Below are 114,636 nucleotides of genomic sequence, written 5' to 3'. Positions count from 1 at the left end.
TGGACGCGAGGGAGGAAGCCAACTGGGGAGAATATTCCAGATAGAGGGAACTCAAGTGCAAAGCACTGAAGCAGGAATGAGACTGGCATATTCACAGGAGAGCAAAGAGACCCGTGTAGCAGGATCAGAGTGCACAAAAGTGGGGACGGAGGTGACACCATCACCCTCACCCAAGGATCGCCGGCTTACAGTTTATTTTCACTTTACAACCCCCCAGGAGGCGAGCAGGTTTGCTTGGTGGAGGTAGGTGGGAAGAACGGGGAAAGGGGGACAGATTCACAAATATTGAGTGCTTGCTATGTTTCAGGCACTGTGCTAGCCTCTGGGTTTTTGTTCTTGTTTTTGTTTTGTTTTGGCTGTGGCATGTGGGATCTTAGTTCCCCCAACCAGGGATTAAGCTCACATCCTTCTGCTGTGGAAGTGCAGATTCTTAACCACTGGACCACCAGGGAAGTTCCAGTTTCTAGGTATTTAAAACAGACATAGTTGGGTCTTCCCTTGTGGTCGAGTGGTTAAAATAGACAGTCCCTCTCTTCAGGAAGCTTCTGATCTAGTAGGGGAGATGCACAATAAAGCAGGAAAATCAAGAAGTAATTGAATAGGGCTTCCCTGGTGGCTCATTGGTGAAGAATCTGCCTGCCAGTGCAGGAGACCAGGGTTCCATCCCTGATCAAGGAGTATCCCGCATGCCATGGAGCAAACCAAGCCCGTATGCCACAACTATTGAGTCTTGTGCTCTAGAGCCCAGGAGCCACAGCTCCTGAAGTCCAAGTGCTCTAGAGCCCGCTCTCCACAACAAGAGAAGCCACGGCAATGAGAAGCACATGCACCGCGACTAGAGAGTTGGCATCACCAACTCGATGGACATGAGTCTGAGTAAGCTCCAGGAGTTGGTGATGGACAGGGAGGCCTGGTGTGCTGCAGTCCATGGGGTCGCAAAGAGTCAGACGCGACTGAGCGACTGAACTGAACCGAACAACTGGAGAGTAGCCCCCTGCTCTCTGCAACTAGGGAAAAGCCCACAGAGCAACCAAGACCCAGCACAGCCAGAAATAAATGAAAATTTTTTAAAAAGATATAATTGAATAAATATAAACTGTAGTGAATGCAATGAAGGAAGCCACTTAAAGAATTTGGGCAGGAACATAATTTGGCCTCGGGGGAAGGTCTGTTTGAGGAAGTAGAATGAAAGGAGTAGCCCTGAAAGATGAGTGGTGCTAGCCAGGACAAGGATGCATCAGCACATTTATTACAGCCCCTGTGTCATCACACGTTAATTCTCATTCACTGAAGGAGAAAGCAGACCTGAGACATGGGATGTAAAAATCGCCCATGTGATAAATCAAGTGGCCTAGCCAGGTTTCAACCAGAGGTTCTTTACCTCACTGCCCTGTAACCTTCTGTTGCACCGACAGCGTTGGCTGTTTGCAAAGAGCAGATTCCGACTGCTGTGGCATCTAGGAAATAACTGTGCTATCTCTGCCTTGAACAGATGTAGCTAGAGGCTGGGGGAAAGGACCGCATGGGAATAACGAAAGATGGGAGAAAGTGGAAAGCTGAGCTGAATGATAGGTGAAGGGAAGTGATGGGCTAAGGTTGGAAGCACCCTGCTCCACTACTCTCCAGCCCTCGGCGCTATGGGGTGTGAATCACGTAGCACTGTGCCGACCACATCTAAGTGCCCAGAGGATGCTCTCTACTAAGGACTCAGAAGCAATAGGGTGTGATGGAAAAGAACCCAGGGCTAGAAACCAAAGGATCTGGGTTTCAGTGAAGCTCTGCAACCTGGGCAACTCGTCATCTCTTTGAGCTTTTGTTCTTATTTTAAATGGTTGTAATAACACCAGCCATAGGTACCCTCTAGGACAGGTTGTGGTGTATAGATGCTCTCAAGTTGTGTCTGACTCTTTGAGACCCCATGGACTGTAGCCCACTAGGCTCCTCTGTTCATGGAATTTTTCAGGCAAGAATACTAGAGTGTGTTGCCATTTCCTTCTCCAGTGGATCTTCCCAACCCAGGGATCGAACCCATGTCTCCGGCACTGCAGGCAGATTCTCTTGTCCGAGCCACCAGGGAAAGCCTATAGATGCGTTGTGCTGTCCTGTGCTGCGCTTAGTCGCTCAGCTGTGTCTGACTCTTCGACCCCATGGACTGTAGCCTGCCGGGGTCCTCTGTCCATGGAATTCTCCAGGCAAGAATGCTGGAGCGGGTTGCCGTGCCCTCCTCTGGGGGATCTTTCCAACTCAGGTCTCCTGCATTGCAGGTGGATTCTTTACCAGCTGAGCTACCAGGGAAGCCCATAGAGGCAATAACTAAGATGAAATCTCATTGAAGAACTACATAGCTTTTTGTGAATGTTGGAATTGTTAATATCTGTACTTTTCTTCAGCTGTCAGAGTGGGGGACTGCAGGAAAAGCACAAACTTATTATGCCGGAAATTCTCAGGGACCAGTCACCAATCTCCCGATCTCTTTCCCAGCATCTTCCCCCCTGCTCCTTTGAAGACAAGATACTTCAAAGATGATTTTGTGGGGAGAACAGGAATGAGAGCTGAAAACTCAGTGGGACAACACAGTGAGACAGAATCAAAGAAGCCTGACTTCAATCCTGTATTAGTTAGCTGTTACTGCATAACAAACAACCACCAAATCTCAGGGGCAATCCACGATAGCATGTATTTCTCAATGCTGCATTTGCAGGTCAGCCAGGGCAGCTTTGCTACAGCTTTGATGTCATTTCTCCTCTCTAAGCCTGTCTTACGTAAAATAGAAGTAATATTACTTTACAGGGTCAGGGTGAGGATGATGTTCTACCTCCCTTTTAACTAAACATACCCTTTGCTCAGGATATGATAGACGCTAGATGGTGTTCACCCTCTAGGCCAGGTAGTAATCCAAGAAGTGGTCTGACCTGAAGGAGACAATGAAAGCTACTGGCCAAGCCAATCAGACTGGCTGTCCCCCAAATGCAGCACAGAAGACAGAGCCAGTAAGTCTGTAAAAGAGACAGCGGCATACCTCCAGGAAGAAGAGATACCCTCAAATAAATACTGGGTGGGTTTCAAGAGCTGGAGATCAGTCTGCCAGCTCTTGGAATCATCTCAGCTTTTAATATCTTCCTTTCAGTTTTAGTTTTTAGCCCACCTATATCCTTCTAACAGTCCCCAAGCCCTTTTTTTTCTTAAGGAGTCCTGAGTAAAGTATTGTGCTTTGCACATAGAAGCATTGTGCTAACATGGAGAAGGTGGCTATAAAGCTGCCAGCCTTGAACTTGGCATACAGTAGGTTCTTAGCACCTGGTGGCTACTGTTCACTAATCAGGGAGCTGCTTAAGAGCAGGGACGGGATCTCTTGATTTTTCAAAAGGCCTCTCACATAGAAGATGTTCATCAGATGTTTATTGGATAAATGACCAAATGAGTGAATGTCTATGCCTGAGCCCCTACGGAGAAACAGCCAAATGGCATTCATCATTTTATCCACACAGCAAAGTGTCATCAGACATCCACTTGTTCCAGATCCTGGGCGAGGGGTTAGGGATCTCTCTGTGGGCAAGACAACTTCCCTGCTCTCATGAAGGCTATGTCTGGCGTTGAAGTGGATGATAAACAAGAAAATGGATCAATATATGATGTCCGGTAAGGGAAGTGTTAAGACAAAAAATAAAGGAAGGCAAGGAGAAAGAGGGACTGAAAGAGGGGAGGGCTGTTTTGAGAAGTCTTTAAAATACCTGTGAATGCTGACTCACTGTTCCGGCCTTGGTTCACCTGTCTCACAATGGGGATGCTGTTGGAATGAATGGACTGGGAGGGTCCTTCTGAACCCAGTGTTCCCAGTTTCTGTGGTTATGCAAGGCAGTGGCTGGACATTCCATACAGCCTCTGGAAATGCCAGGCCGTCATTATCTGGAGCTGAAGGTAGATTTGCATGGAGCAAAGACCAGGGAAGGTTGGTGCCATTCTGGGAGAGACAAGGCCCCAGGGCTCACTCTCTCAGATGGTCTGAAAATAATGATATGAGTCCCTGTTATTTACTGTGTGTGAAGAGCTGTTGGGGAGGGAACTTTTCAACTTGAGATTCTCAGAGGGAGACCTCTGTAGTCATAACAACAGGTAACATCTCTATGCAGGGTATGTGCTAAGAACTATACTCTCAACATTCATGATATAAGAAACCATAAGGACTCCCAGGTTACAAATGAGGAAGCTGGGATAGAGAGAGGTAAAAGGCCCCACCCCAGGTCACACAGCCAGGATTATAGCCCAGATCTTTCTGAGCCTGAAGCCTGGACTCTTAATTTCTAACTATAACATGAGCGAGAAAGGGATGACTGCTCAAGGAGAGAGACAGATGGACTACAAGATGTCTTAGGGGAAAGAGAGATGAGAGCTAGAAGGAAAGACTGAGGGATTTGAGAAGGCTTCCTGGAGGAGAAGGCATTTGAGGTGGGCCATTAATGACTGAATTGGTTGTAGTTTCTTGGGCTTGATGTCTCTTGTCTAGAGGAGGGAATTGGGAACTTTGGTTCTACAAACCTTAAACTACTTCATTTGGATTTATAGGAGCCAAGAAAAAAAAAAAAAAAAACTTGTTAGAGCTTTTTAAAGGGGCTCAGGGCAAGTTGCTTTTAACTCTTTGAGGGTCAGGACTTCTTTGTGGATCTGAAGAGAAACTCTGAAATTACATGCCCCAGAAAACTTTACACGGAGACACATACTCAACAGAAGTAGGGACCATCCATGTACTTTTAGCCCCAATCCAAGAAACACAAGTTAAAATCCTACAAATTCACAAATTACTACATTCACACATGTTGGATGCCTTCAGGGAGATTCTCAGAACTTGGGCAAGCAGAGATTAATTTCTTAATATCAGAAGGTTAGGGTAGATTTATAGAAGAGCTTCCATTAACTGTCTCAACTTAGCATGCCTCAGTCTCTTCTGCTAGTTACTTTCTAATGGAAAAGCTATGTACTTCCTGGCATATTTTTCAGTTGACAGCTAACCTTGTTCATCAAAAATTTGCATAGTTACAAAGGTTGTAATTTCCAACATGTTATAAATTCATACCTTAAAAAAGAAATGGTTATATCATTCTTAAGTGTATGTATCCAGTTAAGTACTCTAGCAATTTGATAGCTACAACCATCTATTAAATATATATATATATATATATATATATGTGTGTGTGTGTGGGGACTTCCCAGGTGGTCCAGTGGCCAAGACTCCATGCTCCCAATGCAAGGGGTCTTGGTTTGATCCCTGGTCAAGGAACTAGATCCTGCATGATGCAACTAAAAATCCTGCATGCCACAACAAAGATCTAAGATCTGGAGTGCCACAACTAAGACACAGCACAGGCAAATTAAAAAAAAAAAAAACAAAACTGAACAAGCTTCTCTAACAGTGCAATTCTACATCATTCCTTTTTCCACTTGAACTCAAATTTTTATTCCATGTTCCCCCACATGTACAACATTGTATTTTTTATGTTTAAATGACATATGGATAATTTTATCATAATTCTCTGCAAATATATATTTACTTATATGTGAATTGGATCATTATTTACTTTCTGTGACTTTAACACTAGGCACTAATTTTTCTATTATTACAATTATCATATAAATGCAATTGATCAAAACAATATAAAGACTTCCTTGGTAGTCTAGTGGTTACACTTGGTGCTGGTGACATGTGTTTGATCTCTGGACAGGGAACTAAGGGCTTCCCAGGTGGCTCAGTGGGTAAAGAAATCCACCTGCAGTGCAGGAGATGCAGCCAGATGCCGGTTTGATCCCTGGGTTGGGAAGATCCCCTGGAGGTGGGCAAGGCAACCTGCTCCAGTATTCTTGCCTGTAGAATCCCATGGACAGAGGAGCCTGGTGGGCTCCAATCCATAGGGTCGGACACGACTGAAGTGACACACACAGGGAACTAAGATCCCACATACCGCCTGGCACAGCCAAAAAAAAGGTACACATATTTCCATTTTTAAAAGTCAGAGGAGAAAATTTAACCCTTAATTGTGCTATAATTGACATCAAATAAACGACATATTTAAAGCACACAGTTTGACACATGTATACACTCATGAAACCACTCCTACAAACTTAGATAAATAATTATTTAACCGAAAAAATAAAAAAGGAAGGTTCCCCCCCACCCCCGCCAATGAGTCACATATTCCTGGATGAATGTTGCTTACGCTAGAATGAGGTAGATTTTTTGCAATAATTTTTTTCCCATGTTGTTTTGTTTTGTTTTGCTGTCAAAGTGGTGTTCTGAAGCCAGCTTGTACCAGTTCAGTTTGGGGGAATTTTTGAGTAGTTGTTTCACATAATGACTCCTAAAAACTAAATTATATGAACTTGCAATTAAATGATCTGTGTTAAAGACAAAGGAAATAGGCACTCAGCACACTCATCACTTACTAATTATTTCCCTACATTTTACTGTTATCTACGCTCTTGATATTATCTGCCTCTATTGTATTTGTGTGGTGGAAAGGCTGCTTATCTGTCACCAACTCAGTGATATCACCTTGGTTGCTTGAAATCAGCCCAGGGGGAGTATTTACACCATAGAAATTGGCAAATGGTGCAAGTTAGCACTTTCCACCTCCCCCAACGTATTGTTACACGTTTACTAGCACAGGGCTGGCAGTAAGTGCTGAGAAACCTTCAACTTAATGAAGATGGTGGGAACAAAAGGAGTGTTGTTAGAGCAATGCGATGACAGGTAACTGAAATTGCATAGTGAAAAAATTATTTTTAATGATCTATCTACTGACAACTAGATTAGACCTTACCCTTCCATTCTGTGGAAATCAAGGATTGCAAAACCCATCTGACTTGCAAAAGGATTTCTTATTCTGACATAAAAGTCATTTATTTTCCTGGTCTATTTCCAAATCCTAAGGAAGAGTATTGAGAAGAGCTGAAAATAATTGCTGGCCTTTAAATCTGTAGAGAAAAACATGGTCTGCGTTGGAAGCTTACTTTACTGTCAAGACTCTCTGCTTCAAAAAGATTTTTCATCCTTTGATAATAATTAAGGGGTGGAAAAAAGGAAGTTATTCCTAACTCTCCACAAAGTGTATGAATTCATTATATGTCAACAGAGGCCAAATACTCTGCTTCTGAAGCCATGCTTCAGTCTTGGAAAGATAGATACATATGTATTATATGTATGTATATCGTTATGAGATATATATATATATATATCTCATAACGATATATATATATATATATATATATATATATATATATATATATATATATGCCATAAAGATGTAAATATATGCCATAGGTTTGCCTGCCAAGTTGCTTTAGTCGTGTCCTACTCTTTTTGACCCTTTGGGATTCTCCAGGCAAGAATAATGGAATGGGTTGCCATGCCCTCCTCCAGGGGATCTTCCCCACCCAGGGATCCAACCCATGTATCTTATGTCTCTTACATTGGCAGGCAGGTTCTTTACCACTAGCGCCACCTGGGAAGTCCCATGTGCCATATATATACGTGTATATACGTATACAAATATGTATGTATGTATATGTCACCCTTGGCACTTTATCATATGATACTTCCCCCTAATAATTCCAACAGTACTTGTATTTGGGACCTCAGAGGATTTTACCAAACCCTTCCTCACACATACACACACTCACACACAGAAAGTAAGGAGGATATGCAGGGGGTAGTGTAAACATGAAACTGTCTTATACAAAAGGTGGGATCTGAGAATTAAGATAAACTTGCCAGAGGCTTTCCTGGTGGTCCAGTGGCTAAGACTCCAAGCTCCCAATGCAGGGAGGCTGGATTTGATCCCTGGTCAGGAACTAGATCCCATACGCCTCAATTAAGTCCATAGCGTCCCAAAGAGCTGGACACAACTGAGCAGGTAGCACACAAGAGCTCACATGCCACAACTAAAGATTTTTCATGCCACAACTAAGACCTTGCACAGCCAAGCAAATAAATGTTTTGTTTTTTTTTAAAGATGAACTTGCCAAACAGCTCTCAAAGAGATCAAACTTTTTAGGACGTTCAATATCAAGAAAACAAATCCCTTAAAACAGAGGTCAGCCACCCTAAGACCAACAAGCCCACCCCTAGCTTGTTTATGCTCAGCCCCCATAGAATGCTTTTACAGGGACCTCCCTGTGGTCCAGCGGCTAAGACTCTGAACTCCCAATGTAGGGGGCCTGGGTTCCATCCCTGGTCAGAGAACTAGATCCCACATGGTACAGGTAAGAGTTTGCTTGTCACAACTAAAGCCGCAACCAAGACCCAGCGTGTGCAAATAAATAAATAAAAATAAACCTTTATTTTTTTTTAAAGAATGCTTTTACATATTTAAATGGTTGGGAAAGAAAAAAAAAATCAAAAGAAGAATCCTATCTCATGACACATGAAAATTATATGAAATTCAAATTTCAGAGTCCAGTTTAATCAGGACAGAGCCACTCTCTTTCCTTTAAGTATCTAAGGTTGCCTTTGTGCTGCAAAGCTAGAGTTTGAGTAACTGTGACAGGGACCATCCCGGCCTAAAACATTTACCTCCTTACAGAAGAGTGCCTGCTGACTCCAGTCTGGAAACAGCCGGCGATTGTTGCCCATTCTCGGAGGGGAATGTACCCATCTGGAAGGGCGCTGATCTAAATTAACGGCCCTGGGCAACTCCTTCCGGTCTGTGGGCCTCAGTTTCCCCAACTGTAAAATGGGTTTATGCACAGCGCTCTCGGGTCACCTACCTAGCAGGGAATCGGGGCTGCTAGAGACCAGAGACTGGATAGACTGAGGGGCCCGCGCCCACGGGGCGGGTCCCTCGGGTTTCCAACGGGGCGGGTAGGAGCAGCACCCCGGAGGCCCAGCTTTCGCGGGGGAATTCCGGGCGGGGTGCGGGCAGTGGGGGCGGGCCGGGGCGGGGCCGGGGGCGGGGCCGATCACCGCCTATAAGAAGGGACGCGCGCCAGCCCTGGCCACCCGCCTGCGCGCCCTCTGCGGACCCCGGTACGATGGCCACCGCCCGCCTGCTCGCGCTGCTGCTACTCCTCGTGGGCGTCCCCGCCGCCGCCGCCGAGTCGGTAGGTGCTTGGAGGGCCCCGAGGTGGGCCGGGGGGCGGGGGGCGGACCGGTATCTTCTTTGTTCTGGGATCCTGCGGTGGGGTCCAGGGGCGGGCAATCGGGGTAGTGCGCCGTCCCCAACTAGACCAGGGAAACTTTTTTGGAAACTTTGCCCTGGGGCCCCAGGGAGGCTCCGGGGCAAGGAGGGGTGGATGACCCCTCTGCGCACGGTGCCTCCCCAGCCTGTTGAGCCTCTCGCCTCCCCCTGGCCTCAGCCCCGCCGCCGGCTTCAGGCTCGGACGTGACTAAGCTGGTGTCACCTCGCCTTCCCTCACCCTCTCGCCCCTTCCCCGGTGATCCTAGGGCAGGCTCGCGCCCTGACCCCCCTCCGCGCCCTCCAGAATCCGAGATGGCCTCGACATGAAGGGGGGCTGCGTGTACTCGGAAGGGGGAGGGGTGCAGAGTTCTGAGGGGCCTTGTTTCACGCACCGGGGTAGAGGACTGAGCCCTGACCTCAGGTCTGGCCGCAGCGCTGCCACTGGCCTGTGACTTTGGGCAAGGCCCTGCCCTCTTCTGAGTCCCAAAGCGTCTGGGGGACTGGGATGGGAGGTGAGCAGTGCTTCTATAGGGTCCGTACAAAGTTGGGACTCTGATCTTTCCGGGGCAGACTGGAGGGACTGTGTAGGCTCCTAACTTCACCAGGAGTTGAGCCTCTGCTTTCCGCCAGAAGAGCGTTTATTTCCACTGATCTGACCGCTGGGGAAACCCAAAGCACTCACCTTTGGGTGGGGTGAAGGGGGACTGGGGGAAGAGAAGGTCTCCATGAGCCTTGAGTAACCTCCTTACTGGTCCTTTACTGCACTTACTGGTCCCTGTCATAGTGTCCAAAGCCCAGAAGCTCCATTCACCCCAGCGGTCAGTTGGGAAGGAGGGAGGCCATCTCCTCTGGGAAACTGGGCCACAGGAATTTCTGAGAGAGGCTGTCTGACCCCCCCCCCCCCCAAGCCTGGCCTCTTTGGTACCCTTAAACCTCCGTTTTGGGAAGAGCAAGTGGCATTTAATCTTAATATCAGTTCTCAGTGGGGCTCCCATTTCTCTGGGATGACTTAGAATGAGTCCTTTCTGCCTGGCAAGCTTCATTTGAGATCCTGAGCTATACCTACCCTCCCTCTGCAGGACCCCCTTCCTCGCCACCCCCCAGATAACAGTTGCAGCCCTGAGTGATGAGAGCAAGCCTTCAGTGCTTATGGAACTGTTCTAATAGCATTCTGATAGCTGTTCTAATGGCTCTGTCAACTAGTTTAGTTCAGCCCTTGTGTTTACTGTTTTAAACTGGTCCTGAGGCTAGAGAGGTTAACCAACCTGCCCAAGGTCACACAGCTGATAAGGGGCTGAGTCAGATGCAAATTAGGCAGCCAGGCCTCCAAGTCCCTTTCTTAAATCTTTTGCTCCTATCTTGATGTGTAGTCTGATGCTACTTTGAGTGGCTGCAGTTGTGCGCCATCCTCAAAACTAGTTTAGAGAAGATAAAGATTTGGGGCCGGCTAGCCACAGAGAATTCAGAGGGAGAAGGAAACCGAGGCCCCAAGTAAGGTGATGACCTCCCCAAACTAAGAAGGGCAAACTTGTCAAAAGATGAGTGGCTGAGTCAGGACTCGAACCCAAGCCTGCTGCTCCCCCATGCAGTGCTCTAAACTAGGCCCTGAAGGATGTGTTGGTGTCACAGCGGTGGAGGTTTCCGAAGGAACGACGTGGCGTGTCCCACCAGCCTGAGTGGACTGGGGAAAAAGGAAAAGACCCTGGAGGTTGAAAGGTCACTGCATGGACAGTCACATGTCAGTCTTGGCTCAGGGGTTGCCAAGCCTGCAGGTGGTGGGGGGCGGGGGGTGTGGCGAGAGAGGCAGGCAGCTGTGCCCTGGGGGCGGTCAGAAGGATGTGGTTTGGGGGAGGGCTGGTGGTGACCCCTGAGCTGCAGGAGAAGTGAGCCCTGGGCAGCTGCTTCCTGAGAGAGGTGTCCCTCTCTCCCACCCTGACCTCAGCACTCCCTTCCTGGCTAATGTTACAAGGTCTTCCACCTCGAACTGGGTCACAGGGCTTCCCCTTTTATCTCCCCTCTCAGTCCCTTTCCTCCCAGGGCTGTAGATGGAAAAATCAGACCTAGTCACGGTTGGATTGGACCACAGAGATAATCTGGTGGTCAGCCCTTTCCTTTTTTGCAGAGAAAACTGAGGCCCAGGGAGAAGGGTGGGGCTGATAACAGTTGTCATTTATGGAGTGCTCTCCGTAGACCAAGTCCTGGTGCATTTTAGTCTCATAAAAGGTCTAGCATGTGGGGATTATATTATGCCTACTTTACAAGTGGTAAAGTGGTACTGTATTGGGGTAGCAGAGAGCTCCCAGGCCATCAGAATCTCTGCCCTGTTGTCCCCCTCCAATAGTGCCGTTGGGACCACTTTGCAAATTTTGGGTCTGCCCCCTGCCACCCACCATGTCCCCCTCGGTGCCACGGGTTTGGGGAAGGGAACCCAGCCCGAGCCAGGGCCTCTTCAGTGTTTGGCGGGGCTTGCGGGCCTAAACCAGTTCTTCTTGTCCAGCTGGAAGCATTCCCCTGATCTACCTTCCTGCCACTCCCTCCCTGGCCAATTAAAGGCAGCCTTGTTTTGGGAACCTCCACGGGACCCCCACCACCCGCCCCTGCCAGTGGTGTTGCTGCCCAGGGGCATAGACGTGGCACCTAGCCCAGTCAGTTCTGGAAGTGCCCCCCACCCACCCCATGTACTTTAGCTAAGAGACCTTTCTGGTCTTCTTGAGAGTTTTCTCCTTGATTGCACAGAAGTGGGGGTAGGAACGGAAGCCCAGGGGGGTCTAGGACCCTTGAGTGGCCAGAGAGAGCACTTTGGAATTCTTAGAAGCCCAGAGAGCTATGATAGGAAAATATTTGAGCCTTACTTTGAAGGGTGTGAGATTGGGTCTCTTTCTCCCTCTGGGTTGACATCCCCCATCTGTAAAATGGAATTTGAACTGAATAGACAGCCTTTTCCAGCTTGGTAGTCTATTAATAATTAAGTACCTACTCTTTGAAAGGGTGGTGGGAACCATAAAGACATCTAAGGCATTCGCTCCCTTGAAGAGGCTTATAGTTCACGAGGAGCATTAACATCCTCCATCAAATTCTGAGCCCTCATCCCCTCCCCCCTTCCACCCACGCACACGGGAACCCTGCTATGTGGATTTTCAGTGAAATACCTGGCCCAGAAATGTCTGTATGACTGAATAAATAAATATGTTCTTGTAACTTCATGCTAAAAGGCGCACTGAGGTTGTTTCTTACTGATTCGGATGCCTCCCCGTGATACTGTGAGGTAGGTATCATTAGCTTCACTTTGACAGGAAAGTGATGCTCAGAGGAATGGAGGGGCCTGCCAAGGTCTGAACCAGGTCTTTCAGGTCACACAGGCTGTCTGATTTGCAGTCCTCGGAGAACATGGCACATGAGGAAGTTGGCTGGCTTTGAAGGCAGATGCCTTGGGTCCCTCCTTCTGAATCGCTGGTTGACCTTGAGCACCCATGCCCTCTGGGTCTCAGTGTCCCCAACTCTGGAAGGAAGAGGTTGGACCAAAACCCTCTCGTGGGTCCTTTTTGGTGGGGAACAGGGAACGCTTTCTCAGCCTCCTTGGTAAAGAGCCTATGGGAGAAGCGACGTTGGGGAGGCGGATGGTGGAGACATTCAGCTCCTACCATCGCCAGCTCCTAGAAACAGAAGGCTCTTCCAAGGACTTGGAGTGCTGAGCCGGCCTGAATGAGGGGCTGGGGGAGCCAGGCTGGGCTTCATGCCCCAGTTCCCTCTAGGGAGGAGTTGGCTCCTAGCTCTCCTAGGCCTTCCGGACTGGTGGGTGTGATTTTCAAGTGACTACTTAAAATTGGGGGAAGGGGCTGGACAGGGCTCTGTGAGTCACTGGAGGAGAGCCGTAGCTGGCTGCCTGAGTCACCCCCATTTCCTTTCGACCTCCTGGGAATGTTGGAATTGGCACCCCCTTTAAGGGCTATTAAGGATAGTCAAGCCAGTGTCCAGGGCATTGAAGAGACATACAAAAAATACGAGCCCTAGGCCCCAGACCCTCACAGGGCCTTGCCCAGCGGTGGACTTTGACAGGGTAGAGTTCAGCCAGTTCTCCAAACTGTCCTCTGCAAGACTTGTGGTTGCCAAGGTAGAAAGAGGGAGGGGGGAAGGGATGGATTGGGAATTTGGGGTTAGCAGGTGCAAACTGTCACACATAGAATGGATGAATGATAAGAGCCTGCTGTATGGTACAGGGAACTATATTCAACATCCTGTGATAAATCATAATGGAAAAGAACATAAAAAATATTATATATATATATATATATATATATATGTTTAACTGAATCACTTTTCTGTACAGCAGAAATTAATACACTGTAAATCAACTATACTTCAATTTTTTAAAAAGTACTTAAAACAATATATATATATATATAGAGAGAGAGACTTCTGCAGAGAGTGTAGTGCTCTGCCCCCCAGCCTTAAAACTGAGGTTGCAATTGGTCTGAGTTTATGGAGCAAAGTAGAGTCCAGACTTGACTTGACCCCAGGATTCTCTGATGCCCTCTTGCTTCTTGGGATTGGCTGCTGGCCGGAGGGCTTTAGAACACCAATTTGGAGTTAAGCAGACCTGACTCCAGAGCTGTGAAGGCCCCCTCTTACTAGCTCCATGGCTTGGGACCTCAGCTCTCTGGTCTCTAAGAACGGGATTGTAGAGAGCCTTGTTGAAGATGACAAGGCTGCAACTGAAGCTCTTAGATCTGGCCTGGTAAACGGGAGGCTTTCTTAGCGACGGTTCCCAGCTTTGCCCAGGCCACCTTGATGCCAGATGGCCCTTTCCTTTTGAGGATCCCACCCCCAGAGGCCCCCTGGAACGCTCTCTCCCCTCCCCCCAACAGCTGCAAGGTGGGTGGGGAGGAGTCTAGGGTGGGGCTGGCCGACAGAGCCCAAATCTCCTATTTGTTTGTCTTAGAAGTGGGCCCTTTGCTCATTACTGGATGGGTTGATATTTAAACAAGAACCAGTTCCTGATTGCCCCACCTCTCCTGCAGGGATCAGTGGGAACCCCCCTGTTGAGCAATTTTCAACCAGGAGGGAGAAGGGACAGGGGGCTGGGAACTTCTGGAGTTGTCCTCTGTCCTGGCGGAGCCTTGTCCAGTAAGAGGAGGGCTGGAGTTGTTTCCAGTCCGGAGGCCAGGGGAATTGCAAAAAAATAGTGTTTGTCAGGGGAGGGGGTGCGATGGTGGATAGAAAAGGTACAGTGTTCTGGAAAGCCAGTTTTCAGATGTTTTCACCGCGTGATGCCCAGGGAGCGCGGAGAAGGCATGTGTCAACAGTTGGAGCCTAATTTAACCCCGAGTTCAATAAACCTGACTTCTTGGGCGGGTTTGTTATTAACTCACGGGTGACCTTTGGGCGCGCCCCCTCCGGGCCCTGTCCCTGGGAGGCAAGATGACTGGAAAATGGGTATGTTTCAGTCAGAAACCCAGCTCTGCGGCTCAGCCCGCGACACACAAGTTAGTTAATAAGTCACTGGGCCGGTGTGAGCCCCAGCGTCCTCTAGAAAACACGTGTGTCACTCCCGGGCCATCACTGGCGTTAGGCGAACTGTGTAAAGATCTGGCTTAAGTTTAGTTTATTATTAGCGGCTAGACGAGGGTTCTTAACCTGGGCGGCTTGGGGAGGCGGTGTCTGGGTGCAGGTTGAAGAATGAGAACCCAGTGGTTGTGGTTCTCAGGGTCCAGAACTTTTCCTCCCTCTCTCTCCTAGGACTCCAGGCATCCCCAGAAGATCCCTCTGTGATCTGATCAGATCTTTCCAGCCTCAGCCTTCCGTGGGCCCGCCCCGGGTCAGCACCCCCTCCCCGCTGCCTCCCTCTGCACCTCCCCGCACCCCCCCCCACCCCCGCTTCGGCCCCGAGCTCGGCTGCCCCAGTTTTGTCTGGCACAGCGGCAGGGGTTGCTAGTCAGGTGACACCTGGGGTAATGGAAAGGGGAGGCAGGGATCGGCTGGTATGTGTGGAAAGAGTGACTCGGTGGGGCCCGGCCTGTGGGGACTGGCTGTACTACTCCACCTCGGGGCATGGGGGCAGAGGTGGCCAACGGCTGGGACACTCCTGGCCCTGGGGAAGCCTGGCCAGGAGTTGTCTGTGGGACCGGCTGACCCGATGGGAGCAGTGGCTTCCCTGAGAGGTGGTGGGGAGGCTGGGAAGGGGCAGAAAGCCAGCACCCAGGGCGGACCTAATTGGCCGAGACAGGAGATGTCGGCTCGGCTCTAGAGAACACGGGAGGCTGTGTTTACGGGGCCGCCCTCAGATCCAGCGGGGACCTGGGATCCGCTGCTAGATTACAACAAGCCCGGCCTCAATGCACCTCTGTCTCTTCGGCCCCTGAGGGAGCCGGCCCCCACCCTGCCGTCTCCACCGGTAATCGGAACAGTGCCCAGCTGGTTACCAGGCCTGCAGACAGAGGAAGGCTTGTGTCTTTGAGAACCGTCTTGGGGAAACCGAGGCCCCAAGAGGGAATCTCCCAAGATCATCTGGCTGTTAGTGACAGGGATGCCACGACATCAGCCTCTGGCAGGGAGATGTCCAGAGGCTCTAGAAGCTTCCCTGACCCTTACCCTTCCCACCTGCAGCTGGCGTCCCTCAGTCCTGGAGCCCTGGCTCTGGGAATGGGCTGCCCTGGGAGTCGGGGGGAGGGGGCACTGGTGAAAAAGCCGCTGGCAGTGCCAGGCCTGGCTTCTCTCCTGAGCGATTGTGTTTGGAGTAACCCGACCTTGGAGTGGGCAGGGCGGACATTCGAGCCCCCGCCCCACCCCCACTCCCATCTCCAGACCTGGCTTAACCCTTCCCAGACCAGCACACCAGATCCTGTATTGGTGGTGGGTGGTATCTTTGAACCTCCTAGATACTTTTTTCATCCTCAAGGCAGGTCAGGAAACACTCTGGGGACTCAGAGGCTCAGTTGAGTTTCAAGTGTCTCTGGTCGCTGCCATTTTCTCTTTCGGAAAAGTACAGTGTTCTCTCCTCTGCCTCTGCTTAGCGCAGGTGCTTCAAGCTGTGGGAGCTTGCACAGATCTCTGCCCTTATCTGGCCCGTTCTCTCTTCCACATTCTCAAGGGGCCTGATTGGTTGTTGACAAGTCTCTGGTCTCAGAAGCACAAGAAATACATGTTATAGGGCATGTCCCTTCACAGTTTGCAAAGCACCTCCCTGTCCACCCACCACCTTCTTTCTAGCAATGCAACTACTTCTACAACTTCACTCAAGTCTCTGATCCTTTGAGCGCTAATCCCCTCAGCTGGAAGGAAGGCAGATGGGGGTTAATAATAGCTGCTACTCATTGAGCACCTGCTGTGTACCAGGCCATGTGCTGGGTCGTTTGCATACCCCTAACGCATTTCACTTCATCTCATCCTCCTGCAAGGTGGTACTTACTAGCCTTGGTGACAGAAAGAGGAAACTGAGGCTTCAAGATGTGAAATTAAACGCCCAGGCTCGTATAGTGAGGGGGCAGCAGGGCTGTGGTTTGCTATTGGAGCTGCTTTTACAGGTCCCCAGGCTGGGACTTCCCTGGTGGCTCAGACTGCCTACAACGCGAGAGACCTGGGTTTGATCCCTGGGTTGGGAAGATCTCCTGGAGAAGGAAATGGCAACCCACTCCAGTACTCTTGCCTGGAAAATTCCATGGACGGAGGAGCCTGGTAGGCTACAGTCCATGGGGTCACAAAGAGTTGGACATGACTGAGCAACTTCAATGTCAATGTCAGGCTGGTGGTGGATCTTCCCATTTCTCCCAGGATGCTGAGTCCAGATTGAGGCAGCCAGGTTTTGCTCATTCCAGGGGACATCTAACCGTCCTGAAGGAGGGTGGGAGAGGACCACCGTGCCTTATCAGTGGCCCCTTCTGGGGCCTGCCAGGACCCCTCTGCTGCGTTCAGCAGTTAGGGCCCAGGGTCCTCAGCATTCCTACTTCTTCCAGAATTTAACTTGCCCAGTTGTCCTTCTCATCTCCGCCCCCCCACCCCCACCCTGGAAGAAGCGTGTCCCTGACCCCTGGGGGTGACTTCCTTCCCTGGGGAAGAGACAGGCAGGGGGAGACTCGCCTCTTTGCCTCCCACCAGTTCACAGTTAAGCAAGTTCTGACCCTGAACTTCTCCCCAGTGCCCCAGCCAAAGTCTCTCTTCTTTTGTGTGAGCAGTATCACTTTTACCTTTGTTGACTCCCTGGGCAAGGGAAGGGGTGCCCTAGAGCCCTAGCCTGGCAGCGGGTGCTGTGAATGGTGGCGACGGGGTGGAGAGGGGTAACGTGGGTGGCAGTGAGAAGTCTGGCTCTGGCGAAGACTCGGTCTCGAGAGATCTCAGTTTGAATCCCAGCTCTGTCGCTTTCTAGCTGAGTGACTTCACACAAGTGACTCAAGGGGAAGTCACTTTCCGGCCACACGGGTAGAGCACCTCACCAGGCTGTTGTGCCAATCAGAGCTTGGATGGAGGAAACCCAGCGTGGTGCCCAGCGTGTCGAGGATACTGCGGTCACCCCAGCCCCTGTGCTTTTCCCAGGGGACTGAAGCTGCAAGACTTTGCAATAGGGTTGGCGACTTTCCTAGCTTCATGCCCATCACCTCAGGACTGGATGGGGGTTACAGCTGGAGTGGCAGCAGCTGCCCGTGGATTTGTTAAGACCTCTGCGTGTGTGATTAGTCACTTCAGTTGTGTCAGACTCTTTGTGACCCCATGGACTATAGCCCACCAGGCTCCTCTGTCCATGGGATTCTTCAGGCAAGAATACTGGAGTGGGTTGCCATGCCCTGAAACCTCTAGCGGAAAGGATCCAGCCCCAACCCCAGGTGCCTGCTTATTCAGATGTTGATTTCTGTTGTGCATCCATGACTGGGACTTCTAGGGAAGACCTAGAAGTGGGAAAGGAAGACAAATCCAGCCTAGAAGCCCAGAGACCTAGGTTCTTCTAACGTTTTTTTAGAGAGACCTAGGTTCTAAGTCCAGTTCTGTTTCGGTGACCTTGGCAAGGGTGCTTATCTTTTAATCTGTTTGCTGTGTAATAAAATGAGATGGTTGGGCTAGGGCCTCAGCAACCTTCTGTTGGTAGGCGTTAGTCTCAATAGCACAAAATACACCTACCCTTTTTTTTTGTTTATTTGGCTGCACCCGCTCTTCGTTGTGGCATGTGGGATCTTCAATCTTTGCTGTGTCCTGCAGGATCTTCAGTTGTGGCATGCCAACTCTGAGTTGTGACGTAAAGTTCCCTGACCAGGGGTTGAACCTGAGCCCCCTGCATTGGGAGCTCGGAGTCTTAGCCACTGGACCGCCAGGGAAATCCCTATCCTTCTTCTTCTCTATGGGGAGTCTAAGGAAGCATCCAGGTGCCCACCAGGGTCTGCTTACTCGGTTCTTGACTGCTCTTGTGTGTGCACAAGCAGGACAAGGATACAGAGAGACCCGAGGGCCCAGAGAGGGTGCCTGTGCGTGCACACACGTGTGGACACCTGCTCCCCAGGTAACGATGGGGTGAGCTAAGAGCAGGGTGGGGTCCTTCTCTGGTCAGGGTGGGGCCTGGCTGCTGGGTGGCCTGGTTCTTCAAAGTCACCCCAGACTGAATGGGCCTAGTCTGAAAAGAGGGTGGGGGAAGGGAGGGCTGTTGGCACCTGGCCTCCACACACACACACTCACATGCACACACACACACACACACTCACATAAAGGGATGCTTGCCCACAGTCCCAGGGAGCATGGTTCTGCCTTGCTGGTGTAGTCTTAGGACTTCTGCCCTCTTGGGAATTTCTCTCTTGTCAGGGGTCTTGGGCAGAGCAGGACCACTTCTAGAGTTGGAGAAGGATTGGATTTTATTTATTAGCGAGCTGCGAGGCATGCAGGACCTTTCTTCCTGACCAAGGATCAAACCGGTACCCCCTGCAGTGGACCACCAGGGAGGTCCCAAGCCCTGTGCCTTCAGAGCCAAGATGGGTACCTGATAGGATCTAATCCTTGTGTGATTAGATCTGACGAGACCTGAACCATTCCTGGCCTGACCTTAAGGAAAGTCATTTATGCTCTCCAGGAACCTGGTATAAAAATGAAGGGTTGTAATTGGGGAGGGGAGGGAGGCTCAAGAGGAAGAAGGTATATGTGTAATTATGGCTGATTCGCATTGTTGGATGGCAGAAACCAGCACAACAGTGTGAAGCAGTTTTCCTCCAATTAAAAACCAGATTTAAAATAATGAACCTTAGGGATGACCCGGTGACTCCCAAGGCAGCTGAACTGGGAATCGACCTAGGTTTCAGCTTTGTTGTGACTTGGTCTTCATTCCCTGATGTAAAACAGAGGTAGCCACTACCAGCAATCAACGTGCTAATCCCAGGGGTGGTTTTGAAACACTCCTCAGTACTTTCACCCACTAAGAGAAACGCAGGATCCATAAATAATCAGCCGTGGCTCTCCGGGATGAGGAGGTAGGGGAAGGGCCCAGCCTGAAACAGCCCAGTGTCGGGACCCCAGCCCCCATCTTGAGAACGTGGAGCTCTGACTGGCCTCCAGGCTCCATATGCAAGTGGCCAAACTACCTTCTTTTCCTCCTGGGCTGAGTCTGACTGCCACTTGACAAGGCTCCATCCTGGGCGAGGTAGGAGGACACTCCGTGTACCCGTGTGTTTATGGGTGTGTTGATCTGTATGTGGCTAAAGGCTCGGGTGACCTATGCCTGGGTTCCGGTCCAGAGTGGCCACTTTCTGCCTGGGTGATCTTGAGCGAGTGACTTCAATTTTCTGAGCATCCCCCCAACCCCTTCCCCCTCCCCAGTGTTTCAGCAAATAAGAGCTATGTGGAGGACCTACTTCAAGTTAAGTGCTTAGTTTGGTAAGCTGCCTAGATCCTGCCGTTTCCGATTCTGCACCACCACCACCCGCCCGCCGTCCCCCCCAACCCCCGACCGCCGCCCCTGGGGGAATTTGCGGCAGGAGATGCGGATGGGAGCACAGGGACCCCGCCCTAGGTGCAGGCAGCTTGCGCAACCTCAGAGGAGCCATCTTCTGGAGCTGCCAAACTAAAGCCACAGGCACGGGCTGTGCGGGGGCTGGAATTCCAGCGCCAGCAGCTCCCCAGCTCCTGATTCCCGAGTCATGAAGTCATCCCTCACCAGGGTTTAACCCCTTCTGGCTCCCCACCCCCATGTGTACCAAGCGTTTAGCGGAGATTCTCCCTTCTGTGGTGGGAAGGGAGAAATCTCGCTCCCAGCCTGACCTCCATCCCGGGAATCCAGCTGCCCCACACAGACACACAGACAGGGTGGAAGGAGGCCCGAAGGTCCGGTTCCACCCACCTCTCCCCGGAAGCTTGGGCCTCTCCCACAGAGGGTGACCTTGTCTTAGGGATGGATGTTCCTTTCCAGGCCTGCTCTGTCACTGGCAGGTCTCCGCTGGGTGGAGGACAGCGTGGGGCAGTCAGACACGGAGCCTGGCCTCTTTCCTTTCTGAGTGTGTAGCTGACTCACCGTGTGACCTTAGGCAAGTCTCTGTAGGAGGGCCTAGATTCTTTCCCTTTCTGTGAAATGGGAGGGCAGGACCTCCCTGGCCTCCAGCTGGTGTTCCGCGGTTCTCAGCAGACCCCGCCCGCCTCCACACGTCTGGCAGTTAGGGGGTTGGGGGGGAAGAAGAATGTTTGGGGCAAGGGGTTTGTATTGACCTTATTCGCCACCCAGACTCTTCCTGGAAATGGTAGTCACTTGAATATTTGAGTTCATTAGTGAAAGAATGAACTTTGCCCCAGGGCTGCTGTTCTTGTGGGCAGACAAAGCCTCAGCCCAGAAGCTAGCTGGGAGGGTGGTGCAAATCCCAAGTATTTCTGACTCTCTAGAAGGAGCTTTGTTTTCCCTCAGCTTAATTTGCGGGTTTGGGAGCAGGGTGGCTGATGTTCTGCAGGTCCTGGGGCAAGCTCTCTGCCTTCCTGAATCTTTCATACTTTCCTTGTGAAAGCTCCTCGGTGGCGATGGATCTGAGACTCTAGCTGGGGACGGCTGGGGCCCCCATACGTGGCAGCGGAGGGGTACTTAGGGGTGCTGGAGTGGGGAGTCCGTGAGAGCAGGGACGGGGCTCCGCACCGCGCGGCTGCAGAATGGCTCCGTGGGAGATGTTTGGAAGGCTGAAGACACGAGTGTGCTCACGTACGCTTGACTCACCAGGTTCCGGGCAGCGCCCTGACCCGAGGCTGTCCTGGGACGTGAGTGAGCCAGCCCTGCCTGTCCCAGCCTGGTCTGACTCAGCTGGGAAAGATGTCCGGGTCAGGGCAAGACCAGAGCCAGCAGCCCTCTCCCCGCCGTGGGTGAATCAGCAGTGACAGCATCAGAGCACCCCAGAGCGTGGACGGGGAACGCTGGCTCTGAAGTAGTCTTCACTCCATCTGCTCCCACAAGTCACCCAAAGAAAATGACTTAATGTCTTCAGGGCCCAGTTTTCCTCGGTTGTAAAACAGAGGTGGAAGACTGGTCTTTAGAGTTATTAACAGCAGGTCCTGGCCTATAGCAAGTGCTCAGTATAGGGTACCTAGCATATTTATATTCTGATTATGCCACCTTCATTATTTTTATTAGCCCAGAATGGGAAAGGGTTTTGTCTAAGGTCACACAGCAAGTTAGGTACCCAGGTTTCCAGGCTCTGGCTTGATGCCCTTCCAGCACCCCAGCTGCCCTTCCTGAACACTCGCTTCACTGCCTTGCAGGGTTCGGGGGCTGCTAAAGAGCACTGGGGGGCTACTGGCTGATATGTCTTCTGTTTTCACCCTAGATCCGAGAAACTGAGGTCATCGACCCTCAAGACCTCCTAGAAGGCCGATACTTTTCCGGAGACTTACCAGACGACGAGGACGTCGGGGGGCCGGGGCAGGAATCCGATGACTTTGAGCTGTCTGGCTCTGGAGATCTAGGTACAGAGAAAGTAGGGAGCTGGCCTGGGGCTCAAGGCTGCAGGGAACCTGTCTTTTACAAGGGTGACCCCACTTTGGGGCTTGAATTTTCCTATTGTGCCCCTCCCCGTTAAAAAAGTGGGGGGGGGGGGACACAAAAGTAACTGGATCAACCCATCCCTGAGACCCTTTCCGGGTGAGTTGTTTGTTGCTCCGAGTCCATTTGTAGTAGAAAACCAGTCCGAACCTGTCCGCCTTTGGACAGGATTGGGTGGGAGTGGGCGTTGGGAGGAGAACTGAACTGTGGCCTGTTTTCCTTCCTTTGAAAAAGCAAGAGAGCTGCACAGGAGCCTGGGGGCAGGGTGGGGAGAGCGGGTGGGAACCGCGAACCAACCCCTGCTTCTGCAAGGATGGGATTGGGAGTCAGTGAACGGGCCTCCTAGGGCAGGGCCAGGGGCCTGTGTCTTTCTTGGTCACTTCTTGGCCCTGGCTGCCAGGCTAGACAGAGCTACTGAAAAGCCTCCCTCCTCTGTGTGGGGTAGTGTAACAATTTGAAGTTTGAGTTCTGGAATCACATAATCCTGAGTTCAAACTGCCGCTCTGTGACCTCTGAGCCTCAGTGTCCTAATCTGTAACATGGGAACAGAAATGACCGTTGTGGAAATTAGACTGAGTTAAAAGCCCTGGGCACTTACCACGTTCTCAGTAAATATATTCATATTGGAATTTCTAATACTTACTGTTGCAATCTAGAGTCTTCTCAAATGAATCCCCTGGGGATCTTGTTAAAATCCAGATTTTGATTTAGTGGCCCCTGAAATTCTGCATTTCTAACCCCTCCTGGGTGATGTTCTTGGTCCTGGGATCTATATGGAGCAAGGGTTTGGAGCTGACAGAACATCTGCCCAGTGACCAACTCAACATTCCCATGAAAGAACTAGGGAGGCAGGTCTCAGGAGCTCCATTTTACAGATGAGATGACCGAGACTGGTGTGGGCATAATCACCTGCCGGACATATGCCGGACAAATGCTCATCACCTGTTGAGCATTTGGGGGCCGACTATGAATTAGAACTCCCGCCAGCCACGGCTGTAAGGGTCATCAACCTGGGGGTGACCGACCTCACACTCACACGGCCTTTCTGACCTTACAGATGACTCAGAGGACACCCGGATCTTCCCAGAAGTGATGCACCCCTTGGTAAGTAGCTCCGCACTTTGGCCTCTCCAGCTCTCAGCACCTGTTGAGACAAGCAGAATAAATTTGGGTCTGACCTCATTCTGCAAGAAGGCTTTTATTTGTGGCCCTGAACTCTTGGGACAGGCACAGCTAAGGGTCACAGGTAGACTTTCCTCTCTGTAGGGATAGTCACTCAGTGATAAACACTTGGATGTGTTGCCAGTCTCTTACGCTTTTTAAATTTTTATTTCATTTATTTATCTGACTGCACTGGATCCCGGTTGTGGCACTTGGGATCATGTGAGGTCTTTAGTTGGAGTAGGTGGGATCTAGCTCCCTGACCAGGGGTCACACTCGGGGCCCCCTGCCTTGGAAGCTCGGAATCTTAACCACTGGACCACCAACGCAGTCCTTCCAGCCTCATTTTTGTGTGCATTTCTAGGTATTTCCCAACATTAATATCAAGTTACACATACCGTCCTATGTACTGTATTTTTCACTTACAGTGATCATGAGTATTTCCCCACGTAACTCACTGTTTCTCCTATTCATTTTTATAACCTTCATAATCAGAGTTCACCCAGTTGCCCTTATCTATGGGAAAGTGTTTTATGATTTTTTGACATCCTACAACAACAGTATACCAAGCATCTTTTACACAGTTCTCTGATTAGCTCCTTAGGACAGAGTCCCAGAGGCAAACTGCTGCATTGAAGGGCAAACTGTTTCTACAGTTTTGCCAAACTACCCTCCGGGGTATTACTCTAGAACACCTGCTTCCCTGTGCCCTTGGTCACACTATTCATTCCCCACTGGGGATAGATTTACTGGAACAGTTGGGCTTCCCTGGTGATTCGGATTGTAAAGCATCTGCCTGCAATGCAGGAAACCCAGGTTCAATCCCTGGGTCGGGAAGATCCCCTAGAGAAGGGAATAGCAACCCACTCCAGTATTCTTGCCTGGTGAATTCCATGGGCAGAAGAGCTTAGTGGGCTACAGTCCATGGGGTCGCAAAGAATCAGACACAACTGAGCAATTAACACACATAAGAAAAGTTGAGGGTAAGGATTTGACAGTGTGATTGTTGAGGGGTGGTTGCTGATGTCTGCTCTAGGACCACGTGGTTTGGCCAGCAAGAGGCAGAACCCATTCCCCACCCGGCTGAATGTCCCTACCCCCTGCCTTGGATCCCCTCCCCACAAACCACACTGACTGTTGGTCTCTTCTCCTTTCCACCATCCAGGTCCCTATAGATAACTACATCCCTGAGAAGACAGGGAGCCGAGTTCCCACCGAACCCAAGGAACTGGAGGAGAATGAAGTTATCCCCAAGAGGTCGTCCCCTTTTGATGGGGACGAGGATGTGTCCAACAAGGTGTCCATGTCCAGCACAGCCCAGGGCAGCAACATCTTTGAGAGGACAGAGGTGCTGGCAGGTAAGGCCCCAGGCTTCCCACAAGATACGTCAGAAGGGGAGAGGGCTTGGGCAGGGACAGTGCTGCAGGCACTGGGTGCCTCTGGCCCAGTGGTCCCTGACCTTTTTGGCACCAGGGACCAGTTTCATGGAAGACAGTTTCTCCACGGACGGGATGGGGTAGGGGTGACGATGGTTCAGGTGGTAATGCTAGTGATGGGGACGGGCAGATGAAACTTCGCTTGCTCACCTGCTGCTCACCTCCTGCTATGCAGCTGGGTTCCTAGTAGGCCACTGACCAGTACCAGCCCAGGGGTTGGGAACCCCTGCTCTAGCCCACTAGGTGATTTGGTACCCCTTCCTTGCAGCCACTGGGCATCCTGGGGCCTTGAAGGATGACCCTTCCCCTTAGAGGTGGCTCTGACTATGTGTGCAGCCTGGCGGACCGAGAGCAAGAATTGCATATCAGAGGCTAAGAAAATAATAGATGTTGAGTCTTTCACTTGCTATAAATCCTTTTCTATTTACAAAGCACTTTCCCAGCCTGGGTTTGGCACCTGGGATGTTAATTATTAAAAGTTAAACTTCCCGTGAAAACTTCCCCTTTAAACCCAGAGGCTCCTTTGAGTTGGGCTGGCTTCCCCTCCGCCTGCTGTCACCTGGCAGCCCGGTGACCTTGGCTGAGACACTGTCCAGCCTCAGTTTTCATATCTGCAGATGGGCACCGTGCTACTTCCTTGGGTTGGTGTAATAACCTTTTGTGAAAAATAGAATCTAAAATAACTTGGCGAGGACTGCAAAATGTTCGTTTGCACGGTTCCCAGTGGTAGATGGTGTGTGTGTTAGTCATTCAGTCGTGTCCAACCCTTTGCAACCCCATGGACCGTAACCAGCCAGTCTCCTCTGTTCATGGAATTTCTCAGGCCAGAATACTGGAGTGGGTAGCCATTCCTTTCTCCAGGGGAATCTTCCTCACCCAGGGATCGAAGCCAGGTCTTCTGCATTGCAAGCAGATTCTTTACCAGCTGAGCCACAAAGGAAGCCCAAGAATACTGGAGTGGGTGGCCTTTCCCTTCTCCAGGGGATCTTCCCGACCCAGGAATCAAACTGGGGTCTCCTGTATTGCAGGCGGATTCTTTACCAGCTGAGCTACCAGGGAAGCCCCAAGTATGTAGTATAGTATAGTATATGGCATAGCATAGCAAATAGTAGGTGGCCCGCAGGGAAACATCCTGTGCCAGATTAAGAAACCAACACTTAGAGTATGTTTGGCCTCAGGTGGGAGTCACAGGTTTCCCGACTAATGTGCTGTGTGGGGAAAGATGGGTCGCAGGGTGAGACTTCAAGGATGGCTCTGTCTAGCCTGACTATGGGGCCTTCGGCTGGGGTGGTAACTGGCTTTCTCTTCTTCCCTGGCAGCTTTGGGGGTCTCCAAAACTGGGTTGGGGACTTTCTCAGAGGGGACTCCCTTTCTAGCCCTTTCTAGGTTTTTTTACAGGTCAAGGGCCAGTCTGGCTGAACCAGCCTAGTGAGGGGGGCACCGTGGTGCAGGCTGGCTTACTCCTGTCTCCTGGCAACCAGCTGGGCCAGCAGCTTTGAGGCTGTAGGTGCAAAGAAAGAGCCCTGGGTCCTGCCTCCCTCCGGGACAGATAAAGGATCTTGCCTGCATCTTTCAGGTTATAACCCCGGGTGGGCCCTGCTCAGTCCTGACTCTGGCTTCCAGTTCCCTGAGTCAGTGTTCTTTTAACTTTCTGTGTGATGTGGGTGGGGTGGGGAAACTAGAGGGCCCTTGGAGACCTTTTAGTCTTGTAAGTTTCAAACTATTTGGTGGAAGTCTTTTTGAGGTAAAACCCAGCCCATCTTTCTTCACCCACAGAGTTTCACTTTTAGTTGGTGGATGTGGGATTAGCATAAGGTTTTGCTTTCACCAAACAATGGTTCTACTGCTTTTAAAGAAAAATGTAAAAACCACTGATGTAGTCCAAGTAACTGTTTCTTATAACATGGGCGATTCAGGCCCAGAGAAAGCAAGCCACTTGCTTTAGGTCACATAGCAAGTGAGAACCGGTCATCTCTTAATACTTCCAGTGGAGAATGACACGTGTATAAGATCTTCATGTGAAAAGTTACATTGTTGAGCTAGCTGGGGTGAGCTCCTCCATTCCAGTAGCTTTTAAACAGTACTTGGTGGGGGGAGTGGAATTCCCTGGTGGCCCAGCGGTTAAGACTCTGCACTTCCACTGTGGGGGGCATGGGTGCTATTGTTGGGGGGAGATCTAAGATCCTATAAGCTGCACAGCACAGCCAAAAAAAAAAAAAAAAAAAACCACCCTGGGACCTGGGAGTCTATCAAATGCTTGCCATGTGCCGTATGATTCACACGCCCCCTCATTGAGTCCACACAACACCCCAATCCAACACGTATGGTTATCTATGCTCTTACAAATAAGGAAAATGAGGCTCCAAGAAGCCTTATCTCTTATCCAAAGGCACAAGACCAGACAAGTGGTGAACCTGGCGTTGGAACCTAGGACCACAGTTGCTTCTGAGACTGTCCTTGAGCTTGAGCTTCTGGGGACTCCCAGCACAGACCGAGGGTCTAACAGAGCAGACATCAGAGGGAGAGGCGACAGAAATGGGGAGGGGGGGTTGATACCTGATGGTCCGTGTCTTTTCTCTGGTATTTCCTGGGGGCACTGTGTTGCTGCTTTTTCGTCGTTTCAGCCAAGAGAGGACCTTCCTTGGCTCCCCTGCCACCCCGTCCCCATTCTGTGCGTGGATTTGGAGCGTGTGCAGGGGCGGAAAATTAATCTTCTTAGGCTAAGACCGAATTAGGGGACTCAATCTGTCACACGGAGGATTCTCGGAGACCTCCCTGCCCCCTCAACAAACAGGAGTGAGCCCTCCAGGCTGCCTGGGGTCATACAGAGAGCATACGTTCACCCGATGTGAGAAACCCGCGTCTGCTCTTGGCCAGTGCTCCTCTCTGAGCCAAATGGAGTCATTTATTAAGCACCCGCTGTTGTGCCAGAAGAGTTCAGGGTGGCAGGGACACAGATACAAACCACAGAAAGTCACAATTAATGAATATTGAGCATATGCTCTACATTGTTCTGAGCTCTCTTAAGGGGATTGATTTATTTCAACCTAGGGACAAACCTATAAGAAAGGTACTATTGTTTCCATTTTACCATGAGAGAGATGAAGGAACTTGATTATTTAGATCCCATTGCCAGTAAGGGGCAGAGACAGGAATAGAATGTAAGCCTTAAGCACAGAGCTTCGTATGTGGGGATATAAACCACGTGTATAATTTTTTTTTTTTTTTGCTGCACCACACTGGAGAAGGAAATGGCAACCCACTCCAGTATTCTTGCCTGGAGAATCCCATGGACAGAGGAGCCTGGTGGGCTACATTAGTCCATGGGGTTGCAAAGAGTCGGACACGACTGAGCAACTTCAGTTTCATTTTCACATGGCATGTGGGATCTTAATTCCCTGACCAGGGATCAAACCTGTGCCCCTTTCGTTGGAAGCATGGAGTCTTAACCACAGGACCATCAGAAAGTCCCAAACCACATGTGTAATTCTTTATAGCATAGGAGTGTGGACACATGCGCATGTTATAACTGTGTATAGTAGCATATACCCACGTGTGTACAGAGTGTGTACACCCGAACGGCATAAGTGTAGGTCTGCACAGGGATGTGTGCATACAAGGTCAGCTGGAGAGCTCCCTGTGCTAAGAACTGTGGGGTAAGTAGGTCTTAGGGGGATTTCCACATCCTGCGATTTTTCTGCTTCCTGGCTCAGGGCTGAGCTGTTGCTGGGGAGTTGGCCTCGTGTTGGGAAAGAACCTGGCTTTGGACTCCAGCAATGTGGGTTGGAAGGATGCCTTTGTCACTCTGGTTCTTTGGTTTTTTTTGGGCTTTACAGTGACTGCCTTCTCATGAATGAGGTGGCAAGTGAGGATCAAATTCAGTAAGGCATCAGCAGAGTATGCCCCTGGGGGTGATGGTGAGGGTGTCCGGGGGTCAGAGAACCGACCGAGCAGAAGTGGCCGTGTACCCTGAGGGCCCGACGGGCAGCCAGCTCTCACCTCGCTGCTCCCCTCTCTCCTCTGCAGCTCTAATCGTGGGCGGTGTCGTGGGCATCCTCTTTGCCGTCTTCCTCGTCCTGCTGCTCGTGTACCGCATGAAGAAGAAGGATGAGGGAAGCTACGACCTGGGCAAGAAACCCATCTACAAAAAAGCCCCCACCAATGAGTTCTACGCCTGAAGTTTCCCCCGGAGCACCTACTTGGACTTTAGGGGGAAGGGACGCTGAAGGATTTTGAAGGGTGGATATTCGGGGAGGGGGAGGGCAACCCAGTCCTGATCTATCAGCCTCTCCCGCTCCGATTACAGTTTCAGTGTCAGAAGAGACATCACCTTCTACTGTTCCTGCTTGCCTCTTGATTCTCTGGGCCTCCACAGTCCCAGCAGAAAAATGGGGTTAAACTTGGCTTTTCTCAAGGCAAGTCTGGGGTTGGATCTGTTTCTTCATCTTCCCATTTAGAATCTAGGTAGGCCCAGCTTAGAGCCTGTACTGAACAGGTCTGATCCAGAGTCCTTCTAAGCTATTGTACGAGTCCTGCTGTAGGTCAGCCCCCCCCACCTGCCAGCCTTCCCCCTCTGTCCCCCTTCCACAGCCTGGCCCCTCGGCCAGGAGCTGGGAGAAGGAACCAGAACCATCTATCTGCACCTTGAGATGTGTCCATCAAAGGCACCTGCAACCACACTGTGGGAGTCTGGTACACCTTGGGACATTCTAGGCTCTTCCAAGTGACTTTTGGAAGTCAACATTTTTTATCTGGGGGGAGGAGCTGAAAGTTCATCCTGAATCAGATTTGTAGAATATTCTTAAGTCTATTTTTAGTGGGGTATTTTTTTTTTTTTTTAATAGTTCATTCCTTTGTACAGAGCCTCTCTCTGTGGGCAAGAGTACACAGAAGCCAAGGCTTTCTCTGCCCTCTTGCACCTTTCCACAGTACCTGCTAAGTTTGTATTTAATGGTGTTTTTGTTTTTGTTACTCGAAAATGAGAGAAGAGTTGGAGATATAATTTTTATTAATTTTTTTACTACTATTTATAGCTTCAGACAGGGCCTTTCTTTCCCTCTTTTGCCTTTTTTCTTTTTTTCCCCATGCTTTTTTTTTTAATTCTTCCTACTTCCCTGCTCATGACCCTTGGCCCTTTCTGAAGCTGCTTCCTCTAAGAAGCTTTTGCTGAAATAGTTTTTTTTTAGCAGATCCCAAACTATAATGTAGGGGATGGTGGGATATTTGTGTCTCTTTCATATAATATATTATTATTCTTCCTTGGTTCTAGAAAAATAGATAAATATATTTTTTCAGGAAATAGTGTGATATATTCCCGTGTGAAGTTGGCTGGGTGGTTGAGTGGTGAGTGAATGTTTGCGGGGCTGAGTGGATTTTTGCCTCTTTTTCTGGTCCTGTTTCTTGGTGCCTTCTCCCGACTGGGCTGGAAACCTTCTCTCTAGCTTTTGCTCTGAGCCCAGCTGGAGTACCTTCATTGGCGATCTCCAAATTTAAGAGAAGATCGGAAAGCTGTGCTATCCAACATGGCAAGTGCTGGCCACACTGAAATCAGTTAAAATGATAGGAAGTTAAAGTTCATTCCTCAGTTACACTGATCCACATTTCAAGTGCTCAGCGGCCACGTGGGGCAGGTGGCTGGTGTACCAGACAGACAAGTAGAGCCCACTAGCATCTGTTGACAGCATAGCTCGAGAACTAAACTGGTTTAATAAGTCACAGGCTCAGCCTGGTTAGGATGACCTTTGTCCCTCTAGACAAAGTGGGACGGGGAGGGCTGATCAGGGCCTGGCTCTGGGGCTTATCCTCTCCAGAGAGGAGAGGCCTAGTGGCTCAGGCTGGCCAGGCCACATCTCCTGACCCCTTGCTTCCCTCCCCTTCTGTGACCCCAGGGTCCCAGCTGGCTGGGTCCTCTTCCTCCCCCCATATCCCTTTTCCTCTGGTCATGTTGGGAGTGAGCACCTCACATTGTTGTCTGTTACTGATTTTTTGATAAAAAGATAATAAAACCTGGTACTTTCTAGATCGCCTGCCTTCATCATTTCAAAGCTCGTCAGACGTCATCCTTTCCCTTGATCTCAGCGGATCCTGAGATAATTGCTGCCAGACCCCGGAAGGCAGAGATATATAAGAAGCCAAGAAAGGGCCAGGAAAGGAGGGAAGAAAGTCAGAACGTGCACACCGTGGCCTGCGGCCATGGCCTGCCTACCTCGGAGATTTGCATAGGCGGCCCCATGTTTAAAAAACAAACACAGAAATCCTTGGATTCCTTGCCAACTATGGAAGTGAGGATGTTTACCATAAAAATCCAGATTCCCTGTTTTTCTTGTGGGAGGGAAGAAATCAAGAATTGGCAACTCAAGTAACCATGGGGAGTTGCATATGGGCGGGTCCCCGCCTAGATGCAGGCTCTCTCCTTTGCCAGTCTGTCCATCTGTTTTATCCACGTCACCTCCTTGGCCTCTGGGCATCATAGCTGGTGGTCTCTGGACAGATCGCATTGACACCTCTCTTGATCCTCATAACAACCCTCTGAGGTGGGTGAGAAGTAAAGTGTTAGTTGCTCAGTCGCGTCCTACTCTTTGCCAGCCCCTGGACTGTAGGCTGCCAGGCTCCTCTGTCCATGGAATTTTCCAGTCAAGAATACTGGAGTGGGTTACCATCCCCTTCTCCAGGGGATCTTCCCAACACAGGGATCAAACCCAAGTCTCCCACATTGCAGGCAGATTCTTTACCATCTGAGCCACCAGGGAAGCCCCTTTTGAGGTGGGTAAGATCCTTTTTACCAAGAGGGCAACCCAATCTTTGCTTGTCTGTGCAGAAGTAAACCTTCATGCCGGTACTTGCACTTCGAGTCCAAGTCCATGTCACGCTTGAATTTTGGTAGTCTTCCTTTGGTGCTTCATGGCCCAGTGGTTCATTGGGGTCAAGGAAAGGATGCAAAGAAGAATTGGTAGTAGAAGGAAACCCTCACATCACAAACGTGCGTGCCAGGAACCCATTCTGTCCTCTATACCTGCACCCGTTCAATCTTCACAATAATTCAACAGAGTAGGTGCCATTAGTAGTTCCATCTTATAGATAGGGAAACTGCAGCTAAGAAGTTAAATAACTTGCCCAAAGAGACACAGCTTACCAACGGTACAGGCGGGATTTGAAGTCAAGATCTGGAGTTTCTCATCACTGCCCATCAGAGTTTATGTCACCCAGGGCCCCTTCAGGCTGCACTCCCTTTGAAGTAGGGAGTCTGGTTTCAGATCCCTCCTGAGGCCCATGAAGCTTGAGTGGGTCTCTGCACTTGTAACTGGAATCTGTTATTTGTTTATTGACTGCACTGTGTGGTATGCGGACCTTCCCTGACCAGGGATCAAATCCATGCCTCCTGCGGTGAAAGCTCAGAGTCTGGACTACCAGGGAAGTCTGCAACTGGAATCCTGCAGGAAGCCCTCCCATCTGTTTTATCTGTGTTATCCAATCCAGTGGTCATTTGTCATATGCAACTATTTAAGTTAAAATTAATTAAAATTCAGTTCCTCAATGGCACCAGCCACATTTCAAGTACTCAAGAGCCACAGGTAGCTGGTGGCTATATCTATCTATAGAGTAGATATAGAACATGTCAAGTGTGGCAGGGCTAGGTTGGATAGTGTGAGATTGGGTCAGACCCCCCCCCCCCCCCCCCCCCCAGGATTTGGATTTCAGCTTCATTAGCCATTGTCTTGGTCTCCAGCATCCTCTGGGGTGGTAGGTCAGAACCTGGTCCCTAGGAAGCGCTCCATAAGTGGCACTTTATTCTCATTACGAGCGCTTCTTTTGGGTTAGGTAGGTTCTAGGCTCTAGAGACCCTGTATCTTTTATTGCTGTGTTAAATTACCCTAAACTTAGGAGTTTATGGCAACATAAATATCTCACAGAGTTCCCACGTTGGGCTTCCCTGGTGGCTCAGCGCTAAAGAATTCGCCTGCCAATGTAGAAGACGTGGGTCCCATCCCTGGGTGGGAAAGAGCCCCTGGGGAAGGAAACGGCAGCCCACTCCAGTATGCTTGCCTGAAAAATCCCACGGACAGAGGAGCCCGGCAGGCTACAGTCCTTGGGGTCACAAAGAGTTGGACACAACTGAGCGAGGAAACAACAACAACTGAACGACAACCACCACAACCAGGCAGATTTTGACTCAGGGAAATACTTGATGGAAATGTGGCATAAAATGCAGAGTGAAGTGACCTACCAATATGCAACAAAGAGTTTTGTAAGAAATTAAATTTGTGTGTAGAATAATAGTTGCAAATATTCAGACAATAAAGTCCGTGGCTAAAGGAAAACAGTTGAAGATATGTAAAAGAGGGTCTGGAACCTTCCTGAAGAGAGTGATGCTCTCTTGTTGGCCCTGAACAAGCAAGCTGCCATGAGGTCTACAGCTACGAGGACATGGATTCTTCCAACAACCATGTGCCTCGGAGAGACTGCAGCCCGGACTGACCCCTTGATGACAGCCTAGGGAGCCCTTCAGTAGACGACCCAGCCAAGCTGTGCTTGGACTCCTGACCCATGGAAACTGTGGGACAATAAAAAGTGTGGTTACAACCTGCTATGTTTGTGGTAATTAGTTACCTAACAGAGAAAACAAATACAGGAAGTTCACTTACCTCCTCTGTTATCCAGGCTAGAATATGGAGTGGGTAGCCATTCCCTTCTCCAGGGATCTTCCCAAGCCAAGGATCAAACCCGTGTCTCCTGCAACGCAGGAAGATTCTTTATTATCAGAGCCACCAGGAAAGCCCCTCTCACTTACCTCCTCTGGACCATCAAACTCCTCATCTGTACATTGGAGGAAGCCTGCAGTGTTTGGATCGTCTCTAAAAGTGCTTCTGGGGAATTCCTTGGTGGTCCAGTGGCTAAAACTCCATGTTCCCAATGCAGGGGGCCCAGGTCCATTCCTGATTAGGGAACTAGATCGCACATGCCGCAACAAAAGCTCCGACATGCCACAAATAAGAGCCTATACAGACAAATAAAAATAAATATTTGAAATTTTTAAAATGTGCTTCTGAAATAACAATGGCAACGACTAGTCCGTATAAACTGGTTCACTTATTTCTCACGACATCTTATGAAACATCCTATTTTCCCCATTTACAGAAGAGAAAGCCGAGGCACAAAGGGGTTAAGTGCCTTGAACCAGACAAAGTCACGCAACTAGTGTTCACACTTCTTGGCCATTATCTGAAAAGTCGCTGTCAGCTCTGCATTTGTTCATTTTAAGGTGACCCCTCTGAAAATACATACACATAATTAGTGTGAGGAGAAGGGAAGGTATGCATAATACACATTGTGTATGTACATACACATCTTCCTTGACCTACAGTGGGGCTATGTCCCAATAAATCCGTCATAAGTTGAAAATAATTGAAGCTGAAAATGTATTTATTTCACCTAACCTACCAAGCGAAAGTCACTCAGTCTTGTCCGACTCTTTGCAACCCCATGAACTATATAGTCCATGGAATATCCCAGGCCAGAATACTGGAGTGGGTAGCTTTTTCTTTCTCCGGGGGATTTTTCCAACCCAGGGATGGAATCCAGGTCTCCCGCATTGCAAGCGGATTCTTTACCAGCTGAGCCACAAGGAAAACATACTTGCTTAGCTTTTGTTGTTCAGTTACTAAATCATGTCCGACTCTTTGCAATCTCATGGACTAAAGCATGCCAAGTTCCTCTGACGTCCACTGTCCCCTGGAGTTTGCTCAAATTCATGTCCATTGAGTCGGTGATGCAATCCTGTGTGCATGCATGCTAAGTCACTTCAGTCATGTCCGATTCTGCGACCCTACAGACTGAAGCCCATCAGGCTCCTCTGTCCATGGGATTCTTCAGGCAAGAACACTGGAGTGGGTTGCCATTTCCTCCTCCAGGGTTCGAACCTGCGTCTCTTACGTCTGTCTCATGCATTGGTAGGTGATTCTTTACTAGTGCCAGCTGGGAAGCCCTGATGCTATTCTGCTGCTGCTAAGTCACATCAGTCATGTCCGACTCTGTACGACCCCATAGACGGCAGCCCACTAGCCTTCCTGATCCCTGGGATTCTCCAGGCAAGAACACTAGAGTGGGTTGCCATTTCCTTCTCCAAAGCATGAAAGTGAAAAGTGAAAGTGAAGTCGCTCAGTCATGTCCGACTCTTCGCGACCCCATGGACTGCAGCCCACCAGGCTCCTCCATCCATGGGATTTTCCAGGCAAGAGTACTGGAGTGGGGTGCCATTGCCTTCTCCGATGCCATTCTAGCCCACCTTAAATGTACTCAGAACACTTGCATTAGCCTAGAGTTGGTCAAAATCATCTAACACAAGGCCTATTTAATACTAAAGTGTTGAATCTCTCATGTAATTTATTAATTCTGTAATGAAAGTGAAAAACAGAATGGTTTTCAGTTTATCAGCTGCTTACCCTCACAGTCACCTGGTGGACCGAAAACCGAGGCTCATTGCCATGGCCCTAACATCAGGAGAGAAGACCAGACCGCCTACCACCAGCCCAGAAAAAGATCAGAGTTTGAAGTACGTTTTCTACTGAATGCGTATTGCTTTCTCACCGGGTAAAGCGAAAACAATCATAATTGGAACCGTGGTAAGTCAGGAACCACAAAACCAGCTGAGTCCAGGATACTCCCACCCAGGATGGGGTGCTAGGGGTATGTATTTACAGACACCAGCCAGGGTGGGGAGGGGATGCTTAGAACCTGATAGGGGCTTGGGATGAACTTGGCAGAGTGGGTCCCACTTTAAGATTCTAGCACCAGTGAGTTCATAAAGAACTTGGTCCCAAGGTTCTGCCTTAACCCCACCCTCACCCCTGAACTTTACCTGCTCCTCCCCCACCCCAGGGAGCAAGCAACCGGTTGTAACAGGTGTTCACCGATTTACCACTGAAATCATTGTTGTGGCACGGCCGTCCACCCTGCCTTTGTCCCTTGGGGTCTGGAACAGAGCCAGGTCTGAACCTTTTTGGGTGAATATGGTCAGGGCTGATGTTGCAAAACTCAGGAGACATCACCCTGCTGGTTTCATTCCCCTTAAAGCCACTTCCTCTCTCTTCTGCCATCTTCATGGTCTGTGCCCTCAGCCATCGGCATCCTCCCCAGGGAGGAAGGTGTCTGAGAATATTACCCACACTGTGGTCATGATGACTTTCTATTTAAAGAAACTCAACTTCAAAGAAACAGAAGAGAGAGAGAAACTCAAAGTTCAATGTTCTCAGAAGACATAAACTGAAAGACTTGCTATTTTTTTTTCCCCCAGTGGGCTCTCAGGCAGAATGAGAGCTGGTAAATTGGGAGATTTGGGGAACGGAGATTTTGACCTTATTCACAGCAAGAATACACTATGTATCCCATCCACTCCCTACCCCCAATCCCGCCCTTTGTAACACACACATATGCTACCTACACATAGCAGGGAACTAAGAGTATTAAAGACTATTAAGTAGAAAATTAAAAGAATCTCAGAGCCCCAGAGGTTTCATCAAAAGTATAGGATTCAAATCAGACGCTGCCATCAGCCTGCTCTGTTTCCTGGGTCTTCTCTCTCAGAGCCTCGGTTTCCCCACCTGTAAAATGAGGATGAAATATGGAGGACAGCAATGACTCTCACCTCTGTTCTGATCCTGAGAACATCAAAAAGTGATTAAGGCTCTGAACTGTTTAACTATAAATAAATGAAGACTCAATGCTTGGGAGGACAACAGTGCCACCTGCTGGATTCACATTGCACTTGCAAAATCCAAATTTAATACCTGCCAATACAGTTGTGCGAGTTGGACTATAAAGAAAGCTGAACACAGAAGAATTGATGCTTTTGAACTGTGGTGTTGGAGAAGACTCTTGAGAGTCCCTTGGACTGCAAGGAGATCCAACCAGTCCATCCTAAAGGAGATCAGTCCTGGGTGTCCCTTGGAAGGACTGATATTGAAGCTGAAACTCCCAATACTTTGGCTACCTGATGCGAAGAGCTGACTCATTTGAAAAGACCCCGATGCTGGGAAAGATTGAGGGTAGGAGGAGAAGGGGACGACAGAGAATGAGATGGTTGGATGGCATCACCGACTCGATGGACATGGGTTTGAGTGGACTCCGGGAGCTGGTGATGGACAGGGAAGCCTGGCGTGCTGCAGTTCATGGGGTCGAAAAGAGTCGGACACGACTGAGTGACTGAAATGAACTGAATACAATCCCATGCTGTTTGGTATTCATTTAGCACTTATTCAGTGTTCAAGAGTTGCAATGCACCTCCCAGGTCACACCAGGATGAGCTCCTTCCCACATGAAGCTCACAGTCTAGAGGGGGCAATTGAGGAGTACATAAAGCCCTTTGATCCAAGGTGGGCAGTACATGGTTCTAGTGGGATTCTATGGGAAAATGAGACGGAAAGCCTGGGGCCAGAGCCAGCTTCATGGGCTTGTGACCTTGACAGGCACACAAGAACCTGTGCTTGGCAGGGCCCTGCCTTGATTTCATGTTCTGCTATCGCTGTCTTGAAAGTCTTAATAATTTTTGAACAAAGGGTTATATATTTTCATTTTGCCCTGGACCTGCAAATTATGTAGTCTTGCCTTGGGGAAATCTTTTTTTTTTTTTACATATAGCATTATATTAGTTTCTGTGTACAACATAATGATGCGATATTTGAATATAGTGTGAAATAATCACCATATTAAGTCTAATTAAGGAATTTTTTTTGGCTGCACTGGGTCTTCATTGCTGCTGCGCACGGGCTTTCTCTAGTTGCGGTGTGCGGGCTTCTCACTTCAGTGGCTTCTCTCGTTGCGGAGCAACGGCTCTAGAGTGCAGGCTCAGTAGTTGTGGTGCACAGGTTTAGTTGCCCTGCGGCATGTGGGATCTTCCTGGACCAGGGATCGAACCCCTGTTCTCTGCATTGGCAGATGGATTCTTACCCACTGGACCACCAGGGAAGTCCTGAATTAGGGAAATCTCGAAGAAGGGACTGTCTGAATTTGGAGAACCAAGCAGTAGTGGAGCGGAGGAGGAAGCCTCTTCTAGCAAGGGACATGGAGAGGGCGGGGAGTTTGATGTTAGACAGATTCAGGCTTGGGGGAGAGAAGACCTCCCAGGACAGTCCAGCAGCTGAAACTCAGAAGACAGGCCAGGGTTGGAGCTCTGAGGGCACAGACTTTCATAGGTGGGACCAAGGGTCTGGGAGTGTTCTGCTGCTGCTGCTGCTAAGTTGCTTCAGTTGTGTCCAACTCTGTGTGACCCCATAGACGGCAGCCCACCAGGCTCCCCCATCCTTGGGATTCTCCAGACAAGAACACTGGAGTGGGTTGCCATTTCCTTCTCCAATGCATGAAAGTGAAAAGTGAAAGTGAAGTCGCTCAGTCGTGTCTGACTCTTCACGACCCCATGGATTGTAGCCTACCAGGCTCCTCAGTCCATGGGATTTTTCCAGGCAAGAGTACTGGAGTGGGGTCCCATTGCCTTCTCCGGGGAGTGTCCTGAGGGCAAGGCAAAAAATAGAGCTGCATGGCTGGGCTTTCAGGCCAACCTAGGTCCTTGGCCTCCGGGACTCCTGCCCGGTGGAGTGGTGGAGGAAGTTCTTGAGGGCAGAACTGGAAAGGCCCTTGAGCCCCAACTCCCCACGTGATATGCTTTGAAACCTCTTAGGCTCTTTACAAGTGACTTCCTGCTTCAGTCTCACAGGGCAGTGAGCTCAAACTCTCCTGGGACAGGCCCTCACGTGGAGGACATTTTCCATCCTTCTGTTCCCTGGGTTCCTCCGCCAGGATCCACTCTCAGGGGCCATGGCAGACTCTGGACAAGCTTCTCTTTCCCATCACTGTGGGTTTCAGCCTGCTGATGGCAGAGAACAGAACTTAGCCAAGACTTTGAGGACTATAAGAGCAAAGCCCATTTTGCCTCCTTGGGAATTAGCAGCTTCTTCTTTTTCACAGGGGGTTTCCATGTTCTGGGGAAAGCATCTCAGGAAATGAACTTAGAGCTTAAAGAAAGGCCCAGAGGGGTGACAGCCTTTGACCCACATTTCAGACCAGTTCTACCCTTTCGGCACCCCCAGGGGCTGGTACAAGTAGCTGGCACCTATGATATCTGTGTCATAGTTTTCACAGCCTGAGTCAGGACCCTCCCTGTGGGGCACACATTTGGCAGAGGGTGGAGAGTCTGGGCGGTGATAAATTGCAATTTTATCCTTGGGTTCCACCCAAATAAGTTATTCTTGCGACTTGATTATTGCCCAGCAGATCCCGGGAGTTCTGCTTAGAGTTGTCCTGGGCAAGTTTTGTTTTGTGTCTTGTGGTTGCTCCTAGGCCTGCCCAGAGGCCGCAGGTGGTACCCAGAGCAGGGACAGGGGCTCAGGGATGCTGGCTACCTCTGAACCCCGTTGCTCCTCCAGGAATTATCACAAATGTGTTATCTGCTCCACCACACATGTGGTCCTCTGCTCTGCGCGTATGTGGGGGGAAGCACACTGGGGCACCTCCCTCTGGGGGCAGGTGGGTCATACAGATCAGACTCTGCCCTGGTTGGGAGTTGATGCCAACACAGCAGAGCAATCTCCAACCCTCAGGGCGGACTGCATCTTACTGGTCCTGCGAAAGAGATGCCTGGGTAGATAATTAAGATGGCAAGACCTGACCACTGCCCCAGGGACCTGCCCAGCCACCAGAGTTGTGGACCAGAGGGCAAACATCTGCATGGGTACTGTGCCTGGCTCCAGCCAGAAGAAGACTAAGGAGAGGACTGAGCTTTGTACTGCAGGGTGGAAGTCAGCACTTCAGGACAGGTTCCCCATGCTCCAGAAGGGACTTGGTGTTTGGAGTGGGACCCAGTATTCAAGGCAGGGCCTGGTGCTTCAGGGCCAGCAGGGCAAGCATGAGCCCATGCCCCACGCCCCTGTGTGTGAAACTACCCATTTCCTCTTTCAGGGAAGACACAGCTGCCTGGAGGGTCAACGCTCTAGGCTAGGCTTTTCACAGTGTGTGAAACTGTATGCCAGACCCAGAGAGGGCTGGAGACACACAAAGATGCAGGCGCAGGGATGCACAGAGAAGAGATATCTACAAGGAACTCCCTGGCGGTCCAGGGGCTAAGACTCTGCACTTCCACCGCATGGAGGGTGGGTTCCATTCCTGGTCTGGGAATTAAGATCCCAGAGGCCATGTGGCATGGCCAAAAAAAAAAAAGCAAAACTATAGTTACTGCGGGAGAGAGTGTGTGAGAGTGAAAAAGACGATGACAGAGAAAGGCACGCTCCTGACCCGATACAAAGGGAGCTTCACTCAGGCGGAGTCTTCTTGGACGGAGGAGGACGAGGGAGTAACCGGTGAAAGACCCGCAGGGCCAGGTTTCTAGGGCGAGAGCTTTCTGCAAGTCGGCCTGCAGTCTTCACTTGCGCAGCACGGAGGCGGAGGGCAGGGCTCAGGATTCAGAAAACCGGCTCCGGGCCAGGTCTCAGCGTCCAGGCCGCTCCTGCTACGTCTGGATGAAGAGGTGGAAGTTGGTGCGCGTGAACTCGTGATGGATGCTCTCCAGGAGCGCGTCGGCGTCAGCGGCGGGCGCCGCTGTGGCACCGGGGGCGCCCAGGGCCCCCGGCCGCGCGCTGTACTCCGGCGTGTAGGTGAAGGAGAAGGCGCTGGGGTAGAAAAGGCCGTCGGTGCGCACGAGGCTCACGGGCACTGTGATGGGTGTGCGCAGCCAGCGCCAGTCGCTGCCGAAGACGGCTACGTCGGGTACCACACAAACCAGGGACCGCGGGCTCCTGGGGGTCGGGCAAGGAGGTCAGGGCAGCAGCGATGCTGATAGCAGGCACCCCCTCCCCACCAGCTCCGTTCTCTGGGAGACAGGGAACTCCACCCCCCCCCCCCCCAATACCTGTACATGGTTTCGGCCTCCACGTCCCCGAACCACACCTTGAGCCCCGCGTGGAAGTTCTCACCGTGGAGCTCCAGGGTGGCCACGTCGCCCCCGCCACTCAGCTGGGGGAGGGTGAGACCAAGGGGTGTGGGAGAAGCGGGGGGGACGGGGGTGGGTTGCTGAGAGCTCGCTGCCCTCCCTCGCCTACACTCCCACCCCGCCCAGAGCAGTCAGGATCCACGCCCGCCAGCGCCCTGCTGCGCCCGGATTCACCTCGAGGGTGCTGATGAGCGGCACTGGAGTGACCGGCTCCCGGGTACACGCCAGGCTGGTGCTGAAGGAGAATTCCACCGACTCGGTGCCGATGATGGTCCAGCAAGAGTTGTCGTTGAGCAGCGCTCTGTTGGCCTCCTTGGGGCAGGGGGAGGCCTGAGGGGAGACCCGAGGGGATGGAGAAGAAGCTGCGGACACGGGCGGCCATCAGCGCAGCCAGCCGGCGCAAGGCCGGTGCGGCCGCATTCCTAACGTTCCAGTGCTGGGCTCTGCGGTTTACCTGCCCTGCGAGCTTGGACTAACATTTAATTTCTCTATTTAGAGTTACCTCAGCTCGCTGGACTAGCTGGTTTCTAAAGATCTATGTTCTTAGAATTCTAGAATTCCATTAAAAAGAAAGAAAGAAAGAAAAATATTGCGCAATCCTGTGCCCTAAACATTCCCAACACTTTAAAATGCTTTTGGAAGGATTATTGCTCAATAATAATGTGATTTTCTATATATTATGATTTTATCTCAACATTCCATGATAATGTTCTTTGTATTGCTTAATAATAATAGCAATTTTTCATATTTGACACTCCTATGTCTTAACATTCCATGATTCATCTTTGCTCAGTAATACTCAAAACTACTATTTATTACTGATTTTTATCTACATTCTACAATTTTTTTTTTTTCTTAGCCGCGTGCCTCCGGGCTTGTGGGATCTTAGTTCTCAGACCAAGAATGGAACCCCGGCCCCCTGCGGTAGAAGTGCAGAGTCATAGCCACTGGACCACCACGGAATTCCCCTACAATTTTATATCACAACATTCTATGACTTTACTAGCCTTTGAGAAGGAGCATTGCTCAATGCTACTATTACTATTTTTTCTACATTCTCTGATTCTATCCTGATAGTCTTCATGTCTAACATTCCATAGAAGGCAGTGTTGCTTGGTGAGTAGCAACCACGATGGTGATGATAACGGTGATCTTATATCCTACTGTTCTTTGCTGTTCTGATTTTCTGAGATGCTTGGTGCTGAGAGTCTCTGCTTCTCACCTGAAACTGCACCACCTTCTCTGTAGCGAGACATAAGTAGGTGCCACCTCCTCCTGGATGATCACCGGTAAACTGGAATGCACACTTGTGGAGTTGGGAGATGGGCTCATCCACGTCGAGGAGGGCACACTGTTTGGCTACTTTGCGGATGATCTACGGCAGAAGTGTGGGGGAGATGTGGCAGCAGGGTGCCTGGGTGCCCACAGGCTGCCCTCCTAGCCAGCTCTCTGGTACCCCGATAGCCATGCGGAATGCTAGCATATTGCTGGCATATCCTCCCCACTACCATGACAGCCCTTGACCTCCACACGGTCCCACAAACGCTGAATGTCCCCAGTGAGGATAGGGGTCATCATGCTTTGGGTGCTCACCCTCAGCCCTTCCCTTGTGGATGGATCTGGGGTGACCCGTCCAGCTGTGCCCTCCCTTCCCATACCATCGGAGGTAGGGTGATGCCCGTGACCGTGCAGACGAGCTGCACCAGGGAGCCGTAGCGGACGTAGCCCTCTCGAGGCGGGAAGTCCCCCTGGGAACAGTGTTCATCAGCTGAGGAATAAACAGAAGGCAGGAGGGCTTCAGGGGTCCTAAGCTTCTGTCCCAAATCCTGTTGCCTCTGACTCCGCCTCGTGTCACACATGTGTCTTAAGGGCGGGGTCGGCACACGGGGAGAGGCAGCTCAGGCTGAAAGTTCTCAGCCTGGAGAAACCCCCTGTGGCCCATCCTTGAGAATGTCTGTGCCCTGGGGGCAGGGGCTGAGTCAGGGGGAAGGGCTGGGTTCAGTTTCTGACTCACTAGGACTTTTGACAAGTCTTTTGGTGTCTGTGAGCCTCGGTTCCATGGGGCAACATTTACTTCCCTGGGCGAGTTGTGGTGAAGATTAAATAAGTGAATGCATGTGAAGTGCCCAGCTCCGGGCCTGCTGGTGGGATTACCCAGGTGGAGAGTGAAGGCAGCCCATTGGCGTGCACTGGCCACAAAATCCCCGTCCTCCACGGAGAGGTAGCGCGTGGAGACTGTCTGGGAGCGCAGGCGGTTGAAGAGGGAGACCTTCGAGCCCGAGGATATGCACACTGCGAGGGGAAGAAGTAGAGTCCGTGCTCAGGCCTGGATTGGCCCCTTGGAATTGCCAGTGAAGTTCCCACCCTCTGTCCCCTGAGCCAATCTGCCTCAAATTCCCAGACACACTAGCCATTTATTGTCTCACAGCTACTTATCTAGCACCTGCTGTAACACTGCTTCTGTACCTTGGTCTGGTCCTTTTCACTGCCTGGGCACAAAAAACAGAATTTTATCAAGTAGTTACTAAATGCCTGCTTGGTGGCCTGCCCTACGCTGGGTGCCAGGCACCAAAGGGTGAATTAGACTTAGTTTTGCTCTGGAGGAGTTCACAGTCTCAGAGTGGAGACAGAGAATAAATAAAAACTCTCAGTAGGATGTAGTAAGGGCTGGCTGGGTTCCAGAAGGCTTCCTGGAGGAGGTTATACTCTCAGCTGGGGAGGACGAGGTAGGTAGGAGGTGCTCAGGTGACTGTATAAGCAAAAGGCATGTGGTGTGAAATAGCAGTGTATTTCTATGGCTTAATATTGAACTCTTTTGGCCTTTAGCACAGATTCAGAGCCACCATTCTGCTTTCTGATTGGATTTTGAGCAACTGGGGAGAAAGAACTGGGTCATCACCCATTCTTCCCTCACAGTGCTAGGCATACTGTAGGTGTTCAATGTATACTTAACCCAAGTTCCCATCCACTATCATAATGATGATAGCTAACGTTTATTGTAGGGGACTGGAATGCAAAAGTAGGAAGTCAAGAAACACCTGGAGCAACAGGCAAATTTGACCTTGAAGTACAGAATGAAGCAGGGCAAAGGCTCATAGAGTTTTGCCAAGAGAACGCACTGGTCATAGCAAACACCCTCTTCCAACAACACAAGAGAAGACTCTACACATGGACATCACCAGATGGTCAACACCGAAATCAGATTGATTATATTCTTTGCAGCCAAAGATGGAGAAGCTCTATACAGTCAGCAAAAACAAGACCAGGAGTTGACTGTGGCTCAGACCGTGAACTCCTTATTGCCAAATTCAGACTTAAATTGAAGAAAATAGGGAAAACCACTAGACCATTCAGGTATGACCTAAAGCAAATCCCTTAGGATTATACAGTGGAAGTGAGAAATAGATTTAAGGGACTAGATCTGATAGACAGAGTGCCTGATGAACTATGGACGGAGGTTCGTGACATTGCACAGGAGACAGGGATTAAGACCATCCCCATGGGGAAAAAATGTAAAAAAGCAAAATGGCTGTCTGAGGAGGCCTTACAAATAGATGTGAAAAGAAGAGAAGTGAAAAGAAAAGGAGAAAAGGAAAGATATACCCATCTGAATGCAGAGTTCCAAAGAATAGCAAGGAGAGATAAGAAAGCCTTCCTCAGCGATCAATGCAAAGAAATAGAGGGAAATAACAGAATGGGAAAGACTAGAGATCTCTTCAAGAAAATTAGAGATACCAAGGGAACATTTCATGCAAAGATGGGCTCAATAAAGGAGAGGAATGGTATGGACCTAACAGAAGCAGAAGATTTTAAGAAGAGGTGGCAAGAATACCCAGAAGAACTTTACAAAAAAGATCTTCATGACCCAGATAATCACGATGGTGTGATCACTCACCTAGAGCCAGACATCCTGGAATGTGAAGTCAAGTGGGCTTAGAAAGCATCACTATGAACAAAGCTAGTGGAGGTGATGGAATTCCGGTTGAGCTATTTCAAATCCTGAAAGATGATGCTGTGAAAGTGCTACACTCAATATGCCAGCAAATTTGGAAAACTCAGTAGTGGCCACAGGACTGGAAAAGGTCAGCTTTCATTCCAGTCCCAAAGAAAGGCAATGCCAAAGAATGCTCAAACTACCGCACAATTGCGCTCATCTCACACGCTGGAAAAGTAATGCTCAAAATTCTTCAAGCCAGGCTTCAGCAATACATGAACTGTGAACTTCCAGATGTTCAAGCTGGATTTATAAAAGGCAGAGGAACCAGAGATCAAATTGCCAACATCTGCTGGATCACAGAAAAAGCAAGAGAGTTCCAGAAAAATATCTATTTCTGCTTTATTGACTATGCCAAAGCCTTTGACTGTGTGGATCACAATAAACTGGAAAATTCTGAAAGAGATAGGAATACCAGACCACCTGACCTGCCTCTTGAGATACCTGTATGCAGGTCAGGAAGCAACAGTTAGAACTGGACATGGAACAACAGATTGGTTCCAAATAGGAAAAGGAGTACGCCAAGGCTGTATATTGTCACCCTGCTTATTTAATTTACATGCAGAGTACATCATGAAAAACACTGGCCTGGAAGAAGCACAAGCTGGAATCAAGATTGCTGGGAGAAATATCGATAACCTCAGATATGCAGACAACACTACCCTTATGGCAGAAAGTGAAAAGGAACTAAAAAGCCTCTTGATGAAAGTGAAAGAGGAGAGTGAAAAAATTGGCTTAAAGCTCAACATTCAGAAAACTAAGATCATGGCATCTGGTCCCATCACTTCATGGGAAATAGGTGCAGAAACAGTCGAAATAGTGTCTGACTTTATGTTTTTGGGCTCCAAATCACTGCAGATAGTGATTGCAGCCATGAAATTAAAAGATGCTTACTCCTTGGAAGGAAAGTTATGACCAACCTGGATAGCATATTAAAAAGCAGAGACATTACTTTGCCAACAAAGGTCCGTCTAGTCAAGGCTATAGTTTTTCCAGTAGTCATGTATGGATGTGAGAGTTGGACGGTGATGAAAGCTGAGCACCGAAGAACTGATGCTTTTGAACTGTGGTGTTGGAGAAGACTCTTGAGCGTCCCTTGGACTTCAAGAAGATTCAACCAGTCCATCCTAAAGGAGATCAGTCCTGGGTGTTCATTGGAAGGACTGATGTTGAAGCTGAAACTCCAATACTTTGGCCACCTCATGTGAAGAGTTGACTCAGTGGAAAAGACCCTAATGCTGGGAAGGATTGGGGGCAGGAGGAGAAGGGGACGACAGAGGATGAGATGGCTGGATGGCATCACCAACTCGATGGACATGGGTTTAGGTAGACTCCGGGAGTTGGTGATGGACAGGGAGGCCTGGTGTACTGCAGTTCACGGGGTCCCAAAGAGTTGGACACGACTGAGCAACTGAACTGAACTGAACTGAACGTTTATTGTTTTTCAGGTACTGTTTTAAATGCTGAACATGAGTTAGCTCTTTTGCTTCTCAAGAACCCTCTGCAGTAGATAATATTATCTTTACTCGAGAGAACAACTCCCTCAAGATCACACAGCTAGCCAGCGGCAGAGCCAGAATTCAAACCCAGGCCACCTCCTTCCAGAATCTGCACTTAAACCCGTCACATTGTATCAACCTTACCATTCCCTGGCCCTATCCTCACACCAGCGGCCAGCCAGAGCACTACCTGAATCTTAGACATCCTTCAGCGTTTTTAACAGAAAGTAAATAAGGTGCGGGGTGGGAGTGGGCTTGAGTCACATCAACTCAAGTTCAAATGCTGGCTGGACCACTTTTCTAGCTGGGCAAGCCTAAGCAAGTCATTTGGAAGGTGATGGGCCCCAATATTTCTTTTCTTTTTTTTTTCATTTTTCTTTTCCTTTTTTCTGGTCCCACTGAGTGGCATACAGGATCTTAGGGTTCACCAACCAGGGATCAAGCCTGAGTCCCCTACAGTGGAACCACAGAGTCTTAACCACTGGGCTGCCAGGGAATTCCAAGGCCCGAACATTTCTTAAACAAATGGATGGATGTTCTGCATCTCATTTTCCTCACCTACCACTCACCTTACAAGGATGAGCATCAAACAGGGTGATGAATGTACATGCCCGCCAAGAAAGGACCCGTTTCCCTAGCTTCTCCCTTCCATCTTCCAGGGAGGGTGATGGTGTTATTGTCATTCAGGCTTTTTCCCCCTGCATTTTCAAACCCATTAGCCCCGGGGTTTATCACTTGGCATCCAGGGCAGTACTTATCTCCAACTGTCTCTTTGATCAGCTCTGTGTGTCTCTCCCCTGCTAGGCTAGGCTGTTCCTCCAGAACAGACACTTGCAATGCACATCAGGCACTGAACAAATATTTTTAACCGAATTTCCTCTGCCCTATTATTATTATAGTTTGTCTTTAGTTCAGCACCTGCCAGCTATTTTGGGGACCCCCAACCTCAAATTGGGTACCTAGGCCACACCCACTCATCCAGACCCGGCCCCGCTTTCGGCTCAGACTCCCAGGCCTCTCTCCCTCCCTCTTCCCAAATCAAGCGGCTTGCAGACCTGGGGCACCTCCCCAAGCCCGCCCGGCGGCGAGGCCCCGCCCCCGCTCACGGTCGGTGTTTTTCAGCGACTGTTTCTTCTGCGAGGGCTTGGAGATGACCTTGATGAGGCGGCTGTGGAAGGTGCCCAGCTCCCGACCGCCCCGGAGCATGAGCCGCAACACCAGTCGGAAGTGCTTCCTCTTGTCTGCGTCCGAGATGTACAGAGTCTTGGCGCAACTGAATTCCTACCGGGTTCGCGGGGACGGGGTCGTCTCATCGCAGCCCTAAGTCACGGGATGAGCCCACCTCCCCCAGTTATCTGACGCCCGCCCCGTCGGACGTGACATGACACGTCCAAGTTCTTGGGCTCAGCCTCAAGGCAGAAACCTGGTCTCTCCGCATTCCCACCTATCTTTTGGCTCCTGCAGGGGGAGTGACGGAGTCCCCTCTCCTCCCCAGTCCCCTCCAAGGGAGAGGTGAGGCTGGGAGAAGGATTCGCAGTTCACCCACCCTCACTGCCCCCCTCCCGCCCCCCTCCCGCCATGCGCTCTCACCCTGGAGTCCGGCTGTTCTTCGAAATTCAACTTCTGCGTCTCGGCGGCGCTGCCGGACGCGCCGTCTAGTCCCATGTAACCGCAGACCAGGGGCCCAGTCTCCCCGGACTGGTGGGCTGCAAAGGAATGTGAGCCGGCTCTGGCGGCACTCAGGTGTCAGCCAGGCAAGCTTGGTTCTCGCCGCCAGAGGGCGCGGCGAGACTGCGCCTGAGAACCGCCCCGCTCCCGGGCCCTACAGAGTGGCTGGTCCCCTTGTAAACGGAGCCGCCCGGCCGCCATGGAGTCCGTCCTCACCTTGGCCCGGCACTGGCTTCACCCTCCAACCGGGACCTGCGAGGTAGACACAGGGCGGCGGGCAGAAGAACCTGCAGAGACATGTAAGCGCCGGACTCGTATATCTATCTCCATTTGAGTGTCCTGTCTTTGAGGCATCACAAAGATAGCAGAAAGCCCACGGAATCCTTGATTCCTCCTACATCTCCCCAGGTTTCTCCGCGACTGTGAACCCATTAATAACCCGAATCTTTCTTTTCTTTTTTTCACATTCCTCACTCAATCCATCAGTAAGTCCTATCCACCACCTTTAAAACATATTTAGAATCCATTGACTTCTGACCACCTCCATCTTTGTCCCAACTGCCATCAATTTGCCTGGACCACTGCATCAGCCTCCCATTGGTCTCTCTGCTTCCACTCCTACCCACCTTCGACCTGTTTTTCACACAACAGCCAAATTGATTTTTTTTTTTCTTTTTTTAGAGTATGTTGCTTATCTTAATCCTCCAGTGGTTTAAATTCAAAGTGCTTACATGATCTGGCCCCTGCTTACTTCTCCAACTTCACTTCCTATGATGATTCCTCTCCTTCTCTAATTCCAGCCACTCTGACTTCTTTTGGCCTCCAACAGGCCAAGTTAGTACCGAGTCTAGGTCTTTGCATTTTTCATTGCTTCTAATTAAAGCATGCTTCCCCCAGACTTTCTGACGTCCGGCTCCATTTTCACATTCAAGTCTTAGTTCGAATGTCATCTCCTTAAAAGGCCTTCCTACCACCTTGACCTTGCTAGCTAAATATACCCCTGCCCTTCAGTTTCTCTCACCTTGCCCCATTCTGTTTCCCTTCTAGCTCTCATCACCATCTGGGAGCATCTTCTTCACTGATTTGTCTGTCTCTCTCACACTAGAGCAAAGATGCCACAAGGGCAGTGATTGCATCTGTCTTGTCCAGCTGTGTCCTGGGTGCCCAGCAGTGCCAGAGAGCCTGACGCATGATAAGCACTCAGTAGGCAGTTGTGGAATGAAAGAATGAATGAATGGATGAATGAGTGAATGGGGACTGTAGATTCACAGACTTTGATCGACAAAGCGGGCTGATGGTGACTGAGGGGAAAAGGCCACTGATTGGCTAAGAACTGGAGCCCTGGGTCCTCTCCAGGTTCTGTGTGTGGTCCTTCGTGCATATGGGTGCTCAGTCATGTCTGACTCTGTTTGACCCCACAGACTGTAACCTACCAGGCTCCTCTGTCCATGGAATTTTCTTTCTTTTTTTTTTTTTTTTTTTTGTCCATGGAATTTTCTAGACAAAAAAATACTGGAGTGAGCTGCCATTTCCTTCTTCAGGGGATCTTCCCGACCCAGGGATTGAACCCATGTCTCTTGTGTCTCCTGTTTTAACGGGTGGACTCTTTACCACCTGCACCACCGGGGAAGCGAAAAGACTCTAAACAGGGAGGGGGACCACAGGGCTAAAGGCGGGTCCTGGGGACCTTGGAGGGCCACCGAAGGACCTACCTCTTCTCATTTCCGTATGATTTCTGGGCCACCTTGGCATGCAGGATCCGAACCGTCTGCTCGCACTGCTGCTGCAGGCAGCGGCGCACGCCTTCCCTCAGGACCGCGCTGGGCTCCGAGGCTGACCTGGGGCTAGGTGGTGGCGGGCCGGGCACCCGCAGCAGGGAGCTTAGAGACCCAAGCGGGCAGACTGAGTGAAGTGAATGGGAGGGGCCCTCCCAGTTCCGCCCCCCTCGGGGTCAAAGGGAAGAAACCTCCGGCAAGAGAGGCGACTTGAGTGTAAGCTGTGGGCGAACCATTTGGGTGGCGGGGAGCTCAGTGAGGTCTTCATGGCGACCACCGGGACCACCCAGGCGCCACTCCGCAGGTCTGGCTCCACGCCCACTGCAGCCTGGAGCACTGGGGTGAGGCCCCGGCGCCACAAAGGCCTCACTTGTGCCGGCCTCGAGGCGGAGGCTGAGTTTGTGAGGGCGCGTGCCTTCCCAGCACCCTGAAGGGACTCACCCCGGGGCAGTCCTGATGTGGATTGGGGGGGGGGGGGCGCGGAGAGAGAGGAGGGGAGAGTGGTTGCTGGACCCTGGACTGGAAGAGTGCTCTCTGGCCCGCCTGCTGATGCCTGAAAAAATGGACGGGCCCCCCAAACTGTGTGCCTGGGATCTTGGAATATTTTCCTATTTTTCGGGTTAAAGCAACACTCCCAACCCCCTATCTCCCAAGAGAAGGCTGTCTCAGCTGTCTCAGCTTTCCTTCCCCTGAACACAGGGCCTCCATCGGCCCTGTGGAGGGGGCCAGTCAGGGCCTAGGGGCCTGGGGGCGTCTTCGCCAGAGTGTTTTGATGGGCGAGGATGGCTGGGCCCAGGACCTCAGTGATTGCAGAGAACGTGGAAAGGCGTCCGTGAGGGCAGGATCCGAGGCACCACCAGGTGGGGCCTGGGGAGAGCCACGAAGCCTCAAGCTGCCCTTCTGAACCCTTTATCCCTCTTTGCAGGACCAGAGTCCGGGGCCTCTGGCCACCCCTGGAAGGGGCGGCGGGGGTCAAGAGCCGGGCCGCGCCCTCGGAAGCGGGGCCAAGCAGCCGGCGGCCGAGCCAGGCCCCGCTCCGCCCCTTGGGGTTCTCCCCGGGGAAGAGCCTCGGAGGCTTCCAACGCATTCCGGCTGCGGAGAGCGTAGCCGCCCAGCCTCCCGCGGGAGCCCGACTCCCGCCCCGCAGCTCGCGTCTGCGGCTCCAGGGGTGGCGGGAGCAGGGGGCGTCGCGCTGGCCCCGCCCCAGCCCTCGGAGGAAGAGGGGGTCGCTCCCTGCCAGTGGGAGGGGTCGCGGCCCGCGTTCCCCCTCCCCACCCACCGGCCCCCGGGTTAAATGCGGCCGCCGCCTCCGCCCGCTCCAGCTGCCTGGCCGTCCCCACCTCGGGCACACTGCCCGCGCCGGTACCTGGTCCAACTGCCCGGGAGGCTCCGCCCGTCGGCTCCGCTCTGCGGCCGCGCCTCTGAGCTGTCCGGCAGGCTCAGGTGAGTCAAAGGGCCCGGGGGCGCCGAGGGGTCTGCGGGGAGCAGGCATCCAGCCAGACCAGGCGCCCGTATTTAGCCGCGGCTGCACCACCTACGGTGCCCCGTCTGACCTGCAGCGCCCTTCCCCACCTCTGCAGAGCCCTCTCCAAGTAGAGCCCCCACCAGCACGGCCGCCAAAACGGAGAAGGGGGATCTTATCCCCAATCTCCTCCCTCCAGGAACCCCCGGCAGGCTCCCCCCCCCCCCTTCCCCGCCACCCGTTCCCCGGAATATCCTCTAAGTGTTTATTCTTCAGCCAACTCTTGAGGAATTACTCACAAACCTCTCCTCCCTCGAAAATCCACTTTCTCCATCCTAAGGGCATTTCTTAACGCAAGGATTAACCCTCTCGAGGAACTCCGGGTTCTGGGGTCAGCCCTGTCACCTTGCCACGTTGCTGTGTGACCTGGGCAAGACATTACTGTCTCTGGTCTTGACTCCTTCCTCTCTAGAATGAGGAGTTGGAAGGGTGATGAACTTGGACGCAAGCCCTATTTTGACTTTCTAGGATTGGGTGGAGGTGGGGTGCCAAGCGAGATATTGGATCAGGCCAAGAGCAGGAGAAGGGGAAACTTTAGATTTAAGGGGCCCGAGGCTTCTGCAGACAGGAACGGATGGGAGGGAGCCAAGGCGCCTAGTGCCTGTACGCTCGGGCTCCCCAGGGGTGCTCGCCTGCTGGGCTGTGGCCCACGCTGGAGGAGGCATTCCATACCCTCCCACCTCCAGGAGCGGCTGGCACGTCTGGCTTAGTCGCCCTCCCACGACAGGTTCTGCCAGAGGGGTATTTGTTCCTTTACCAGGCCTGAAAGGCGAAGGAGGTGAGGATCCGCGACGGGGAGGGCGCCTAGAGGGAGCGACAGGCACCCGGCCTTTCTCAGAATAGAACCATTCACGGAATTGGGGAGGGGGCGGGGCTGCGGTTGGATTAGGGGCAGCTGGCCCCCTCTGCCCAGAAACAGAAACAGAAAAATGGCTAGCACAGCTTCAGCAAGGGGAGAGGGGATGGGGGTGGAGTAGGGACCCCAGGGAGGGAATGGAAGAAAAAGAGGTGACGCCTAAGGACCAGGTTGCCAGGTCGCTCAGAAGGAAGAATGGGAGCCAGGAGTCCTAGGTTCCTTTGCAGCTCGGCGGGCCACCTTCTTGAGCCTCACTTTTCCCATCTGTACAATGGGAGTCCTTCGTGATTCTCAACGGGCGTCGCCAAGGGCCAAGAGAGAGTGAACGCTCACCTGCCCCCACGGGGTCCATGGCCGAGTCCGGGGGCGTCCAGTGCCACTGTCCCCGGAGCCCTGCGTGCGCACTTCTGCTCCTAGGCTCTAGCGCCGGATATATTCTACCCCAGCCTTATCTCCAAGGCCCTGGGGCTCCTGGCTCCCTGTTTGCTTTGGGCAGGAGCACCTGCTGGGCAGATGTGGGCTTCCCACGGCCACCTAGCCAACACAGCTAGACCCAAGAGGGCGCCCCCTGGAGACCTCTCCTGAGAGCAGGCGGGAAGGGGCGGCACCACGTCACAAGTTCATCCGCGTGGTGGGTTTCGGCCAAGGCGACAGCAGGCCTGCACTGGGGCCCTGCCTGTTTGAGGCGAACGGTGGGGTGGTGGTGGGTGGGAGCACAGTCACACAGAGCTGCCTGTGTGCAAAGGGGAGGGGGCGAGGTGGGGGATGGCTTCCCTCTGCAAAGAGTCACGCGGCTGCTCCTTGGAACCCCACAGGCCTAGGATTATATCCTGGAGGAGTCACTTTCTTGCCACGCGACTTCGGGTACACGCAGTGAAGTTTCTGGGCCTCTTTCCTCATCTATACTCTGGGGACAGCAACAGCCTTGGACTCACAGAATTGTTGAGAGGACTCCATAAATGCCACAGTGCATGAAAAGCATTTATCATCGTGCCTGGCACTGAGGAAAGGCCTTTCCTTTTGAAATTTTGTATATTTTTAAATCTACTTTCTATTTATTTACTGTTCTGCAGTTCTGAAAAGCAGAATTCCCTGTGTTTCCAGCAAACTCACTGTGATGAATTTTTTTATAATGAAAATTTTCACCATGCACGAAACTAGAGAGATTAGTAAAATAAACCCATGATCCTTCTCCCCCTCCAAATGCCCATCACCTAGAATAAGAGCTCTGTAAACACTTTTGCTCTGATATTTTCCTTCCTCTTCAGGCTCCGACACCTCCGTTCTGTGTTGGCTGAGCGCCATGAGGGGGCTTCTATATTCGCTGCTGCCCCTGTTGCTGCTCCTTCTCCAGCCTTGGGAAACCCAACTGCAGTTCGCAGGTGAGCCAGGGCCCACCCTCACCAGCAGGCGGGGAAGGGAGCAAAAGCGGGTTCTCCATCTGCAGCCAACTGCACACCAGGGAGAGAAAAGGAACAGCTTTGGAACTCTGAGGGGTTGGGTTCCAGTTCACAGCTTCGTTTCTGTGGGCCTCAGTTCCCCCAGTCTGTATGATGTGGCTTGGAGGCAGCTAAGTTGGGCTCAGGCAGAACTGCCCAGTTGGCGTTTCATTTTTAAAAGTTAATTGAAGAAACAAAAAAAAAAACTTAGTCGATTTCACACTTAAAAAAACCAATTTGGGGCTTCTCATGAAAAGATTAAAGATCTGCTAACATGGGGTCCTCACGACTGCAAGGCAACATTTGGTTGGGGCTGCCCACTTCAGGAACCATATGGGCTCTCTGGATGTCCACCGTCTTAACCCCAATACATTCCCTCCTTTATTTACATTGCCTGCCTGGCTCCTAGAGACATTTGAGTTTGCTACATCCCTTTGTCCCCCTTCCGAATGGATAATACCTCCTCAGAGATATTAGCCCTCAGAGCTGTAGGGTAGGGATTCGGTGGAGTCTCCCTCCCCAGCCCCTCAGCAAATACTGTTCGAGTGGGTGGATCTAACCTGCATTTTTGCAAGGTTAATTCTGCGCTGGGCGCTGTTACGCTGGACAGCAGTGTTCCGCTTTGGGTTTCCGTGGGGGTTCTCCTGGGACTTGAGGCTTTGCTAACCTAGGAGAGCCTTTCCTCATCTCCTCGCAGGTCCCAGGTGCAGTACTGGGCCCCTGGATTTGGTGTTCGTGATTGACAGCTCGCGCAGCGTGCGCCCCTTCGAGTTCGAGACTATGAGGCAGTTCCTGGTAGGCCTTCTCCGCAGCTTGGACGTGGGGCCTAACGCCACTCGCGTCGGCGTGATCCAGTATTCGAGTCAAGTGCAGAGCGTCTTCCCGCTCCGAGCCTTCTCGCGCCGCGAGGATATGGAGCGCGCCATCCGCGCTCTGGTGCCGCTGGCGCAGGGCACCATGACCGGGCTGGCGATCCAGTACGCCATGAATGTGGCCTTCAGCGTGGCCGAGGGCGCGCGCCCGCCGGAGGCGCGCGTGCCTCGCGTGGCCGTCATCGTGACCGACGGGCGGCCCCAGGATCGCGTGGCAGAGGTGGCCGCTCAGGCGCGCGCCCGCGGCATCGAGATCTACGCCGTGGGGGTGCAGCGCGCCGACGTGGGCTCCCTGCGCGCCATGGCGTCCCCCCCGCTGAACGAGCACGTCTTCCTCGTCGAGTCCTTCGACCTTATTCAGGAGTTTGGCCGGCAGTTCCAGGGCCGGTTGTGTCGTGAGTGAGGGGAGCGCTGGACCGAGTCTCCAACTCTCGCACCGCTCCCAGTCCGGTTCCCAACGCGGTGAAATCCCATCCCCCTCCCGAGTAGCCCCGCCCACTCGCCTTTAGCCCCGCCCACCAGGCCGGCGTTGCCCTGGCAACTGAGGTTCAGTCCAGTAGCTCAGTCGTGTCCGAATCTTTGCGACCCCATGGACTGCAGCACGCCAGGCCTCCCTGTCCATCACCCAACTCCCAGAGCTTACTCAAACTCGTGTCCATCGAGTCGGTGATGCATCCAACCATTTCATCCTCTGTCGTACCCTTCTCCCACCTTCAATCTTTCTCAGCATCAGGGTCTTTTCCAATGATTCAGTGGCCCACTGCGGGCTGTGTCAAATTCCAGCTCTGCCCAGTTTTGCTTAAGGCTTCCCCGCAACAAGGAGCGGAGTTTATCGTGCCCACCCACCTTGAAGAGCCATGGTGGTTTCCACGGGCTTCATGTCTAACTCCAAAACCTCCTCCTTTACACAAGAAGCACCAGCCCTAACGGCTGAGCGCCATCGCCCTCCTAGAAGAGCCAAGCCCCGTCCCCCTGGGCAGGACCCACCCACTCTTGTTCTAGCTCTTCCCACAATGCTGCCAGATGCGTTCCTGTCACACCTTGTCATTTGCTGCCCTCCCTGTGGCTCAGGTGGTAAAGAATCCGCCTGCAATGCGGGAGACCTGGGTTTGATCCCTGGGTTGGGAAGACCCCTTGGAGAAGGCAGGGGTAGGGTGGGTAGCAAGGCTACCCACTCCAGTATTCTGGCCTGGAGAATTCCATGGACCCAGTCCATGGGGTCGCAAAGAGTCGGACACGACTTTCAGTTTCAATTGATCTCTTGACTTCCTCTACTTAACTCCACGGAGTCCTTCCTTGTCCCCCTGATCCATCTGGCTAGGTGCCGTGGTTTTCAGAGCCTACTCACTGGGGCCATTCAGGCCATATATTTTCCCTAGGCCCTCCCCTGGATTGGCCCCTCTCAAACGAGTCATATTTCATTTAAAGACGTCCTGGAGCACGGGGCCTGCCTTTGACCCCATCCAGCTCTCTCTTGCTGGAGTGTTCTCCCAGTCTGTTCGCTGATGATTCTACTCTTGTATGTCCTCAGGAAAGGACCTGTGTGCTCAGGGGGGACACGGCTGCCAGCATCAATGTGTCAGCGCCCCGGGCACCTTCCACTGTGCCTGCAACCCTGGCTATCAGCTAGCAGCAGATAACAAGAGCTGTGTGGGTGAGAACTCCCCCCATCCTGCACTCTCCCTGCTTCTGAACCTTCTGTGGCTCCCTATTGACCCAGCATCAGTCCAGTGAGTCTGGCAGGGCCTTTGGAAGTCAAACTCCAGCTCCCTCACTTTTCAGGTCTAGGAAAGAAAAGGTATCGCTTGGGGTCACACAAGTCCTTGGTGGGACAAGGGCTAGAAGTCTTGACCCCACGGTTAAGTGGATTTTCTGCAATCTTCTCTCCTGCCTCTTTCAGGCACACCTCTTAGCTGGCTCCAAAACACCTCCCAAACCTGTCTTTTCAGAGGCACATCTTTACTGTTTCTGTTATTTAGACACTGTTGGAATTTCCATGCATACATCCCCTATATTCCGCACCCATGCTGCTCGTTTCTGCTTCTGCATCTCAGTTCTTTCCCAGCTGCTCACCTGGGCTGCTCTTGCCATGCCTCTCTGCACCCGCAATCTCTCAAAGCCTGGTTCTTCATTTTTGCCTTCTGAAAAGCAATGACACACAATACCTTGCTTATGCATTTGGGATTTCCCCCCTCCATGTACTGAATATATGTGTGTCCTGTCCTTTGATTGTAATGGCAGCTACCATTTACTGGAATGGATTAGTGACAGACTTTATTTTCTTGGGCTCCAAAATCACTGCAGATGGTGACTGCAGCCATGACATTAAAAGATGCTTGCTTCTTGGAAGAAAACCTATGACAAACCTAGACAGCATATTAAAAAGCAGAGACATTACTTTGCCAACAAAGGTCCGCCTAGTCAAAGCTGTGGTTATCCCAGTAGTCTTGTATGGATGTGAGATTTGAACCATAAGGAAAGCTGAGTGCCAAAGAATTAATGCTTTTAAACTGGGGTGTTGGAGAAGACTCTTGAGAGTCCCTTGGACTGCAAGGAGATCCAACCAGTCACTCCTAAAGGAAATCAGTCCTGAATATTTTTTTGGAAGGACTGATGCTGAAGCTCCAATACTTTGGTCACCTGATTCGAAGAACTGACTCATTTGAAAAGACCCTGATGCTGGGAAAGATTGAAGGCAGGAGGAGAAGGGGATGACAGAGGATGAGATGGTTGGATGGCATCACCAATCAATGGACATGAGTTTGAGTAAACTCCGGGAGATGGTGATGGACAGGGAAGCCTGGTGTGCTGCTGTTGATGGAATTGCAAAGAATCAGACATGACTGAGCAACTGAACTGAATCAAACCATTTACTGAATGCCAAGTTAGCATCAGATATTGAACTAAGAGTGTTACATATATCATCTGTCAACCTCACAACATTTTGGAAAAAGAAGTCCCCTGTATCCAATAACCCAGATGTCAGCTGGGGTCTTCTTGTTTTGGGGGCTTAGAAGAGGCTGGCTTGAAACCCTATTTGAAGACCTGTGAACATTCAAAACCTTCCTCAAGATCTCTGGGAATTCCAAGTGTTCACATTCTGTGGTCCCCTCTCACTCTGAGCTTCTACTGAATTCACTTGATTTATAGATCCTCTCTCAATTTCTCAGTCCATGCATGCTATGCATGTAAATCAGCCTCTTCACTGGTTTACACACTTGTGCACACAAGGGCATGTGTGTATGTGTAAGTTGTGCATATGTCTATTTTACTAAATAATGGGGATGGACAGAGGTGTCACTTACATCTAAGTGACGTCAAACATAAACACAGAAAACGAAACATCCTTTATTTATAAATGAATATTAGGCACCCTTGATTCTGAAGGTGCTTAGTCACCCCTCTGTAGGGAATTTATATAGGGATCGACCCATGTTACTCATCTCCACACCATGTCTCTTGTTCTTTTGTTCCCTCTCTCCACTCCCCATCTCTTTTCTAGGAACCCCACATTCTTCCACTTTTATACAGAGCAGCCCATCTTTCTCTAGTCCCTATTCCCCAGCTCAGCTCTAGGCCATATCTGTACATTGAAATCATCAAGATACTCAGCAGGGCAGTAGTTCACCCTCCTCAGAAAGTGGGTGTAAATAGCAATTGTTCTCTTCCATTAGGGCTTCCCGGGTGGTGCTAGTGGTAAAGAATCCCCCTGTCAGTGCAGGAGATGTAAGAGATGTGGGTTCAGTCCCTGGGTTGGGAAGATCCCCTGGAGGAGGGCATGACAACCCACTCCAGTATTCTGGCCTGGAGAATCCCACGAACAGAGGAGTCTGGCGGGCTAAAGTCCATAGAATTGCAAAGAGTTGGACATGACAGAGTGACTTAGCATGCACACCCACTCTTCCATTAATTGTATTCCCGTTTTGCAGAGGGGGAAATGAAGTCACAGACAGATTAAATGGCAGAGCCTGGTCCTCCCCTGTGAATTAGTGAGCATCTTGAGGGCAGAAGTCCTGTCTCTTACAGCTGTGGAGTCCCATTCTTATGCCTGGCTTAGTAGTGGGCATGCTGGGGCTTGAGCTGGGAGGACTGCTTGGCTCAGTAGGAAGGAGGCCTCTACTTGGTGAATCACAGATGCCTGGATACCACCCTAGACTGAGTCAGGATCTTTGGGGATTGGGGTCCAGGCATAAGTATTTTTATTTATTTGTGTTTTTTGGCGATGCCCCGCGTCGTGTGGGATCTTAAATCCTCAACCGGGATTGAACCCAGGCCCCCTGCATTGGGAGTGTGGAGTCTTAACCGCTGGACCACCAGGGAAGTCCCAGGCATAGGTGCTTGTAAAAAGCCCCCGGGCAGGTGTGCTGTACAGCGCCCGGGCCCAGGCTGACCTCACTATTCCCTCAGCCCTTGACCTCTGCACCGAAAGGGACCGTGGCTGTGGGCATCACTGCGTCCGCATCCCTGGCTCCCATTTCTGTCGGTGCCAAGCTGGCTTTGTACTCCGGCAGGACCAGAGGAGCTGCAGGGGTGAGCCAGCCCCCCAGCTGGTACCCTGAGCCGAGGTCTCTGATGACTCCAGTCAGAACCGCTGTGTGTCGTTGTCTCTTCCTTCCCACCAGCCGTTGACCACTGCAGCTTCGGGAACCACAGCTGCCAGCACGACTGTGTTAGCACTTTCGGTGGGCCACAGTGCCGCTGCAGAGAGGGCTATGACTTGCTGCCCGATGGGAGGAACTGTCAGGGTGAGGAGGGGTCTTCTCCATTTGTGCAGAGGGCGAGGGATCTCAGCTGGTGGAGTCCACCCTGAATCATCCTGACTTGTCTCTCCTTTCAGCCCGGGATCTTTGCAATGGCGTGGACCATGGATGTGAGTTCCAGTGTGTGAGTGAGGGCTTCTCCTACCGCTGCATGTGTCCTGAGGGGCGGCAGCTCCAGGCAGATGGCAAGAGCTGCAGCCGTGAGTTACAGGTGGAAGGGGGGTGATTCTGCCTGCCTCTGCCTCCCTGCCCCATTCTGAGCATCCTTCACTCTTTCTTTGCTGTGACCCCTGAGTGTGGTGTAAATGTGTATGTGTTGGTGGTGGTGGAGTTGGAGGGTCTGCCATGCCCTGCCTCTACCTCTTTGTCTTCTTCTACCCTGTTGTCAAAGTTAATTTCAAAAACACTATTTGATCACATTTCTCCCTTGCTCGAAAGCCTTCTGTGGCTCACCAGTGCTTACAAAATAAAGATCAAATGCCTTACCCCTGAGTTTTTCAAATGGTGGGTGTAACCATAGTGAATTACACAAGGGGTGGGTGTAACCATAGTGGACAACAAAATCAAATTAGTGGGTTACAAGTCAGAATTCTTTTTTAAAAAGAGAGAGAAAATAGAGTTTACTGTGTGTATGTAGAAAGAATAAGTATTGTTTCATGAAACTCAGTTTTAATTGTACGTAAGTATAAGGGCATCATGGGCTTACCAGGTGGCGCTAGTGATGCCAATGCAGAGGATGTAAGAAACACAGGTTTGATCCTTGGGTTTGAGACGATCCCCTGGGGAAGGGAATGGCAGCCCACTCCAGTATTCTTGCTGGAGAATCCCCGTGGACAGAGGAGCCTGGCGGGCTACAGCTGACAGGGTGGAAAAGAGTCGGACACAACGAAGCAGCTTAGCATGGCACGGCACATAACAGCATCATGATGCATTAGTAGTATTTTACTGTGAGTTGTGGACAAAGTTTTGAAACCACTGCCTTAGGTCATTAAAATATTGCTTCAGCTAACCCCTTCATCCTGTCTCCTGCCATAAACATTTGCTCCATACTGGCCTGCCCATTCCCAAACGTGCCGAGGGCGCCTGGCTTCCATGCCTCTACACACATTGCCCCCACCATCTAGAATGTCCCTTCCTGCCTTGGAGAACTCCTGCTCATCCCTGAAGACCAAATCACTTGTCACCACCTCCATGCAGCCTTCCTCACCAACTCCAGGAAGAATCCTACCTTGCTCCCTGCCTGCCCCTCTATTCAAACACTTCCCTTGATGGTCACTGATGGCATATGTGACCACTCTGCTTCATCCCTGTTTCCTTATGGATCAGGATTATGTTTCATTGATTGTCGAATCTCCCTTGGGGCCTAGCAAGGTCTCTGGCTGAGAACAGGGGAGGCAAAGTGCTCAGGATTCTGTTGGTTAACATAGTAGATGATCATAAACAGTAGCTACTGTGATGATGATGATGAAGAAGATGCCTTTAGCAGGTTGCCTGGTTGTGCTAAACATTTACTTGCTAAGTCGCTTCAGTCGTGTCCCGTTCTTTGTGACTCCGTGGACTGTAGCCCACTAGCCTCCTCTGTCCATGGGATTTCCAGGCAAGAATATTGGAGTGGGATTTCCAGACAAGAGTACTGGAGTGGGTTGCCATGCCTTCCTCCAGGGGATCTTCCCCACCCAGGGATCAAACCGGAGTCTTGCGGCTCCTGCATTGGAGGCAGAGTCTTTACCACTGAGCTACTAGGGAAGCCCCGTGCTAAGCACTTAATAAATGGTAAAGATAATAAGGATGCCAATGGGAGAAGGAAATGGCAACCCACTCCAGTATTCTTGCCTGGAAAAGTCCATGGACAGAGGAGTCTGGCGGGCTGAAGTCCATGTGATTACATGACTGAGCATGTATGCACGAGGGTGGAGGGAAATTGGTTGGTAGCAATAAAGTGGTAGAACTAAAAAAAAAAAATAATAATAAGGATGCCAATGATGATGATGTGATGATTAGTTTTTATTATTTTAGCACAGTGCCTGGCATAGGAAGAACTTCGCACATAGTATCTGTTATATAATAAATGTTTGCAAATGAATGAATGAATGAGCAGGTGGCGACTGCCCGCCCTCACCCCCAGCTCTTCTCCTCCGGTGAGGTGTAGGGTGCCGGGAAGGCCACGTGGACCTGGTTCTGCTCGTTGATGGCTCCAAGAGCGTGCGCCCGCAGAACTTCGAGCTGGTGAAACGCTTCGTGAACCAGATCGTGGACTTCCTGGACGTGTCCCCCGAGGGCACGCGCGTGGGGCTAGTGCAGTTTTCCAGCCGCGTGCGCACCGAGTTCCCGCTGGGCCGCTACGGCACCGCGGCCGAGGTGAAGCAGGCGGTGCTGGCCGTGGAGTACATGGAGCGCGGCACCATGACCGGGCTGGCCCTGCGCCATATGGTGGAGCACAGCTTCTCCGAGGCGCAGGGCGCGCGGCCCCGGGCGCTCAACGTGCCCCGCGTGGGCTTGGTCTTCACCGACGGCCGCTCCCAGGATAACATCTCCGTGTGGGCGGCGCGCGCCAAGGAGGAAGGTGGGCGTGGCGAGGGCCGGGCTGACCTGAGGTTGGGTTTGACGAGGGGAGGCAGCTTTCCTGAAGCCCAGGGCGCCCCGTCTGTTCCCCCGACCCCGCAGGCATCGTCATGTACGCCGTGGGCGTGGGCAAGGCGGTGGAGGAAGAACTGCGAGAGATCGCCTCGGAGCCAGCCGAGCTGCACGTGTCCTACTCCCCGGACTTCAGCACCATGACGCACCTGCTGGAGAACCTCAAAGGCAGCATCTGCCCGGGTGAGCGCAGCCGTCTCGGGGCCCCGCCCCTTCTCTCACCGCGCATGCTCCGAGACCTCCGGGTCCTATTCGCTCCCGCCCCCTTCGCTGAGTGACAGCCGGGGGATGGGCTCGCTGGACCGAGCCTCCTCACTCAAAGTGTGGTCCCTGGACCGTCGGCAGGGCTGTCGCCTGGTAATCTGTTAAGACTGCAGCGTTTTCAGCGCTCTCCAGACCTACTGAATCCAATGTTGCACTCTGACAAGATCCTCAGGGAATTAGTACTAAGTTTAAGAAGCACAATTCTAAGCGATCTGTTGCCCAAATTAGCGGAGAGTTCAGAATAATTTGAGGGGTGGAGTTTTTCAAAGGCACGCCCAATTCAGCATTCCTAAGGGGAACCACATCATAAATCCGTTTATCTTGCTGGAATTCAGCTTCACAGACCTGGGAAAGGGGCAGGACTGGGCGTGTCTCAAGTACACAAAGATGTGTATTAAATATATGTGTGCTTAGTCGCTCAGTCGTGTCCAACTCTTTGTGACCCTATGGACTGTAACCTGCCAGGCTCTTCGGTCCATGCGATTGTCGGGGCAAGAATACTGGAGTGGGTTGCCATTTCCTCCTCCAGGGGATCTTGCCGGCCCAGGGATGGAACCCACATCTCTTGCTGTCTCTTGCATTGGCAGGCGGATTCTTTACCACTAGCACCATCTGGGAGGCCCCATATTAAATGTATATATCCCATAAATTCAATCCATCTGCTTCATGTGGTGCTCAGCTAAGGAAAAGGGGACCAATTTTATTTGTGGAGGGAGGATGGGCTTGAACTTTGTGTACAAGTACCTTTATAGGTAATATAGGGAATTTCTCAGGGTTTTGTTTTGTTTTTTTGACCATAGAGTCTTTAGACTGTACCCCAGGCCTACAGTGTGACACTTATTTCAGATAAACAGGACCCACTCCAGAGCTAGGTTCAGTAGGGCTATGCTGGGCCTGGAGAATATATGTTTAAAATCTCTCTCTATATGTGTATATATACATATATATGTATGTATATGCATACACACACACACACACACACACACACACATTTCTTCCTCTCCCTCTCTCCAGGCTAATTCTATTAGCGAGGATATTATGGAAACACTGGATTAACTTCTCCTTCAGGGCCTTTCCTGTCCTCTTTTATTCATTTATTTATTTGGCTGTGCCGGGTCTTAGTTGCAGCACGCAGGATCTTTAATTGCAGCATGGGAACTCTTAGTTGTGGCATGTGGGATCTAATTCCCTGACCAGGGATCAAACCCAGGTCCCCTGCATTGGGAGCATGGAGCCTTAGCCACTGGACCACCAGGGAAGTCCCTAACTCTTATGTCCCCTGCAGTGTGACTTTGGGCAAGTCACTTAACCCCCACCTCTCCCTTACCTTTCCTCTTCCATGATAGGGCAGGGTGCTGGCTGCCCCAGGTTGCCTCTAGTTCTAGAATTCTAACAGAAATCTGGCCTCTGTGATTGAGGATCTTCGCCAACCAATGAAGGATGACCTTGGGTAGATCCTCCTGTCTCTCTGGCCCTTGGTTTCCCCACCTGCAAAGTTAGGAGCCATTCTGGGGCTGTTATCAATACCACTGATGACATGACATACAGCAGTTTGCTGAGGGTACATACAAGACTAAGATATAATTTTTAAATCATAATAGCAACTCTGTATTGAAAGCCAAGTGCCAGGCATTGTGCTGTAGTATTCAAAATGGCACACATTTACAGAATTTAGTGAATCTAAGACACCATCCATTGTAAGATTCACTATTATTTTCTATACTGCTAAGAAAAAAAAAGATGCCGGATTTAACTGTAAGGCACCTATTTTTATTTCAGAGATGTTGAAATGTGTGAGGAGATAGACTTGAATCAGTGGTCCTTAAACATTAGTGTGCATCAGATGCACCTGGAGGGTTTGTTAAAAGACAGATTGTTGTCTCCAACCCCAGAGTTTCCGATGCAGTAGGTCTACAGTGGAATCTGATCATTTGCATTTCTAATAACTTCCTAGGTGATGCTAATGCTGCTGGTCCAGGGACCACACTTGAGAACCACTGATTCCTAAAACATCAATGTTCACTCTTGCCATCTCCTGTTTGGCCACTTCCAATTTACCTTGACTCGTGGACCTAGGGAACCATTGGCCTAGTTGAAATCCAGTATAAAGTGTTTACTTGTGTCAGTTCCAGCGTTTCACCTTCCAATAAACTAGCCACTAGCAACATATGCCCATTTAACTTAAACTAAATAATTCACTTCCTCAATCACACTAACCACATTTCAAGTGTTAAATTGCCATCTGTGTGCTACCACACTGACAGATGCTACTGTCACCGCATAAAGTTTCATTTGGACCATGTTTCTGTTGACTCTTGCTACTCAGTGTGGTCCAGGGACCAGCAGCATCAGTACCACTTGGGAGCTTACTAGAAATACAGCATCTCTGCTCCTTTCCCGTTAAGAATAAGAGTCTCTCTATCTATCATCTATTTATCTATATCTCTATCTCTTTATCTATCTGATTTTGTTTTTTGGCTGTGCTGGTTTTGTTTTTGCTGCATCCAGTCTTTCTCCAGTTGTGGAAAGCAGGGGCTACTCTCCAGTTGCCTTGCGCAGGCCTCTCATTGCAGTGGTTTCTCTTGTTGCAGAGCACAGGCTCTAGGCGCTCAGGTTTCAGTAGTTCTTGCAGCACGTGGGCTCAGTAGTTGCAGCTTGCTGGCTCTAGGGTGCACCGGCTTCAGTGGTTGTGGCACAGAGACGCGTTAATTGTATTCACAGGCTTAGTTGCTCCGGGGCATGTGGAATCTTCCTGGACCAGGGATTGGACCCGAGTCCCCTGCATCGGCAGGCAGATTGTTATCCACTGTACCACCAGGGTAGTCCAAGAATCTATATTTTAACAAGATCTCCTAGTGAGTCCAATGAGCACCAAAGTTTGAGAAACCTTCTGAGATGGGTACCCACATAAGACACACATGAAAGTCATGGAGTCCTCCGCACCGCCCAAGGAATAGGTTTTCTCATTGTATCCATTCTGATAGACAATGAATCCACGGCTTAGAAAGGTTGAATGGGTTTTCCAGTATCTCACAGCTATCTAGCTGGGACTCATCCCAGGTCTGTCTGGATCTCAAACCGGTGCACTTAGCCGCAGGCGGGGTGGAGGGATATCAGGGGGCCTCGGCAAGGGCCGGCTGGTCCTCCTATAGCGTCTCACTCCCCCGACTTTCTGTGCCACTCTGGCAGAGGAGGGCATCGGCGCGGGGACAGAGCTTCGGAGCCCCTGCGAATGCGAAAGCCTCGTGGAGTTCCAGGGCCGCACGCTGGGGGCGCTCGAGAGTCTGTCGCAGAAGCATATCCTTTGGGTCCCGGGGCGCGGGCCGGCGGGGAAACGAAGGGACCCCCGAGAGCCCCGGAGGCTTCCTTAACCTCTCACTAGCCCAGCTGACCGCACGCCTGGAGGATCTGGAGAACCAGCTGGCTACCCAGAAGTGAGGGCCGCTGGTAGCCCGGACCCGGGCAAGGAACGCGGCCCCGCGGACAGCCCCAGCCCTCTACCCCCGCTCCGGGGGCGCCGTCGGGGCGCCAGGCCCGGACAGAACCTGGGTCCCCGCGGGCTTGGGCTGTCGCGGGGGAGGCGCTGGCGGGCTCCCAGCGCTGCTCTCGGGCTGGGCTCGCCGGGACCAGAAGTCGGACTGCGGGGAGGGGTCGGGGGAGGGGATGTGGAAGACGCGTGCTGCGCTCAGTTCTTTGTAGGATTTCTTTTTTTGTTTTCTTTTTCTTAAAAAAAGAAAAAAAAAATCTGGTTTCCACGGGGTCGGTGTGTGTGTCTTGCTGTGCCGCCAGGGGGAGGGGAGGCCAGACGGAGCGCACTCCGGCGGCGCCCGGGCGGCGTCTCCTCGGAGAAAGGCGCATTGTGCGGGGGTCCGGCCGGGGGGCAGGGGACTGCGAGCTGCTTCCCCCTGCTGGTTCATTCAGCCGAGAACAGATGGCTCCTTATGCAGGCGGTGGGAAGGGGGCTCCACGGGTACCCTTGGGGTCTGGGCAAGTCTGCCCTCCATCTCTCAGCGGTCAGGCACCTGGCTCTCTGGCTGTGTCTCCTGGTGTCCCCCCCCCGAGTCTGGCTTAAGGGCTGTTAGAACTGGGCGGAGTTGGGGGGTGAGTGATGAAGCGGGAGGCAGTAACCGGACCTCCTGAAGGGACGGGTTGGGGGGGAGGAGGGCGCATTGGTGAGTTTCACTCGGATTTTATCTCCCTGCACCAGGTAGGAAGAGGTGTGTGGGTTTTTTTGGGGGGGGGGGGGGCGGGCAACCAGGACCTCCGGCCCAGAGTGGCCTGCACAGCCTCTGCTTCACCCTCTGCTCACCTCCAAAAATAAATAATAATAATAAAAATAAAAACCAATCCTCTGTAGGTAAAGAGCACAAACCGGTACAGTCTCCCAAGTGCATGTGAGAAACTGCGAGGACAAAAATGCTTCCAGTCCTAGAGTGATGACAGGCAAATTACTCTGGGTTTGTTTCCTTATGTGTAAAATGGGGATTGAAATAGTCACTCCCAAGGGTAGTAGTGAGAATGGAGGAAATTATTCTAAGGCATCTGACCCTGTGCCTGGTACCTATTAGGCAGCAATGAATAGCTAACATGCTTAGTCTCTGGCACTATTCAAAGTGACTTGCAAGTATTTTCATTTTATCGTCACAACAACCTTGTGAGGTAGGAATGTTTGCCTTTATCACTATCACGAGAAAACTGAGTCAAAGGTTAAGTCGCCCAGAGTCACATGACGAGTGAGAAGCTGAGCCAGTGTATTTTCATTTCCTGTGACTGCTGTAGCATCACCACAAATTCAGTGGCTTAATCATCACAAACGTTCTTGGGGTCAGAAGTCTCAAAAGGGTTGGCAGGGCTGGAGACTTGGTTCCTTGCCCTTCCCAGCTTCTAGAAGCCACCTGAATTCCTTCATCACCTCAATCTCTGCTTCTGCATCATATCTCCTTCTCTAACTTTGACCTTCCTGCCTCCACTGTATAAGGACACTTGTGATGACCCAGATAATCCATGATAACCTCCCCATCTGAAGTTCTTTATCATCTGCAAACTCTCTTCTTAAAATTTTTTTAAAAAATTATTTATTTGGCTGCTCCCAGTTTTAGTTGCAGCATGTGAGATCTAGTTCCCTGACCAGCAATCGAACCTGGGTCCCCTGCGTTGGAAGCACAGAGTATCAGCCACTGGACCCCCAGGGAAGTCCCTGCAAACTCTCTTTGCCATGTAAAGTAACATATTCTCAGGTTCCAGAGATTAGGACGTGGACATCTTTGGGGTGGGGGCATTATTCTGTCTACAACACAGGGCTTGAAGTCAGGAGGACCAAATTCAGAGCAGGCATTGTGAATCACACCTATGTCTGGCCCCTCACTGGGCCTGGTGAGGAGGGTGAAAGATGATTGAGAAAAGCCCCCAGGTTGGGGGAGCCTCAGGCTGGAGTGGGTGAGGTCCACCTGACTACCTGTGGCAGAAAGAGGACCCTTCAGGTGAAGGGATGGAGCAAAGGGCAGGTAAGCAGGGAGAAATCCTGGAGGAGGTGACTTTCAGCTAAGCCTTGACCTACAACTGGAATTTCTGCAGGTGTCCATGGGAATCTCACAGGTGAATGAAGTCACAGATACAGGTGGTCAGGAGTGACTGGAGTGAGGGACGACAAGATGATTGAGATCTTACCTGGTCATGAGGGTCAGATGAGCAAAAGTGCTAAGTATAGTGCCTAGCCTGTGCCCTGCCCAACCTCTTTGTTTTATGGCAGGGGAAGTGGTCAAACAGGAGATGGCAAGAGTGAATATTGACATTTTAGGAATCAGTGAACTAAAATGGACTGGAATGGGTGAATTTAACTCAGATGGCCATTATATCTACAACTGTGGGCAAGAATCCCTTAGGAGAAATGGAGTAGCTGTCATAGCACAAAAGGGTCCAAAATGCAGTACTTGGATGCAATCTCAAAAATGACAGAATGATCTCTGTTCGTTTCCAAGGCAAACCATTCAGTATCATGGTAATCCAAGTCTATGCCTTGACCAGTAATGCTGAAGAAGCTGAAGTTGAACAGTTCTATGAAGACCTACAAGACCTTCTAGAGCTAACATCCTAAAAGGGTGTCTTCTTCATTATAGGGGACTGGAATGCAAAAGTAGGAAGTCAAGAGCTACCTGGAGTAACAGGCAAATTTGGCCTTGGAGTACAAAACAAAGCAGGTCAAAGGCTAACAGAGTTTTGCCAAGAGAACGCACTGGTCATAGCAAACACGCTCTTCCAACAACACAAGAGAAGACTCTACACATGGACATCACCAGATGGTCAACACCGAAATCAGATTGATTATATTCTTTGCAGCCAAAGATGGATGGACAAGCTCTATACAGTCAGCAAAAACAAGACTGGGAGCTGACTGTGGCTCAGACCGTGAACTCCTTATTGCCAAATTCAGACTTAAATTGAAGAAAGTAGGGGAAACCACTAGATCATTCAGGTATGACCTAAATCAAATCCCTTATCTTATACAGTGGAAGTGACAAATAGATTCAAGGGATTAGATCTGGTAGAGTGTCTGAAGGACTATGGATGGAGGTTCATGACACTGTATCCATCCCCAAGAAAAAGAAATGCAAAAAGCAAAATGGCTGTCTGAGGAGGCTTTACAAATAGCTGTGAAAAGAAGAGAAGTGAAAAGCAAAGGAGAAAAGGAAAGATATACCCATTTGAATGCAGAGTTCCAAAGAATAGCAAGGAGAGATAAGAAAGCCTTCCTCAGTAATCAGTGCAAAGAAATAGAGGAAAACAATAGAATGGGAAAGACTAGAGATCTCTTCAAGAAAATCAGAGACACCAAGGGAACATTTCATGCAAAGATGGGCTCAATAAAGGAGAGGAATGGTATGGACCTAACAGAAGCAGAAGATATTAAGAAGAGGTGGTAAGAATACACAGAAGAACTTTACAAAAAAGATCTTCATGACCCAGATAATCACAATGGTGTGATCACTCACCTAGAGCCAGACATCCTGGAGTGCAAAGTCAAGTGGGCCTTAGGAAGCATCACTACGAAAAAACCTAGTGGAGATGATGGAATTCTAGTTGAGCTATTTCAAATCCTAAAAGATGATGCTGTGAAAGTGCTGCACTCAATATGCCAGCAAATTTGGAAAACTCAGCAGTGGCCACAGGACTGGAAAAGGTCAGCTTTCATTCCAATCTCAAAGGCAATGCCAAAGAATGCTCAAACTACTGCACAGTTGCACTCATCCCACTCGCTAGCAGAATAATGCTCAAAATTCTCCAAGCCAGACTTCAACAGTACATGAACTGTGAACTTCCAGATGTTCAAGCTGGATTTATAAAAGGCAGAGGAACCAGAGATCAAATTGCCAACATCTGCTGGATCATCGAAAAAGCAAGAGTTCCAGAAAAACATCTACTTCTACTTTATTGACTATGCCAAAGCCTTTGGCTGTGTGAATCACAACAAACTGTGGAAAATTCTCAAGAGATGGGAATTACCTGCCTCCTGAGAAATCTGTACACAGGTCAGGAAGCAACAGTTAGAACTGGACATGGAACAACAGACTGGTTCCAAATCAGGAAAGGAGTATGTCAAGGCTATATATTGTCACCCTGCTTATTTAATTTACATGCAGAGTACATCATGCGAAATGCCATGCTGGATGAAGCACAAGCTGCAATCAAGATTGCTGGGAGAAATATCAATAACCTCAGATACGCAGATGACACCACCCTTATGGCAGAAAGCAAAAAGGAACTAAAGAGCCTCTTGATGAAAGTGAAAGAGGAGAGTGAAAAAGTTGGCTTAAAATTCAACACTGAGAAAACTAAGATCATGGTATCCGGTCCCATCACTTCACGACAAATAGGTGGGGAAACAATGGAAACAGTGAGAGACTTTATTTTTTTGGACTCCAAAATCACTGCAGATGGTGACTGCAGCCATGAAATGAAAAGACGCTTGCTCCTTGGAAGAAAAGCTATGACCAACCTAGACAGCATATTAAAAAGCAGAGACATTACTTCACCAACAAAGGTCCATCTAGTCAAGGCTATGGTTTTTCCAATAGTCATATATGGATGTGAGAGTTGGACTGTAAAGAAAGCTGAGCGCCAAACAATTGATGCTTTTGAACTGTGGTGTTGGAGAGGACTCTTGAGAGTCCCTTGGACTGCAAGGAGATCCAACCAGTCCATCCTAAAGGAAATCAGTCCTGAACATTCATTGGAAGGACTGATGCTGAAGCTGAAACTCCAATACTTTGGCCACCTGATGAGAATAACTGACTCATTGGAAAAGACCCTGATTCTGGGAAAGATTGAAGGCAGGAGGGGAAGGGGACAACAGAGGATGAAATGGTTGGATGGCATCACTGATGCGATAGACAGGAGTTTGAGTAGGCTCTGGGAGTTGGTGATGGACAGGGAGACCTAGCTTGCTGCAGTCAGTGAGGTTGCAGAGTCGGACACGACTGAGCAACTGAACTGAACTGAATCCGGGCCTAGAGGGCCGAGTTGTCTGTCTGTCCAAGATCACAGTGAGAGAACCGCAGCTGAGCCAGGCAGTAACCTGGGCGACGGGGTGTGTGTCCCGATTGAAACGGGGACCTCAAGGATGGAGGTGGCAATGAGGCAAAGCCTCAGCCCCCTCCCTGGCCCTGGCTGGGACCGCCTTCTGAGGGTTGTTTTTTTCTTCTCGCCTGTACTTCTCATGCAATCTCTGTAGCGGCCACTAGATGGCGCCTGGAGCTCTGATTCGGAGTTGGGCGCCAGAGCCCTTGGGCTTCCCGGCTGGCTCAGTGGAAAAGAATGTGCCTGCCAATGCGGGGAGACGAGGGTTGGATCTCTGGGTCAGGAAGATCCCCTGGAGAAAGAAATGGCAACCCTCTCCAGTATTCTTATCTGGAGAATCTCAGGGACAGAGGAGCCTGGCAGGCCACAGTCCATGGGGTCACAAAGAGCTGGACATGACTTAGCGACTGAGCACACACGCGGGGAGACTTGATAGGCTTTAGCATCTGGCACTTGGACTGAGCCAGGCCGGCCCATTTCAGAAAGACCCTCCTCTATCTCACACCCCTCCCCCTACTCTGGCGGACCCTACCACCCCAGCCTAGAAGCTGTTTCATTCCCCTTGAGGATAACCACCCAGTCCTGGATTTGAAGACCAGCCCTGCTACTTACTGTGTGCAGGTGTTGTCAAGGACTAGTTCCCTTGTCCATCTCCTGATTCCCTTTTGGGGAGACTACAGGAGCCAGAACTCCTTTACCCACTCTTTGGAAGCTGGAATGTGGGCCTGATGGCACAGTGCGCAGCTGTTAAGAATGGGAGCCAGACTGCCCATTCGAATCCCAGCTCTGCCATGAGCTGTGTGACCTTAGGTGAGTTTCTGAACTTCTCTGTGCTTCTGTCCAAGGGGGCCCAGTTTTCTCATCTGTAAAATGGAGATGATACTATACTTTATGCTACTGGGTTATTGTGAGGATTGAATGAGACAAGCCATTTCATATTCTTAGAATTCTGCCTGGTACATGGTACACAGGATGTACAAATGCAAAAAAACCCCACAAAATGCTTGGCTGAGGTTTAATAAATTCTATACTTCCTCCTTGGACTATGAATCTTTGAGGAGATAAGACAAAGGTTCAGGGACAGTTGAGAAGTCATTCGTGACAGTGCAGTGACAGGACTGAGAATCCACAGGAGGAATCCTAACCAGGTGATTCTTGCTGGTGAATTTGGTTGAAATTAAAAAATATATTTTTATTGATTGATTGATTTGGCTGTGCTGGGTTTTGGCTGCAGCATGTGGGATCTTAGTTCCCTGGTCAGGGATGGAATCTGGGCTCCCTGCATTGGGAGCTCAGGGTCTTAGCCACTGGACCACCACGGAAATCCCTTGGCTGACTTTCTTGGTTTCTGATTTTCATTTCAGTGACCCACCTGATATCCTGGCAAGGCTTCCAAGTTGCACAATTTCAAACGTCTTGGTGGGAGGGAGGCATATACAGGGAACACAGTGTGAATAGTGCCCCCGCTAGTGTTGTGAAATGGTCTTCCCAAAATCCTTCCAATAAAGCCCTTCCTGCTTAGTGATCCAGAATTGGTGTGTCTGTTGCTTGCATCCAAGACCTTTGTCCATGCCCTGGTTCATTCTTTGTAAGGGCTGCATAGTATTCCACTCTATGTATGTCTCATGTTTCATCTCAGCACCCCTTAGTTGATGTTATCTGGGTAATTTACAGCTATTTTACATTCCACAGATAGATACAATGACATGCTTCTTAGAACCTATTTTGCAGTCCTTATAACCTCATCTCTGACTCTCCCCACCCCCATAGGCACATAGTTGGGTAGAGAGTGGCCTTATCCACAGTCCCACACTGTGGCAGGTGTGATCTTCTGCCTGCTTGATCAAGGATGTGTATGCATGGGTGCTCAGTCGCTCAGCTGTGTCCGATGCTTTTCGACCCCATGAACTGTAACCCAACAGGCTCCTCTGTCCATGGGGTTCTCTAGGCAAGAATACTGGAGTGGGTTGCCATTTCCTTCTCCAGGAGACCTTCCCAGCCCAGGGATTAAACCCCCATCTCTTAAGTCTCTTGCATTGGCTGGCAGATTCTTTACCACCGAGCCACCTTGATCCAGGGCGGACTGGCCAAACGTTAAGGATAACAGAGAAAGAGCTCAGTGGGCCAGGGAGGAAATGGCAGATGATTCTTGGAAGGGGGTCTGTTTGGGCAGCCAGCCAGGGCCCCTCATGCCCAGACCCCTCCTCTCCCAGTGTCGGACTGTGTCATCTCAGTTCTGTGTAGGAGGAAATACCTGCACAGCCTCTGATGCTTTGAGGGGCCAGTGCCTTGTATGACCCCCTCCCAGAGGCACCTGCACTTCAAAAGAAGCCTGGAAGGAAGGGAGCAAGGTTGACCCAAAGGGAACGCCATTCGTGGTGGGATTTCAGACAGCCAAGGTCACACATCTGTACAGAGACCATCCTGTGTTCCAGGGATGACGATGGGCTCTTTATCTTACATGACCCCATGTAATTCTGTGGCAACACTCTGAGGCTGGTATCACCAGTTCCATTTCACAGATGAGGCAACTGAGGCCAGAGAGGGGAAGAGATGTTCCCAAAACCATTTCAGGAGCGTGTCTATGTCTGGGGCTCTTTCCACTCTATCAGTAAAGCGGAGAAAGTTTGGGGTGAAAGTGGGAGGCTATCCCTTGACTTAGTACCAGCTGCACAAAAGCAGAGGTCTGGGAGGAAAGAGGGAATTTGGGAAGGGTTGGGGGGAGTGCTGGGGAGCCCTTTCGCTGGCAATTCAGCTGACTTCCAAAAGGTTACAAGTCCACAGCATTTACTGAAAATGTTAGAAAAGACCCTGATGCTGGGAAAGATTGAAGGCAGGAGGAGAAGGGTATGACAGAGGATGAGATGGTTGGATGGCATCACCGACTCAATGGACATGAGTTTGAGCAAGTTCTGGGAGATGGTGAAGGACAGGGAAGCCTGGAGTGCTACAGTCCATGGGGCTGCAAACAGTCAAACATGACTGAGCAATTGAACAACAACAGACCAGAAGCTAAGTTACAGACTGTATTGACAGAGGAAGTCCAATACTGGCCAACAGCTGGGTTGCTCATGCCTGAAGGCAATCCTCGGGTTCTATTGCACCTCCAGGAGTAGCTGGGGGGAAGCATAATGATGAAGGTGACCTATGGCCTTGTGCTTCCCTGTTGTGATGAAAGCTTAGAAGTATCCGGAGGCCAGTATGTGATGCTCAAACTTCCGCACAATTGCAAGGGTGTGCATTTCCCATATAAACCCATTGCAGAAGATCAGAGGAGGCTGAACTCATGCAAAACCCACTGTGAACACAACCTCTGGTGCCCTGGTTCATGGATAAGAGATCACCTGCCCATTCACCCCTTAGGGGGAACATCTACCTGGCATTTGCAACTTCAACACTTTCTTCCATCACTTTAACAACTTTTGCAAGGCAACTGTGCTGCAAGATTTCAAATTAAGCCAGTATGATGCCTTGACATATGGTAAGATAGGAAGAGACCAGGAATGTCCTAACCTCAGGGTCCCCTCTCCACTCTGCTCCCATTGGTAAGGTCTTCTAGTTACAGAAAAGTGAAAATGAAAATGTTAGTCGCTCAGTCATGTCCAATTCTGTGCGACCCTGTGGACTGTAGCCCACCAGGGTCCTCTGTTCATGGAATTCGCCAGGCAAGAGTACTGGAGTGGGTACCCATTTCCTTCTCCAGGGGATCTTCCCCACCTAGGGATCAAACCCTCATCTCCCACATTGCGAGCAGACTCTTCGCCATCTGAGCCACCAGGGAAGCCCTTGACAGTCTGGAGAAGGAGGCTGTAAACTGAGTTTCTGGATAAATTTTCTCCCTCAAGTCATGTTGCCTTGGCCACAGTTCTGCCATGATCTGTGCCCTGTGTTTCGCTTCCCTCCAGACTAAGTCCTGGCTGGAAACTTTAGATAGTGCATCGGATTGGTGAAACTCAAATCGCGCCCAGAACCCCAGCTCTGGGGGTGGAGGGCTGGCCTCAGAAATGCAACTTCTGGGACTTCCCTGGTGGCCCAGTGGTTGACTTCACTTTCCAACTCAGGGGTTGTGGGTTTGATCCCTTGTTGGGGAATTAAGATCCCACACACCAAGTGGACATAAAACCAAAAACATGAAAAAGCAGAAGCAACATTGTATAGATTCAATAAAAACTTTTAAAATGGTTCACATCAAAAAAATCTTAAAAAAAAAAAAAGAAATATACCTTTTAACCTTCCAGCCTCTTAGCAATAGAGAGATACAGGAGCAAGGTTGAAACGGATGTGGAGGGAGTCAATCCATAGATTCCGCTCTAGCCTCTGCTCTCCATCTCTGAAATGGTTTGCTGGGATTCTCCCAGTTTGCTGGATCTCTGGGTGGGCTAGAAATGGGTGTACTGTTGCCTAAAGTCAAGTCCAAATTTGCATCACAGTCAGAGGCCCTGTGGAGATTATCTAGATAGATGATTTTCAACCCTATAGATTCTGATGTCTTTTTTTTTTTTTTTTTTGTAACAAAGCTTTTGTTATATCCCCTTTACTAATCTGAAATGAAATTAATATCTAATATAACTTTGCTGAGAAACGCTGGGCTGGAAGAAGCACAAGCTGGAATCAAGATTGCCAGGAGAAATATCAATAACCTCAGATATGCAGAAGACACCACCCTTACGGCAGAAAGTGAAGAGGAACTAAAGAGCCTTTTGATGAAAGTGAAAGAGGAGAGTGAAAAAGTTGGCTTAAAGTTCAACATCCGGAAAACTAAGATCATGGCATCTGGTCCCATCACTTCATGGGAAATAGATGGGGAGACAGTGGAAACAGTGTCAGACTTTATTTTTGGGGGGGCTCCAAAATCACTGCAGATGGTGATTGCAGCCATGAAATTAAAAGACGCTTACTCCTTGGAAGGAAAGTTATGACCAACCTAGGTAGCATATTAAAAAGCAGAGACATTACTTTGCCAACAAAGGTCCGTCTAGTCAAGGCTATGGCTTTTCCAGTGGTCATGTATGGATGTGAGTTGGACTGTGAAGAAAGTGGAGTGCCGAAGAATTGATGCTTTTGAACTGTGGTGTTGGAGAAGACTCTTGAGAGTCCCTTGGACTGCAAGGAGATCCAACCAGTCCATCCTAAAGGAGATCAGTCCTGGGTGTTCATTGGAGGGACTGATGTTGAAGCTGAAACTCCAATACTTTAGCCACCTGATGTGAAGAGTTGACTCATTTGAAAAGACCCTGATGCTGGGAGGGATCGGGGGCAGGAGGAGAAGGAGATGACAGAGGATGAGATAGCTGGATGGCATTACCGACTCAATGAACATGAGTTTGGGTGGACTCCAGAAGTTGGTGACGGACAGGGAGGCCTGGAGTGCTGCGATTCATGGGGTCGCAAAGAGTCGGACACGACTGAGTGACTGAACTGAACTGAACTGATAATTTTGCTACACATATGAAATAAAAAACATCACATCCTAACTATAATTATAGAAGTGAAGTAACAGCAAAGTAAAATTTATAGCAAAATTGTATGTATCCCAATATTTAAATGCTCCAATAAGGCTGCTATAAAATGTAATCAAGCTATTTATAGGAAATATAAATGAAGTACTCGTGCATAAAGGAGCATGATGTATACAACTTACTCTCAATGGTCAGAATAAACTATTATCTCTCACATACACACGGAAGAAAGAGAATGATAAATGTGGCCAAAGGTTAACATTTAATGGACCTCGGTGAAAGAAAAACGATAGCTCTTTGTACTATTCTTCCAATTTTTTTCTATACACCTGACATTATTTCAAAGTGACAAGTATAATACATGTTAGGATATAGAATTTCTCAGTATGCTAAAATTGTAAATAATTAGGGTACATCCCAGGAGTTTAAGGTTAGTTCAAGAACAGGAAATTATCAATGTGATTAAATAAATTAAAAGTTTACAGAAAAAAAGTCCAAATGAATCTTTAAATTGATTCATAAAAATTATTCCATATTTTTCTGTGATCATTCATGATTAAAAAAGCACACAGTATACTAGCAACCAAAGTGAACATTCTTCACCTGATAAAGATTATTACAAATACTTACAGCAAGTATTATACTCAACGATGAAACTCTAAGAGAGGCACCCTTAAAGACAGTAAAGGCCAGGATTCCCTCTGTCACTGTGTGTGTTAGTCACTCAGTCGTGTCCGACTCTTTCGACCCCATGAACTGTAGCCCACCAGGCTTCTCTGTCCATGGAATTCTCCAGGAAAGAATACTGGAGTGGATTGTCATTCCCTTCTTCAGAGGATCTTCCCAACGCAGGGATCAAACCCTGGTTCCCTCTATCTGGACCTGGGTTCGATCCCTGGGTTGGGAAGATCTCCTGGAGAAGGGAAAGGCTACCCACTCCAGTATTCTGGCCTAGAGTTGCAAGAGTAGAACACAACTAAGCGATTTTCGCTGACTTTCCCTCAATCATTACTCTGATTCAATATCAAATTACTGATTGTAGGCCAACGCAGTAGAACTGGACATAAAATAAAGAGGTACAGGAGTGGGAAAGGAAAAGATAGAATGATCAGTGCTTACAGATGATATGAATGTCTTCAGATGAAATCCAAGAGAGTCATGAGTAACCCATTAAAATTCATGAGAAAACATATTGAGTTTGCAATGATGGAAGTCAATATACAAAAGACTAATTGCATGCTTACACACCAAAAACTATCAAATAAATTAAAGAGGGAAAATTCCTATTCACGGTAGTCATGAAATTTATTGCTAAAAATAAATCAAGGAAGAGTTTGCAAGTTTTATGAAAAAAACTTTATTAAATGATTTGAAGAGGATTTGAATAGAGTGATGCTCATGTTATATGGATATCTATATATATCTAAATATGGAGACTTAACATGGTAAATGTTTTGGCTCCTCTCAGTAGTATATAGCTCTGATGCAATTTTTTAAGGATCTTGAGAAATTGACCCTAAAATGTATGTGGTAGAGTAAAAAGGCAACAATAGCCAAAACAATTCTGAGTAAGTGAAACAGAAAAGACTTGTGCTGTAAAGCACCAAGATTTTTAAAACATAGATGTTCATTAACAGAGCACCAGGGACTTCCCTGGTGGTCCAGCGGCTAAAGCTTGGTACTCTGAGTTTTAGGTGGCCTGGGTTGGGTCTCTGGTCTGGGAACTAGATCACACGTGCTGCAACTAAAAAGAACCTACATCCCTCAAGGAAGATCAAAGATGCTGCGTGCCTCGAGTAAGACCTGGCACAACCAAAGAAATAATTTTTTTTTTTTAAAGAGCATCAAGGAAGACTGATATGATAATAGACAAATTGAGTAAGACTAGAGCCCAGAAATACATCCATCTATATATGAAAACTTGGGACAAAATAAATGTATAGGGGATCAATGATATGCACTCCATAATAGAAAAAAATGGAACTAAGATCCCTACTTCCAACTTTTCATGAAAAATAAATTCCAAATGAATTAATGATTTAAATGTGGAAGACAAAATTCATAAAAAGATTTAAAGAAAATGGAAGGGATTGTGTAAGGAGAATTTGACATAAACGGTACAATCCATAGAGGGAGAGATGGGTAAAACTGACTCCATCACAAGTAAAATATATATATTATTTCCTTTTTTTTTTTGGCCGCATTCGTGGATTGCAGGGTCTTAACACCTTAGTTCTGAATTGAACCTGGGCCACAGCTGTGAAAGTGCTGAGTACTAACCGCTGGACTGCCAGGGATTTGCCTATTCTTTTTATTTTTTTATTTTATTTTTTTTTTAAATATGGAACGCTTCACGAATTTGCGTGTCATCCTTGCGCAGGGGCCATGCTAATCTTCTCTCTATCGTTCCAATTTTAGTATATGTGCTGCCGAAGCGAGCACTGCCTATTCTTTTTAAAAGATGACATCACCTTTTAAAAAAAAGCTCGTGCTACTTGATATTTCTCTCTGGGGCTCGTTTACAGTCTGTACATCGGGCACACGAATTGCACAAGCTATAGAGGTGATCCTCACAGGGATTCTCTCCTCTGGCCCCAGCTTTGGGCTCAGGGTACCACTTGGGTGCTTTCAGGTCTGGGCAAGCAGCATCCGGTCAGGCAGTCCCCAGTGACCTGCACCTGGAGGACTCCCTCTTCCCATGCCTTGTATGCAAGGCGGACTCTGAGCCTTATTTTTGCTATTTAGAAAATTGGATAACTGTTACACCTACTTAACATATTGTCGTGATGTTTAAAAGTGATAAATCATGCAATGGACTCAGCACTGCGCCTGGAACATAGCAAATGCTCAGTCCTGATTAACTCTAATTACGTAAAGGGACATTTATTAAGTGGGAGAGTCAGGATTTGAAACCAGCTCTGTGTAATTCCAAAGTCTGTGATCTTTTACTGACACGTTTTCTCTCTCAAAGAAACCCTAGTGTCGTGTGTGTTACCCTCTCAGTCATGTCTGACTCTTTGCGACCCCAAGGACTATAGCCTGCCAGGCTCTATCCATGGAATTCTCCAGGCCAGAATACTGGAGTGAGTAGCCATTCCCTTCTCCAGGGGATCTTCCCAACTCAGGGATTGAACCCAGGTCTCCCAAATTGCAGGCAGATTCTTTACCAGCTGAACCACCAGGGAAGACATAGTGTCATGTTTAGACAAACAAATCAATTGGCAAAGAGGTGGGTAAACTGAGGCACAGAGAAGAGCATCTAACATAAAGGATGTCAGAGACCCACTGCTCTCCTCTCCCCCAATACCAGTGAATGGCAGGGCAGATGGTATTTGAGAGAAAGAGGGAAAGACAGACAGGCATGGCCGTGAGTCTCACAGTCTTAAGAAGGAACAGTCCTGGCGCCTCTTCCTACCCTTGGTCTTTAGAGGCCAGCCCGTGAGCGTGGCCAAGAGTGCCTCCAAGAACAGGAGAGCCCACCAGTCGTGTCCTCAGTCTGCGTTGGGGTGCTGAGTCATGGCAACCTCAGTTCTAGACAAGCCCTTCACCTCCTAGTTCAACCTTCTCATTATACAGATGGGGAGACTGAGGCCCTCAGAGCTGCAGTGTCCTAACCAAGGTCACACAGTGTCAGAGGGCTCCGGGCAAAGTGGAAGTGTGGGGGCCTCTCTTCAAAACCAGGAAAAAAGTAGGACTTCCCTGGTGGTTCAGCAGTTAAGACTCAGCTTCCAGTACTTCGGGGTGATGTTCGATCCCTGGTCAAGGAACTAAGATCCCACGTGCCGTGTGGCAAAAAAAAAAAAAAAAAAAAGTCAGGGAAAAAGTGCTGTTAAAGACACTAAAAAACAAAAACCCAAGCAAACTTCTTCCCCTTCTTTTGCCATCTGTCAAGGTTTGGGGGGTTTTCTTTTTCGGCCTCACTATGCGCCCTACGAGATTGTAGTTCTCCGATCAGGGTTTGAACCCTGGGTCCCAGCGGGGAAAGCACGGAGTCCTAACCCCTGGATCACCAGGGAATTCCCTTGGTATTTTTAACTTGTCATTTGACTTTGCTGCCCACAGGCGTGGGGATACTCACAGGGAGAGTGCAGAGTCCCACGGGTGCTCTGGGTCCTGTCCCACTACTCAGCATGGACAGTAGCCACCAGCTGCCAGACCACCTTCCTGCTAGCTGCATTTGTGATAAAACAGGAACAACTTCTGAGACAGTCATTGGACGCTCGTATTGAGGGCTGGCGTAGTGGATGATACAGCCTTGTGGGCAATACGTAAATGAATATTATTGGAAACTGCAGAGGATGGAAAGGTATATTGATTAAGTTTTCGAGACGAAGAGAACTTTCTACATGATACCTACATATCTATATATCAGTATCTATGCCTATGTGCTGTGCTGTGCTTAGTCGTTCGGTCATGCCCGACTCTCTGGGACCCCTTGGACTGTAGCCTGCCAGGCTCCTCTGTCCATGGGGATTCTCCAGGCAAGAATACTGGGGTGGATTGTCATGCCTTCCTGTGGGTGATTGTCCCACCTCAGGGATCGAACCCAGGTCTCCCACATAGCAGATAGATTCTTTACCATCTGAGCCACCAGGTATCTATACCTATATCTATATATGGGCTTCCATATATATATACATATTACATATGGGCTTCCCTGGTAGCTCAGGCAGTAGAGTCCACCTGCAATACAGGAGACCTGTGTTCTATCCCTGGATCAGGAAGATCCCCTGGAAAAGGAGATGGCTACCCACTCCAGTATTCTTGCCTGGAGAATTTCATGGACGGAGGAGTCTGGGGGGCTACAGTCCATGGGGTCGCAGGGTCTGACATGACTGAGCGACTTTCACTTTTATACACATATATATACATGATACCTAGATGATAGATACATAGATGGATAAACAGTGAGAGGATTGAAGAGTGAGAGAAAACCAAAGACAGTATCTTTTTTTAATATCGGCTCTTGCATTCCCGGCATTTGGTAAGTATGAAATTCATGGGACAGGCTGAAAAATTTGGGTAAGAATGTTGCATTCTTGTGCCCAAGTTCTGCAGGACAGTAGGTTGGAAAGTCAGGCAGAGTTTCTAAATTTCATCCTTCTCCTTCAAGAAAACTCCGTTTTGTTAAGTATTTTTATTTATTTATTTAGGTCTTACTGTATGGCTTGTGGGATCTTAGTTCCCTGACCAGGGATCGAACCTGTGCCCCTTGCACTGGAAGCATGGAGTCTTAACCACTGGGCCACCAAGGAAGTCCCTCTCTACAATTATTTCAAACCTTCGTTGATAAACCATGATACCTCACATGGACCTGTGAATTTTGTAATATATTTTAAAATCAAATTGTTTATATAGATAGAGGGCACGCCCCGCACACACACATGCCCTAAGAACAACTCTGTTTCAAAGGCTCAGTCAGGCATTTAATGGGGCTGAGCAAGAAGGATCCAGACCCAAGGACCCAAGGACCTGACAGCCCTGTGTACCTAAACGTCCAGTGTACCTGACTGTCATAAGAAAAATGTCCACCTTGCTGAGTGGACTGGACTCTGTGCTGAGTGCTTATCAAATACTCCTTACCACAATCACATGACAGGAGAGACCAACACTCCCATCTTAGAGTTGAGCAAACAGCCTCAGAGAAGGTCAGTGATTTTCTTCCAAACTAGATATCTCAGACCTTAAGCTTAGGTTCTTTTTTTTAAACTTAATTTTTTTGATCTGTGGCATGTGGGATCTTAGTTCCCCAACCAGGGATTGAACCTGTGCCCCCTGCAGTGGAAGAGTGGAGTCTTTACCACTAGACCACCAAGGAAGTCCCAAGGTTCTTTTTTTCTAAATTTATATTTTACTGAAGTATAGTTGATCTATAATTTTTTAATTTATTTATTCTATTGAAGTATAGTTGACTTACACTTTTAAATATTTATTTTATTGAAGTATAATTGATTTATAATGTTGTGAAGTTTAAGTTCTTAGCAACCACATGGTATTGACTGTGTGTATCTTCTTGATTGCAGCCTGAGAGCCCAGCATACAGTAGAATTCATTAAATGATTTTTGTGTGAATGAACTGAATGAATGAATGAGTCTATAGTATTTATAGAAGACTATAGAGGGTGTTGGAGAAGGCAATGGCACTCCACTCCAGTACTCTTGCCTGGAAAATCCCATGGACGGAGGAGCCTGGTGGGCTACAGTCCACAGGGTCGCAAAGAGTCAGACACGACTGAGCAACTTCACTTCACTTATAGAGGGTGTGAGAGATAGGCTCAGTGAATCAATCTTGGGTTGAGATCGGGCTTGCAGGGATGAGTGTCCACCCATTATCATTACCAAATAGGTTCTGGGGATCAGCATGGGAGTAACCAGTTTTAGAAATCTGGTGTCGTGTAATTCACTCATTATGCAGCTTCAGGCTTGTACCTTCTCTTGAGGGCCTCAGTCTCCTGCTCCCAGTGGGAGACTGGGTCTGGATCAGGAGGCAGCAAACATATTCTGTGAACGACTGAGAGTAAACATTGGCTTTGTCTAAAGACTAATTTGAGTCTCTGCCACAACTATACAACCCTCCCACTGTAGTGAGAAAGTAGCCTCAGACAATACATAGATGAATGCGTGTCTGTGTTCCAATAAAAAGTCATTTAGAAAAATAAGCAGCTGTCTGGATTTAGTCTCTAGGCTATAGCTTGCTGAGCACTGGTTTATATGACCTTTGAATCCCTTTTAATCTTAACAGTCCACGATTTATATATATATATGCCACTCTGTATGGTTTCCAGAATCTTATTTCCCCAAACTGTAATCAAACCCTCAGTCCCTGCAGCGAGAGCACGGAGTCCTAACCACCAAACCACCAGGGAATTCCCAACAGTCTATGATTTAAACACTTAGAAGCACATGTACAAAGGACAGAAATGATCAGACAATGTCGTAACCCTCACATAGTGTCCATGGCAGACATTGCTAATTGATCACAGAACTCTTCTGATGAGAAAGGAGTTGGCTTTTTATAATCAATCACAGAGAACTCTAGCTGGAACATTCCTTCTTTCACTCTTTCTCTCTCATTCTGGCCATGCTGTGCAGCTTATGAGTCTTAATTCCCTGACCATTGTAGTAGAAGCTCAGTTTCTTAACCCCTGGACCACCAGGGAAGTTCCTCTCTTTCACACTTTATGAGGCAAATATTTAGAAAACTGCAGATACTCTCTTGAGTGTGACACTGAGGTAAAAAGTAAGAAACAGAGTGGGAAGTCTGGCCAATTCTGTCATTCTTGTCCCGGAGTAAGAAGAATCAAATCGTCCCCAGGGTGGTTTAAGTGAGAACCCGAGTCCTGAACCTAAGCCAGGCTGTTTGACCCGACTGTGGTATTACCCACCGATGGGAGTCAGATGCTCCATCTCTCACTTGCCCTACTGAGTGCGCCAGCTAGGAGTGAAAGCCCCCACATAGTAGCTCTCTGGTGCATTTTTCTTTTTTCTTTTCCCACCATTTTTCTTTAAAGTGCACTGGGTCTTCATCCCCTGCATTAGAAGGTGGATTTTTAACCACTGGACCACCAGGGAAGTCCCCCACCAAAATTTAAATCATCGAGTGACTTCTGCATAGAGGGATCAACTGCCTGTCTAGTCAGAGGATATTTTACAAATTAGTTCATGTGGAGCTTGGCAATGCAAGACTCCTGTGTCTATATGAATTTCCACAAACTGTTACTTTGAAGAGTGAATGGGGAACTTCCAAGCATCAAGAGGTTACATGATACTGAGGCAAGGGTTTGGGTTTTGCAGTGAGACAAATTTGGCTCAGGTTCTAGACAGAATGATCACGCCCTTGATAATTAGAAGTCATCTATTCAGGGCTTCCCTGGTGGCTCCGTGCTAAAGAATCCGCCTAAAATGCAGGAGACATGGGTTCAGTCCCTGATCTGGGAAGATCACACATGCAACAAAGCAGCTAAGCCCACACACCACAGCTACCGAGCCTGTGCTCCAGAGCCCAGGAGCCACAACTGCTGAGCCCGTGTGCCGCAACTACTGAAGGCCGCCCACCCCAGAGCTGGTGCTCCACAACAAGAGAAGTCACTGCAATGAGAAGCCCATGCGCCACAGACAGTGGCACCTGCTTGCTCCAAGTACAGAAAAGCCCATGCAGCAGTGAAGACCCAGCACAACCAAAAATGAATAAATAAACATGTCTAAAAAAATTTTTTAAAGAAGCAATCTATTCAGAAAGGGTAGCGCACAGAATAGGCTTTGCCAGTTGGAAGCCATCATTTTTTGTTGTGGCACAAAATTTGTAGGGGATTTGGGGGTAGGAAGCATTCCTCTAACATCTCAAATTACACACTATAACTAAGTGTTGATTATAGTGACTGGCGAGCTGCTTTGGCCCTTTAGCTCAGATTGAGTTCTGTTCAGTCATAAAGGAAACAACTCATTTATTCTTTTCAGAGTCCTTCCACACCCATAACCTCACAACTCTCTGAGAAGCCTGATTTGTTAGAATCATCCCATTTCACAGTCAGGAAAACTGAGCTCCAAAGAGATTTGTTGGAAGCAGAGCTCTTTCTTCTGTATCTTTTATGTGACAACTGTTTATGAGCACCTTCCATGTCCAGACATGGAATAGGCACTGAAGACATAATGGTATAAATATTGGGCCGGGGGGAGCGGGGGGGGGAGGGCGGTGTGGAGATCAATGTCTGTTAGCTGAAGGATTTGTTGTGACCCACCTGGGTTCTTGGAATCTTTTAATCGATGGAAATCCATAAGAGGTCAGACAAGATTTCTTAATTCAGGTAAGGCATTACTGGGACACCAGGGAGCAAAAACAAGTAACAGTTTCCCTTTCTCACTTGCTTGCTGGGCTGGCCAGCTGGTCCTTTGTGTGGAGTGAGGGTGGGGACGAGCCCAGGGGGCTGGAGGGGTGGCTTGAGTGGTCTGCCCGCCTCCTTGGCGGTGCTGTGTGAAGACTGCATGTGTAGTACCCTGTTTTGGCTCCCACATCTCAGAAGTGGCAGTTGGGTTTTTGAACTTTTTGTATCTTGTTCATAATTTGCCCCAACTATGCATGTGTGCAGTTATTTTTAGTCCCTTATAGATTCTTTGTATTCTGTTGCTCAGGAGCCGTTAGTCCAGGTGCAAGCACTGAGAAACCGGTCCTAGTTCCCAGATCCCAGCTTGTCTCAATGTAATCTGAAATATGAGAAAGAAACTGCATTGAGCCATCAGTAGAGAGTTTCACAATTCCCTGGGAGTCCAGGAGTGGGAGAACTAGGGGTGCATTTCCCGACATCTTAGCTGAGAATCCAGGACTAAATAGCATCCTTGCAGTTGACCTTTTAACCACATCTCCACTAACAAGGCTAAGGGACCTGGGGCCCCCACAATGTTCAGGGTTCAGATGGACACCTGAGAGTTTCCTCATAAGCCTGCCGACATCTCCCAGGCCAGGCTCTCCTCTATTTCTTCCCTGGCAGTTATTCCAGTGGCCTTGCAGTCTTGCCTGGGACAGGAATGAGCCACTGTCTCTCTGGTATCAAGCGTCCTGGTCTCTGGCTTCCTGTTTATGCCATGGAAGCTGGGAGGGGCCAAAGAAATGCTGGTGAGGCCACACCCACTAGTGAAGGTATAAATTGGGAGGTCTGGCCATTAGCATCACCCCTGCCCTCACCATGAAGCTCAGTGGCCTCTTCCCCTTCATGCTTCTTGCCCTGGGAACCCTGGCACTTTGGGCTGTGGAAGGTGCTGAAAATGGTGAGTTGGAGATACCCTGGTACCATCTTGGCTGCAACGTCAGAGGTGGTGTGGGGATGTCTGCTTCTCTAGACTGTGAGCTCTGAGCTTAGCTTCAGGAGATGTCCCTGGGAGTGTGTTTATGTCCACCTGGGCTCCAGGGTCTCTGTGCGGGCTTCTGAGCACCTGAAAATTCTTCTTTTACTTTGCTATCTGTCAGCCCAGGTCTCACTCCATTCCTGTTCTTATTCCTCTCTCTCTCTCTCCCCCTTATTTCCTAGCCTCTGGTTCTCCAGTCATCAGTCTGACTCTTGCTGATTCTTTCCATTAATCTGTTTTCCTGCCTCTGGCTCTAGCTCTCCTGCCCTGTCAGTTCCATTTATCTCTGTTTAGTTCCCTCCATCTCCATTCTCCTCAGCCTTGCTTACTCCATGAGTAGCCTTTGCTTTTGTCTGAAGCCAGAAACCTTGGCTGGGAGCCCTATGCCTTTCTCCTGACCATGTGTGTGATTTCATCAAGCCTGTCCAGACAGGGACTTCCCTTTGGACTTTGTGGATAGTCACCTGGGTGAGGGTCACTGCTGGAGAGCGGTGCTTTGTCCAGGAGCTGTGAGGGCCTATGCAACACCCAGCCTCCTCCCAAACTCTTGAACTTCTCTTCAAAAGCTTTGAAAGCTGGGGCCTGCCCTCCTAGAAAACCTGCCCAGTGCTTTGGAGATGAGAAACCCAAGTGCAGTAGTGACTGGCAGTGTCCACACAAGAAGAAATGCTGCCTCGACACTTGTGGAACCAAATGTCTGGACCCTGTCAATGTCACACACCCAGGTGAGAAGGTGGAGGAGCTGGTGGGGAGGAATGGAACGAAGGACACAGCCTTGGGGAGATGGGGGGCGGATCCTGCCAGGCCTCCTCCTTGCCAAGAATTGTTGAGCCAAGTTTGTCAGGAAGTCATCCAGCCCCAGACAGGAAGTTACCCACTTGGCTGGTAAAGCAGCCAGTCTGCCAAGAGGTCAGTTTTGCAGGTAAGAGTCATCTGGTCATTCAGATAACCAGGCAGTGGGCAGCCACCCAACCACTCAGCACTGGACAACTGGCCACCTGCCTTGACTGAGGGTTTAATGTCAGAGGAGAACCAGGTCCTATGTTCAGGAGGTATTTCCTGGCCTCAGAAAGGACATGGAGGTCATGGAGAGGGGGGGATTCTCTCTGCTCAGGCTAGGGCAGGGGCTGGGGCCCAGAAGTAGCGGGGGTGATGTGGAAGGCCTAAGCCTTCTAATCCATGACTCTACTCTCTCCAGTTAAGAAGAAGCCTGGGACGTGTCCAGTGGTCCATGGCCAATGTCTGATGTTAATCCCCCTCAATCACTGTGAGACAGACGACCAGTGTGTAGGTACATTAAAGTGCTGCAGGGCCGTGTGTGGGAAAGTCTGCCTTTCCCCTGTGAAAGGTAAGGAGGGGTGGGGCAGGCTGACCTCCCTCCCTCCAACTTTCTCTGTCTCAACCCTCTGAAGTTCCCAGCATATGAACTGGGGACTCCTGATCCCAAGTCCAAGCAGAGTTTCTGCCAGACTCCGAGGTCTTCAAGAGCCCTCTCTCCCAGGGGCAAGAATTTCCACAGGATGGCTCATGGCTTTGATTCTATCTCAGCCCTTCTGAGTAAGGGCCCCGGGCAAGTAACTGAGTCTTAGCTTCCTTATATGTAAAATGGATATAATGCACTTGAAAGTGCATTGCCAAAAGTACTATGCACTCAGTATGTGTTATTAAGGTTATTTCTAGGATGTTGTTTAGGGTAAAAGCCCAAGGGACCAGTGGATTTTGAGGATACTCCAGCTCAAGGCCCTAACTTTATAGAGTTTTCTAGTAAAATAGAGGCTTGTACTCAGCCTCCTGATACCAAGACTCATTCAACTCTATCAGTACCTTGCTATTTTCTCTATCTCAAGGGATTTCTTGGGGGGCAGAATGTGAAGATGACTCAGCTGGTTCCGATATTGAAGCCCTGATCTCATTTTCTCTCCCAGCCTGATTCCTGCCATTTGGGAGAGTCTCTGGATTCCTACTCTGTGTGGTGTGGGAATTCCGTTTCTACGCCCAGGCTTGGATCACTCCCTGGTGAAGACTTGGTTCTAACACCAATATCTTCTTTGCAGAAGAAGCCAACCAATGCCTGTTGACTTGTCAATAAATAAATGAGTATGTTTCTCTCTGTACATCCTGCTTCGTGTGGTACATTGGGGAGGATGAGTTGGGTGGGTGCTGATGAGGAAATATCTGGATGAGATGCTTCCCTCCTACAGATATGGAGTGGAAGAAAGAGGCTTAGGAGCTAGACAGTCATGACTTCACATCATAGTTCTGAAAAGACTCAACTCTGTGATTTGGGACAAACAACTTTATCTCTAACATCTTAATCTCTTAACTTGCAAAGTGGTGATAAAAATCAGTTTCTCACAGTGTATAGAGCATTGGGATGTGCAATGCAAAATGAATAGCAATGTTACAGGGCCAGTGCAGGCTCTCAAAAAATGGTGGATACTTGCCTTCTGCAGTGATCTTGAGCCTCTTTCATTTCTTCTCTCCCCCAAGACACGGCTTCTTCTGTCTTAAAATAAGTGTTGAGCAGAACGACATGAACTGATTATCAGTCCTGCAGGAGGACTCCAAACACTTCTGTCTGTCCATTGTATTGGGTTGACCAAAACATTTTGTTCGCATCTTTCCATAACATCCTGCAAAAAAAAAAACCACACCCAATTTTTTTTTGCCAACCCAATATATTGGTATCAGAGTCTCCAAGGAAAGCAAAAACATATTCAAGCATTGGGTGAAACAATGCTTCAACCCCATAAGACACTTCCACAGTGGACTTTGATCTCCCATGGCCAGGGAGTCTCTCCTGCCAGCTGACGCTGGTCAATTTACCTACACGCACTCCTCTCATGTCACAGTAAAGGGACTCCACCCCGTTCTTTCCCTGTTGAGGACAGATACAGCTGTGGGGTTGACCAGATGCCCAAGGGCACACACTGACACAAAATGAAGGAGCATGTGTTGAGGTTGAAACAAGGGAAGATATTTCTACACACGGCAGTAAGTCTGGCACAGGCTATGGGGACTGTTTATCTCTTGGTAAGCAAGTATCATATTTCAGGTCCAAGGCCCCTTCTTCTGCAGTGGGGGATGCATGCTTGAGACTGCCTTCCCCAACAATAGGAATATTGTCATGGTAGGTCACGTGGAGGATACATTCTTGGCCAGAAACACAGGAGGGTGATATTGTTCTCGACTCAGTGGAGCGGAAAGTAATAACAGCTGGAATTCCTAGAGCTAGGGCCAAGTAGGGAACTTTGCTACACATTTTTCTGTGCTCTATGGATTCTAAAGTAAACAGAGAACTTAATTAGATAATGATTTTTTTTACAAAGATAAAACCAAATTGTAAGTCAATCCTCTCCTGAAAAATGTCACAGGTCGAAGAAAATAGTCTATACTATTTGAACCAATATGCTAAGAGCAACAGCTGCATGTATTAAATTCACCATTTCAGAGATGAGGGAAAAGGAGAAGAGCCACTGAATTCATTTTATGAACCATTCATTTCAAGTTAATTTCACATATTTTATTTTATTCATTTTAGCCACCCTCCAAGTTGACTTCCAATGATCCTCACCTCTTGGTATTCACACCCTAGTGTGGTCCCCTCCCACATTTTTGCACAGTTGGTTTGTGTGACAAATAAAGCGTTGCAGAGTGATAGATCATTATGTCCTTATGAGATTAGATCATTAAAAGAGATTAGTTTCCATTTTGGAAGGCTGTGCTCTCCTCAATCATCTACTGAGGCAGAATTCAGCTGGCACGCCATGAGGACATTCAGCCATCTGTGGAGTGGTCCCAAAGGACCTAGTGCCTCTGATCAACAGCCTCTGTGGAAACAAGGTCCGCCGTCATGTGAGCAACTTAGAAGTAGATTTTTTAGTCTCCATCTAGTCTTGTTTCAAACTGGCAAACAGTTTGATTATAACCTGTGAGAGACCCCAGGCCAGAACCATCCGGCCAAGATGATCCTGGATGCTTTTTTCTGTTACCAAATATTTTATTGTTATCATTGGTTATCCACAACATTAAACAAGGTGGGAGATGACAATGCTGGTTAATGTTAATGTTGGTGGTGGGTTAACACTTCATCACTTACATATTGTTTTACATACTCAAAACCACTCAGTTTTATTAATTAACATATAATAAGTTTGCACAAAGTCTAAATAAAGCCTTCTAAAAATCCACTGTATAATCCTTGGTCAAAATACGAATTACAAGCATTCAGACTTTCTTGTTCTTTTGATAATATGATCTGAGAAATGTGATTTTTATAGTTTACAAAACAGACAGTAATTATTTATGGTTTACAAAATGGATGGATATACCTTAATTATATGACCTTGCAGGAAAGGGTTACACATACTTCCCTTGGCTATCTATGAAGATTTCTTTATTTCAACCATGTCAGCATATATTCATGACTTTTATCTATTGCTTTCAAGAAGACACATGAGGATTTCAGTTCAGTTCAGTTCAGTCGCTCAGTCGTATCTGACTCTTTGCGAGCCCATGAATCGCAGCACGCCAGGCCTCCCTGTCCATCACAAACTCCCGGAGGATTTCAATAAACCTTAATTCTCAGACTGTGAGATGATGTTAATGGTTTTAAGATGCTGTTTTGGGACAATTTGTTATGTAGTCATAAATGACAAATTTGCTGAGGTTAGTAAAAATTTGATACTACAACCAAATACTCTGACCTGGAGAAGAAAAAATAATTATGTGCCAATTTTGTCTGCTCTGAACAAAGATGGAAACATCTTAAACAAAATGCTCAACAGAATTCAGTAAATTTTAAACAGCTCTCCTAAAACTGAAATGTGAATTCTTCGATAAAATTAGGAATGGAAATGGGGATTCCCCTTGGCGGTCCAGTGGTTAAGACTCTGAGCTTCCAGCACAAGGGGCATAGGATCAATCCCTGGTCAAGTAACTAAGATGCCACATGCTGCACAGCAGTCAAAATATTTTTTTAAAAAAAGGAAAAGAAAGGATAGAAATTAATCCAAAAAACGAAAAAAAAGACAACCTTTGTAGCAAAACTTATATTAAGTTGAATTTTCAGAGGTATTGTCATTAAAGTCATAAATAGAATGAGTCACCACTATTTTTTAACAGTGTATGAGATATACAAAACTATGCAATGAGATAAAGGAATAAAATGTGTAAGAATGAGAGAAAGCTTATTGTTATTATTGGCAGACAATATCATTTCCTACATAACAATTTAAGACTTTCAATATAATGGATGACATTTTGTTTCATTGGAACTGTGCAGTATAAAGTCTATACAAAATTTTATGGCATTTCTCCACATTACCCAAAATCAGTAGAAATAATAAAAGTAGACATAAATAATCCCAAGAAGCAAACCCTACAATATTCCTAGGAACAAATCTAAAAATCAAGTCAGAACATCATGGATTAAAAAGAAAAAAAAAAAGAATTTTATTGAAGATTTAAAATAAGAACTGAATAAATGGAGAATTAATGTTTGTGTTTGGAAAGACTCAATAAGGTAAAGATTGCAACTCTTTAAAAATGCATTTATAAATTCAATAAAACTGCAATAAAAACCCCAATATGGTCTTTAAAAACAACTTGGCAAAGTTGTCCTACAGCTCATATATTAGTATAAAGGTAACATTTTTAAAAAGTATAAGAATGGAGGCTAGCCAGACCACATATCAAAATATTATTACCCCTCCCTTGTGAACCTCCCTCACACCTCCCACCCCACCCCACCCCTCTAGGTTGTCACAGACAACCACGTTTGAGTTCCCCACCTCATATAGCAAATTCGCACTGGCTATCTATCTTACACAAGGTAATGTATACGTTTCAATGTTACTTTCTCAATTCCTCCCTCCTTCTCTTTCCCTCACTGTGTCCATAGCCTGTTGTTTATGCCTGTGTCTCCATTGCTGTCCTGCAAGTAGATTCATCAGTAGCAATTTTTAAGTCCACACTGACAACTTTCACTGAGTTTAATAGTAATTTTTAACATAGAGTACTAGGCTTCTAGCTTCCCAGGTAGCTCAGTGGTAAAGAATCCACCTGGACAAAGGATTCAGTCCAGGAGGGTTACAGTACGTGGAGTCGCAAAAGAGTTGGACATGACTGCGCAACTGAACATTAGGGTTCTACCCTGAGGGAAATAGAACCGGTAGGACCAATAGGATATATATATATATATTAGTTCAGTTCAGTCGCTCAGTCGTGTCTGACTCTTTGTGACCCCATGAGCTACAGCACGCCAGGCCTCCCTGTCCATCACCAACTCCCAGAGTCCACCCAAACCCATGCCCATTGAGTCGGTGATGCCATCCAACTGTCTCATCCTCTGTCGTCTCCTTCTCCTCCTGCCCTCAATCTTTCCCAGCATCAGGTCTTTTCCAGTGGGTCAGCTCTTCGCATCAGATGGCCAAAGTATTGGTGTTTCAGCTTCAACATCAGTCCCTCCAATGAACACCCAGGACTGATCTCTTTTAGGATGGACTATTTGGATCTCCTTGCAGTCCAACGGACTCTCAAGAGTCTTCTCCAACACCACACTTCAAAAGCATCAATTCTTCAGTGCTCAGCTTTCTTTATAGTCCAACTCTCACATCCATACATGACCACTGGAAAAACCATAGCCTTGACTAGACGGACCTCTGTTGGCAAAGTAATGTCTCTGCTTTTTAATATGCTGTCTAGGTTGGTCATAACTTTCCTTCCAAGGAGTAAGTGTTTTTTAATTTCATGGCTGCAATCAACATCTGCAGTGATTTTAGAGCCCAGAAAAATAAAGTCAGCCACTGTTTCCCCATCTATTTGCCATAAAGTGATGGGACGGGATGCCATGATATTCGTAGCAATATATATGTGTGTGTATTTATTTATTTATTGTTATGACACATTAGCTCATGCAGTTATGGAGGCTAAGTCCTATAATCTGCCATCTGTAAAATGAAGACCCAAGAAAATCGATGGTATAATGCAGTTTAGGTCTGAAGACCTAAGAGCTGATGGTGTAAATTTTACTCAAGGGCAGGAGACATAGAGGTGAGATGTCCCATCTCATGCAGCTGCTGCTGCTGCTAAGTCGCTTCAGTCATGTCAAACTCTGTGTGACCCCATAGATGACAGCCCACCAGGCTCCCCCATCCCTGGGATTCTCCAAGCAAGAACACTGGAGTGGGTTGCCATTTCCTTCTCCAATGCATGAAAGTGAAAAGTGAAAGTGAAGTCGCTCAGTCATGTCTGATTCTTAGCAATCCCATGGACTGCAACCTACCAGGCTTGTCCATCCATGGGATTTTCCAGGCAAGAATACTGGAGTGGGGTGCCCTTGCCTTCTCCCATCTCATGCAGAGAGGCAGGAAAAAGGTATAAATTCCTCCTCCCTTCACCTTTTGTCTTACTGGGCCCTCAAAAGTTTGGATGAGGCCCACACACACTGAGGAGAGCAATTCACTTTACTGAGTGCACAGATTCAAATGTTAATCTAATCTGGATACAGTGCCGCAGACACACCTAGAAACAACGCTTAACCTGTGCATTTCATGGTCAGTCAAGTTGACACATAAAATTAACCATTACAAGTCTACTGAGCATCCATACAGATCTCCTTAAATCATACTTAATCTTCAAGTAATGATAATGACAGGTTCATAATCCTGCCAGACAGGATACAATTATCCTGTATAGAACCCAAAACACACTAACTCCTTCCCCAGAAGAGGAAGTAAAGCCCTTGAGTGATATTTACTTTCCTCCTTCATATCCAGTAACTTAAACACTATGATGTTAAAATTAACAATACATAAATACTACAGTCAAGTCATCTTATGTTACATGATAAGGTAACGAGAGGAAAGAAAGAAAAGAAAGACGATACGCACACATGGGTTCATAGCAAAATAAGGAGGAAATGTCAAGACTATTACAGGCCTCACGCCTGTAACTGGTCACATAGTTGGAGCCGGTATTTACAGTAACTTTCTTCCACTGTCCTTCTATAGTCCTTTGTCTTCATCAATCAAAGACTTAATTGCAGAGTAAAATATATAATATTACCAAGTCTCTATGGGATCGCCTGTATTCCAGACACACACTTCCACACCTTCCGTGTGGAGCAGTAGTCCAGTTTTCCCTGGTAGTCATGATCAACCACTCCAGCCAACACCATACCTCTCTTCTCTACCTGTTGTTTTAGAGACATGAGGAACCCAAAGTAGTCAAATGGTAGTTTTACTTTATTTATTATGATTTTTTAAATTTTTGGTTGCCCTGGGTCTTCATTGCTGTCAGGCCTTTCTCCAGGTGCAGCGAGCTGGGCCTACCCTTCATTGTGGGACACGGGCTTCTCACTGCCGTGCTTCTCTTGTTGCAGAGCACAGGCCCTGGGTAGCTGCGTCTCACTCTCTGGAGTGTGGACTCAGTAGTTGCCGGTACATGGGCTTAGTTGCTCTGCAGCATGTGGAATCCTCCCAGACCAGGGATCGAACCCATATCCTCCACACTGGCAGGAGGATTCTTAACCACTGCGCCACCAGGGAAGTCCTATTTTATTTATTTATTTAGGCCACACCCGGATGGTAGTTTTAATTTTCAGTTCAATGGGATCACTGCTGTGTCACCTGGGGGAAACATTCCTCCCTCCAGAACTAACACCTCTTGGCCAACAGTGCACAAAGTCAAGGGGACGAGAAGGTAACGCTTGCTGGTGGCTCCCTAGGAGTGACAGTGGGAGGTGCCCCTCCGTCTCTACCTCCTGATTTCTGAACCCATGAATCCTGATTATGGGAGAAACAACAAGATGTGTTGGACACTGAGTTAGAGCAAGGACAGCCTTCTAGAGAAGCTTGCCCAGCCCTGCAGCGTATTGTCGTCTGGCTGGTACTCCAGCTGAGTCTTCAAAAGGCTGTTTCACTGTTCTATCAAGTCAGCTGTTTTAGAATGATGGTGAATTCCATGAGCATAGGCCCACTGCCACACTTCTTTTGCTGTGAACTGAGTTCGTTGATCAGAGCATTATTGTAAGGCAAGGTGGATAAGGCTTTCTGTAAGTACATGTCTGGTAGTTTTGCATACAGGGAAACATTGCATACAGGAAAGGCAAATTCATATCTAAAGTGTCTATTCCCTGATGTCCCTTCCAAGATGCAAGTGGCCCGATGTAATCAACCTGCCACCAGGTAGCTGGCTGATCACCCCAGGGAATGGTTCTGTACTGGGCATGGATGTTGGTCTCTGATTCTGGCAGATCAGCACTCAGCAGTGAACAACTAATTATATTTCTATATCCCAGAAACAAAGATGGACTTTTTACAGTTGCATAAAAAATCAAATAAGATTAAGAAAAGATGTGTAAAATCTTTATGGAGAAAATGATAACATTTTTTCAAGAGAAATTAAAGAATACCTAAATAGAAAGAAAGAGATACTATATTCATAAGTTACAAACCTTAATATCATAAAGCTGTACTTTCCCCCAATATATTTATAGATTCAGTACCATCCTGGATAAAAATTCTTTTAGGCTATTGTTGCTTTGTTTGTTCGAATGTGTATGTATCTTGCAGAAGCTATTGAAGAAATGTATTTGGAAAAGCAAGGAGACAAGACTAGCAAAAAACATAAATGAAGAATATAAGAACAAGACAGAGACGTCCCTGGTGGTCCAGTGGTTAAGACTTTGCCTTCCAAACCAGGGGACTCCAGTCTGATCCCTGTTCAGGGAACAAAGATCCCACATGCCATGCAGTGTGGCCATAAAAACAGGAAGAAAGCAGGAAAACTTATTCTACAAATTATTAGGATTTATCATAAATTAAAGAAAATGAAATATTGTGATATTGGCAAAGGATAGACTCACAGACCAATAGTATACAAACATTGAATGAGAAGACAGAAAAAAAACTCAGCAATGTGAGCTGGGCTGGTTTAATGTGAAACTGATAACTAAAAAGGGAAAAAAGAAAGCTCTAGGACTGAGGGAGAGTAAGTAGTCAAGGAAAGAACAAACTTGCCGGAGAGTGAATTCTCTCCAAGGTTAAGATTCAGACTTAGAGGATGTGGTGGCAGTCCGTTGGTTGGCTGAGTTTTCCCAAACCAGAGCTGGTCCACAGTCCAAGGGCAGAGGCCAGCTGGGGGTGCTGGAGGGATGCTCCGGGAGGCTGCCTGCTGGGGGTGCTATTGAACTAACTGGGAAACCGTGACCAGGAAGCAGCAGCCTGCTGGATTGTCCTGGGATCTCTTCTGGCAGCTGGCTAGGTGGGGCTCCACTGAACATACCTGCTGGGTGAGCTCCCTGGTGCACACACCAGGGTAGTGGCACCAGAGAAAGGAAAAGGAATGCATATCAGAATCCGGAAAAGGAGCCCCTTTCTCCTCCCTCCTGTGTCCGTCCTGCGCCCACTACTGATAAAGATTAACATCAAGTCACCTGTGCTGTGGCGACCCCATGGACTGTAGCCCACCAGGCTCCTCTGTCCATGGGGATTTTCCAGGCCAGAATACTGGAGTGGGTTGCCATGCCCTCCTCCAGGGGATCTTCCCAACCCAGGGATCGAACCCAGATCTCCCTAGTTGAAGGCACTTTCTTTACTGTCTGAGCCACAAGGGAAGTCTAAGAATACTGGAGTGGATAGCCTAGCCCTTCTCCAGGGGATCTTCCTGCCCCAGGAATCAAACCAGGGTTTCCTGTATTGCAGGTGGATTCTTTACCAGCTGAGCTACGGGGGAAGCCCTCATGTTGGCTAACAAGGGAGAATGTTCCCATATTACAAGCCAGCAATGAAGGATGGATTTGGAGCTGAGAGGCAATAAATTTGAAGCTCACACAAGCTAATTAGAATAAAGAGCCCCCAAACAATCCCGTTCACATGCAGGAATTTGATTTATGTCACAAGTTGACTGGCAAACCAGTAGGCAAAAGAGAGTGTTTTTAATAAATGGCACTGGGGTAAATTGCCACCTCCCTATGCATATTTTCAGAAAAGAAGGAGAAAGAAGAGAAACTTGATCACAACCTTTCATAGCATGCAAACAGTTCTAAGTAGACAATACAACAGGAAAAACCGTAAAACTTTTAGAATGTGATACAGGATAATGTTTTCATGACCTCATGAAAAGGTCAGAGAAAGATTCTTTAAAGAGGACACAAAAGCACTAATCATAATGAGATTGGTGAGTTTGACTAAAATAACATTTAAAATTCTGTTTAACAAAAGATACTGTTAGGAAAAGGACAAGGTGAACGACAGGTTCACCGATTGCTCCTTGCTTTTCTGACCCTGGGGCCTCTAGGAAGCTGGGGGCAGATGAGGGAAGTTGCTGCTATTTAGAGGCATGGTCCTGGGGAAATGAAGGCTTCCAGGTACCTTAAAGGTCTAGATTGGACAGTTGAGGACCCAAGCCCCATTTCATGGGAGCAACACTTTTTTCAGAGAGAGAATGTCCAGGCTGTCCTGTCCTGTCCTTTTCTGTTCCACCCCATCCTAGCACTACCCTCACACTCCCAGATCATAACTTTTCTTAGGTTCTGGGCCCCATAGATTGTGAGAACCTAAGATCCCTTTTCTTAGGATCTGCTAACAGATCAAATTTTCCCATGAAGCATAGGTCCATGCCCCTAGAGATCCATCTCCTATTACCTAGTGATTTTTGAGAAATCACAAATTCATGTGCGCATGAAATTCATGAAGGTTTTCAGTTATGCCTGCATGTGTTTCTACAAGCCTGTTGTGTCTTTGGCATACCTGCTTGTGACTCAAAGTGTGGTCCACAGACCAGCAGTGTACTTATTTGGGAGCTGGAGAAGTATAGCATCTCTGGCCCCATCCTAGATTTATTGCATCAGGATATGTGTTTTATGGTTCTTACACACATTCAAGTTTGATAAGCCTGGCATCCCTGTTTGCAGCTGCCCAGGAGAGCTCATACTTTATTTAGGAGAAAGGGTCAGTATTCAGAGGCTGGATGCATTGGATTACATCTGCACGTTTACGGGCACACTCGTGTGTCTGTCTCCATATGTGTTGTGTATCTTTTTCAAAAGAGAAGAGCGCTTCCTGAGGGCTGATTATATGCCAGGCACCCTGTAAATTCTTTTTTTTTTTAAACAGTAGAGTACCTATATATAGGTTCACAGGGCTTTAATTTATTATTTATTTTGGCCACACTGCAAGGCATGTGGAATCTTAGTTCCCTGATCAGGGATTGAACCAGCACCCCCTGAAGTGGAACCATGCAGTCTCAACCACTGGACCACCAGGGAAGTGCCCACCCACACTGTAAAATTCTTAACACCATCATTTGTATCCTCTGCCTCGTTTGAGTTTCTTGAAGGCCTTGGGGAAAGCAGAGACTACGGATGATTGGTGCTGAAAGACTTAAAAAATATCCAAACGCTTTGACTTGGTACATTCCACCTCTAGGTATCTGACCTCAGAGAAATTGGAATTAAAGAAAACATGACTCATGCAGAAGGATTTACACCTACACATAATCTTTAATAGAAACCAGGAACTGGACACAACTGGTTTGTCCAGTGGAGTTACAGAAATGACCACAAAGCCTTGAAGAGGACAACAATGTGGTCATTAACTGAGGTCAGCTAAATAATTGTTTCCTGAGTGGACTTTCCAAGCCAAGTGCATGTTGTACCTGAGAGCTGACGGACGTGGCTCCACTCTGATGAAGGTCAAGATATTGATGAAGTTTGTATGACATCAGGAAATTGTGTTGTAACATAGACCAGAAAAGAGGACATGAAATATACAGTGTAATCACAGTCAAGGGAAAAAATGCGCTAGAAACAGAAAGAGCAAGTTACAACTTCCTTCTAGATGAAGGGTGGGGAGGAGGCAAGAGGCCTGCCTGAGACCTTGGACAAGAAGCCTGGGCACGTGGTCCTGTGAAATCTTTGGCTTGTCTTCTTTATAAACTGTTTCTTATTCCCCATAGATTGCTAGAGTCACAATTCCAAAGGAACAAAAGGGCTGCTTTGTGAAATAAGGTCAATGCTTGGTGGGGAGGATGGCTTTGCAAATTACAGGCAAGTTTAGGAAAATGTTTCTCTTTGTGTAGATTTAGACTACGCAATCTGACAAATGGTTATTCTTCAGCCTGTCATCTCATCCACCCAGTATTCACTGGACATGTGCTCAAATAAAGATTATCTGTAATTGACAGCGGGTAAGCTGTGCTGGGTCAGTGCCCACTCTGGATAATTTTGGGAAACATGGAATGCCAAAGACCTCACCAGACCATCCTGCTACACCCTTCCCTTATCTCCAGTGAGGGGGTTATTCCAGACTGAGGACCTCAGGCTCAGGGAAATACAGTCCAGCCCATGTATCATCTTGCAGCAGGGGGAAGAGGCCAAGCCCTGAAAGGAAATAAACTCCTGGGTTACACACACGCTGAAGAAGCAGTGGTACTTCTCCAGTTTTTTGACAATGATCACTTTTTTAAAATGAAACTCTCATCAATGAATTTAAAAATATTTGTGTCTAGAAATTCCTTCTGCTTCCCTAATTCTTTTTTTTTTTTAAAGACTTAACATTTTTAGAGTACTTTCAGGTTCATAACAAAATTCAGAAGGTACCAGGTTTCCCTGGTGATCCAGCGGTTGTAATGCAGGGGACACAGGTTTGATCCCTGGTCTGGGAAGACCTCACTTGCTGTGCGGCAACTAAGTCCGTGCACCACAGCTACTGAAGCCCGAGTGCCTAGAGCCCCTGCTCCACAGCAAGAGAAGCCACAGCTGGAGAGCAGCACCCGCTTGCTGCAACTAGAGAAAGCCCGCGGGCAGCAACAAAGACCCAGTGCAGTCAAAAACAAACAAGTAAATATTAAAAAGAAGGTACAGAGATTTCCCATATACCCCATGCCCCTATATACATGTATAGCCTCCGTTATTATCAACATCCCTCATCAGAGTGGTGCATTTGTTACGATCAGTGAACCTACATCGACACGTCACCATCACCCAAAGTCCATCATTTACAGTAAGGCTCTCTCTTGGTGTTACGCATTCTATGGGTTTGCACAAATGTATAATGACATATATCAGTCATTATAATATCATACAGAGTATTCTCCATGCCCTAAAAATCCCCTGTGGTCTGCCTATTTATCTCCCCTTTCCCAATCTCTGGCAACCACTGATCTTTTTACTGTCTCCATAGTTTTGCCTTTTCCAGAATGTCACAATGATCATTTTGCCTAACCTCCCTTAGGTCAGGTTTCCTGGAAAACGGTCTCAGAGGCAGATGCTTATGTGCAGGAGGTTTGCTGGGAGTATTCTGAGCAGCAGCATCTGTGAGAAGTAAGAGAAGCAGGGCTGGGGAGAAGCGGAATTGTGATGCACGGCAACAAAGGCTCGGCCAATCCCCTGGAGAGCTCTGAGTGGATTGGAGGGGAGGGTCCTGCAGAGGTGCCTCGAATCAAACTGTGGAGCTAGACCTTTGTACCCCAACATCAACCAGTCAGTGGATTCAGATTATCCCTGGGAATGGGGTGTAACTTTGGATGAAACAGCTCACTGTGGCCCAGGGAAATTCCCAAGGAGGGACTCAGCTGTGAGCATCAGCAACAGCCCAGCAACAGAGAGAATGAGTGTCTTCATCCCAAGGGGATCTGACAGCCCACTACAATATCCACTATATAATCTGAAAAAAAAAAAAAAAAAAAAACACCTCAAAATAAAGAAAAAGAATAGGAGGCTTGGAGATAAAGATACTGAGATCCACCAGTGACTTACTCTGTGATCTTGGACATATCTTTTCTTTGGGTCTAGGTTTTCCCATCTCTACACCGAGGCAGGGTTAGTGGACTCACTGGGACACTCCTAAGTCACAAGCACCAGGCGAGCAGGTGCCCTGGAAGCTGACTACAGGAGCTGGAGAAGATGGGCCCGAGATGAGGCTGAGAGGTGAAGAAGGGAGCCTGTCATCACAGGGAGTTCATCAGACCTGATGAGGGGGCCCATCCCACTGGGACTTTCCCTCCAAGGTGCGTCTGTGAATCATTAGTTCGTAAAATAGCAGAACAAAGTGGAGCCTTAAAGGTCAAGTGGCTCATCCCTTTTTTATACAAGGAGTCGAGGAACATGGCCAGTGTCACAGACTGAGTCAGCAGCAAGCTGGGAATCAACCTCTGTTCCCGAAACCTGGTACATTTATTGGTACATTTATTTATTCACTGGTTTCTTAACATCCACATTGCCTTTTCCTTGAGAGACTGAGTCAAAGCTTGTTTTGGTTCAAAGAAAGATATCCCTTGAGCTAACTTCCCTGAAAGGAGAGCTATGTGAAAAGAGTTGGGATGAAAGAAAATCTGCCCACCCTCCAGGCTTCTTGAAAAAGGAAGAAACCAAGGGATTAGTGATTTGAGCACAAAATTCTGTCAGTCCGTGAAGGGCAGATTCAAAACTGACCAAGAGGGTTGGAAGGGTGGACATTCTTTTAAAACAGCAAGGCAGAAAAAATTAGCCTTGTGGTCCAAATATTTTATTTTAGATAAGCTTGTTGACAGTTCTAGCCAGAGTAGAAGGCCTCTGGGAGACCTCACTATTCGCAAAAGCTTTTTGAGTCCTCCCTTTTTCAGAGCCATGTCTCACTTTCTTCCCCATGCCAGGAATAGCTGAGCCCAGGGTTCCTACCTTTCAATTTCTGCAGAAGCAAGAGCCTCCAACTTCTTTAGGAGATGCCTGAGTTAATAGGCATAATTAGACCTAGACCTGGGAATCTAATTGTTCTTTGTACAGATATTTTTTCTTTTAAGTTTTTTTAATTATTAAGCTATAAGAATTATTATCAGATACATAATTTGTAAACATTTTCTCCCATTCTGTGTGGAGTATCTTTCACTTTATTGATGCTGTCTTTTGAAGCACCAACGTTTTAAATTTTAATGAAGTTAAATTTATCTCTTTTTTTCTTTCAGTGTTTATGCTTTGGAGGTCTTATTTAAGAATTATTTGCCAAAATTTACCTCTATGTTTTATCCTAAGAAGTTTATAGTTTTATTTTAAATTTTATTTATTTTTAACTCAAGGATAATTACTTTACAGTTTGTACAGGTATTGAACAGCACCCTCTCCACTATTGAAAAAAATCTCCCTCTCTTTCCTACTCTTAATTTCAGAGCCTTTAAAGCATTCTACAGGGCTTCTCATAAATATCTCCTACTGCAAACCCTTAGCTTTCACCTTTCTCTGATTTGAAATTTTTATTTCCAGTTCCATATTGTAGCCACTGGATAGAAATGATTTCTAGTTTCACACAAGATGGTTTGTGAGTTTCTGTCTCTTACTCCCCATGTTAGGTGTTAGGTGTCTTTTGGAAGGAAAAAAAAGAGATTTTTTTTTTTTTTTTTTGAGAAAGATTTGTTTTGTCCTAACATTGGATCCTAGAAGTACCTAGAGTGGTGGCAATATATATTCATTTTATTTTCAAGCAGTAAATCTTTTTAGTTAATTTTTGAATTGGAGATGGTTGATCTACAATTTTGTGTTAGTTTGTGCTGTACATTAAAGTGAGCCAGTTATGCACACACACATATCCACTCGTTTTAGCTTCTATTTCCACACAGGTGGTTAGAGTATTGAACCGAGTTCTTTGTGCTGTGCAGTCGTTTCCTATTAGCTATCTATTTTATGTCCAGTAGTGTGAACTGTCCACCTCAGCCTCCCAACTTATCCCTCCCCCGCTTTCTCCCTTCGTAACCATGTTTGTTTTCTACATCTGTGATCCAATTTCTGTTTTGCACATAGGTTCATTTGTACTATTTTTTTAGATTCCACATGTAAGTGATGTCGTATGATATTTGTCTTTCTCTGTCTGACTTACTTCACTCAGTATGACAGTCTCTAGGTCCATCCATGTTGCTACAAATGGCATTATTTCATTGAAGTATTAAATCTTGAAGATAAATAACCAGTTTCCATAGTCAGCACTACCAGCCTCATTTTTAATTCCTCTTCTACGAAATGCAGGCATCTTCCTGCATTTGTTGTATATTCTTTGGTATATACTCATAACCAGCTTGATATTTTATGTGCAACTTTTAAAAAACATATTTATTTGTTTATTTGGTTATGCCAGGTTTCAGCTGCAGTCCTGGGATCTTTTTTTTTTTTTCTCCTGGGATCTTTAACTGAGACATGCAAACTCTTAGTTGTGGCGTGTGGGATCTAGTTCCCTGACCAGGGATCAAACCCAGCCCCATGCATTGGGAGCATGGAGGCAACCACAGGGAAGTCCCTTTATGTGTAACTTTAAAATACATATGACTATTTCATTCTATACATTGTATCACCAAACTTATTTTCCTGATACGTTTTCTGGGATATGTCTCCATATTGATTCATATAAATTTATTTTTATTTTTCTATAGCATAGCAAGCATATCAAAGCATGAAATTTAACTATTTCACAAATGCAGGCCATCTTGACTGGTATCAGTTTCTGACTCTTTGGAACAATCTTGTAATAAACATCCTAATACATGTATTAGGTTCCCGTTGGCAAATATTTTGTCTTTCCTGTGTTTCTGAAAGGAAAGTTGCTAAATGATATGTGTAACTTCGCAGTTTTATTAGGCATAACCAGATCACTCTTCCAAGTGGTTGTACCAATTTACATTTTCATCAGCAAACTATTAAGAGTCTCTGAGTGTTTGTATTGTAGCCTTTTTTTTTTTTTTTAAGATTATTTATCTGTTTATTTATTTATTTATTTTTGGCTGTACTGGGTCTTTGTTGCTGTGTGGACTTTCTCTATTTGCAGCAAGTGAAGTCTACTCGCTGTGGCGCGTGAGTTCTCATTGCAGCGGCTTCTCTTGTTGCAGAGCGCAAGCTCTAAGCACACCGGCTTCAGTGGTTGCTCCACAGCACATGGGGTATTCTTGCACCAGGGATCAAACCCTGCATTGGCAGGTGGATTCTTAACCAGTGGATCGCCAGGGAAGACCTACATTGTAGAGTTTTCATTCTTGCCATTCTGATAAATAAAAAATGGTGTCTGGTTGTTTTAATTGGTTTTTTCCTGTAACTAGTGACATTGAAACTCCTATATATCTATGTACAATCTGCTCTAATAATCTCTTATTTTATTGTCTAGTTTATTCATAGTTCATTTTTTCCTAAGAGGTTGGCTGTTTTTCTTACTGATTTGTAGAAATTCTTCACGTATTTTTCTATTTCTTTGTCTGTGATTGCCATTCCAAGTATTTACTTCTAAGCTCTCATTTGTCTTTCGACTTTTTGTGTTTGTCAGTTTTGCTCCTGATGTCATCACACGTCATCATTTTTTTAAAACTCTTTGCACCTTGCTTACCCTGAGGTAAGTCTAATGTTTGTTGAGCATCTACTATGTGACAGTCAGTGAGCTATTCCTTTCACATGTTATCATCTCTAATCCTGATAATGAAATTGTCATTGCTGTTATCATTTCCATGTTACAGATGACAAGACTAAGGCTCCGTGGGACAAAGTTATTGCCCAAATCTACAGAAACTGTAACCTATGAATGTAAGATTTAAACCTGTATCTGCTTGGAACTGAAACACTCTCTCCTTTCGATTGATATTTTATGGGTTTTTGGAGAAACCCCGCACATTCAGACATTTTATTCTTCATCTCACTCCTCATACCCTAGACCACATTCAAAAGAGTCAAGGAAGATGGAAATGCAGAGAAAACCTGGTACATTTATTTATTCACTGATCAACAGGCATTTCCTGTCGTGTGCCAAGCTTCACATTGGATGCTGGGGATACATAGATAAAACAGGCCAGATCTTGTCCCCAAAGGAGTATTGGTCACAAAACCACATCTTGACCAACGTGCTTTCATTGTTTTCCAGGCTTGCAGGGCGGGGAGGGGGGGAGATCCCCAGAGCACACAGACCAGGAAGTCCTAATGTTTTTGACCTGGAAAGGATGAATCTGTAGAAAGAAAATAAAGTGGACCCTCAGCACAAGAATTATTTAAGTGACCCCCATATCTTTCCCACCGAGATGGTCCTCCCACCACCAAGTCCTAGGCCCCTTGGGATAAGTAGAGAGCATGATGCTGGAATAATTGAATGAATAGTGCTGGCCTTTGATGTAGGAATCAAGACAAAATCCAGGCTCTTCACAGACTCTTCTCTGCTGCCCTCTGGTAAAATCAGAGCATTGGGCCAGATTGACATCTATGCATCTTACTAGAGTTTCCTGTGGTTCCAGATAACTCAGCTAACCAGAGCCATAACCATAGCAACATTCTCTGAATACAAACAGTACTTCAAGTCTTAAAAAGCACGTTTACATTTAGTATCACCATGGATATAATTGCATCCATTTTACAGATGGGAACACTGAGGTCAAGGATGATATAGTCAGTTGCTCATAGTCACAAAGTCAGTCAGAGGCAGACATGATATTAAAAGATAGAACTTTTGCCCCTTGTATCACGCTCCTTCCTCCTGCCTTATTCCAAGAAGCTTTCCTTCCCAGGACCCAGCACAGCCTGTCATAGGTACCTCCTGGGACGTGGCTAGAGAACTCTAAGGGGTGAAGTTCACTGAAGGGCAGAGGATCTGCTTGGGGAATGGGGACGTACTGGCAGATTTCAAGCAACCTCTTTCACATACAAAGGAACCATTAGGCTGAGAGCATACTAGGGTCCAGGGGGACGTGGAGCTTGCTAGATCTTCTCCTCACCTTTCACCGGCAGGACGCATGAATTCCCACACAGACCCCTGCAGCACTTGAAACCATTCAGGCAGTGGCTGTCGTTCTGGCAGTCGTTTATAGGGTTGGGCCTCTGACAGCGGCCGATGACCACTGGACACTTCCCGGGAGTGACTTTAACTGATGAAAACAGAGTCACAATTCAGAGACTTCACCCCTTGGGACAGCACCCAAATTCCCAACTCCACCTTCACACCATACATGGAAATTGGCTCTTCCCCAACTTCAGGATCCAATCTGAGGCTGGTGCATATCCTAAAGGAGACTCCCTCCCACCAGCAGGGCCCCAACCAGTGTCTGACATACGTATTTCTGATGGACAGACTGATTCATGAACTGACTGGCCTGCTGGCTGACGGGCTCACCAACTGTCCTACAGTCTACCTGAGAAAACAGAGCTGGTACAGGGGGTGGAGGAGCCCTGACTCTATCCCATCCTCCAGTTCAGACGAGCCCCTTCCACTTGCCCAAGAAGCATGTCCTCAAGCTCAGACCTCCCTGATCCCCCTTTCCAGGACTGGACTTCCTCACCTGGCTTTGACGTGCCTACAGGATCCATGCATTTGATGCCACAAACATCCTGGCAGCATTTCTGCCTCTTCGGACACTGCCAATCATTCTGGCATTCAGGGGGTTCATATACAAGGCACATCGCAGGGCGTATGAAAGGACAGGCTCCAGGTTTACCTATTTCTGAAGGGTAAGAACAAAGGAGGAAGAAGAAGCTGGCACTGAGTCATGATCACAATCCTGCAGAAGGAACCAGGCGAGGAGAGCAAACCTAACCCAAGTAGCTGACCCCAAAGGAATGAAGGGAGCCATTAGGATTCCAGTTTCAAGGCAGGCATGGGACAGCACCAAGCTCAGCCAAACCCTCAACCAGGAGGGAGTCAATGAGAAAGGAGGTATAGATGGTGGGGTGCCGCTAGATCTTTCAAGAGGGAGACTTTGTGGAGTTTGCCAATTTCCCTGGTGTCAATATTCCCACTATTCCTTATTTCAAGCTACCAATGTGACATCAACTACCTCACAGAAGTCTTGAAGATTTCACAATCAGCTATTGCATGTCTGTAAAAGTCAGCTCTAGGGAGTGCTGAACAGAGTTCATGGTCAGGTATCCCTGGCCCAGGGCTGGCTGGGAGGGAGGCAGAAAGAGAGTGACAGCAAGAGACGCCACTCATTTGAGATTAAACAAAAGAGAACAGATCAACTGAGAAGCAAATAGAAAGAGAGAGTGACCTTAAACAAACAAACAAATAAACATTAAGAGAAACAGAGAACAATTTGGAAAATTAAAACAGATAGTGACCAAAATAATGTGACAGAGGAAAAAAAAAAACAACAGTAAAGAAGGAGCTATAAAGAAAGAAAAATAAGAAATACAGGGGCTTATTTCTGGATGCACAGAAACTCTCTGAGTTGAAGTCCTCAGTGACGTGCTTGAAATTAAGGGCCATAAGCCATTGGAAAGAGGGCTTCAAGGCCAGCCCCTGGGCTAAAAAGAAGAGGTTATTCCCATGCTGAGCCATCACTGACTCTGGCACCTGGGTATGGCCTGAGAGAGTCCAACTCACTTTTGGGAGCCCCTTCCACAGCCCAGGGCATCAGGAATCCAAAGGCAAATATCCCCAGGAAGACGATAAGGCTGCCGGACTTCATCTTGAGGGCAGCTGGGGCGGTGGTGACCAGCGTCAGCCTCACCCTTTATACCCGCCCCGATGGGTGTGCTCCCGCCAGAGCTGCCCTGAGTTTCTCAGCTGCTGTTTCCTAAACAGGAAATTCAGGTGAGCACAGTGAGCACGCCATCCAGAGTGTTGCTGGCTCCTTCCTGCCCTTAGGCAAGAGCATGAGGCCCAGAAAGGGGAATGAAGGGCTTGGAGGGGGTGGTGTCAGAAAGCCACTTGGGAACACGTTAGGGGTCCCTGAATCACCCTCCTTTGGGGAGGAGTAGAGGAGGGGCAAAGAGGGCCAGACAGGACATTACAAAGGACCTTGTTAGAAATCCGGAACCGTCAGCGAGCTGGGGCCTCTCAAAGTGCCATGACTTTCCCACACTCTGGGGGCCCTGGAGGATTGCCACATTTGTTACCACATTACCCAGGGTCACTCCCTTCCCTAAAGGGCAGGTGACATTTTCTCTCCTTCTCTCCTGACTTATATCCATGTAATATTGCAGTGCCAGTCACACAGAGAATCTTTGCTGAATGACAGGTGGAGGCGGGGCAGCAAGAAAACCACTTCGGGGCTTCAGCATTCCCAGTTGTGAAGTGGGGATAATAGTAATGGACTAGATCACGGAGGGGGAACTTGAGTTGAAAAGGGTGGAAGGAAGTCGAAGGGTGAACACACTACCACTTAGCAGGATGGAAGTGAGACTGATGCAAAGTCAATCACGTTGGAGCCCTGTTTCCTGAGATGAACCGATGGAGCTCTTCTTAGCAGTCAGTTGAAGAGCCAGTAGAAACAGGTGTGTCATTTCATATGCTCAAAAAATCCTCTCACACCCCAGAGCCATCCTCACTGCTCTTGCATGATCATAATGGACATTTATTGTACACTGGCTACATGATGAGAAGTTTAAACAATCCTAATTAGCAAAAGAAAGCCTCTTAAGGTGAAACCAAGGGGGAAAAATGCATGAAATACAGAAAATAGAATGTAGGAGAGGAAACGAAGAGAGTCCCCATGAAGATGGTGACAGAAGATCCCAGAGGGAGAGCTGAGTGCCAGAGGGTCCCAGAAAATTCATCTTCTGGAAGCTGAAATTAATAGAGAACATCTGGCACTGATGAACACATGGAGAGGAGATTGGGCAACTGGTGAAGAGGATGTGGTTGAAGAGATGCTCTCTCAACTCATATGTGCTCAGTTGTGTTCAACTCTTGTGGCCCCATGGACTGTAGCCCACCAGGCTCTTCATTTCAGTCCATGGAATTTTCCAGGCAAGATTACTGAAGGGGGTTGCCATTTCCTCCTACAGAGGATCTTCCCGATCCCAGGATCGAACCCTCATCTCCTGTGTCTCCTGCTTGGTAGGCAGATTCTTTACCACTGAGCCACCTGGAAAGCCCAAAGTACATAGGAAATGTAGCAAACACAAAATCAGACAATTTTTTCACCTCAGAGAAAATAAAAAAGACCTGTCAGAAGGGAAAAGGTGTTTGGTTTACAACAGAGTTCAACTATAACATGTTAACATAGTCATGATAACGTAAACAATAGTGAGGATCAAATCACAAGGAGCATATAGTGTTGATGGGAGGGAGGCGGGGTGGGAGGGTAAACCTAGATGCCAGAGGTGTAGGGAGCAAGGAGGTGGACGGAAATCTCCTTTTCAGTCATGGAAAGTCAATGGACTAGATCTAAAACTGAAAAGTCGAGATGCAGCATTATTTTGTCAAGGTGTAACATGAATATTACTTAGAAATGGAGCTACAAATGCCAAGATGATAAACTAGAAATGGTTTCCTCTTGGGGGAGGCTGATGGTAAGCAACCGATACTCTTCACAACATACTTTGTAAAAGCATGTGACTTCTTAGTCTATTTTCATGTATGAGTGAGTGATAGTCACTCAGTCCTGTCTGACTCTTTGCGACCTGTAGCCTCCAGGCTCCTCCGTCCATGGGATTTTCCAGGCAAGAATACTGGAGTGGGTTGCCATTCCCTTCTCCAGGGGATCTTCCCAACCCAGGGATCAAACCCGGGTCTCCCACATTTCAGGCAGAGTCTTTACCATCTGAACCATTAGGGAAGGTCTTACCTACATGTATAACTTCAATAAAAATAAAGAAAATTATTTTTAAAAGAAAGCCTATTTTCTCACACAGATCCCCACGTACAATCACCCAGCATTATTTGTCTCAATATATGGCTCTCTCTCTTTTTTTAATACTGACTTAGCTGCGTTGGGTCTTAATTGTGGCACACAGTCCTCTCTCTAGGTATGGTGTGGGAGCTTAGTTGCCCCCGAGGTATGTGGGATCTTAGTTCCCCCACCAGGGACTGAACCCACGTCCCCTCCATTGGAAGGCAGAATCTTAACCACTCCATCACCAGAGAAGTCCCACGATAGGGTTCTTTAAAACGTAAGACTTCCTTTCTGAATTGGGAGTCCTTGGTGGCATTTTCTTAAGAGTGATTTTCCAAAGAGCAGAAGTTTTTAATTTTGATGACATTGCATTCATTAGTATTTTCTTCATCATGCTTTTGATTTTGTACCTGAGAAATCATTGCATGACCTAAGGTCACAGAGGTTTTCTCCTTATGTTTTCTGCTATAGGTTCCATAGTTTTAACTTTTGCATTTATGTCTATGATCCGTTTTGAGTGAGTTCTTGCAAATGATATGAAGTATGGCTCAAGGTTCATATTTTTGTATATGGATGTCCAACTGTTCTGGCATCATTTGTTGAAAAGACTATTCTTTCTCTGATGAATTCCCTTTGCACTTTTGTCAACCCTCAATTGACTACTTGAGTGTGAATTCACTTCTGCATTGTCCACTGATCTGTGTGTGTATCCTTTTGTCAATACCATGGTGCCTTTATTACTATAGTGTTGTGTCTGAAAACAGTCAGACCACAAACATTTTGTGTTCCCTCAAAATTCCTATGTTGAAGCCCCAACACCCAGTGTGGTAATATTAGGAACTGGGGCTTTTGGGAGGTGATTAGATCCTGAGGGTGGAGCCTTCAATAATGGGATTAGTGTCTTTATAAGAAGAGGAATGAGAGAAAAGATCTTTCTCTCTCTGGCAGGATACAACAAGAAGGTAGTGTATCTACAAACCAGGAAAGGGAAACTCACCAGACATGAAATATTCCAGAGCCTTGAATTTGAACTTTACAGACTTCAGAACAGTGAGAGATAAATTTCTGTAGTTTAATTCACGCAGTTCATGGTATTTTGTTATAGCAGTCTGAGTAGATTAAGACATGTAGCTCTGTGGGACTTCCCTGGCAGCCAGTTGTTAAGACCCCAAGCTTCCAGTGCAGGTGGCCTGAGTTTGATACCTGGTTGGGGAACTAAGATCCCACATGCTGTGGGCGTGGCCAGATAGCTAAATTAAATTAAATTAAATTAAAAAGACATGCAGTTTTATAATAAGTGTTCATTTCAGCCAAAATTTTCAGCGACCCCTTCTGTTGCCCTGTCCATAGTCCCAGGGCACGCTCCACTCCATTGCATGCCAGTGGCATCTACTATAAGCCTGTGATTCTCTGCCTGAGGGGTTTCAGGGAGCAGCCCTTAGCCAATGACAGATAGGAGTTGGAGGATAAATACCTCCTCTTTCTCATCCAGAGCGGGAAATTCCAAGGCAGGCTCTATAAAATCTCCCAGAGTTTTCCAGCGGGACGCGCCCCTGGTGCCCACAGCAGTAAACTCCTCAGCCCTGCCCCCTTTATGGCTTCCTTCCACTCGCCGCCTCACAAGCCCATTCTCTGAAAAATGCTTCCTGGATCACTTTCCACGTAAATTATTTCTCCTCAAACTACTGCCTTAGGGTCTGCTTCCAGGAGAACTCAACCAAAAATACATCCCAGCATCTAGCTCAGTAACTGACACGTATAGACACTGATCGTTGTCAGGAGGATGGCATCTGTGTAGTTTGGCACAGACACATAGAATGTGTTGAATGAATGATTCCTTGAGGGAACCAGTGAAGGAAGCAAGGAAGTGCTCTCGGCCACACTCCCATCTCTCCCTCCCTAGTCCTGGGAGACACTCACCCATGTCCTGGTATGTACAGAATTATTTTCACATCTGGAAAAGTTTTTCTGAAAAATTCCAGTAATCTCTAAGGGGACTGGAGGGCCCCTTCACCATGAGGCAGGCTGCCTGAGATCGTGGTCTTGTGCCAACAAGTTGGTGGTGGGCGGCAGGGTAGAAACCTGCTGAATTTGACCGAAAGATAGATATTGGGAAAGCTGGTGAAAACAAGGGAAGGTCACTCCAAGCATACTCCCTCTCTCCAGTCATTTAAGGGATGACAGCTGTGGCCGTCAGATCTCCTCCCATCATAAACTCGCTTCACGGTTGAATCCTTTCTGCAGGGGTTTTCCGGCTCCAGCTCTTTCCACATGGATCTTTTGAAATTTATGTAAGGTTGGAATGTCCTCGCAAACATCCCCACAATGAGCCCAGGGCCTTCGGAGGCGTCTGGGAGAAAGCACTGTCCCAGCTAACTGGTTGGGAATCCTTGCCTGGGGCAAGAGTGGTGTTAATTTCAGGGAGGCCTTGCACAAGCTTTGCTAGAAATAACTAAGGAGGCAGCCCCTCCCCATGGGTCTGGGGTACTGAGGCCAACTGGATGGAAGACCTTTGATCCGAGTTTGGACTTCCTCTTTCCCTTCTGCGAGGTAAATGCATTGCTTTCCTACACAGGACCTCACGATGTTTAGACACTCTTCTGCACTGGCTGTTGTTGACATTTATCACTGTAGAAGGACCTTCTGCTATGGTTTTGTACCACCAGAAGCCTTCCGACCTTCCCAGCTAGAGCAGGGCTGCCTGTTATAGTCTGGACACTACCTCCTGACCCACCAAAGCTACTCTCTCTTCCAGGGCTCACACCGAAAACGTCTGTGATGGGAGCACTGCTGTGGGTAACTGGTTACGTTGAACACTGTTGCTTCCATGCCCAGGTGCCTTCAATACCTTTGATTGTCTCTGTATGGCTAGGACCCCAATTAGTGTTTTATGCTAGCATCTTACTCTGAGGCACATCTTTGAACTATTGCAGTCTCTTTGTCCAGAGGAAGAACCAGAAATGCCTGGGACATCCTCTGATCTCCCTTCAGCTCCTAGGCAATCTTTGACCACTATGGGAGTACAAAACCCCTCTATTGGTGTGCTTTTTTTTTTAATTAAAAAAATAATTTTTTTTTTTTTGCTGTGCTGTGCAGCATGTGGAATCTTAGTTCCCCAATCAAAGATCGAACTCATGCCCCCTGCTTTGGAAGGGCAGAATCTTAACCACTGGACCTTCAGGGAAGTCCCCCAAATCCCTCTTTTTAATGGTTAAAAGGTCCCTCTGGGATCAGGCTGCGTCTGGGACATCCTCTGAAATGGCACCACCGCTAGGCTTCTTTCCCTCATCTCCTTACCAGTTTCTCCTGGGTGCCCTTGAGCCCTTGGCACTGGAGAAATGGGTAAGGGGGAGAACCCCCCAAGATGGTGACTCCATGGGACTCTTGTTGAAGAACTGGGAGTGGGGATGATACTGAAGGACAGGAAGCCTGGCAGAGGGAACAAGGCAGAGAGCCCCTTTCTGTGGGTCTGGACCAAGTGGAAGATGGATTGGGACACTGAAATAAGCCTGGACCTCCTCTTTAGCTTTCATGAAGGGGCACACATGTGCCCACACCTGCCCTCATGGCCCTTGAGGTTATGACCCTAGCCATCCTGCTTACATTGATGCAGCAGATAGAGACTCCCATCCTTGCCAGAATCTCCTTGGCATCTCCCAGGCTTTGCTTTAACTGGACAAGACAAAGGTGCAGGTTATAGGGTACCTCTGGATGCCTCCTGCACTCTGCAAACCCCAGCCCAGGTCTGAGCGTTAGTAAAGAAATCAACCTCTCCCATATCTCCCATATCTCTGGACCATATCTCCCATATCTGAGATCCAAACACCTCCTGAAAGAGTGATTGATTCCTCCAGGGAGCCCTCTGGCAGTGCCTCTAGCTCGTGGCCTGTAGCACTGACAGGCTAACTGACTGGGTCACCGACTGACTAACCCCAAAGGAAATGGACACCTACATACAGTGGGAACTACTTTTTCTGGGCAGGACCTTCGCTTTGAAGTCTGAGATGCCTGTGGAATTCCCATATGTGATGCAATAGAGGTTAGGGTGTGTCTTTTCCGCCTGGGCACTGCCATCATATGGCATCATGGGGGCTGAGTCCCCTAGCATGAAAGAGTGGTTTTGAGGGGAAGAATCCAGCTTTCTCATCCTTCCCACATGCTCTGCGAAGGGGATGGGTTCCCCAATGCAATAAGGAGGTGAAAGAATTCAACCTGTGGGGGAACAGTTATGATGGGAGGGGGAGTTGAGGGGGTAGTAGTTGGGTTATCCCATCAAGAAAAGGTCACTGGTTTAGGAGGAAAGTTGTAGACCTCATGATCAGGTACTCCTGTTTAAGGGAAAGACAAAGACACCCAGAGACAAAGAATGTCAGAAATGGGGGTGGGACGGAGATTAAAGGCAAACAGATGGAAGCAATTTGATGGAGACTTGAGAGAGAGATGCAGAGACAGGCAGACAGAGGAGAGACTAAGGAACACACACAAAGAGTAAGAGACAAAGAAGGTAAATCAGATTAAAAGGAATCCAGACAGAGACAGAAATAGAGGCATAAAGAGAAAGACAGTGAGGAGGTATAGAGAATAAGGAACAGAATGAAAATAAGAGAAAGAAACAGAGATGTTTAGGCAAAGAAGATCGTGTTGACCTTAAAAACAAAAACAAAAACAGCCAGTTATTTCTCCAGCAAAAACATTAACGATCAGCAAAGAATTGCAATTTGGGGTTTGCAACCATGGTGGACCAAGTGAAAGTCCTGCCCAGCAAGGGAAAAAGAATGCTTTTACAGAGAGAAAAAGGAAGTGGTGCGGGAGGCTTCCCAAGTGGCGCTAGTGGTAAAGAACCCACCTGCCCGTGCAGGAGATGTAAGAGACGCAGGTTCCATCCCTGGGTCGGGAAGATCCCCTGGAGAAGGAAACGGCAACTCACTCCAATACTCTTGCTTGGAGAATCCCATGGGCAGAGGATAGACTCACAAAGAGTCGGACACAACTGAACAACTTAGCATGCACTCACACAAGCACGGAAGTCGGGAGAACTCTAGGAAACAAAAGGTCTGTGGCTTTTCATTGCCTGAGTCTTTGCCAGGGAAGAAAAGTCTTCCTCCTGTTGGGCTCTGCTATGGTCAGAGGGTGTGAGAGCGCCCCCTTCTGGCCTCTCAACTCTAATTGCGGTTTCTGTTACGATGTCTATGCTCTCCCCATCCAAGCATATCACAATTT

At 48.3% G+C, this 114,636-nt stretch overlaps 5 protein-coding genes and 1 non-coding gene across 9 annotated transcripts; 3 read left to right on the top strand and 3 right to left on the bottom strand.

The window, feature by feature from the left end:
* The first annotated feature begins 8,976 nt into the window (after positions 1 to 8,976).
* On the top strand, positions 8,977 to 30,759 carry SDC4 (syndecan 4). Its single transcript, XM_061127357.1, has 5 exons — positions 8,977 to 9,090; positions 21,929 to 22,067; positions 23,201 to 23,247; positions 24,470 to 24,662; positions 28,767 to 30,759. The coding sequence occupies exons 1-5, from the start codon at positions 9,022 to 9,024 to the stop codon at positions 28,916 to 28,918; spliced, it is 600 nt and encodes a 199-aa protein (XP_060983340.1). The 5' UTR covers positions 8,977 to 9,021; the 3' UTR covers positions 28,919 to 30,759.
* Positions 30,760 to 40,233: 9,474 nt separating this feature from the next.
* RBPJL (recombination signal binding protein for immunoglobulin kappa J region like) lies at positions 40,234 to 52,379 on the bottom strand. The gene is made up of 12 exons (XM_061125870.1): positions 52,361 to 52,379; positions 51,016 to 51,124; positions 49,587 to 49,712; positions 48,091 to 48,161; positions 47,797 to 47,912; positions 47,313 to 47,487; positions 42,868 to 43,005; positions 42,372 to 42,481; positions 41,936 to 42,088; positions 40,888 to 41,043; positions 40,633 to 40,736; positions 40,234 to 40,516 (listed from the first exon to the last, which is right to left on the bottom strand). Exons 1-12 carry the CDS (start codon positions 52,377 to 52,379, stop codon positions 40,234 to 40,236), a joined length of 1,560 nt encoding a protein of 519 aa, XP_060981853.1.
* A 918-nt stretch (positions 52,380 to 53,297) lies between these two features.
* Positions 53,298 to 65,434, top strand: MATN4 (matrilin 4). Of its 3 annotated transcripts, XM_061125864.1 has the most exons (9): positions 53,298 to 53,409; positions 54,164 to 54,733; positions 58,746 to 58,868; positions 58,961 to 59,083; positions 59,176 to 59,298; positions 61,248 to 61,661; positions 61,763 to 61,915; positions 65,186 to 65,278; positions 65,358 to 65,434. In XM_061125864.1, the coding sequence occupies exons 1-9, from the start codon at positions 53,331 to 53,333 to the stop codon at positions 65,432 to 65,434; spliced, it is 1,755 nt and encodes a 584-aa protein (XP_060981847.1). In that variant the 5' UTR covers positions 53,298 to 53,330. The 3 variants fall into 3 exon arrangements, with proteins under 3 accessions (XP_060981847.1, XP_060981849.1, XP_060981850.1); XM_061125866.1 differs by lacking the exon at positions 58,746 to 58,868; XM_061125867.1 differs by lacking the exons at positions 58,746 to 58,868; positions 58,961 to 59,083.
* A 12,930-nt stretch (positions 65,435 to 78,364) lies between these two features.
* Positions 78,365 to 78,471, bottom strand: LOC133045288 (U6 spliceosomal RNA). The gene has a single exon (XR_009690168.1). It is a non-coding gene; the product is annotated as a U6 spliceosomal RNA (small nuclear RNA).
* A 7,238-nt stretch (positions 78,472 to 85,709) lies between these two features.
* LOC133044486 (antileukoproteinase) lies at positions 85,710 to 87,931 on the top strand. 2 transcript variants are annotated; one of them, XM_061125868.1, is made up of 4 exons: positions 85,710 to 85,791; positions 86,436 to 86,594; positions 87,068 to 87,217; positions 87,795 to 87,931. In XM_061125868.1, the coding sequence occupies exons 1-4, from the start codon at positions 85,710 to 85,712 to the stop codon at positions 87,797 to 87,799; spliced, it is 396 nt and encodes a 131-aa protein (XP_060981851.1). In that variant the 3' UTR covers positions 87,800 to 87,931. The 2 variants fall into 2 exon arrangements, with proteins under 2 accessions (XP_060981851.1, XP_060981852.1); XM_061125869.1 differs by having other exon boundaries at positions 87,068 to 87,160; positions 87,795 to 87,930.
* Positions 87,932 to 104,577: 16,646 nt separating this feature from the next.
* On the bottom strand, positions 104,578 to 107,407 carry LOC133044484 (antileukoproteinase-like). Its single transcript, XM_061125863.1, has 4 exons — positions 107,181 to 107,407; positions 106,138 to 106,299; positions 105,577 to 105,726; positions 104,578 to 104,817 (listed from the first exon to the last, which is right to left on the bottom strand). Exons 1-4 carry the CDS (start codon positions 107,263 to 107,265, stop codon positions 104,789 to 104,791), a joined length of 426 nt encoding a protein of 141 aa, XP_060981846.1. The 5' UTR covers positions 107,266 to 107,407; the 3' UTR covers positions 104,578 to 104,788.
* Positions 107,408 to 114,636: the final 7,229 nt, after the last annotated feature.

This window comes from Dama dama, chromosome 23 (genome assembly GCF_033118175.1).
Source record: "Dama dama isolate Ldn47 chromosome 23, ASM3311817v1, whole genome shotgun sequence".
NCBI lineage: Eukaryota > Metazoa > Chordata > Mammalia > Artiodactyla > Cervidae > Dama > Dama dama.
The sequence above is the reverse complement of the archived record's forward strand: the minus strand, read 5'-3'. Positions and strand labels throughout refer to the sequence as shown.

What these genes read in the sequence shown, in the direction of transcription:
- SDC4 (XM_061127357.1), top strand. Translation starts at nt 9,022, where the DNA reads ATGGCCACCGCCCGCCTGCTCGCGCTGCTGCTACTCCTCGTGGGCGTC. An exon ending in GTCTGGCTCTGGAGATCTAG is followed by an intron (nt 22,068 to 23,200) that starts GTACAGAGAAAG and finishes CTGACCTTACAG; the next exon opens with ATGACTCAGAGGACACCCGG. An exon ending in CAGAAGTGATGCACCCCTTG is followed by an intron (nt 23,248 to 24,469) that starts GTAAGTAGCTCC and finishes TCCACCATCCAG; the next exon opens with GTCCCTATAGATAACTACAT.
- LOC133044484 (XM_061125863.1), bottom strand. Translation starts at nt 107,265, where the DNA reads ATGAAGTCCGGCAGCCTTATCGTCTTCCTGGGGATATTTGCCTTTGGA. An exon ending in TGTAGGCACGTCAAAGCCAG is followed by an intron (nt 105,727 to 106,137) that starts GTGAGGAAGTCC and finishes TGTTTTCATCAG; the next exon opens with TTAAAGTCACTCCCGGGAAG. An exon ending in ATGCGTCCTGCCGGTGAAAG is followed by an intron (nt 104,818 to 105,576) that starts GTGAGGAGAAGA and finishes TTCTTTCTACAG; the next exon opens with ATTCATCCTTTCCAGGTCAA.
- RBPJL (XM_061125870.1), bottom strand. An exon ending in GAAGCCAGTGCCGGGCCAAG is followed by an intron (nt 47,913 to 48,090) that starts GTGAGGACGGAC and finishes ATTCCTTTGCAG; the next exon opens with CCCACCAGTCCGGGGAGACT. An exon ending in GCATCACCCTACCTCCGATG is followed by an intron (nt 42,089 to 42,371) that starts GTATGGGAAGGG and finishes CTTCTGCCGTAG; the next exon opens with ATCATCCGCAAAGTAGCCAA.
- LOC133044486 (XM_061125868.1), top strand. Translation starts at nt 85,710, where the DNA reads ATGAAGCTCAGTGGCCTCTTCCCCTTCATGCTTCTTGCCCTGGGAACC. An exon ending in TGTGGAAGGTGCTGAAAATG is followed by an intron (nt 85,792 to 86,435) that starts GTGAGTTGGAGA and finishes TCTCTTCAAAAG; the next exon opens with CTTTGAAAGCTGGGGCCTGC. An exon ending in TGTCAATGTCACACACCCAG is followed by an intron (nt 86,595 to 87,067) that starts GTGAGAAGGTGG and finishes TACTCTCTCCAG; the next exon opens with TTAAGAAGAAGCCTGGGACG.
- MATN4 (XM_061125864.1), top strand. Translation starts at nt 53,331, where the DNA reads ATGAGGGGGCTTCTATATTCGCTGCTGCCCCTGTTGCTGCTCCTTCTC. An exon ending in CAAAGGCAGCATCTGCCCGG is followed by an intron (nt 61,916 to 65,185) that starts GTGAGCGCAGCC and finishes CCACTCTGGCAG; the next exon opens with AGGAGGGCATCGGCGCGGGG. An exon ending in CACGCTGGGGGCGCTCGAGA is followed by an intron (nt 65,279 to 65,357) that starts GTCTGTCGCAGA and finishes AGAGCCCCGGAG; the next exon opens with GCTTCCTTAACCTCTCACTA.